Source organism: Mesoplodon densirostris, chromosome 2 (assembly GCF_025265405.1).
Source record: "Mesoplodon densirostris isolate mMesDen1 chromosome 2, mMesDen1 primary haplotype, whole genome shotgun sequence".
Lineage (NCBI taxonomy): Eukaryota > Metazoa > Chordata > Mammalia > Artiodactyla > Ziphiidae > Mesoplodon > Mesoplodon densirostris.
Window position 1 is genome coordinate 143,342,328 of NC_082662.1, and position 129,847 is coordinate 143,472,174.

At 45.1% G+C, this 129,847-nt stretch overlaps 2 protein-coding genes and 1 long non-coding RNA gene across 5 annotated transcripts; 1 reads left to right on the forward strand and 2 right to left on the reverse strand.

Annotated features, from left to right (window-relative positions):
- Positions 1-3,527: 3,527 nt before the first annotated feature.
- Positions 3,528-38,293, reverse strand: TMCC2 (transmembrane and coiled-coil domain family 2). Its single transcript, XM_060088441.1, has 5 exons — positions 37,623-38,293; positions 26,491-27,021; positions 5,534-6,474; positions 4,199-4,334; positions 3,528-3,936 (listed from the first exon to the last, which is right to left on the reverse strand). The coding sequence occupies exons 1-5, from the start codon at positions 37,827-37,829 to the stop codon at positions 3,625-3,627; spliced, it is 2,127 nt and encodes a 708-aa protein (XP_059944424.1). The 5' UTR covers positions 37,830-38,293; the 3' UTR covers positions 3,528-3,624.
- Positions 38,294-54,460: 16,167 nt separating this feature from the next.
- Positions 54,461-111,197, forward strand: DSTYK (dual serine/threonine and tyrosine protein kinase). Of its 3 annotated transcripts, none has more exons than XM_060091053.1 (13): positions 54,461-54,858; positions 78,485-78,873; positions 92,789-93,458; positions 98,012-98,244; positions 98,641-98,724; positions 99,388-99,564; positions 100,185-100,314; positions 100,690-100,846; positions 101,292-101,424; positions 103,331-103,444; positions 105,696-105,810; positions 107,922-108,056; positions 108,495-111,197. In XM_060091053.1, exons 1-13 carry the CDS (start codon positions 54,594-54,596, stop codon positions 108,680-108,682), a joined length of 2,790 nt encoding a protein of 929 aa, XP_059947036.1. In that variant the 5' UTR covers positions 54,461-54,593; the 3' UTR covers positions 108,683-111,197. The 3 variants fall into 3 exon arrangements, with proteins under 3 accessions (XP_059947036.1, XP_059947037.1, XP_059947038.1); XM_060091054.1 differs by having other exon boundaries at positions 107,985-108,056; XM_060091055.1 differs by lacking the exons at positions 107,922-108,056; positions 108,495-111,197 and adding an exon at positions 106,987-107,366.
- LOC132483193 (uncharacterized) lies at positions 72,116-74,896 on the reverse strand. The gene is made up of 3 exons (XR_009531055.1): positions 74,678-74,896; positions 74,261-74,359; positions 72,116-72,385 (listed from the first exon to the last, which is right to left on the reverse strand). It is a non-coding gene; the product is annotated as an uncharacterized LOC132483193 (long non-coding RNA).
- Positions 111,198-129,847: the final 18,650 nt, after the last annotated feature.

Consider the following 129,847-nt stretch of genomic DNA (forward strand, 5'->3'; position numbering starts at 1 on the left):
CTACTGAGCCTTCAGGAGTTGGAGGTCAAGACCTCCTCAGTCGCCCTCAGCCTTGCTCGTTTCTGTAGGGTCTGCCTTAGACGTCTCTGAGCAGTTCTGCACTTGAACATCCCCTTGGCTTCAGGAAGGGGGAGGAGTCATAACTTGCCTTGGTTAGTCCCTTATTAGGTTCTAGGCACCAGGCTAAGGTGTGACATGCAGAATGTCCTCTCTCCTGCACCCCAAACCTGTGAGCCAGATGCCATTTGCTTTCCTGTGGGCAGCGGAGGAGGCTAATCTGAGACTGGAACCTTGTCTGAGGTGGGCGGCAGCACTGGGACTGGAGCCCAGGGCTGCAGGCTCCAAAGCCCAGGCTCTTACATTGGAAACTTGACCTCACTTAAGGGCCCCGTCACTGACGGGGGCCTGCCACGTGGATCCATCCAGGCGTCCCGGCTAAAGTTCCCCTCCTTTTCCACCCTGTGGCCCCAGGTCTTTCCTCCTTTCCCTCCCCTTCCCCCCAGAATCACCCTTGAGTCACCTGGAGTGGCCGGGGTCAGGTCACTGCCCTCTGCCCCGTGCCGTCTGAAGGCTTTGGTGTGGGCCCAGGCTGCACCTGCTGCAGCACCACCGTTTCCACGAGGCTGGCAGGGAGCACCAGCTCTGCACGGGCACAGCCAACATGGCACAGCAAATATGTCGGCTCCAGGCCAGCCAGCTGCCCACCAAGTGCTGCTGGAGCACTACCGCACCAAGTCCAAGCAGAGATGAGTTCTCAGCTGCCCCCAGCCTGGGCCACTGAGGCTGTGGGAGTGTGCTGGCCTGGCTGGGCCCTCTGAACCCCAGGTGTGGGGCTGGGACCTGCAGGACGGACCCCCGGGGAGAAAGCCTGCCTGTTGGTCCTGCAGTCCAAAGGAGGGTGGTCCCCTGCAGAGGCCACCCTGACTCAGTGTCTCACCCTGTGACCCCTGGCGGGAGAGGCAGGCAGGTCCAGATTGGAGCAATTTGTCCCCTTTTTACGGAGTGGAGAGAGGCTCAGACATGAACAAGGAAGGGCAGTGACTGTCAGAGGAATGAAACCCAACTCCTAGTCGGGGCCTGGACTTAGCGAGAAGCACCTTGTCACAAAGAGGCAAATATAGGGTCTGCCTGTTCCGTCCTTTTTTGCAGAAGATGGCTCTGTAGCCGGTGGGGAGTGGGGCTGATGTTCCCCTCTCCTAGGGCTGTTTACTTTGGAGCCTCAGGATCAGCTGAGAATGTCACGCCCCAGCCTCCCTCTTCCCTCCTCCCTTTCAGTGTGGACTGTGGCTGGCAGTGACATTTAAGAACCAACGCAGGGAAAGCACCTGACCTTGGGGAGGAATGTGGGAAATGTCTGCAGCCTGGAGCAGCCACCCCCCACCTGGGGCCCAGGAATGTGGGCTCCTGGCCTAGAGCCCGTGGCCCCCAAGGGAGGTGTGCGTGTGGTTGGAAGAAATGGGGGGGGTGCAGGGCCCAGGAGTGACATTGTTGGAAGGCCCTGTAAGGTCATCTGGTGAAACTCCTACCCAGTTATAGAGGATGAAGATGAACCATCAATGCTGCCCTCCTGCCAGCACCAGCACAGCACCCTCTCTGATCCAGTTAAGGGCACAGTCCCTGACTCCTAAAGTCCCCTGAAGCCCAAGGTCATGGATACATCTGTAACTTGACTTCTCAGATCTACAGAAACACAGAATGTCAGAGCCCTTTGAAATTAGCAGCTACTGCATCCATCCATATTACAGTTGTAGAAACTGAGGCTCAGAGATGGGAATTGGCCACAGGTGCACTAATTATGGGCCAGGGCTCTGGGGTAGGTGCTTTCCCTACAGCCCTCCTGCTTTCACGAACTGGGGGCATCGCCTTCTAGCAGTAGGGAGACTCAGGTGGGCCCACTGAGCTCCCACAGGGTTCCTGCTGGGAATCCAGTGCCTTCTGTGGGTGCCCTTAACTGTCAGGGGTGGGAAATACAGTCACAGAGCAGACACTGAGGGCCTGGCTTCTATGCTCAAGGCAGGTGATCTCTGCTCTGGCTGGACAGAATTGAAAGGCCAAGCTAACGCCAACAGATGCTAGTCTTTGGAGCATCTGAGAAAGTGCTTAGTAAGGACTCTGCTGCCCTCCTGTGGCCATACCTGGGCATGACTGCTGTCATCGAGGCCTCCAGCTGCTTATGTTCTCCAAACTAAGGAAATCTCTCCCAATTTCCCTCCTCCTAGAAAGCACTCCAGGGGGGCTGGACGGGGTGGACATCATCTCACCTCCCTATCACCCAGGCCAGAGCTTTGGCTGTGGAAAGCAGATGGGAAGGGTGGATGACGCTTTGTTCAAATGTCAGATCCTGGAGGATGAAGGCCACAGGCCAATAGGTGAGGCCCAGTCTGTGTTACCCAGAATGCTTGAGTGTTGGGAGAGACTCGGTGGTTTCCATGGAAACAGCCTAATCAACCAACGCTAGACGGGATGGTTTGAAAATTTAGAGGATATTTATTTCTCAGGAAGGTCCACAACAGCTGGCAGGCACTGCCCTCCCCTGTTCCAGGGGATTTCTCTCTCCTTTTCCGAGAAATCCCCTCTCTTCTTGGAAGTGCCCTTGGGGAGGCTGGGATGTGAAGAGAAACCATACACAACACTCCAGAGCCTTAAAAAAAGGAAAGCAACAGACAACCTCCCCCACACAAATACACACATACAGAATAAACAGACATATAAAAGAGGCTGAGGCGCTGCTTGGGAGAGTGGGGCTGGGTGGCTCTGCCCCGCTGCCCCCAGCCAGGAGTCTCCGGATCTAAATGGCACGGAAGTGCCTGACAGCCAAGCAGCAGCCCTGGCTTCAGAGAGAGGACCGGGGAGGGGGGGTGGGGGGGACCTCTCCCTGGAGCTCAGGGGAATAAGGGACAAAGGAACAAATAAATAAATAAATAACCAGAACCCTAAGAGCTTGGGCTGAGGCTTGGGGCCCATGGGGCCTCTTTCCCTGAAAAGAGCAGATCCAGGGACAGGCAGAAAGAATAACAGGGAACACACAAATCCAAAGCCACACCCAAATGGCCTCCAGAGCCTGCATCCTTCAGATCCCAGAAGGACCCAACCCAGAACCCAGCCTCAACCCAGCTCTGGAGGAGGGAGGGGTAAGCTGGGGAGCTTCCCCGGGGCCAGTGAAAACTGTTGCCTTCATCCTGACCATCTCCACAAAGAGGGAGCCGGAGCTGCCTGAAGCGTGGGCTCTTCCCTAGGAAAGCCGAGGCATGGCCCTCTCCTGCCCCTCTTCTCATTGGCCTTCCTGACCCATGGCATCTGCGTCAGCTGGGAGGAGCCCTTGTGTGACTGTAAATCATCAAAACAGTCCATCCGGGTGTCCTCTGCTCCATTTGGCCACCGACGCCCCCACCGCCTCCAGCCAGGGCTACACTTAACGGCTCCCTTCAGGCCAACAGGGAGGAGGCACTGGACAGAAGAAGCAAGGACAGAGAAGGGGGCAGAAGTTGCTGGAATGGACAGTTTGGGCAGGAGGCCAAACTGGACACATGAAGAAGTCCAAGGACTCGGGAGTCCCAGGGTCCCTCGGAGAAGCATGGCCAGCTGGGGGCTGGGGAGAGCACGGGGTCGGGACAGGCCGGCCGCTCAGCTGGGCAGTAGCACGTGCTGCAGGAGGTAGGTGAGGGAGTCCCAGTGCTTCCAGAGGAGGAAGAGGACGAGGACCAGGAGGGCAGTGCTGGTGATGCGCAGGCGGGTCTTCACGAGGGGTGTGATGAAGTTGGCGAGAGTGGACACGAACACCAGCAGCACGGCCATGAGTGCCAGGATCACGTTGATGAACTTGCCCAGCAGCGCCCGTGCGTTGGCGTTCTCCACGCCCTCCAGCTGCACCACCTGCTGCTGTTGCTGCTGCAGCTCCAGCTTGGTGACCCGGGTCAGGCAAGACTCCACGGCCTCCTGCAGGGACACAGGGGTTGGGTGCATTGGAGCTCAGGGCGGGCAGACCCCCAGCCTAAACCCTACCTGCCCCTCAGAGGAGGTGACAATGCACAGGGTGCCCCCTCCGAAGGCCAGGCAGGGTAGAGGGTGACCAGCTGCAGCTAGAGGCCTGAGTCCTTTAATGATGACTATTTGGGGAGGATGGTGGGAAGTGGAAGTCTTGATTAAGGGGAAGCGGTGGAACCAGCCCACTCCCAGATTCCTCTTGAGGCTGCTGTACCTGGATGTCCCGGGCCCTTTCATAGGACTGGTAGGCCACCTTCTCCTCCATGCTGGCCAGCTCCTGCTTCAGGTTGGTCATCTCATTCTGGTGAAGCTCAGTCAGGTCGTTGAGCTGCTCCTCCAGCCGCTCATACCTGGCGGAGGGAGAAGGTATGACACCAGTCCCAGCTCCCCAAGCCTCTTGTCTCCCCCCAGGATCAATTTCACTCATTCTCAACAATGACTCAACCCACCCCGGGTGTCCAGCCCTGTCCAATTTTAACAGCAACAACAATGAAAGCTACTACGTACACAGCACTTCTTATATGCAGGCCCTGGGCTAGGCACTTTAGCCACATTATCTCATAGGATCCTCCCCACAAACCTTCAAGATAAGTACTAGTGTCATCCCCATTTTACAGATGAGAAGACTGAGGCATAGAGAGGTTGAGGAAATTGCCTGAGATCACAGAGCTCATGAATGGAGGAGTCAGGGATTGACTGACTTCAACAACCTCGGCCCTTAAGCCCTGGGCTAATAGGCTCTGCTGGGTACCAGGGACACAGGGATATAGAGACACAGTTCCTGCTCTGAAGGCACAAAATATCAGAAGATGACTACTATGCGGGGTGACGGGTAGTAGTTAGCTTTCAGGCAGGTTTCCCTCTCAATTTCCCAAAACTTCTTCACATATATAAAGAAGAAAAAGTGCTAACTAAAGAAAAGATCCCTAAGAATCCCAAGGAGCAAGTGCCAAATGCCACACGAGAGGCGCAGAGCAGACAGAAGGAAAGGAGGGGACAGGCTGACTCAGGAGCCTCGGCTGGATGTTCATGTGGACCATGCCAGACACCTACATACGGTGACTTTACAGGTTTGGACTCAGTCCTCACAAACCCTACGAACAGGGATTCACGTTATTCCCGCTTCACAGATGAGGACACCGGGTATGAAGAGTATGAAGAACTTTGTTCAAGGTAAAGAGTAAATAGTAGAGTTGGGATCTGAACCCAGGTAACCTGGCTCCAGAGTCAGTGCTCTTAGCCAGAGTCTCTCCAGATAAAAGGCCATGTATCTGGCTCCTGCCTTGGTTTCCCCTTTTGTACAACCACCATGTAATCATCAAGTAGGGATGCTCAGAGCTACTGAGACAGGCAGAGCCTTCCTTCCACAGGCCCCATAATCCTAACTTCCAGCTGCCCTGAAAGCTGGTGGAAGGGTCCTCAGAGCCTCTTCCTGGCCCCTTGCAGCAGCCCAGGACCCTTCTAGATGCTCCCCCCGTCTGCTGCTACCACCAAGTGTGAAAGCCGGTGCTCGGCCCCTCTCCCCAGGGCTGGGCCGGGCGGCACACACCTGTAGCGCTCCTCCTGCAGGCACTGGGTCATGTAGGTATAGTCCCTCTGCAGCTGAGCCTTCAGGTCCTCCATCGAGTCCTCCAGGTGGGACTGGCCCTCCTTGATCTCCCGCAGCTCTTCCAGCACAGCATCCAGGTTTCCGGGGGCGCCGTACAACGTGTTAGACTTGGGGCTCCCCAGCGCCGCAGCTGGCCCGGCCCCCGAGTTGCTGCCCGCCCCGGCCGAGCTGGCGCTGGCGCTGGAGCACTCATCATCGCTGCCGTACTTGGGGCTGGACACGAGTGTGGCACTGCCGCTCAGCGCCCGGGCCCCCTCCTCGGGGGGCCCGTCGTCCAGAGGGTCCTTCAGGTGGGCGATGTTGTCAGCGCTGCCAAACTTGTTCCGGATGAGGCTGGCGAACTCCCGGGGCTTGGACACCACGGCGGTGTGGGTGGCCTGTGAGAGGCCAGAGAGGCTGCCCTTCACGCCCTCCACCACGCCCCCGCCAAAGCCGCTGATGCCGGCGCGCATGTTGGCGCCCACGTCCTTCAGGCCCTGCTGCATGTCCCGCAGCACATCCTTGGGCTGCCGCGACGGCCCGTTCTGCTCGATCTCCTTCAGGCGCCGGCGGTAGTGCTCCAGCTTCTTGTGCAGCTGGGCGATGGTCTGGGCCGACTTCTGGTTCTTCTTCTCGAACACCTGCTTGATGCGGGATACCTGCTGCTTGTCGGCGTTGTTGGCCAGCTTCAGGTACTCGGCCACGTTGTCGTCCCGCGCCTCCTGCTCGATCTTGATCTGCTCTGTGATCTTCAGGATCTTCTGGTGCAGGTGGTCGATGGCGGCCTTGGTCCGCTGGGGGTCCGGGGCCCCGTCTGGCACATCCAGGCTGATGGGGCCATCGGTATCACCATGGCCAGGGCCGCCAGGGAGGCTCAGGGCCGCGAGGTCCCCCTTGTCGACCTGGGGAAGAAGGCAAGCAGAAGAAGCGTTAAGTCCATCAGGAAACCAAGGGAGGGGGCCCACAGGAGTCTCTCGTGTGCCCCTGGACAACTCTGGACTTGGTTTCACTGCCTGGAAAACGGATGCAGGATGAACAGGAAACTTGAAGAGTCCAAAAGAATAAGGGCCGTGACAACAGTATTCCCTCACAGCTGCCATTTAGGAAGGGTTTGCACATCTGCTATTTACCCAATCCCCACAACAACCCTAAAATGCAGTCTAGGCAGACCTGCTCCTCCTTTGGCCCAGAGAGTTCAAGCAAGTTGCTCAGGGACAAACAGCTTCAGGAAGACAGAACTGGCAGCCCAGAACTCTTTTTGCCCCATCACATGGACCAAGCAGGTCTGAGGCTTCACTGCAGTCACGGGGTTATTTCTCAGGGATGAGACACACTGTCCCTCTGGACTCAGCCCTCCATAAGGCTCCTGCCTGGAGCAGGCCTCTCCCTCAGAGCTGACCAGAGCCTACACTTGGGCCCCACGCAGGCACAGGAAGCACTCCCCTGCACCCTCCCCACCTGGGCTTCCCCGGTGCAGCTCAGCGGGCCACCTGCCTCAGTGCACACCTCTCCCAGCCCTGCCCTTACCTTCCAGCTCCCTGGGGTCGTCGGCAACCTCTTCCGCTTCATGATGGCTGGAGCGCCCGGCCCTGCCCGGTCTCCCAGGACAGGGAGAGGAGCACACCCCCACCTGCCTGCTGGTTGGGTCCCCAAGGGCTCGAGTCCCAGAAGTAACCCACAGGCCGAGGGAAGCAGGGCCCAGGCTGGGGGCCTGGGGGTACCAGCCATCCAGCGTGGAAGGAGGTGAATGTGCAGGAGGGAGAGGAGAGCGCCTTTTCCTCGCAGGCAGGCAGGCTTCCTGAGTGCATCAGGGTGGCACAAAGAATGGAGCAGAGAGACTGAGAAAGGATAGGGGGCAGGGAGAGAGGGGAAGGAAAGGTCACAGAAGATAGGAAAGATGGGAAGCCAGGTCGGATGAAAGCAGGCGGGCCTGGAGCCCCACTCTCCCAGAGCCGGACCCGCCTCAGCCTGTTGGAGGACCACTGTCCACAGCTGAGCCCCAGTGTCTTATCTCCATGCAACAACGGAAGCAGCAGGAAATGGCTCAACCCCATGTATTTTTACACCCAGCGCACCCCGGGCCGGGTCAGATATTTGCTCTTTTTGTGTATGTGGGGGTGGGGGCAGGGTGAGGTACACATGGGGGAAGGGGTTAAACACAAAGAAAGTGGCCCCAGCTCACAGCTCACGCACCGGAAGCAGCCCGTGCCAATTACAGGCAGAAGTCACTGGGCTCCATTTCTGCTGAGGTGCAAAATTATTGGCAAACACTGTTAAAAACAATAGCCCTGCCAAACTCAGGAGCCAGGGGAGGGTGTCTCCTCTGTGGGCTTCCTCTTCGGCCTTTTCAGGTCCCAGTTCCACTGGGGATGCTGGGTACAAAACCCATCCCTTCCCATACCTCCTGAAGTCAGGACTTTCCTCTGACATGTGTTTTGGGTCTCCCCGCATGTCCCTTTGCCCTTTGCCAGGTGCTGACACCTTCAGGACCTTGTATATCAGAGGAGCCAATTCCACAGTCTCCCTTAATGACCCGCCCCAAGGTCTACTCGTTGCAGCAATCTGATTTCAAACTGCCTCGTGCAGTGAAACCCCTTCTTCCTGTGCTGTTCCCTGCAGTGACGGCAAACACCACATCTGTCGATTTTCCTGACCCTCAGTATTCCCCCCTGTAAAATGGGGATAATCATATCTACTCTCAGGCCTTTGGTAAGGGTTACACAAGATGATGTCCAGCGAGCACTCGGCATGGCACAGACAGAGGCACCCATCGGTGCTGTCTGGACCTGGCAGCACAACATTTTTTGTGTGTGGCAGAGGAAATGAAGTTTATTTAAAAGATTATACCAAAAAATTTGCTCAACATTGATACCATGAGACAAAATTTCATTCTATATGCAACACACAGTTTTTAATATTAAAGAACTTGACCCCTTTATAAGGCCGCTGTGCTTTCCAAAGAGAGTCAACACTTTCCCTCTCTTCCACTCTCTTTGTGGGAGAAAGAATATTCAGAAAATGAGTTGGGATCTGGCTGCCTCACTGCCTGATGCTCAGCTAGGTCGTGGCCTCATCTTTATAAAGAGGAGGGCGTCGGTCCCACCTACTTGGAGAAGTGTGGGAGGACCTAATGAGACACGGGCTCGCTGTGAAAAGCAAAAGTGCTTTGGCCTACAAGGGAGTGTAAAGGAGCAAATTCCCTGCCTGTCCTGGCTCCAGTCTGGCAGCTTAGAGCCTTTTACCCCTCAATTTGGTGGCTGTCTGGCTTACAAATGGAAAAGCAGAGTTGAAGCTGGCTGTGAAATCCCCATGAATGAGAGAACAGACACTCCGGGAAAATCAGCAGGGCCTGGTGGTGAGCTGAAGTGGGGGAAAATCAGCAGGGCCTGGTGGTGAGCTGAAGTGGGCTGGGGTCCCACCCGTTTCCCCGCCACCCGCCCCTCTTCTCTGCCCTGGGGCCCAGACTCAAGCCTGGGGTTCCTGCCCCTCCACTGGGTCTACAGTGCCTGGAGCCTCTGGCTGGCTCCAGTCACAGAACATGCCGCTTTGTCCCTGCCCCCAGGGAGTTCTCCACTCCCTCCTCTCCCCAAGCTCCCCCCACCCCAAGGCTGCAGCGCCCTTTCAGGACGAAAGGGAGACAGGGTGACCAGGGAAAAAGAGCCAAGGAGGCTGCAGACAGACAGGCAGAGGTACAAAGAGGGATTATGCTTTAACAAAGGAAGGAAAATTAGAGCATTAGAAGAAAAAAAAGATGAGAAAGCTGTTAAGAGGGATGAACCAAGCAGAGCATGAGGAGAATGAGATTTGCTCACAAAAAATAAAGGAAGAAGAAGAATCGCAATGAGACAGGATACAAGGCCCATGCAGGGCAATGGAAAGGGCACTAGGTGTGGAAGCAAACACCGGTTTAGAAGCCTGGCTCTGTCACTTACCAGCTGTGTGCCCTTAGATATGTCATTAACTTTTCTGGGACTCAGCTTTCTCATCTAGAAAAAGGGGGTATTTCTACCCACCTCAACAGATTGTCAGGAGGATACAATGAGACCATGAAGGCAACGATCACAGTACAATCTCAGGGCACACAGCAGGTGCTCAAAAACAAATCACAGTCAACTGACACTTCACATCCACTAGGATGGCTATAATTTAAAAAGGAAAATAACAAGTGCTGGCGAGGATGTGGGGAAATCAGAAGCTTCACACCTTGGCTGGCGGGAATGCAAGATGGCGCAGCTGCTGTGGAAAACAGTTTGGAGGTTCCTTAAAACATTAAACATGGATTTACTTTATGACCCAGCAATTTCACTCCTAGGTGCAGCCCCAAGGAATGGAAAGCGGGTATTAAACAAGTACTTGTACACATATGTTCACAGCAACACTATTTACAATAGCCAAAGGGTGGACACAACTCAAATGTCCACTGATCGTTGGATAATGGGTAAGCAAAATTGGTAGAGTCACACAATGGAATCTTATTTGATTATAAAATGAATGAAGTACTGATAGAGGCTACAACGTGGATGAATCTCAAGAGCACTACACTAAGTAAAAGAAAACAGATACTAAAGACCACATATTGTACAATTCCATTTATATGAAATGTCCAGAATAGTTAAATTCATAGAGACAGAAGGCAGACTAGTGGTTGCCAGGGGCTGGGGAAGGGAGAAATGGGGAGTGACTGCTTAATGGGTACAGGTTTCCTTTAGGGATAATGAACATGTTCTGGAACTAGAAAGAGGTGGTGGTTGCACAACCTGGGTGTGGAAGGCCAGGGCCCTCAATCTGCTGGCCTAGGTTGCAGGGCCAGCCCAGAGTGGGTCTGCGGGAGGGTATCTGAGTCCTTCATCTTATGGGCTCATTTTTAACACAGCAGAAGCTCTAGCTGGGACTTCCCTGGCGGTCCAGCGGTTAAGACTCTGTGCTTCCACTGCGGGCATGGGGCACAGGTTCGATCCCTGATCAGGGAACTAAGATCCCACATGCTGCTCAGCACAGCCAAAAAAAAAAAAAAAAAAAAGGAAGAAGCAGCTCTAACTCACTCACTAAAAAGAGCAGCAATACAGATCACTGAACTCCCGGTCACTAGCAGGTGAAAACTCCCAGGGTCCCCCAGCCTGGAGCACGGCCGTGGGTGGGCCACCCAGGCACTGCTGTTCCTCTCTCGAAACTGTCACAGAGCCTCACACGGCCCAGGCCACCCAGTCCTCTGTCCACGCCTAGCCACCAGCACCATGGCCTCCTCACCCCACTCTCCTGCCTGAGAGGGGCCAGACACTCTGCAGGTACCCGACCCCAGGATGAATCCCTGTGCACAAGGGGGCAAGTTCTAAGAAGAGAACCGTGGAGAGTGGCCCATGCTTCTTCCATGACCCCTATACACACAAGGCCACCCGGAGGCCAGGTCATGCTCCCTGCTCAGGGTGCCCACCAGCCAGGGCTGAGGTCACTGACCCTGTTCTACACAGACACTGATGTCCGAGAAGTGCTGGTGAATGTTCTGGAAGAGCCAGAGCTGGGACGTTGTCAGAAGTGTCCGGGGCACAACTTTCCCTATTCCTCTCCCTACTCTGGCGAGACACACCCCTGGGAGCACCCCCTCCACGAGGCTTCACAGCCCCTCAGACTCTTCTCCCTGCCCGCTTCCAGCAGAGCTGAGCGAAGCCGGATTAGGCGCTCTGCCAGATTACAGGGCTCCCACCTCCTCCGGGGCCTGAGCTCACATCTCCAGGTTAACCCGGCCAGACACGGGACATGGGTCTTCCTCTCACACACTAGCCCGGCAGCCTGGTCCCTGAGGCAGACACTTGGGAAAGAAGCATCCAGGCTTACATGAAGCTCCTCAGTGCAAAGGGGAAGGACGCTAGCCGTGTAAACTGTGAGATGTGAATCATGGGTCTATTTCTCCAGCAACAGTACAAACACATTATAAACATGCTTCAAGATGGACCATATCAACAATCACACTTGCAAGGAATGCGTGCTCCACACATGCGCTCCCAGGTTCCCAGGAGACCGCAGATGGCCCCCAGCCTGTGACTCCCCTCCCCCAGGGACAGGCAGCCCGTTCCTACATTTACAAAGTGCTCCTGTCAGGGTCCCCAGAGCAAGCTGACACAGAAGATGATCCCTGTCCTAGCTACCTGCTCAGGGGTTGGAAAGCCAACACTAAGGTCACTCTTGGAAAAAAAAAAAAAAAGGAAAGAAAAGAGCTTTGGGGCTCCTATGCTTCCCTTTAGGACAGCAGGGTGGCCCTGTCATCCCGGGACAGGTGGCCTGTGTCCCCTCCCAGGGGGGAGAGCAATGGAGTCAGGTGTCAACCCTGCTTTGTCTGTGGGTCTGACCAGATGGGCTGAGGTCCATGCAGGGTGCTGCTCCTGGGCTGCAGTGACTAAGAGCCCCGCAGGTGAGTGTGACAGGCCTGTCAGGCCCGGGTGACTCAGCAGAGATGCTTCCATCTGCTGACTTCTGGCCCTGTGACTCTGATTTGAGCACCCTTCTCAGGATGGAGAACACACAGATTCCCCTCTTCTACTAGTTCCCCGAGGGAAAGGGAGGTAAGCCAGGCCAGGATGGAGAAGAACAGCCACGGCCAGCTAACACCCCGTCCCCTGCCCAAAGAGGCAGTGTGACCCTACAGTGAAGCTGGGAGGGAGGCAACCTGACATCTTCCACACCAACCTGATGTTCCAGCCAGAGCAGACTGGGAAGATTACGCCAACCCTTGGTCCTTAGCCAGGGGCTGCTCCCATTCTTCCAGATAATGCAGGCGCTATGAAGCCACTCAACCCCGGCTCTGGAGGCATCATCACAGCTAACCCAAGCCAGGTGGGGGAGGGGCGGGGAGGGGCAGGAACGGGCAGGGGCGGTGGGGAGGGGAAGGCACCAGCCCATCCAGTGGTTCCATTGGTGCCTGGGAGCCCAAGTGGCTTTTCTCCAGAGGGCAGGGAGGCAAATGCTTAGATAAAGGGGTACACGTGGAGGAGGATATATTATATATATACACCTGGGGCTGTTCACTGGGGAAGAGTAAGATGAAAAACTCCTGCAGTGAGACCCCAGCTGCCACACAAGGGATTCAAGGGCAGGTGCGTGAGGGACCTGGCTCTTCCTGCAGTGCCCCTTCCTTGTTGCATGAGTGCCCTCAGCAGCTTTACAAGGAATTTTACGCTGCTACAAGGGATTGCAGGGTGCAGAGTCCATACAGATGAGGAAACTCACTCTCGCATCCTTTCATGCAGCACCTACGATCTCCAGGCAGCTGGGCACTGGGTGGAGGCTTCAATCAGCTTCCTCCTGCAGCCAGCAAGTGCTTCCTCCCGCCCTGATCCTAAGCGTGACTCTTCCTGGCAGAGCGACACTCCTCTCATCTAGCCCTCGGATTCCAGTCCTTTCTGATAGGTCCACCCCTTGGTTCTGGTCAAAACTACATCCTCGGCTCAGCCGCCTCATTCCCTGCCCTGCTGAGAACAATGCCCTTTTGTCCACACAAATGCCCTGCTGTGCTGTTCCCTCTGCCTCTCATACCCACACCCTGGCTGGAACCCCGGAGCTGCCCTCCCACCTTGGCGCCTCCTTTATTCTCAATCCTCCAAATTCTCCCAAAGCTCCAAGCACCCAGCACTTTGCTCCTTCTGGACCCTCCTACTGGGATCGTGCTCACTGGCCCTTCACATTCCTCCCTCCCGGTCACTGTTTCTCCGTAGACAGAGGCAACCACAACCAGGAACACCCCTTCCGCTTAATTTCATGTCAGCTCCTCTGGCCCCACGCGGAGTGACGTCTGGCCACTGGTTTCTGTAGGTTTCTGTGCCAGGGCTCCCTCACCCAACCCCAACGGCCCTGCCAGCACCCATCAGCCTAAAGCCTGGAGGCCTGGTGTTCACCCCTCCTCCCTTCTCCCATCTCTATAATGGAGAGAGGAGAGGGGGCCACAACCCAAGAGACTGGAGGGGAGCACAGCCCGCCTGACGAACTCCAGAAATGTCTTTCTTCCATCCCCCAACCCCACCCCCATCCCTACCAGGGCCTCACCTGTGTAGGTACCGTTTCCCAAAGCCGTGCTGGTGATGGGGTACCAGGGGCCCTGAGGCCCCAGCTTTCTGCAGGCTGTGCCAGGCCCCCGGGATCATAGTCCCTGGGCAGCACTGGGCTTGCCAAGGGAAGCCGGGGTCTGCGAGCAGGTGTGCCGGAGCTCCCAGGCTCTGCAGCCGCCATCTCCAGTCTGAGGCCCAGCCTGGGGATTAGGGACGGATTGCGCTGGGAGATTTCCCCCTCCCTGGGGCTCATGGCTGCTCCTTCCCATCTGGGAGAAGAAAGGGAGGATCACCAAGCGGGTGCCCTCCTCCACCCTGCCCATCCCCAAGTCCAGCTGTTGCCACTATGAATCCAGTGTTCATGAGGACATCCAGGTGTGACAGACAGCAACTCCTGCCTGGGAGGCAGGTCGGGGAAGCACGTGGCAACACATGCACCTGCATCTTTCACCCAACCAGATGGATGCTCCGCCCCTCCCCTCCCTTCCCCTCCCCTCCCGTCATGCATGCACACAAATGCCTCGCACACAAATGCCTCTCACCGTCAGAAGCCCCTCTCACAAACAGGCACAGTCCCATCAACTCCCTTCTTCAGCCTCAGAACAGAAGTGGACCTCCTAGCCAGGCTTCCAGGATGGAGGCGAGCTCTTCAAAGCCAAAAAGGCTGGAGCCTGGAGGGGACTCCTTGGCAGATGCTAACACAGCCAGCTCAGCCTGCAGTCTTCTGCCTCTTTCCCTGCTGCCCTGCCCACAGGCTGAAGGCACCATCACTCCCAAGGCTTCCTCCCTACTCTAACAACTGCCTGGAGGAAGCAGACAGCAGCCAGCCTCACCAGGGTATTTCCTCTTCTCTGAGATCCTAGAAATCGACTTTCTGCTCTGGACACCGCTGCCAGCTACCTCCCCGCTAGCTTCTGCTTCCCATTCGTCACACACCCCCTCCAGCCCGCCCCCGCCACCCCCCCAGCAAAAACACCCAAGATAAAACATGGATGGCAAACTCACAGCCGTCTCTTCCTCCTTGGATTTCATCTTGACAGTCCCAGCAAGAAATCCCGTGAGCGGCCAGCAGAGGGGGCCAGAGACCCACAGTTGCGGAGAGCAAGCTGTGAGGAGGGTGCTAGGGTGGCCAGCAGAGTTCAGGGGTCTGCTGGGTCTCTCTAAGGGCAGCTTCCCACAGCAGAATCACCAAAGACGACGCAGATTCTGCACCCACTTGAGCCTGGTGAGAGACTCAGGGCTTAAATATTAAGGATCGGCATGGATCACGCTGACGGGGCAGCCCAAATTCAAGAAGGTGCACGGAGATAAGGGCCCAGTGCTATCTCTAGGGCCCAATGCCAGGGCCCTCAGCCAGAACACCAAGAGCAGAAGTCCCCACACCCTAGGCTTGTGGAAACCTTACAAACATTTGTGGTGGCAATGACTTGGGGTTTGTGAGGACAGGGGCCTAGCAAGGGCACAACACTGAGGTCCCAAGTTCCGGGGCCGGCTCAAGCATAAGCAGTCAGGGACATGTGGGGTCAGGGACTCTTGTGGCAGCTTCCCACGTCTGTAAACGACCTCCCGCCTATGGTACTTGATTTTTTCTTTATGCTTTGGGCATGTGCACTGTTCCTCTTGCATAAACAAGTCTTAAGTCTTAATGATCCCAGGAAGGCAGGGATCAGATCTTAACTATATCCGAGCCCTTCACTGTGTCTAGCATAAGACTGACCCTCCCTAGTACTGACGTCTGTAGATGACTGCCTGATCTATCCCACTGAGCTGAGATGGAAGGCAGTCCATCTACTGCAGTCTGTCCTAGGTAGCCACGGAGGCAGCCTGGTCTTCTCACACTCAAGACATCCCTCCTCTGCCCCCCACCCCCTTCTAGGCTCCGCCAAGCTAACATTTGTAACCTTTTCTTACAAGCAAAACGGGGCGGGGGGGGGGAGAAAAAGGAGAAGGCAGTAGCAGCAGGAGCCCAGAGGCAAGGAGGGGGCTGAGTAAGCCGAGCCCTGGGGCTCTCGTGACACCTCACAAGGTCTCACTCCCCAGCTGCCCAGGATCATGAAGGCTCAGAAGCACCATAAAGAGGTTCCTTCGAGGCCTCACTGCACCACCAAGATGACCATGAGGTGGTATCTGGCATCTCCCTAATGGGAGGGTTCAGCTCCCCTCCAGGGACAACTCAGCCATCAGCACAATAACTGAAGAGCAGGAAAAAGCGGGGTGGAGCTCAGGGTGAACCATTAGTCTGCTAAGAGAAAAGGGACAAACAGGAACCAGGAGGATGTCTGCCAGGCAAACCAGCAGGAAGAGAGATCCCTTTTCCTCTAGAGTATGTTCTTGTCTTAACATGTCTGAAACGTTCCCAAATCTGCCAAGGATGCAGAGCTTCCTGCTCTGGGGGTGGGAAGCAGGAGCCCAAGGCGCCATGACGCGGTGGAAAAGGTGATGAAAAGGGTCTGCATCACAGCTCCATACCTGCTATGGGAGCTTGGTCGAGTGAGCACAGGCTCTGAGACTCAGTGTCTACCACTGCACTGGGAGGAGTGCATGAAGGGGGGGGGGTGCTTGGAAAGCCCTGGCAGGAGAGGAATGTGTTGCAGGAAGACACCTCGCTCCCTGGGGGCAGGTTACACCTTTCGGCCCACGGCAGAGGGCTCGGGTCAGAAGGCCTGCTGTGACTCCTCACCCCGCTAGCAATGCGGCCTCCACAGGCCCTGTACACGCCTCTTCACAGCTGCAAGAGGAGGCGGCGGCACCCACAAAGCAGCAGTCTGGAGAGAAAGGCCTCAGGGGTGAGACCGGTGGCATCTGGAGCTGGAGGAAAGGGTGGGTGAGCTGAGCCCTGGAGATTCTCTGCAGCTCAGCTGCAAAATCGTACATATGATCCTTATCTCCCAGGGCTGTAGGGAAGGGAGGATCAAATGGGAAGATGAGTAAAAATGCCTGACACATCATAGGTTTTATTGAAATAAATGACTAAAGAGCCAGCAATCCCACTACTGGGCATATACCCTGGGAAAACCATAATTCAAAAATGCATCCCAATGTTCATTGCAGCTCTATTTACAATAGCCAGGACACGGAAGCAACCTAAGTGTCCATCGACAGATGAATGGATAAAGAAGATGTGATACATATATACAATGGAATATTACTCAGCCATAAAAAGAAACAAAATTGAGTTATTTGTAGTGAGGTGGATGGACCTAGAGTCTGTCATACAGAGTGAAGTAAGTCAGAAAGAGAAAGACAAATACCGTATGCTAACACATATATATGGAATCTAAAAAAAAAAAAAAAAAAAGGTTCTGAAGAACCTAGGGGCAGGACAGGAATAAAGACGCAGACGTAGAGAATGGACTTGAGGACAGGGGGAGGGGGAAGGGTAAGCTGGGACGAGGTGAGAGAGTGGCATGTATACATATACACTACCAAATGTAAAGTAGATAGCTAGTGGGAAGCAGCCACATAGCACAGGGAGATCAGCTTGGTGCTTTGTGACCACCTAGAGGGGTGGGATAGGGAGGGTGGGAGGGAGATGCAAGAGGGAGGCGATATGGGGACATACGTATATGTATGGCTGATTCACTTTGTTATAAAGCAGAAACTAACACACCATTGTAAAGCAATTATACTCCAATAAAGATGTTTTAAAAAAGAGAGAGAAAGAAATGACTAGTCCTAAGGCTCCTTCACATGCGTATGTACACACACACACACACACACACGCACACACACACACACACGCACACCACAGTTATTCTAGGAGGTGCCTGGAAGACTCCGCCTGGGACAGAAAAACCCAAAAAGTAGCTACATACGGAGCAAAGTTGAGAGTGGCAGGCGGACACAGGAGGAGCTGCAGCTGCACTGAAGCGACAGGCTGTGGAAAGACATTAGCCACCAAGCACCTGTCCTTGTGCAGAGAGAAGTGCTGCTGGGTAACTGCCACCACGTGTGCTTCCTGGCAAGTCCTGGCTGCCCTGCCACCTCCTCTTTGGCCTGGCAGAGACAGGCTCCATCTGAGCAGGGGACAGGGCAGTCGCTGGCCCTTCGCAGGCTCAGGCAGCTGAGCCAAGGCAGGCGTCTCCGGCCACACTCTTTCCGTTCTCACAAGTTAGCCTGCGTCCAGGGCGACAGACGGGCTCCCGTCATCCTGGGAGGGGACCCCGGAAGGAAGCCTGGACCCTGAAGGAAGCCCAGGTCCTGTACGCCAGGCTCTCCTCTGCATGCCCAGCAGGTTTCAGCCCTCTCTTGCCCTGGGTTCCCCTTAATTTAGTCTTTTCTTCCTCTTCCCCTCGTTTTCATGCAGTGCCCCTTCTTTCTTTAATACTCTTAAATATTAAGTTTTTTCTTGTCTCTTCCTTTGCCATTGTTATTACTCTTCAGGTGCCCACACCCGCCCCCCCAACACACATTCTTTAAAAAAATCTTCCTTCTCAGTTTTCTTTCTCCTGGGGGGGGGGGGAAGCACACACCACATTCTGAAGGGTGGGAAACCTGAGAAGTCATAGGCTTCAGGAGCAAAGACTAATGCTGAAGAGCAGCTAAATTTAGTAGCTTCAAATACAAGGTGATGTCTTCAAAAAATTTCAGGCTCCAAATGTGCTGTGAAAATCTCCCCGTTAGGATTCCTCCATGAAAGGCTGGCAGCTGCCCCAGTGCTCACCTCTTGGAAATGGGGGTTTGGGAACTGGTCAGTACTCAGAGGTCCCTCCCCTAACACTCACTCTTAGAGCCAGCCAGTTGGTGCATTTTCTTAGAAACTCATGTCACCAAGGAGCCCTGCTTCCCTCTGGGGACACACAGGAGGAAGGGCTATCTTCTTCAGGGTGAACTAGAGCAACTAAGGTGGGCGCATTTTCTTAGGAGCATGTGGAGAGGCTCGGCCACATGAGCTGGAAAAACAGACAGGGAAGGCCAGAGTAGAGAGCGATGCGGGGCGTGCACACACCACACCACCTTGCAGCTGCTTCCACGGAGGGAGGAGGCCATCTCTTTCGTCCATGGGTCCTCGGCCTGTCTAATGCCATGGACACTCCTGTTACAGAGTTCAGGGTCATGAGCCAGATGCCGGGCAGTGGAGAGGATCACACACCTAGGTCCCTTTTAGGAAAATCAAATCTGGTGCCAGCTGGGTAGGAAAGAGGGATGATTTCCATGCCTTCTATAGCCACTCTATTTCCCTGGGGGAGGCGACACTGGGAACAGGCCTGGGAGAAAGTGACCCAGAGAGGAAGCAGTGTCTCCTTTTTGGGCAGTTTTTAGGAAGCAAAGCGCCCTCCACCCCACCCTATTTGCAAAGAATAATTTAGAACGACTCCCTTCTAAAAGCAGAGGACTGAAACATAGAACTCTTGGGGCGTCCTGCTGACTCAAGGGCTCAGAGCTTACCATGAGCTGACGTGATTCAACGAGAAATGTATGTGAAAGCAAAGCAGTCTGCAAACTGCAGCATGCTGCCCAATATTGGGCTCAAAGGGACATGTCAAAGGCCATGGTTGGCATGGCCTGGGGGTGCCCACAATGCCCTGAACCCTTGAGGAGCCAGCAGACAGGCATGGCACCCAGATAATATTTGGGTCTGAAGCTGCCTTCTCAGGCAGCAAGGAAACCTTATATAATGAAGTTAATATTACAGAGCGCTTTTCTTTCCAGGGCAGGGTTCGCCTTTCCGGCCACCCAAAGGAGGCCTCCTGGTCACAGTATCACTTAGAATCTGATTTAGCTTCTGCGGATCATGCTGAATTATTCACTAGCTATGGATACTGGCCCAGCTCTGGGGTCCCAGTGGTGGGGTACCTGAAGTGAGCACACTCCCCAAATCCAGACTTGGAGGAAGGTCAAAGGGGCAAAAGAATCAGGGGCATCAGACTCAAGATGCGGAGGATGTGGGTGCAGGAGCTGGGGCGGCGGGAGGGCTGGAGGCAAAGAATAGTCAGACAAGCTGCCTGCAACACCCCAGCGTCTGCCACTGGAGAGAGAAGGGAGGTCAGAGAAGGCTTCTGTTCCCAGGAACTTTGCTCACTGCCTCCAGCCCTCACTGCAGTTCAGGGGAGCCCTCGGTTCCCTAGGAGCCTAGAAGGGATGCAGTGGGGTGTGTGCGCTCGTCACTGCTCCTGTTTCAGAGTCCTCTGCCCTGTGGCGCATAGAGAAAGCCCAAACTGTGCCTGTGAAAAGAAAGCAGCAGCAGAGCAGGGATCAGGTAAGCGATACTGTGTTTCCATTGCCTCATCTGGCACCAGAAGAGACCAGGGTCATGTTTCGCATCTCAGGGATGTGGTGAATCCAGAGAGGAATGTGCCCGGTGGCTGGGGAGCCCTGTGCTAGCTGCCAGGACCCATGCCCACATCGCCAGCGCTGGCTCCTTGTCATCTGGAACCGATGACAGAGAGCTCCTCTTGCCGCTTTTATCAGCTCTGTTATCACCCAAACCTTGAGCACACCTTCCACTGGGGTGTGTCTGAGGGGGCTGAGGCTCCTGGGGGGGAAGGCTGGGGGCCTGACTGGTGTCTCCCACCCTTGTCTGGGTTGGCAGCGTCTCACCCCCCCACCCCCGGGGTTGTGCTTAGAGTCAGGTGGGTAGAGAAGGCATGACATCAGGTCTTGGTAGGTACCTTGGACGTTATCTAACTTCACCCCCTGTACCTAGGGGAATTTTGTACTCCCAGAAGCCAGAGCTAATCTGGAGAGCACTGGGTACTTTCTATCTAGAAAGAAAGTCATGGATGTCAGTAGGGAAAAGACGAATAAAGGCTAGTTCCAGAGGCCAGCTGCCTGCTGGGGCAACTGCGTCCAAAACCCTGCTCTAAAGTCAAGAGGCTGCTGCTGTTTATGATCTCTGGTGTCAGAGTTTTAGGTAAGGGGCAGAGTCATTTCTTCGGCCCCTCTCCTGATTGGACAGGACCCCTAAAAAGCAAGGGGGCTTCACCTGAACATGAGGAACTCAAATCGGACTAAAGGAAGAACTTAACTCACCAGGTACCTCAGATATACTGGGCAACAGGGGCCTTTAATCACTGAGACAGGGAGCGGCAGTCCATGGTGAAGCACAGAGCTGCCCTGCGTTGGACTGGCGGGCGGCTGGCAGCGTGGGCACTGCGTTGGGAGGCCCTCCTGAGGCCGCTGGGCTGGCTGCTCCTCTGCCTAAGGAGCCTTTCCACACAGAGGAAGAGAGAAGGGAAGAGGGGATGAGAGAGGGTGGAAGAGGGGAACGGAGAAGGCAGCTGTCCTCCCCAGCCACTGGGTGTGAGTCCAGGCTGGCACAGACCGGCGCATGTACACGAGCGACTGAACGTAAAGAGTGTAACACAGCTCTAAAGGTGGATGCGTTTGTGTGGACAGGCCAATGGGCCAGCCGGACAGGGCCCTGTCGGCCTCCCACGGAACCTGGGCGACAAGCTCAGACACATCAGGAGGCCTCACAGACGGACGGTCCAGCTTCCCCCAGCTGCCGAGGGAACCTGTTTGGAAACCTCTCTCAGCAGAGCGGGCCCCACCCACCTCTGAACCGGTAGGCTTCCAGACATAAAAAAACCGGGTTCCTCGACACCTGCCAAGATCTGTCTTCTTGGCAAGAGCCTAGGGCTAAGGGCAGCCCCTCACCTGCCATTCCTCAGAGTAAACAGGGGTGCTTATTTATGCCCCTTATTTATTAGGGCAGAGGAGAAATCTTGTTGTTGGAGAAAATCTTGTTGTTGGAGAAATCCGTCAGGGGAGTGTACAGGACAGGCTGCCCAGAGTCTGCTCTGGTTTACGTGATGAGCGGAACGTCCCTGGTCTCCCCGTCTGGGGCCTGGAGATAACACCTCCATGAGGCCACGGGGAAGCAACCATCGTGGCATCATCTCCACGCTCTCCCCCTCACCCCTCAGCACCTGGTCCTCTCTCCCGCCCTGCCTGCCCTCGAAGCCAGGGGGCAGCAGGCTGGCCTGTCGGTAAAGTCCTCCTGCCACGGAGCACTCCGTGCCGGTCTCCTAAGGCTCTGGACATCCTCTGTGAGCTTCAGGCTCCCACCACCCCAACCCATGCTGCTCCTCATCCTCTTGGGACCAGCCACACTGCACAGATGGGGAAGGATGACCAGGGCAAGGTCAGGGGCCAGGCTGGTAGAGCTGGCTGTGAACTCGGCACTCCTGCTTCTTCCTCTCCCAAGACCCTCCAGCTGGAGCACCTCGCGCAAGCCTTCTGAATGCGGAGACAGCTGGAGAGAGCTTTTGAACAAGGCCGAGAGCGAATCAATGGCCAAGCCAAACGTGGGAGAAAGGGAAAACAAGCCTCTGACCCCTGCAGGGGCTAATCCACTCTCTGGAAGTCTGGGAGCAGGTTATCAAGGCAGGACAGAAGAGTTGCTAGATTTTCCTGAGCGTACACTACGTCTTCTAGGAACTGCTGCTCAGTAAAAGAGAGACCGGGAAGTGGGGTGAGACTTATCTGCTGAGGACCCAGGACGTCCAATGCCACTGCCACTGCACATATAACCAGTGGTTCCTGCTGAGGACTCCAGGGCCCAGATTTCCAGAGGTTAAGGCCACACACAGATGGGGAACCCAGATGTCACCTGCATTCTCTATTTACCTGCCAATGCCCCAGTGCACCAATAATGATGACTTAATTTTTCCACTTTAGAGACATAAGACAGAGAGTGGTTATCTTGCTCAGTGTCACACAAATAGAAGAAAGCAGAATGGCGAGGTTGAGATAACAATCAGTTTTTGTTTTGAAAGGGGAATCATTTAAGACACAACCTTGAAGACAACCAAGTAGACCTGGAGGGAACAAATGACAGGCGAACAACGTCACTAAGACTGAGCTGCTTCCTGGGACTGTGAACCCTTCTCTGTGCCTCTGCTGCACCCCTGCTCTCCGTGGGGCTCCAGGTCCCCTACTTTCTTAGGGAGGGGCCAGAGTGAGCCTCATAGGACAGCTAAGGAACTTTAGCTGCCTCCAGGGTGTTTCAGTAATTCAACCCCTGAGAGGGCCAGCTCTGGTCTGAAAGTCAGCTGCTAAGTTCTAAACAATGGCAAGGGGTGTGGGTAGTGGGGGGAGGCTTATGAATTAAAAATAGATGTTAGTAATCACCAGGGAGCTTGCAGAGAGCATGTGGGGCTATGTTTACTAGAGAGAGAAGAATCCCTTCTATTCATGCCCAGAGACCAGGGTGGAACCACCACCAGCTTATCACACCAGCCAACGGCCTCTGGGTTTGGGGGAGTCAGCTGACCATGCAGGGTTTACTGATGGCTGGAAGACCCCCTTCCTCAGGACATGGAGGCACCCCCTCTTCTCAGCATCCCCCAGGGCCACGCCCATCCCTGGGGGGACAGCGCCAGATCAGAAAGGATGTATAACTGAAGGGGAAATTGCAACCAAGAGATAAAGCCACCGTCCTTGGGCTGAGGCAACCCGCTCATGGTGGAAATTGCATAAAATGGTCCCTGGTGGTTTTAGTGACTTCAGATCTCAGTCTGGTCTTGTGGACATGCTAGAAACAAGGGGGTCTAGTCTCCTCTCTGCCATGAACTGGCTGGGTGCCCTTAGGCAAGCAGCTTCCTGATTCCTGTAGGCCTCAGTCTGCTCATGTGTAAAATGGAGATAACAGTACCTGCTCTGACAACTTCACAGGGATGTTACTAGGAGTAACCGGGGAGTATATGTATGACAAAGCTTTGGAAAGATGAAATTTCCAAATAAGGATATAAAACAGTCATAGGAATAACCATTTTCCCCATTCCCACCCTGAACCCAGGGACCCTTCCCCCAGTGAGCTCACCCAAGAGTCTCCTGGCCTGTCTTCCACTAGCAACAAGAACAGAACCCTGTCACTGTCACCTCCTGGATACCGTGGGGGCAGTGTAAAGACCAAAAAGGAGCCTGCGGAGAAGCTCCCCAGCTGATGGGCTCCCCACCCCCTCCCCCCTGCATTCCCATTCAGCAAACATCAACAACCCCTCACCAGCCTCCGAAAGTGCCCACCGCGCACCCGCTCACACAGCCTCAGGACTACAAGGTTCCCATTCTCCCTCCTCGCCAAACAGCTCTAGGACCAGAGACCCTGGCTTGACAGGACTGTACTAATTGGACTTTAAAAATGTATCCGCTGACTCAGCAGTGAGAGGCGGGCTTGGCAGCTGCTGCAAACAAAATACTTGCTCACTGAGAATTCCCTGCAGTCCAGTGGTTAGGGCTCGGCACCTTTCACTGCCGTGGCCCCGATTCAATCCCTGGTCGGGGAACTAAGACCCCACAAGCCAGGCTATGCGGCCAAAAAAAAAAAAACACTTGCTCATTAAGGGCTGAACAACTGGTTCACCCTGTGGGTCCCTCTGGGTCTCCCTTCCCTCCACAAGGCCACGTTTCCCTTTTAGCCGACACATCCAGATCTCACTCTTGGCACAGACTTCCCTGTAGTTAAAACTAAGCTTGCAGATGGTCCAGTGCCATCGTTTTAAATACTCTCTATATGCTGACAACCCCCAAGTGTCTGCCTCCAGCCTGGGTTTCTTCCCAAGACTCCAGACTCCAACATCTGACTGCTTATTTGGCCTCTCCATGTGGATGTTTAACAACCATCTCAAACGCAACGTGTCCAAAGGCTAGCTCTTACTGCTGCCCCACGGCCCCTCCAGATATCTGGTCCATGTGCTGTCTTCCCCAACTCAGTTAATGGCAATTTCTTCTTTCCAGCCGCCAGGCCAAAAACCTGTTAGCTATCGCTGCCTGCTCCCCTTCTGCTGTGCCCCACATTCATCAGGAGCCTTTGCAGCTTGATCTCTGAAGCAAATCCAGAATCCAGCCACTTCCCCCACTCTCACTCTGCAGCAAGCCACCGCCACCTCACCCCTGGAGGCTTCCGACAGCTTCCTAGCCAGACTCCCTGCTCACGCTGTGGCTCATAGCCTAGTCTCCACAGAGCAGCCCGAGCGGGCTTCTTCAAGGGTGTCACTCACCTGTACAAAACCTAATGACTTCTCATCTCACTAGAGAAAAAAGTCAAAAGCCCTTTTCCTGGGCTACTAGTGATCTGTAGCCCTCCCTGCATCTTCTAACAAAAACCAGACTGCCTCAACCAATATTGGCCTCCTTTCTCCTCCCCGGAAGAGCTGACCCTCCACTTCCACCATCTCCTCAATCTACTAAAACTGGTTACTTGCCACGGTTATCTATGACCCCCACTGCTTGATACTATCTATGTACATTTCCAAATCCAGATCTGACTTGTCACTCCTGCTGCATTTCACTCTGTTGAATACTTACTTCCTCCCTCTTTAAACTCCTTTCTCCTTATACTTCGGCATCATTTCTCTCCAGGTTCACTCCTGCAGACCTGGCTGCTCTGCCCCTTATACGTCGTCTCTGTCCTTGGTCTCAGCCCCCCTCGACACATGCCCTTCGACCGTCTCATCCGCACCCAGGATTTCGAGCTCAGTACCGGCTCCCAGAGTGCTCGCCCCAGCCCAGACCTCTCCCCCAAGAACCCAACTGCCAGTTGGTGCTCTTTAGATGGACAGCTCCCAAAGGCACCTGCAACTCAACATGTCCAAAAGTGAATGCATCACTTGGCTGCCAAAACATGCTCCTTCTGTGTTTCCTCAACTAAAGAATGCCCCATTCCTAAAGTTGCTAAGCCAGAAAACTAAAGTCCTTCTCTACTCCTCTTCCTTCATCTTCCATGTCCACCTTCTCGCCTATACTATTGAGGAGAACTGCCAAAGGTCTTCTGAATTTATATCTCTGCCTTTCCATCCTCACTGCTGAAGCCTAGACTCCGGCAATAGCTCCAATGACGGTTTCTTTGACTCCACTCCTGTCCCGCTTCTTAATCTATACTGTCCACACTAAGACCCAAAGGGACCTCCTCCTGCCATTTTCCTGCCTAACACCCTTTGATAACTTCACACTACCCCAGACTCAACATGGCAAGGCTTTTTGTGATCTAACCTCTACCTACCTGTCAGCCCCCAAAAGTGCTGGACGCTCCAACGCCAAGGAACCCCGGGTAGTCCCTGGCATCAGCTCGCTTGCCTTTGTACACACTATACCGTTCCTCCCCCCACCCTTCCTCCCAATTCACTGGCTAAATTATACTCCTTCTTCAAGAGTCAGCTCAATGGCTTCCTCTAGAAGGTCTTTTCCAACAAGCTCCCATATCCTCAACACAGCCTCATCACCCTATCTTGTCCATTCACCAGTCTGTCTCCCCTCTATTCAGGGAGGACTGTACCTCCGGCTTATTCATTCTTATAGCACATAACAAGTATGCAAGAAATATCAATACTTACTATATGAATAAAAGAATGAATACAGAGATTCAGAAAGTACCAAACTAGATTTTCTCCTTACCAAACGGCCCTTCATGGATTCCTCCTCTATCTTCTTTGGTTGGTAACAATATTAAAAACCATACTGTGCCAGGCTCCATTCCAAGTATTTGACATATATGAACCCATTTAATCCTAGAGCAATTCTACTATTATTATCCCCATCTTCAACTGGGAAAACTGAAGTACAAACAAATTAAGTGACTCAGGCTGTAAGTGACAGAACCAGGGTTGGTGCTAGTCTGTGCTCTCAACCACTGCACGTATTGCCTCTTGAGAGCATGTTTAAGGAAAACAAACCAAAATTACTATCAGCCTGAGCAAAAGATAATTTTCAAAAACAAATCCCCAAACAAACAAAAATCAGCCTTTTGGGGATCATCTCTTGCTTTTGGCTTGTCCTATCTCTGGCTCCTTCAATCAGACACACAGCTCTGCAGGCGGCAGCGTGTCCACACCCACCAGGCCAGGCCCCAGCTCAGGTCCTCAAGGCCAGAGGCCCCTGCGCAGGTGGCTCCTGCCTCTGAGTAGCCCCGACCCGGAAGGCCCTCCTCTTGCCCCGCCTCACCTTGTCGCTGAGACCCTCGGCCTCCTCGGCCAAGAGGTTGCCACCATCAGCCAGCAGCAGGGACGTGTCAGTGGTGGAAGAAGACCGGGGGCGGCACTGGTGCTGGTGCAGGATGGCGGCCAGGCTGCTGTCCTGGGGGGCCTTGCGCAGCAGGTGGGGGCTGCCACGCTGAGGCTCCAGGGAGCTGCTCTTGGTGCGCCGGCTACTGCCCCCGCTGCCGCCACTCCCACTGCTGCTGTGCAGGCTAGCACCCCGCTTGATGGAGGGCCGGGAGCGGATCTGCTGCAGCACGCGGTTGAAGGCAGTGGGTCTGGCGGGCAGGTCGTGCAGGGACATGGCGTAGGAGACGCGGTGCATCTCCGGGGAGCGCTCCTTCTCGTCCGGGGAGTCATGGTCGGACATGCCCTGCTGATGTTGCTGCTGGGAATCCTGAGACGTCTGGTGCTCCCTCTCCCGTGACCGGCGGCGGCCGTGGAACAGGTGCTTGAAGCCGTGGCCAAACATGGAGCCCTCTGAGAGCTGCTGGATTTTCTTAAGGAGGAAAGATGAAGAATCTGGTGAGTGGAAAGCTCTCGAATGCCTAGTCGGTTGCGGGCAGAGGTGAGGGGTCCATTCCTGGGATATGAGTGTAGCTCCTACAGCCATCTGAATCTGGAAGATCCCCCATGAATGTCCTGTCATGCCTTAAAGGTCACCTTGCAGAAAGGTGGCAACCCAGACCAATTCCTCTCATTCACAAAGAAATGTACCTGTATGGCTTCCCACAGGACATTCCAAATCCACACATGGTTCAGGATTACTGGTCATAATATCCTTGTGGCTATAGTCTGGGGCTCAGCGGCACATGCGGGCAGCACTTGGCTCATGAGGTTTATCCCTCTGGACTGATCCTCCCTCCATCCCCTAGTCCCTTTCTCCTTCCAATTAGGTCCTTCCTCCAGATGCTCTTTTGGCCCACCAAGCATCCATTTCCAAAGACACCTCATCACAACACTTCCTGGGAAAATCAGGGTCATACAATCAGGTTATACAATTGTAGCAGATATTGCTAATGACCTACCAATAACTATTCTCCTTTCTTTCTTACCAAATTGCATGGCCTTATTGTGCCATGCTAAAAATTCTTGCTTCATCAGACCCCCTTGCAGCTAGGAGTAGACACGTGACATAGTTTGGGCCAATGAAAAGCAAGGTGAGCGTTTCTGGGGAAACTTTTGCTTACCTAATAAAGGTACTAGCCCTTTTTACTTCTTCCCATCTGGAATGTGGAGGTAATGCCTGGAGATGCAGCAGCCGTCCTGCAACTGCCAGTAACTGGCACGATGATGAAGACCTACACACAGATGGTAAAGCCCCCAACAACAGGCCTGGGAACTTGAAGGCCCTATGGAATCACCAACCCAGCTGTGAATGTCTACCCTGGGATTCTTGGTTCATGAAATAAACAAGTCTATCTTTATCTATACAATTCTAGAATAATTTCCTCTTATTTATAGCCAATTCATTCCTGACATAGCAATAAAATAAATTTTCTGAAGCTTCCGAGTTGGTGAATACTTCCATGCCAGGAGGGTGACACATCCCAGTCCCAGGGCCGCAGAAACTCCTGTACTCAAGACCTTCCAAACCTCACCGTATGTGCCTCTTCATCTGGCTGTTCATCTGTATCCTGTATAATAAACTGGTAAATGTCAGAAAAGTAAATAAACTACCTCAATGGGCATACCTTGTAGTGCGGTCAGTAACGTGACCACTTCTTTAGAATACAATCAGAATACAGTCTTAGTGTCTTTCCACTCAGACTGGAACAAACCAAAGGGGCTCTGGAGCCCAGTGCTGCACTGGCTCCAGCCTTCCCTCTTAGCTCTGCCGCTGAGGAGTTCCACCTGCTCCCCAGGCAGCACTGCTCAGCGAGAGGCAGCCCAACCACCCGGCCAGGGCGAGGCAACCTGTGGGATAACTCCAGACAGCTGCTTCTGTCAGGGGGTCGGCTCATGTGGTGGAGCCGAACCCTCGGCAGAAAGCCTCAGAGCCAACAGGAGGAGGGGTGGGACTTTGAGGACCAGGTGAGAACGCCCACTCTGTAACTCCTGAGAGGGAAACTCAGAACCCAGCCACATGGGGTTCAATGTCTTCATCTGTAAGGAACAACTCATCACCTCAGGAGGCAGCCTCGGTCAGCTATGAAACCTTGCAAAGAATTACAAGTACTGGCTTTCCTTTTTTTTCTAGAAACAAACCTACAGAGCAGAAAACTTGAACCATGCAGACACCAAGGAGAAAACCAACTTCAGATCTTCTGAATTAGCTGACCCCACTCTCACTGTTAACTTTACACCTCAGCGTGCTTTGTGCAGACACTACTGTTAAGATGTAAGCTGCACTTACATCTGATGTCAATAACAATGCACACTACTGTGGATTACGTCAAAGTGCAGGATTGTCATTTTTCACCTCGTTTGAGTAGCCCCACAATCCTCAAAGTAGGTGGGGGCCTTCTACAACCCATTTTACAGGCCAGATAAGTTATATCATCACAGCTCACCGTGAACTAACGGTTTACAGTTTTCAATATGCTCTTTCTCCTGCATTCTCTCACTTGCTTTTCCCAGAAACTAATAAAGGCAACAGCAGCAACATTTCCATTTTTAGGTGAGGAAATTAAGGTGACCATTACTCCTTCTCAAGAGTTTAATCCTGGGGCAGCCCCGCAGATGCTAGGTTTCACAGTGCCAGGTCTCCCGATGGGAGCTACCATCTCCTCAGGGCCAGCCTGAGGCAGAGTCTGCTCAGGGTAAAGCCACCACGTCCAAGGTAGGCCGGACTGAGGAGTGCACTCCGCCAGACTTGGAAATGGCCAGATCCTGCAGCCTCTGGACCAGGGACAGGCCAGGACACCCTCCTCCTCGTCGGGCCCAAGCTGATAGCAGACCATCCTCCAGGCATCGTAGATGGGACCAGCTGGCTCTGGCATTTGCCCAGCAACTTCTGCCAAATGGTCACATTACATATTACAAATTGTCTTTCTAGCATTCTATTCCAAGCCTCTTTCTCCTCTCCCCACCATTCCTAGCCTAGTTTCTCCAACACTGAGGCCCCTCTTCCACATCCACTCAGATACAGGGTTCCCTTCAAAAGACGGCACCAGAGTCCCAAGGCATTTCCTCTCCCTGAGTCCCAGGAGAAGGGGGCAGGCGCTGGGGACAGCAGCCACCACTGTCTGCTATACTGCACTGAATCCTAAAGTCCTTGGTCAAATTACTTTTAATACCATACAACAGCATTTTTCAAAGTGCTTTCCAATGTATGTTGTCACTCTAACCTGACGCTAGCCTAACCCCAGGAGGCAGGATGTCACAGAGCATCAGTGTCTCCATTTTGCAGATGAAGAAACTGAAGCACAGCACAGTTAAGGGGCTCATCCCAGTCACACAGAAGAACCTCCAACTTCTAGTCTAAGTTACCTTCACTGGCTCACACACTGATTCCGAGACTAAAGCAGATACAGTATTTACATGTGTCCCAGAACAGTATCAGAAGCAGGATCAAAACAAAACAAAAATGCCTGGGCCAAGGGGGGGGGGTTCCGCCCCCTGAACTGCAGCGGTGAATCTTCCCGTGCCACATTGTAGGACTGGGGCAAGACCTGTAACCAGTGTGGGTCTTCCTTTCCCACCTTCCCATCTGTTCTGCAGGTAAAGGAAAGCCAGGGTGACCCCAGGACCTTTGCCCCAGCAGCGCTGAGGAGTCTGCCAAAGTCTATGGTAGAGATGAGGGAAAAGAACAAAAAAGAAGACAAAGAATAATGGGGGGAGAGAGATGGCTCCAAATGCAGGGGTTTTTCCTCACTTAGAAGGTGCAAGGCAAGAAAGCAGGGTAACACATGGGCTGGGCTGTTTCTGCGTGTGGGTGTCAGGGAGGAGAGAGTTAAGGAGTTTTTGACATAACACGGTAAGTAAGTGTTCAAAAAAAAAAAAAAGAAAGAAAGAAACCAGCACATACACATAACCAGCCACAAGTTTTGGAAATGAGGAAAACCATGGTGACTAGCTTGAGGGAACTCAGCCACCAACGCGGCAGAAAGCACCACCTGCTCTGACTAACAGGTTCCAGCTACTAAATGTCACTTGCTTCTCCACACTGACTATTGCTTTTCCCCAGCTGCCAGAAACCATTTTGGTGGCCAAACGAAGCCATGTATTTATTAGGAAAAGGGAGCTGAGATGTTTCAGAGCTAGAGATGCGACACAAACAGCTCTCCTGATCCATGAGAACAAGCAAGGTCTGTCCCAGAACTGCCCAGAGGCCAGAAGCAAGGCAGAATGGAGAGCATCCTGGGGCCAGGTGCCTGTACCTGGGGAGGTAAAGGAGAGAAGTTTGCTGTCTTTCCCTGAACTATCCTTAAGGGCAGAAAGGGTGCCGTCTCCTTGGAGTGCCATCATCGTCTCAGGAAGAAAGCGTAGACTAGATGGTTTCCGAAAGCTCCTTCCTGAGAAGGCTGTGGTCTCTGAACGGTTAGGCTTCATCCCCTTTCCTCCCTGGGTGTGGGTCCCCCCAAAGGGGAAGTCTGCTCCAAAAGCTGCAAACACAGCTGCATGAGGTCAAAAGTAAAATGCTTCGGGGTGCAATGACTTGGGCACCATCTGGTTAAAAATAGCCAAAAGCAGCTTCTAATTCCTCCAAGTCCCTGTGTTCTTAACAACTCCCATTAGAGCTGAAAGGACCTTTAAAAGTGACACTAACCTAGAGTTAATTATCCCACCTGGCAGCTGACTGCATAGCTGACTGCACATCCCCTCCGCCTGCCTGGGTTTGAAACTCCCTCTGCCCCACCACAGGTCCGGCTGGGAGGGTTAGGGGGGGATTGGGTTACCGTGAGCCTTAGCAAGCCTAGGTCGCCAACGTTCCTCTATTTATAGGGTCTCTATGGAAACAGGGCCAGCATTAGAGAGCTAATCGCTGTAAAAAACCCCACAGAGTCCTACTCTCGAGATACAAAGTGGATTGCAGAAGTCTTCAACTGCCCTTAAGAGGCCTTGGGTGGGGAGCCTCGGGTTGGAGCGGGAGAGGAACTGCCACCCCAGGTTTGGCACTGACAGCCACAATGATGAACAGTGAGCGGATGCAACTGTTTCTCTTAGAAACACAGTGATGAAAGATTTTTGGAAGCATTTGTTTTCTTCCCCAGCATCCCAGCTGACATTAAACAAACAGATCTCCACTCAGGGGCAAGTGATTTCCCCATTCTCAATTTTATTTTAATTCCTCGTTCCTTTATTGCTCAGAGAATTCTGCCTGAGCCAATACAAGTCAGGCAAGGTGACCTCATGCAGCGGATCTTAAGGCAGAATCGGCTCAACATTTATCAGCATAAAAGATTCTTTTTTCTTTTTAATGATTTTTTTTTGATGTGGACCATTTTTTTTTTTTTTTTTTTTTTTTTTTTTTTTTTTGATAGTTCATGATTTATTTGCTGTCATCATTTTCCTTCATTCAATTATTATTTTTTTTTATATATATATATTTTTTTATTTTACAAATTTAATCAGTTATACATATACATATGTTCCCATATCCCCTCCCTTTTGCGTCTCCCTCCCACCCTCCCTATCCCACCCCTCCAGGCGGTCACAAAGAACCGAGCTGATCTCCCTGTGCTATGCGGCTGCTTCCCACTAGCTATCTACCTTACGTTTGGTAGTGTATATATGTCCATGCCGCTCTTTCACTTTGTCACAGCTTACCCTTCCCCCTCCCCATATCCTCAAGTCCATGCTCTAGTAGGTCTGTGTCTTTATTCCTGTCTTACCCCTATGTTCTTGATGACATTTTTTTCTTAAATTCCATATATATGTGTCAGCATACAGTATTTGTCTTTCTCTTTCTGACTTACTTCACTCTGTATGACAGACTCTAGGTCCATCCACCTCATTACAAATAGCTCAATTTCATTTCTTTTTATGGCTGAGTAATATTCCATTGTATATATGTGCCACATCTTCTTTATCCATTCATCCGATGATGGACACTTAGGTTGTTTCCATCTCCGGGCTATTGTAAATAGGGCTGCTATGAACATTTTGGTACATGTCTCTTTTTGAATTATGGTTTTCTCAGGGTATATGCCCAGGAGTGGGATTGCTGGGTCATATGGTAGTTCTATTTGTAGTTTTTTAAGGAACCTCCATACCGTTCTCCATAGTGGCTGTACCAATTCACATTCCCACCAGCAGTGCAAGAGTGTTCCCTTTTTTCCACACCCTCTCCAGCATTTATTGTTTCTAGATTTTTTGATGATGGCCATGATGTGGACCATTTTTAAAGTCTTTATTGAATTTGTTACAGTGTTGCTTCCGTTTTATGTTTTGGTTTTTTTGGCCACGAGGCATGTGGGATCTTAGCTCCCCGACCAGGGATTGAACCCACACCCCCCTCACTGGAAGGTGAAGTCATAACCACTGGACCGCCAGGGAAGTCCCAAAAGATTCTGATTAAAGTTATCTTCACGGTGTGCCTTTTCTCTGCCTCTTATCCTACACCCCGTTCACTGCCTCCTGCCCCATACAGTCCTGTCTGACCATGCCAGTCTAAAGTGACCTTACCACCCTGCTCTGAACTCCAGAAAGCTCGTCATCCGCACCACTCATCTCGCAATTAATCATGTTCTCCCAGGTGACACGGCTCTGTCAAACTGTTATCCAACTTTTCACCTGCTTCTGGATGGAATCCTCCATGAGCAAATGGAGGGCAGGAGCTATAACATCTATTATCTTTGTGCCCCCAATAGTAGGGGGAGGGCTTCCCTGGTGGCGCAGTGGTTGAGAGTCCGCCTGCCGATGCAGGGGACACGGGTTCGTGCCCTGGTCCGGGAAGATCCCACATGCCACGGAGGCTGGGCCCGTGAGCCATGGCCGCTAAGCCTGCGCGTCCAGAGCCTGTGCTCCACAACGGGAGAGGCCACAGCGGTGAGAGGCCCGCGTACCGCAAAAAAAAAAAAAAAAAAAAAAAAAAAATGCCTTCCCCGCTGAAGGCATCAGTATCTGTTAACCCATGAACGCTTTGCCGGCAGGCTCTCTACTGGACCGCTGAACGAACAAGGGGCATCGGGTGCAGGTGACGCACCTGTGATCAGCACAGGCTGCGAGCCAGCAAGGAGAATCATATAGGATTCAGCTGCAACTTTCCCTCAGCTCTTTGGTTTCTAATCGCTCTTCACTCTGAGCACACAGAAAGACCACTGAATGGTGTGGATGAAAGAACCCAAATGAGTCCTGAGTCAAAAGCACTTCGAGGGGCTTCCCTGGTGGCGCAGTGGTTAAGAATCCGCCTGCCAGTGCAGGTAACACAGGTTCAAGCCCTGGTCCAGGAAGATCCCACATGCCGCGGAGCAACTAAGCCCGTGCGCCACAACTACTGAGCCTGCATTCTAGAGCCCCAGAGCCACAACTACTGAGCCTGTGTGCCACAACTACTGAGCCTGTGTGCCACAACTACTGAAGCCCGCGTGACTAGAGCCCGTGCTCCGCAACAAGAGGAGCCACCGCAATGAGAAGCCCGCGCACCGCAACGAAGAGTAGCCCCTGCTCACCGCAACTAGAGAAAGCCCGCGCGCAGCAACGAAGACCCAGTGCAGCCAAAAATAAATAAATAAATACATAAAATTTAAAAAAAAAAAAAAAAAAGCACTTCGAACCAGGACTGGAATGGTGCAATTCAGAGCACCCCCTTCTTCTTCCAGGAAAAAATATTAGTATGGTTCAGAAATCTCTGGAGAAATTGTTTGCAGGGGCTTTTGTGAGGGGAAAGAGAACCTCAGGGGAAGTCTAGGGGAAGGCCTCCAGCCAGCAAACCCATAGCCTTCCTTTCAGGAAAGACTGGGGAGAGGCGGAGAGGTCTGCAATTTCCTCCCCTGCCCTCGGGCTTCTAAGAGGCATCAGGACAGAGCCAGCTGACTCTCGTGCTTAGCCACTCATCCCAGGCCTCAGCAACATCTACCACATGCTGTATTTTTAACAGGAACGTGTGCTCCGTGTCCCTTTCTGCAGTTTTCCCCTGAGCCCCTCCCACTCCCACTCTCGCAGGCACTGCATTTACTTGCCGGAAAATCTTGGTGTACTTTTGGTCAGCCGACACTGTCTGTGACCAGCAATCTAGCATCTCCTCGCAACTAGCAAGGAACCTGGCAGCAGCAAAGGACTGGATAATGATCACAAATGAATCAAGACATGAACTCAAGTGGTTCACAGGAATCCAAGCCACAGGGGGCAGGGGATGTGACTCTGAATTGTTGGGCTCCTGTTGCAGGAGCGTCTGCTGAGATAGCCCCTGAAGGTCACATCAAATGTGTGGAGTTGCTGAGAAGGCCCCCAAAGTACCTGCATAAGCTGCCTGTGGGGCAAGGTCCATTTTCAGGCTATTTTTCAGTTACAGTTTTATGAGTGCTCCTTTAAGACTGCTGCTTAATTATTTTTCCTTCTTTTCACTGATCCTCCCCACCCCATAATCACGGATCCCGGGCCACCATAGGAGAAATTTACAGTGCAGTTCTCTACTACACTGAAGGACCATGGAGGGAGACCACGGGAGTCTCTGAAAGCTCTGGCTGCCACTAGCTAGGGCACATTCAGACCAAAATTCTCTCCTCTCCCTCTGCACAACTTCCACGAAGGTGCTTCACACAAAGCCTTTTTTTTTTTCCCCCTTTCTCAAGATGATTTCCTCCATTGCACGTAATCCATCACAATGCCTGGAGCTGTCACAAGAAAGCAGAAGTGGGACTTAAGGGACCAAAAGTTCCTATCTCCAAAGTTTAAAATGAAAACAAAAGCAAGTCAGAACTGGTGGTTGCTCCAGGGCAAACACAGGTATGAGACAGGGGGGTGTTAAAAATCAAACTTACCCCGTTCTGGTACCACCATCAAATCTAAAACAAGTTAGCTTCAACCCAGTGCTAGAGCCAAAGATGGAATTTTTCCATCATTGGAAAACTGTGCCAGCGCTGGTAAACCAGTTTGAACACACTTCACTATTCCTGGTCCCTTTCCCCCAGAAAAAGGCTCACAAAAGTTGAGTGATGTGCCTGAGATCACAGAGCAAATCAAATTGCGATAGCCCCCAAGTTCATGCCTGGTTCTGAAGTCCCTACACTGTAAACATGTGATAAAGCAGACAGAGATAAACAGGAAAAGGCCCTGATTGTCTCCCTGTGCTCCCACTGAGCAGGCAGCAGCTAGGTTTTCTCTGGGCTGCCAGCCTGGGTCCACATGGCGGTGGTCACCTCGGTGACACACTTTCTGGTGGGGGTGGAGGATAACTTGGAAGGACAACATCTTTTCTCACACCTGATCTCAATTTTGGTTCAGGGAAAGTCAGCATTTAATATCGAATGTAGAGTTGTTGCTTTGTCTGCCCCAACCAGAATGAGAGTGTCACAAAAAAATAAAAATAAAAAGAGAGAGAAAGAGAGGGAGTATAAGAGGGTGGAGATGAACGAGCTTCTTTAAGCAGCTTTATCTACAAAGACACTGCAGCCCCACGCCACAACCAGTCCACCTTCCCTCACGAAGGCAGCTGGGGGAATGAAGGGAGCTGGCCGTTTCCACTGCTGCCTGAGCCGAAGAGTCGGGGAGTTTCCAAGGCTGCTGCTCATGGACTCAGCGTGAGAATCCCACCTGGTCAAGGAATCAGGGTTTGCTAGCCAAACCCATCTGGATCGGCCCAGAATGAAGGTGAAGTCTGCAGCAGAAAGCTGGCCCCCTCCCCACATCAGCATAAGAGCAGCTCTTTTCCTTCACCATCTCAGTTAAAATAGGAACCACACCTCCTGACCACACAGGGTGGGCTCAGAAGTAGCAGGTGTGCCAGGTACCAAGGACTTCCTGTGCACAGCCTACCCAGTGGAGCTCATCTTAGACATAAGGCTAGTCCCAAAACTCTGAAAAGGACAGCAGCGAAACCAGAGGTCACATTTGAATAACTACCACAAATTTTTAAAGTACACACATGGAGGTAGCAGTCACCTTCTCACCCCTCCCCAAGAAACACAGACAGGTAACACACAGGTAAGAGCACACTCACCTGCGCTCTAACTTCCTGACTGTGCCGTTCAGGCCAAACGAGGAATGTCATTGGTTTATTCTGGTGAGCTCCTTAGTGGCTGCTGCCATAGGATCCAGGCTTTATTTAACATAACAGAGTCCTTTTGCTCCCCTAGCTAAGACCTTGCACCCCCTCTGGAGAAAATGTCCCCCGGGCATCAATCTCCGATGCATCTAAGTTCCTTCCTTGGGCTGACATCTCTCTCAGCCCTGTGGTGAGCTGGCTTGAGAAGCCTGAGCCTGCAGTCCCTGTGGCAGCTCCAGCAAAGGTGCATTATTTATCACAGCTGCTGTTTTAATTAATATAGAGACGTCCAGTACAGCTCAATAATTGTCTCGGCAGCCTCAGGCTGGAAAATAAAGGACTCCCAGCTGCATGCAATCGCCTCTTTCGGATCCTGGTTCTAAATGCCGGCTCTGCGTGTGTGCAGCTTGAACCGAGGCCCCAAACCAGCCTAAGCACTAAGCAGCCACCTGTCAGTTCTCCACCCTGGGGTTGGTTTAGCAAGCGGGCAGGGATCTCCAAGCACTAGCTTAACCTCTGGCTCCACCTAACGGCAAGAAACCCACACTCCCCTTTCACAGACGGACAAACTGAGCTTCACTCCAGGAAGGTCCCAAAAGGAGGAAACTAATTCAGCAAAGGAAACTAACGGTCTTCTGCTTGGGCTCCCACGCTGTAATTTTCTTCCCCTGCCCGTTTACAGGAGGGAAAGTGATGTCAACTTTTTAGTTAGCATCCTGGATTTCTCCAGCCCTTTGTCTGCGAATAGCACTTCACACACCATCTCGGATGCGTAAGTCACTAGAACGTCTGCTGAATAATGAGGAACAGACACAGAGGCCCGAAATAAGCTGAAAGACAGAGACACAAATGGTACCTGACGTCCAGCACAGGGTCTGGCCCAACACCTGCTCATTCTCTCTGACCTTTGTCTGGCTTCCCCATCACTTTTATCCTGTTAAAGCACTTCTGAGTGGGGCGGGGAAAGCTAAGTCGCCGGCTGGACTCGTAAGGGGAGGGTCTGCGCTCACCTTTAAATCGGGAGGCTTGCTTCGGGGACCCGGGTTGGGCGCCGCGGCAGCGCCCGCATCCGAAGTTGGCCCGCCAGCAGAGTTAGCACCCGTGGCCTCCCCAGGCCGGAGGTCCGCGCCCGGCAGGTGGCAAGCTGCATCTTCCAGCCCAGCTCCATCCTCCTCACCCTGTTGTTGCTGCAGCTCGTCCGATTTGCACCTCTTCATGGTGTATGTGGGTCGGCAAGGGGAATCTGTCCTTCCAGCGCGCCTTCTTGGGGGAGACCGCACCCCCTCTTACACTCAGAAACGAGGCTCGGGGTCTAAATTATTAACGAGGAGGGGAGTCGGCGGATCACAATTTCTTGAATTAAAAAAATAAACCTTTTTAAAGGAGGGTGAGAGAGGGGAGAGGAGGGGGAGCCTTGGTTACAGCTTGGAATAGTTCATTACGACCTGGGGAGCGGAGACAGGTCACAATCGAGGCTGGGCAGCAGGAGTCCTTGGGCAGTCATTGGAGCGGGAGGAGATAGCCCCCAGCCCCCAAACTTTCTGCTTCAGGGCAAGGGCCGGGCGGAGGGGAGCTGGACGGCACAGCGCATCCCTCCCGGCGGGCCGGGCTGCTGGGCGCGGCAGGCATGGCGCGGCCGGCCGGGCAGGTCCTCGTCGGCAGCCCTTGGCGCCTACTGCAGCCCCCAGCCCTGCCGCGGGCCCCCGCCCCACACTGGCCGGCAGCGCAGCCCGCAGCTCGCCGCGCCCCGCCCCTCCCCCCCCCGCGCGCGCTAGACCCACTCCCCGCCCTCCGCGCCGCCTGCTGCAAAGCCTCAACCGCCGCCAGAGCCAACGGCGAGCGCGCAACCTACCCCGCCCAGTGCCTCGGCCCGGGAGGGGGAAGGCGAGGCAAGGAGGGAGTGACAACGGCAACGGGCCAATGGGAAGCCCGGAGGGCTGAGGGGGTGTCGCGCGGCCACGTTTTTAGGGTTGGTTGCATCGTGCGATCCCCCAGGAGAGGTCTGGAGGGCAAGGCTGCTGTGTTTTAGCATTGCGGAGAGCGGGCTGCGAAGTAGATACTAGGGGCGGCTGGCCAATGGAACGCGGTTTTAGCAGATGCGTGAGGATCTGCTAAAACTCACTCAGATGCGTGAGTCTTCCAGGAAAGACGCTGTCGGGGCTCCCCCCACCCACTCATTTTATTTGGCGGGGAGGAGACGAATAGGGATGCTTATCATCGTTGCTTTTTTGCTCTAACTTTGCACATTATAACATCTCTTCAATGAGGAAGACGCGGATCCCCTCTGACACTTGACCTGAAACACCTACCAATGCCTACATTCAGAGCTGCGAATGCAAGAAGAAAGCGGGTGTTCTGCCCGATCGCCCCTTCCCTTCCCCCCACTTTAAGTAAACTATCTCATGAGTCTCAGCTTTATGCTCAGAAATGAGAAAGTATTTCATTTTTGAACACAATAATGTATGTGAGAGTTTTTTGCAAACTGTGAAGCAGCTTTTAAATAAGAAGGGGTATTTATGGCAGGAGGTTGAGACATGGAAGAGAGGAAAGGAATGCAATCTCTTTTTCCCATAAATCTCAGCCAAACTGCACTGACTAATCTGGAGGCACAAGAGAGCAAATACTGGGGTTACCAAGATATTCAGCCTAGTAATAATAACAACCCCATATGAGTGCCTACCCTGTGCTTACTGTGGATACCATGGTTTTTGTCCACCCAGCAGCCTAGACGAACAGTTCTAAAAGTAGGGTCCTGGGACCAGCAGCATCAGCATCACCTGGAAACTTGATGGAAATGCAAATTATTGGACACCATCCAGACCTACTGAATCAAAAATAGTGGGCCCCAAAATCTGTTTTAACAAGTCCTCCAGGTAATTCTGATGCAGGCTAACATTTGAAAAGCACTGGCCTAGACTGTAGTGAAGGGGCCACTCAGTCAGTGAGTCACAGTGATCTCTAAAGTGTTTCACAGTTTCCCAGTCTCTTTCACACCCATCATACCATTCTGGCCTCACTTCAGTCCTACTAGTCTGCAAGTCTCCTGACTCTGTTCTGTCTTTTTCCCACTCATTTTAATGTGTGTCCTAGAAGAGCCTAAGTTGTTAAGAATTTACTTCAGTCTAGCAGCTACTTTCTAAACAAGGCAGCTCCATTTCTAGAAAACAGGAATTTAGGATGGGCTGGAAATGTAGAACCACCCCCACCTCCGCTACACAGTATCAGGCACAATGTGGAAACACAAGGCCACAAGCCTTGAGCATTTTCAATGGTGAGGGAAAGGCAGAATGTGCCTTTGAAGTCGGTGGCAGGAGTAGACAGAACCAGTGGGGGCAGATGACCTCAGTGCAAGATGTCAGAGTCTACTGTCCCCTGCCTGACTCGCCCCAGTGAAGTGCAGGGTTCCTACAGACCCTGGGTGGCAAATGGTGAGCACATGTGGACACATGTTCATGACCTGACTCTAGGCTGAAGAAAAGTGGAGGCAGTCGGTGTGAAGCTTTAAGGGAGCAGAGGCCATAATCATTTTGAATTATGTCTCATTTCCATACTAGGTTGAAGTTGACCTTGAGTTTGATGTTTATAGTATTTTCATGTACCCATAGCATGATGGACAGATTTCCTGTTTGTGGCCATAGTTAGCAGGTCAACAAAAAAGTGGTGGGTTTCATGAATCAGCCAATACTTTACATTCCATTTTGGAGAGGCAGCGTTGTGCAGAGATTAAGAGCTCAGACTCTGTGGCCAGACTGCTTGGGGACAAATCCTGGCTCTGCTCTCCACTGACCATGTGATTGGAGGCAAGTTGTCTAACCTCTTTAAGCCCCAGTTTCTTCTTTCAGAAGTGGGGATACCAACCTTATAGGGTGTTGGGTAATGTATGTAAAGCACTTAGACATTGCCTGGCACAGAGTGAGGGCCATGGCTTTAAACAGAGATGTCATCCAGCTTCAAAAAGTTGAACATTCCACTCCAGTGGTTCTATCCTTGGGAGTTCAAATGTGTCTCACCCATTTCTGACTTTCACTGAGTGTCATATTATAGAACAAATATGCTACTGCCAAAGAAGTTTGGGTGAGAAGTTGTGTAGAGAGCTGTGTGACCTGCCATCACCAGTTTGAAGCTGATGACAAATTTTCATCAGTCGTAGTTGATTCTTGAGTACCTAAAACAAAGAGAACTTGAAAATACTTTGACTGAAATTTTGTTTAAAGGATTAAATCATTCTATCATTCTAGGTTTCTTGGGAAAATATAGGCACATACTATATTTTTGTTGTTGTTGTTTTAGGAACATACTATATTTTGACGTTCAAGATAAAACAAAAATTTACAGGTTTACAATACAAGAGATTATATTCAGTATGTAGGAGTAGCATTTTCCATTTTGCTTTGGCACCACTGGTTAATTATAAATAAATAACATGGTGTAGTGGGAAGGACACTGGTCTTGGTGTTAGAAAATACATGTAAGAATTCTGGTTCTGTTACTCCCTGTGTGTTCTTGGGCAACCAAATCACTTAACCTCTCTCATCCTTGGGTTTCTCATCTGTAAACAGGGGCTAATAATATCTATCCTCATATGGTTATTTTAAGGATTAAATTAGACAATGCATGTGAAAACACTTGACACATGGTATGTGCTCAGTAAACCTGAATGAAACAAAAATAATTAACAAACTTGTCCAAGCCCACTGCCTGCCAAATGAGAAAGGCGGGATTATCCCACTAAATTTAGTGCTTTTTGTGAAAGGAAATCCCAGTTAGGCTAATGGAAGGGGGCAATCTTGCTAATATCAAATTTGCTAAACCAGTAAGTGTATAAACAAGGAGGATAAAGATTAGGGTTATGGAATCCTGTTATCCTTGTTGACAGCCACTTCATTTACCTTGAAAAACTGATGCAGCTTTAATTGTAGAGGATAAGGTGCCAAGATCAACAGGTAAGCATAAAGTAGATTTTTTTTTCTTTTTGTAAGAGCAATTAACTCTAAGAAATAAAAGTCTTCTCTTTTTCCAATAGCAAGAGTCTTGTAGATTATCCAAGGATAATTAATTATCCTATTCTGCAAAAATTCTTTAAAAAAATTTAAACATCAAATGGGTTGTCAGGGAGCTATTTTAAGATTTAACATACTAACTAGAGTGCTTTGCTTAGAAGGTAAAAGTACTCTCTTGAGAAACCAGATATCATAATTTTGATCACTGTATTTTGATACCAACATCATTACAAGTATTCCTTTGTTAATGTAATTTTCTTCCCTTTCTTTTAGAGATTTCCACTTCCACTCAATGCTCTCCCTAAAAGAAACTGGGTTCCGTTGGATTAGGAGGTGTAAACTACGCAAATAATCGTCAGGGAGATTGGCTGGATTGTTGCTGATGTCACAGTCCCACCACCTAAGTACAGGCTTTTTATTGGCTATTGTAAGAGGCAGGCAGGACTGGGAAGGCTGTGCATCACTCGTGAGTTGGAGAAATCTCTTGAGTCTAAACTAAATTTTACCCTGTTTTTTACTAAAAATGTATTCAGAAGCATTTTCCAATATGTTATTATATTTTTCCATGTTATTCCATATGCTGTTACTTAGACATATTTCCATGTCTTGGTAAACATTGTAAATGATTGTTTACCATCCTGTCAAGTGAGTGCATCATGGTTTATTTAACCACTATCCACTTTATTCTTAGCTATTTGTTTCAATTTTTTGCCTTCAGGTATAAAACTGTAATTACTATTTTTATTGAGAAATAATATATATTATTTCCTCCATAGCGTAGACTCTCTGATACCTAACTAGCAATGCTACAAAGGAGTAAACAAACCCAGATTGCCACTTTTGTAAACATTTTTCTAGCAGCTTTCCTAAGACTTGGCATGGGAGATCCAAAGTTTGACTCTTTCCTTGGAGCGGTGAATCTCCTATCTGTAATACAAAAAAAGGGGAAGTTCCTGCTTCTCATTTCAGGTAGGATGCATATTCTTCATTCTGGGTGCTTGTTGCTTCTTAGTAACGGGAGAAAAGTCACAAGCATCATGGCCATGAACAGAGGAGGTTTGTGAAGCGTAAACTTAAACCCTGATTGTACTGCTCTCTGTGAGAGCCTGGGACTGGTAAAATGGCTGCTTTGTGTCCTTTCCCATCTCCATAGGGAATCCATACAAACCTCTGGACAGTCTGTTACTTAAAGCTGAAAATGCTAGACCTTAAAAAATCAGAAAAAAGAAGAGAAAATATCAGCTTTGCTCAGAGAGAATCAGTTGTTTATTATTTTACATCTGAAGATAAATATCTATGGCAGTTCCATCTATTATTCTATGTGGTACTTTTAAATATAATAATAAGAGCAAGCACAGAGCACTATAGGTGTTTAAAGAGAACCATAGGTGTTAGCCATTTTGCTAGGAACCTTGTGAACTCTCTCTTAATCCCCATGTCAAATCTGCAAGGTAAGGGTTATTCACTCTACAAATGAGAAAACAGGCTCAGAGAGATTATAGCACTTTCATAGGCCTGAGAGCTACACACTGCTCTGTCTGACTCTAAAGCTAAAAGCCTAATAGCCTAATAGTCCTTTCACAACTGTAATTTTGAGCCACTCTTGTGGTAAAGAATTTATCAATGAGTATTAGACTACAATTAAATGCATCTCCATTCATTCAAATATATTTAGGAAATAAATATCATTTACAAAGGCTTTACAAGATGCTTGTGGAAGATAGAGAACAAAAAAAGACATTGGTCCCTGCCTTTGGACTCAAAGTCCAGTTGGGGAAATGAGACACAAATGAAATGTAAAACAGCAACATAAGATTGAAGTGGTAATGTCTGTCAGTACTCCAAGGGGGAGATAAGTACCACAGTCCAGGGTGAGAGAGATCTCTGTGAGGGATTAAGATGACTCCAAGGAAGAGTTTTATGCACATGCATCCATATCACAAGCATTAAAAGGATAAAGTGTCACTTTAGAATGATTCTGAAGCCTTTAAGTAGGTAAGAACTATATAAATCATCTTGAATATAGAATCACTCAATATTTGAATCTTTTTAATTTGACATCTGCATGTTATAGAATTTTTGTGGCACATTAGTGATGGGAAAAACTTCTTTTTTCTTTTTATTCCCTGAGACCATAGAGCAGTGTTTCTCAAAGTATGGTTCATGGACTATCAGCAACATAAATCACCTTGGAATTTAGTTACACATGCCGATTCCTGGGCCCCACCCCAAACTAATGGAAACAGAATTTCCAGGGGTGGAGCTTGAAAATCTGCACTTGAAACAAGTATCCTAGGTGGTCCTTTTTTTTTTGCGGCACGCGGGCCTCTCACTGTTGTGGCCTCTCCCGTTGCGGAGCACAGGCTCCGAACGCGCAGGCTCAGCGGCCATGGCTCACGGGCCTAGCCGCTCCGTGGCATGTGGGATCTTCCCGGACCTGGGCACGAACCCGTGTCCCCTGCATCTGCAGGCGGACTCTCAACCACTGCGCCACCAGGGAAGCCCACCTAGGTGGTTATTATGCTCACTAAGCTTGAGAACCACAGATGTAGGTGAAGACTTGGTTGATCCCATTTATTGATAGATTTGTGAACTAGTAATAGCTCCTTTTTTATCAAGCACTTACTATATGTTTGGAACACACTCCTTCTTAGACTGTAAAACAAACTTTGTAGATAAGTATCATAATCTCCATTTTACAGTAAAGGAAACTGAGGCTCCAAGAGGATTAAAAAATTTGCCCCATGTCACCTGGCTAGAAAGAGCTAGCCAAACCAGTTTTGTTTGACTTCAATGTCTATACTTTTCCCACAGTGCCTACTGCACTGTTACTTCGGGATTGAGTGCCTATTATATGTCATATAATTTCAGTCTAAACCTTTCAATACCCTCCAATGATACTCTTGCCATGTAAGATAACTAAGATTCAGAGATATTAATATATATCTCAAAATTACATTCCACCAGTTGGAACAGAGCTTCTTATTCTAGTATGACTTTTCCTCAATTTTACTTCCTCCTGACAGTTCCTAAAACCTTTTTCAGCTCTGACTATTGGGGCTTCCTTTCCTTGTTGTTATTTATCCTGACCCTTTGCACCTAGTTCGGAATAGCAAACCATAAATTGAAGTCTATGCTTCGTTTTTAATAGCTACCACACCTCTTCCCGACACAGGAATGGAGAGCTCCAGTCTGTCTGAATCAAGAGGGAAATGTCAGTTGCCTGAAAAACCTTCTGCTGATCTTGTGACTGCAAAGAGAAAAAGACAACTTAATCAAGGAAACCTTTCCTGGGAAGGGGGAATCACACTATCCCATGTGAGATCTTATTCTGGAGCATGCATGCTTGTGTTATAAATCATTTTCAGGGAGTCTCATATGGCCTTGGGGCATATCCAAGCAGATAGAGGGACAAAGGGCTGTTTTCATTGGTGAATCTTCCAGGCATGCCTTAAACCTCTCACAGGGTGCTGGTGAAAGAAGACAGTATTCTCTTTCAAGATACAATGACATAGCACAATTCAGTAATATATAGCTAGAGCCATATAAATGTCTGTACCCTTTCACCCAGTAAAACCCTCCTGGGAATTATCCTGGGAAATAATTCAAAAGAAGAAAACAGGCAACAACACACCAAAAAATGTTTATAACAGTGAAAAACCTGAAGCAAACTAAATGCCCAAAAATAGGGAGTGAATGACTAATAGTGGCATAGCAGTGTAATGGAATATCAAGCTGCTGTTAAAAGAGAGAAATATGGAGAGTATTTAGAGACACGAAAAGCCTTCTTTAAATAATATAAAAGGAAAACATTAGAAGGCAAAATTGTGTTGAGCTAGAATAAGGGCTTTGTGGTTGGATGAACCTGTGTTACTAGCTGGATAAACTTAGACAAGTCACTTAACCTGAGTCTCAATTTCCTCATCTATAAAATAGGGATAGAAATATATATCTTTCCAGTGTTGTTGTAGAAATTAAAGATGATATAAACGAAATGATAAAATTTTGGATAAAGCCTGGATAAAGATGGGAGAGGAGTGGTAAGAAATAATCATAAATTTTAAGCCAAGGTATGGGACTATTGAAAATTCTATTTGAAATGAATTATTTTTTATGATATTTTAAATTTAATACTATTTTTTTCCCTTTATTCCTCCTCACCCTTAAAAAAAAGTCATACTCCCTAGACAGGATATGTGTGTCCATGTCATCTGGGAACCTGCTAATGGATCACTAAGCCCTATTTTGAGAAAGTTCTAGATCAGTGTTTCTGAAATCAGCTCCAGGAAGATGACAGGAACCCTAAACACTGACACACAGGAAGTCACTCAGCTAGGTTCAAGGCCTGCTTTCCAGGCACTTAGAGTTTTGTTTTTTTTTTAACATCTTTCTTGGAGTATAATTGCTTTACAATGGTGTGTTAGTTTCTGCTATATAACAAAGTGAATCAGTTATACATATACATATATCCTCATATCTCTTCCCTCTTGCATCTCCCTCCCTCCCACCCTCACTATCCCACCCCTCTAGGTGGTCACAAAGCACTGAGCTGATCTCCCTGTGCTATGTGGCTGCTTCCCACTAGCTATCTATTTTACGTTTGGTAGTATATATATGTCCATGCCACTTTGTCCCAGCTTACCCTTCCCCCTCCCCGTACCCTGAAGTGTCCATTCTCTAGTAGGTCTGCATCTTTATTCCCGTCTTGCCCCTAGGTTCTTCAGAACCTTTTTTTTTTTTTAGATTCCATATATATGTTTTAGCATACGGTATTTGTTTTTCTTTTTCTGACTTACTTCACTCTGAATGACAGTCTCTAGGTCCATCCACCTCACTACAAATAACTCAGTTTCGTTCCTTTTTATGGCTGAGTAATATTTCATTGTATATATGTGCCACATCTTCTTTATCCATTCATCTGTTGATGGACACTTAGGTTGCTTCCATGTCCTGGCTACTGTAAATAGAGCTGTGATGAACATTGTGGTACATGACTCTTTTTGAATTATGGTTTTCTCAGGGTATATGCCCAGTAGTGGGATCGCTGGCTCGTATGGTAGTTCTATTTTTTTTTTTTTTTTTTTTTTTTTTTTGCGGTACTCGGGCCTCTCACTGTTGTGGCCCCCCTCATTGCGAACCACAGGCTCCGGATGCGCAGGCTCAGCGGCCATGGCTCACGGGCCCAGCCACTCCGTGGCATGTGGGATCCTCCCAGACCGGGGCACGAACCCGTGTCCCCTGCATCTGCAGGCGGACTCTCAACCACTGCGCCACCAGGGAAGCCCGGTAGTTCTATTTTTAGTTGTTTTTGTGTGTGTGTGTGTGTGTGTGTGTGTGGTACGCGGGCCTCTCACTGCCGTGGCCTCTCCCGTTGCAGAGAACAGGCTCCGGACGCTCAGCGGCCATGGCTCATGGGCCCAGCCGCTCCGCGGCATGTGGGATCTTCCCGGACCGGGGCATGAACTCGTGTCCCCTGCATCGGCAGGCAGACTCAACCACTGCGCCACCAGGGAAGCCCTATTTTTAGTTTTTTAAGGAACCTCCATACTGTTCTCCATAGTGGCTGTATCAATTTACATTCCCACCAACAGTGCAAGAGGGTTCCCTTTTCACATGTAGAGATATATGTGAAGCTTGTTGGGTAGTGTTCCCTCTCTCCTCTACAGTTTGGGGATGAGGAATGTTCTCATGACCAGAATGCCTTCCATCCACCTTTGCTTCAGAATCCTAACCCTCACCTGCATTAAACCTCCACCTTGCAGAGCTTGATTCCTGAGAAAGGGGATAGGCTGGAGGATGATATGAAATATTTTCTTTTGGCTAAAATATATTGAGCATACTCTTTGTGTCAGGCATTGTGTTTTGCACATGTGGATAGATACATACTAAGCCAGTTGGAAAAATGTTTTGGAACTCAGGTTTCAGAATTTTCCACAAAATGTCTACCAAAATAATACAGACAGGGACTTTCTTGGTGGCACAGTGGTTTAAGAATCGGCCTGCCAATTCAGGGGCCATGGGTTCCATCCCTGGTCCGGGAAGATCCCACATGCAGCGGAGCAACTAAGCCTGTGCGCCACCACTGAGCCTGCACTCTAGAGCCTGCAAGCCACAACTACTGAGCCCGTGTGCCACAACTACTGAAGGTCACGCACTTAGAGCCTGTGCTCTGCAACAAGAGAAGCCACTGCATTGAGAAGTCCGTGCACCACAGCGAAGAGTAGCCCCGCTCGCTGCAACTAGAGAAAGCCCGCGTGCAGCAACAAAGACCCAATGCAGCCAAGAATAAATAAATAATTTTTTAAATGCTTTAAAAAATAAATTTAAAAAATAAAAATAAAAAGATAATATAGACAAAGAAAAGGGTGTTGATAGGTTTTCAGCTATCCATCTTTCTCCTTCCAGGATCAGCCCAGAAGGATAAAAACATGTGTTACAAGGTCTTATTCTGGGCAGGTAAAGAAATTAACCAAAAACGAGTTCCACCAAAATGCCAGGCAACATAGTGGAAAAAGGATCAAAAACATTTAGACTTGGAAAAGCATTACCAGTCTTCCAATCTTACTGATGAGAAATGAATTGTGGCAAAGCAATGTTCAGCGCTTCTTCTGGAAAGCTTTGGGTCAGTTACTCTAAAAAATTTCTGGAAACTTTGTTCTACTTTGTTCTTCTACTTGTTCTTTTTCTTGGCAGTAAAACAAAGATTACCTCTGTTTGGGGTTATACTAAATTTCTTTTGATTGTTTTTCCTTCCCATACTCTTCATCCTAACAGCCAGGGATGCCACTGATGAAATATTCAACATTGGAATGATACTTGATGTATAATTAAATAGAATACATTTAGCAATTCTGTTTTATAGACCTTTAATCTTCAAGTTAATGAACCTGCATGTAGAGAATCTCATAAACAAAACCAAAACATTCTTGGAAATACATAATTTCCTTGGAAAAATACATAATCCTGAATGTATTTACTACAGGGAGGAAAGAAAACATTTATTAAGCACTCTTATGTGCCAGAAAAGTTACTAACTGCTTTACACATTATGTCATTTAGTCTTCCCAACCCTGTGAGGTAGGCATTAGCTTCACTATACAGATGAAGTAACTGAGGCTCCAAAAAGTTAAGTGATTTGCCCAGGATCACAAAGTAAGTAGCATGACAGCTCAGACCAGAACTCAGGTCAGATTCTGACTCCCGTGCTTTTTCCTATATTTTTACAGGATTTCATTTCCAAAGCACTTTCTCTTCCTATGGCTCATTCCATCCTCCCCAAAACACAGTGAGCTTAAACACAATCATAGAATTCTCCCTTGTAGCAAGTCACAGAGCCAGGATAAGAACCTAAGCTTGTAGCAATCATCAGCATCTCAGTTATCTTTTATTGAATGCTTTCTATGTGCAAGCCTCTGTACTAAGCATTTTTAATACTTTTTCCCCCGTTTCAATTCTCATAATAACCTTATGAGGTGGTCATAATTATTATCGCATTTGATGGATGAGAAGACCAAGACTCCGAGGGGCCAATGACTTGCCCAAGATTATACAGTAGCAAGTCAGGACTAGAAATCGGGTTTGTAAAAATGATACCACAATTGATAAAAGCAGTTGTCATCTATTAAACACATCATGTGTCAGATACTGTTTCTTAAAAAGACTTTTTATTTCTAAGTACTTTGAGATTTATAATTGGCATTGATTTATTAAAATATTTATTTATTTATTTATTTAGGCTGCGCCAGGTCTGGATTCTTAGTTGCGGCATGCATGCAGGATCTAGTTCCCTGACCAGGGGTCGAACCCAGGCCCCCTGCATTGGGAGCGTGGAGTCTTACCCACTGGCCCACCAGGGAAGTCCCGGCATTGTTGTTTTAAATGCTCACAATAACCCTATGAAGAAGGTACTATTATTCCCATCTTACAGATGAGGAACTAAGACTTATAGATAATAAGTAATGTCTCCAAGGGCATACAAAAGGGAAGGGGTAGAACTAGGATTTGAACACAGGTCTCTTTGACTCCAATTCTGTTTCCTTAATCCTCAGGCTTTGCTGATTCCTGTTCTGTCTCTGTACACTTTTTCTACCCAAAGTGTGGTCCACAGACCAGCAGCATTGGCATCACATGAGAGCTTGTCATAAATGTGGAATCCCAAGCCCTACCCCAGACCTACTGAATCAGATGTGTATTTTAACAAGATGCCCACATGAGTTTTGTGCACATTAAAGTTTGAGAGGCACTGCCCTGCAACACACCAGCAACATACAGAATAAGCAGAGAAGGGAGGAAGATTGTCTAGAATAGGGCTTCTCAAACAAGTTCCCTTGGAAATCAGTTTTGAGCTGGAAAGAGGTATGTTCTGCTGCTCAACTCGATAATGGTGATCTTTTCCAATTCACAAATAAAATTAAGTTAATGAATTATGTTTTCTCATCTTCCATAATTTTTCCTCTCTTCTTTGTAGTTGAATATCACTTGCCTGTTAGTAAGTTTAGATGATGACAATTGAACAGTAGTAAAGAAATACCTATGGAAAGCTCAGAAATGTTGTTTAATTGTTTGTTGTATTTTTTTCTTTAATTTGTGGGTTTTTTAATTCTTGGACTTGTGATTGTGATTTTATGGTGCATAACAGAGAATAGTCATATTTTCTCATAATAAACTTGTTCCTAACTCACATTACAGAATTCAATGTTAATGTCTTTTGGTGTTCCACAAAAAGCACCTGATTCCCACCTATATGAACATGAGGATCAAGTCTTCAGAATCTCTCTAGAAATCATCTAACCTAGAGGGACTTGCCATAGGAAAGTAAAGTTAGAAAGAGTAACGTATGTCTCACCTAGTCCTCTTCCTTCAAAGAGGATCAACATTAATAGATACAAATATAACCTACTGGTTCTTTCCGAATAGAAATATGAGTGGTTTTTAAGCCATGTTCTCCTTTGTGTTTTTTTAAATATTCAAAAATATCTAGAGTGAACATCCAACAAATACCTGATGAACACTTACTAAATGACAGGCACTCTTTTAGGTGCTGGAGACACAGCGATGAACAAGCCAGACAAAAATTTCTCTTCTGGATTGGTGGTTGCCAGAGGCTGGGGTGAGGGTGAGGATGAGGGTCGGGGGCAAAACGGATGAAGGGAGTCAAAATGTACCAACTTCCAGTTATAAAATAAATAAGTCCTGGGATGTAACGTACAGCATGGCTACTAGAGTTAATAATACTGTACTGCACATTTGAAAGTTTCCAAGAGAGTAAATCTTAAAAGTTCTCATCACAAGAAAAAAAAATTTTTAACTATGGATGGTGACATATGTTAACTAGGCTCACTGTCATGATCATTTTGCAATATGTACAAATATCAAATCATTATGCTATATACCTGAAACTAATGTAATGTATGTTAATTATACCTTAATAAAACCCAAAATCTTGGTTCTGATGTCAGTATCTTTGGGCCTTTCCTCTTGGGCTGGTCAGATTCCTTAAAGAAGACACTGCAAGTTTCCTCTCTGGAGAGTAAACATCTTATAGCTAGAGATCTAGGAATTGAATGGAGGAGGAGGGTTGGGAATCTTCACATCCAGTATCCATTAGTTCATTCAATCTCCCATTTTATACAGAGCCCTCTGATTCAGCCCTCTCTGGAGAATAAATACTTCAGTCTTCTTTTGGAGGAGTGGGGTCAGGGGGACAGTTGAAGAAGGGGAAGGTGACTTGGAGATCTAACTGCTCTTAAACAGCTTTCAAAATCCTTGTTTTAATCCCTGCCCATGGTACAAGATGTACATGGCAGCCCTGTTGTCCTATACACAGTAGCTAGGAGGGGAACTACTGTTACCAATTCCTGAGACTTGAGGGATTCTGCAGTTTACATCAGGTTGGGTCTCAGCTTTTCCCACTTTGGGTTTCGGATTCAGGTTTTTCCAGGGTAGTAACTTAGTTAACACTTGTCCATTTGCTTTCCAGCTTCTTTGTTCTTTGTTTTTGCTACTGGCTCCTCTCATTATTGGGTGCTTATGCTTTTAAAAATATTCCATTATTGTCATTTTAGTGGTGTCCTAGGAGGGAACAAAAGTAGTTCTGTGTGTTTAAGTGTTTAACACTCATCACTTGCAGGAAACACTTTCCTATACTAACTTAAATCCTCTCTCATTATCATTCAAACCCTTATTCTCCCACATTTGTCCTTAGAATTAGATATTGGAATAAAATATGTATTTTTACTTGTAGGTGATTGTAATTTAGGAAGAGTTCACTGTCATTCACACCCTTTAAAGTTTTAAATAGCAGGAAAAAATGGATCACTTTCCCCAGCAGATCAAAAATGGAGATGAGACATACACATATTAAAAATTATGTATGTAAAAGGTTAGTTACTGCAGCATTGTTCATAATACCAGAAGACTGCACAAAACCTAACGGTCCATCAACAGAGGACCTGTTAATTAAAACATCCCAATCCATATGGTAGTATAATATACAGTCAAAAAGGATGAGGCAGATCTTTATGTTCTGCTGTGGAAGAGTCTGTAAGGGCAGAATAGAGTAAGTATAGTATGCTGTATTTGTGTTTTAAAAAATATATTTATATAGTATCTACATCTGCAACAGTAGTTACCTCCTGGGAGGGGAACTAAGTGACTGGGAGACAGGGAGTAATAGGACGACTTAGTTTTCCCCTGCATACCTTTCCCATCATTTGAATTTTATACCATAGTCCTATATTACAGTAAGTTCCCTACATACGAACCTTCAAGTTGCGAACTTTCAAAGATGCGAATGTGACATTCCATCAATGTCAGGCGTGAGTGAAATTGCAGCTTGCCCTCCGTCTCCTATTGCTGATGATCTTTCAGCTCTACCATCTCCCATCTCCCACCTCCTCTCCCTCCTCCAGTCAGTAATTCTTATTGTCTGTTCACTCAATGCCAGCCCCTGTATGCCAGCTGTTGAACTATACTAGTGTACTTTTCAAGGTACTGTACTGTAAGATTAAAAATGTTTTATTTTTTGTTTGTTTGTTTTTTATATATTATTTGTGTGAAAAGTACTATAAACCTATTACAGTACAGTACTATATAGCTGATTGTGTTAGTTGGGTACCTAGGCTAACTTTGTTGGACTTGCAAACAAATTGGACTTACGAACGTGCTCTCAGAACAGAACTCATTGGTATGTAGGGGACTTACTGTACTTACTTTAGAAATAAAGAACTAATGAATAGTTTTTAAAAGGATGAGCTCCATGAACTTTACCTTACAGAATGCTCTCCCTGATTACTTCCACCTAGCCATGTTTCACCCCTTCTTCAAGATGTTAATTCCCAATTCCTTTTTTGGACAACTCCAGCTCAACTACTCTCTCATCTGATCTCCTTTGCTAAAAATTACTGTGTGTGGCAAATCATCACACATTGCTTTGTGACACCACTTCTTCTAAAAAGTAGTATAAACCATCTTGCATTAAACTTTTCATTTTGTATTTTCATTTGTTTCACTGAGCCTTTTAGGGGTTGCAATGGTCTTTGAAGGGGTCTTCAAAGATAAAGAATGACAAATGGAGAATACGTGAGCAAGTAAAAGGGAAGGAGAACATGAGAAGGAATTTGAAGTTCCTCCTTAGGGGCAGACTTCACACGCATTTACCAAGTAGATATTCATGTGAGCCAGTGACCCCTTTTTATACAATACTAAAAGCCCCTGGATAGGTAAAACCTTCCCATTTTACATGGAATTAACCCAATTATTAGAACATCAATTAGCTAAGAGCACTTGCACTCAAGGAATGAGAGGTTGGAAGACTAAAGCAAACATTTTGAAGCAAAACTCACAAAATTTTAGAGGGCATAAAGATCAACTAGCCCAAACCCTTACTTCACAGGTCTCAACGCAAGGCATTGGGGAAGTTCAGACTCAAACTCAAGTTTCCTCTTAAATTCTGTTGGGGAACTACACTATCCAGCCTGTGGGAAAAGACATCTGGCCTGGGTAGAAGATGGGGTCTTTCCACAGCAAGAAAGACAGGAGGGCTCTGTGCCTGGAGAAGAGGAGAAAGAAAGCAGGAAGTTAAAAAGAAGTGGTTGTCAAGTTTTGTTTTCTTCCTAATTGTGTCCCAGGCTCCGTCACAGTACATGTCACTAGGAGTCTTCCATATTAGCAGAAGCCAAATTAAGATCATCAGAACTGGTTTGGAAGGCTACTAACCTCAACTTCCCCTTACCCAGCTCGGTCTCTCTACTTCAAGAAACCAACTAAACTTCAGCTTACAGCTCTTTAATGACCCTTCTACAACCCCCCTTCCACACCTGGAGAAGGAAAGTCTGAAAAGGAGAATGCAATGCAAACATGAGGGGTTTCCCTATTTCCGTGGTATTTTCAACCGCTTCCCCATTATCTACTGTATTGGAAAGTGAGAGCCATTTAGGGTAGCCATGGAGACAGTACTAGCCTCAGTCTTGTTTCCTTACTTTTCTTTGCTATTAAAATCTTTCGCTCTGATTTCAGTAAGGCACCCCTACTTCTGCAGGAGTCCGGGCTCTGCAGGTGCTCTCTCTCCTCAGGGACACTTCTGTAGGGAGTAGGAACATGTTTTTAAATCGGGAAGAGCGTGTGAGCTCTGTATGAGAACGGGGGAGATGTATACCAAAGGGCGGTCGGTCGCATCCACAGTCTCCAGGTTTTGGAGCTCGGCCCCGGCTCAGACTACAAGTCCCAGGAGACCCCGCAGTGACGGGGTGCTCCGGTGATCGTTCCCTCACTCCTCTGGATAGTGGAGATAAAGGTTCCGTTCGCGGCGCACTGCGGTTTGGTTTGTTTTCAACGGCGGTGACGGAGCTTGGGAACACGGCCGACTGCAGGCGGGGGCGTCAGGAGGCGGATTCCTCCTGCCCTAAGCACTGGGGGGCGGGAGGAGGGGAGCCGGACCAGAGGGCCGGGCACCAAGCCGCGAAGGCAGAGCAGGCTGAGGCGATGGAGGGCGACGGGGTGCCGTGGGGGAGCGAGCCAGTCTCGGGTCCTGGCCCGGGAGGCGGCGGAATGATCCGCGAGCTGTGCCGGGGCTTTGGCCGCTACCGCCGCTACCTGGGACGGCTGAGGCAGAACCTGCGCGAAACGCAGAAGTTCTTCCGCGACATCAAGGGCTCCCACAACCACAGCTGTCCCTCCTCCCCCACGGAAGGCGGCGGGGCTGAGCGCGGCCCTGCCGGCGATGTCGCCGAGATCGGGCTGCAGGCGGGTAAGGAGGGTAGCCGTGAGGAAGACAGGGCTGGAGAGGCAAACTGAGGGTGGGCCGCACCCCTGCCCCTGCAAAACAACCCCGGGAAGAGGCGGAAAGTGGAAGAAGGGACGCGTGGCGGGGCCCCCGGGCCTGAGCGGGCCGGATCCGAGATGCCGTGGGAGGGCATCTCTCGGGGTGGGGGAGGGGAGGGGCTCCAGGGACTCGGCCGCGGGGACCAGGGGGCAAGGGGCGCCCGAAGGCAGGAGTGCCAGGAGCAGGATCCAGGGGACCGGGCTGTGCACGGGCGGGAGCGCGGAGGGCCCCAGTTTGAGAGGGCGGAGGTTAAGCCTCGGAGTGAGGAAAGTTGCTCTGAGTTCGGGGATGAGCAGTTGTGGTCAGAGTCCCAGTTAGGGATGGTGGAATGGAAGGAGGGAGGACGGGCGGTAGGCAGGGAGCCCTAGGAGGCCAGGGAACTGTAGTGGATTTTGTGTGTCCGGTGTGTGTGTGTGCCCGCGCGTCTGTGTGTTTGATTATGTATGTGAAATACGCTTACATAGATCCTGTGGCAACTCTGTGAAACGAATGTACTGGGGAATGGGGCTGGGGTCGCTAAAGGAAAGGATGTCTGATGGGTGCCAGGGAATTGCCAGAGATGCGGATTGTGTTTAGAGTGAAGAAGTTAGATAGGGAAAGGATCGTTTTTTGGTCCTGAAACTTGACTTGATTCTCTCTGGGAAGTGTTAGAGGCCCTAAAGCATTTAAAATCGTGCGTCTTTGATCTTTCCTAATTTCTTGCTTCCTCTTAAACTGCTGTTGGTGGGGAACTGGAGGGTTTGATAACTACTTGGTCTAATTAGGAAATAACAGGTTGGTTGGAAGAAGGGACTGGCATCCCATGCAGACAGACACCTTGGGACAGTATAGCAGTCAGTGGGTTTCACTGAGTGATTCTCTAACTAAAGTGTGTATTAAGATTAATGTTGAAAATATCTCAGGCTCTATCCCACAGATTGATTATGTCTAGTGGGTGGGTCCTAAGAATCTAAACGCAAGCCATGGGTAGGGATTCTGACGCAAGTGGGCCAGCAAGCACATGTTCAGAAACACTAATTTAGATGCTGACAGCAAATTTGAACATGAGGCGTAGAATGCAGTGAATTCTTAAACTCTTCAGAGTTTGTGTGTTGGGCCCTATATTTCCAAAGTTGCATGTTTAATATCCTAAATTTGTCTGAGACTCCAGAAATGGTGATAAAAATAAGATTCTGATTGATGATATTCCACTTATTTGGCCTGGATGTAAATAAAAAAGCTTTTATTTTACCTCATGGGATAAGTGGGACGAGGGGGGATGACTAGCTTTTCTGAAGTTGTGGTTTTGCCATCGTCTGCCCAGAGATTTGTTATTCTTAAAATGGACCCATAGAGGGGACTAATTTCTGTGAGGCTATCAAAAACAATTGGTGAGAAGGGCAGATGTTTTCAGGGATGAGCCCCAGAACGTGTACTTTCACCCTCTCCCTCAGCAATGCTTTCCAGCGGCTTTCCCTGCTCACAAGTTTTTCTTACAGCTTATCTTAAAAAGCCCTCTGTTGCTGTAATTTTATAACAACTATTTTAGAATTACTACTGATAAAAAATCAGAGAGTAGATTCACCTCAGAGAGATGGAGGTTTTCAAGGCACCTTGGCTGGCTCTTGTTTTTATTCTTTAAAAGCCAACTTAAGAAATACAAATGCACCTTTGTATTTTGCCTCATTGGCTTTTCTAGTTGACTGCATCATGAACTAATCTTTTCGTATTTAACTCTCTTCTCCCTCTGGAGTCTGTCCATCTGAAATAAAAACCAGGGGAGGGTACAGATGACAGGACTGGGAGCCATTTGATTTTGTTCCATGAAATGCTTCCATTCCTTTAGTGTGGGGAGTTTTATTTTTGGAGGTGAAAAGGAACATCAGGAGAAATTAGTGAAGTGGCACTTACTATGTATATTTTGGGGATGCCATTTTCCCAGCTGTTTAGGTGATTGTGTTAGAAAGTAGAAACCATTCCTTAAAAGACAACCAGCTCTTGTTCTCTCCCTTTACAGACTATCTTTACAAGGTCAAGTTCATTCAGAGACTGTCTCAACTTTCTTCTGTGAATGTTGGTTTCTGATTAATAGGAACTTGAAATGTTAAGCGAAGGAACACTCAATTCTTAACCTCAATTCTTAAAACCTCTTTTGAAGGTTTTTATCATCGTTTCAGAAAGGAAGTGTCTTCTAGGTTGGATGTAGTATGGTATTTGAGCAATTGAAGATCATGGATTAACTGTAAATTTTTATTATTTCACTTTTAACCACAAAAGAGATGGGAAGGACCCCCAAATAATGCTTCCTTCTTTTTTTTTTTTTATTTTTTTTTATTTTTATTTATTTATTTATTTATTTATGGCTGTGTTGGGTCTTCGTTTCTGTGCGAGGGCTTTCTCTAGTTGTGGCAAGCGGGGGCCACTCTTCATCGCTGTGCGCGGGCCTCTCACCATCGCGGCCCCTCTTGTTGCGGAGCACAGGCTCCAGACGCGCAGGCTCAGCAATTGTGGCTCATGGGCCTAGTTGCTCCGCGGCATGTGGGATCTTCCCAGACCAGGGCTTGAACCCGTGTCCCCTGCATTGGCAGGCAGATTCTCAACCCCTGCGCCACCAGGGAAGCCCTAATGCTTCCTTCTTAATTTTCACAGTTTTGAATCCACTGAGGGCAGTGTAGTGAGTATATAATGTACATGATGTTTTAGAAGTTAAAAAGTAGGTGGGGGCCTCCCTGGTGGCGCAGTGGTTGAGAGTCCGCCTGCCGATGCAGGGGATACGGGTTCGTGCCCCGGTCTGGGAGGATCCCATATGCCGCGGAGCGGCTGGGCCCGTGAGCCATGGCCGCTGGGCCTGCGCATCCGGAGCCTGTGCTCCGCAACGGGAGAGGCCACAACAGTGAGAGGCCCGCATACCGCAAAAAGAAAAAAAAAAAAAAAAAGTAGGTGGAATCTAAAATGAGAGTAGCTCGGCCTGTACAGGGAAAACTGAATTATAAGTGAAACTGCCTTGATTCAGTTCCTCCTTTTCTTCCCAAAGCATTGGCCTTCTTTTCACTTAACCATAGGGAATGAGAGCCCCTCTATCTGTTGATTTTCCTCTGTCAGAGGGTTCAGAAGTCATGAGATAAAGGCTTTGAGCACTTCTGAAGACAGGCAGAGTGGAGTACTACAAAGTAGCAGAGGGAGAAGTCTTTTTCTTGTTTTATGATCTAGTAGAGTTCCAAGCTGTTGCAGTGTATCATAAACCACTCAATTTTAAGAAATTGGAATGACTCAAATGTACTTAGTTGGAATGCTTTACTCTGTGCTACATTCCTTTCTTCCTGGTTCCGCTCCTTCCTAACGGAGTGACCTTGGGCAGATCACAACGGCTCTGTGCCACAGTTTCCTCATCTGGAAATGAGGATTATAATAATAGTAGTTGCCTCTAGGGTTGTTGGGAGTTAATATATGTGTTTAGAACAGTGCCTGGTAAGGTGCTGTGCAAGTATTAGCTATTACTAGTCAATAAACATTTGAGCACCTGGTAATGGGGTTAAAGAGTAAATACAAACATTGGTCTTGGCCTTGGGTTAGTGGAGATCAGTCTTCCCCTTCTACAGTTTTCTGCTAAGAAAGAAAAAAAATTATAATTATCATTACAGTGCACCTGTTTGTTTACGTTGGATGAGGGAGGAAAAGGACTAGGAAGACCTGAACCTGGCCCTCTAGAAAGGGATAATCTAATCTCAGCCATATGCATATGCAACATATAAAGTAGAAAAACTGGAAAAAGCTAAAGGTAGATTATAGGCATTTTATGTGAGTTACAGTTCTTAGGTTTTTTTGGCTCTTTGCCGTTGGTTTGCTAACAACTTTGTTTCTCCAACATCCTTCACCCTCTTTTGGTTGCCAGAATTAAAAGGGAGAAGAAAAGCACTAGTGTACTTATTTATTTAAGAAAAGCCCTAGTGCACATTTTTCTTGGACTTGTTAGACAGAAATTTGTATGGATAATACAGTTTAAGTGGCAGAGTGACATCTGGGCAAGGGATGGAAAGTTGGGAAAGAGGACATTCTTTACAGCCTGGTTTCTTATAGTTGCCATCTTCATGGGGCTGAGGGGGTGGAGGGAAGTTGGTTCTGGGGTAAAACAGCCAGAGACTGGGATGGGTGTGCTTTCTAGTAACTTGCCATGATCTGTTTAGAAGAGCTGCCTCAGCATTTCAACAGAAGCTTAGCCGAGATGGTGCTGTAACTGTGATTCTTATTTGTTACTTTTATTACCTTAGATGAACAAAACCCCATTTCCCCAATTATATCTAAAACTTTCACTTTCTCTCAATTTTCTTCCTGTATGAAAGAAGCATATAGTAGTCAAAAGGTTTAACCACCATTGTTTTCTGGTGTAACAAGTGGAAAAAAAAAAGTAGTCAAAAGCAAGCACAAGCACTTGAATCAGACCTGAGTTCCTCTTCTAGTTCAGCCTTTTATTAACCGTGGGACTTGGGGCAAGTTACTTAACCTATTGGAGTCTTGGTTTCTTCATATGTAAAATGGGAGTGATACAGAATGCCACATATTGTATGAGTCCATCTATTTGAAATGTCCAGAACAGGCAAATTCATAAAGACAGAAAGTAGATTAGTGATTGCCAGGGGATGGGAGGAGAGGAGAATGAGGAATAACTGCTAATGGGTATGGGATTTCTTCCTGGGGAATAAAAATGTTCTAGAATTAGGTAGTGGTCATGGTTGTACAACTTTGTGAATATGCTAGCAACCACTACATTGTGTGGTTTAAAAGTGTGAGTTTTATGATATGTGAATTATATCTAAATAAATAAATAGAGTGGGAGTGATAATGTCTACCTCACAAAGTTGTTGTGATATTTAGAGATAATATACATTAAAGCACTTAGCACAGGCATATAGTACTAAACATATGTGACATTTGAGTGTGTGTGTGTATGTGTGTATGTACTTGGTGAACATTAGATTAGGAGGCTGGAACAGGGGGGTCGGGGGAAGAATAAGAGGAGTGACGAATGGAATGAGGGACAGAACAGTTTTGAGCTGAAGCCAGATTTAGGCCCAGGTCTCTAAGCTCCCAATTCCCGTTCTGCTTCTGTGACTCCTCCCTTGTTCTTTCCTGATCTGGCCATGGAGTAGAAAATGCACCCTGGCAATGGAGAGATTACGTTACAAGTGAGTCATAACCCAGGCTCCATAGCTTGACATGGAACCATAATCTACTTCAGTGGGAGATTTTATCTGATTGAGTGAGTATAATGTGACACTACCTACTCGAGCCTTTTATTCCAATTTCCAGTCCCTTTCCTTTCCCCTTCTTAATCTTCCTTGGCTAGGATAATCTGTTTCCCATGGTATGGGGCAGCGCACTACTAAAAAGGCTTGGATAATTCTGCCTGCTCTTGAAAGAAAAGACATTATTACCTTTAAGATTATTATCATTTGCAATATGTTTAGTTTAGTCCTAAAAGGCATTACTGATTTCAATATGGTTAGTTCTTCAGCCTTGCAAGTAGCATTTAAAGAAAGCAAGTATTTAAATAAAAATCCACCTGGTCTTTAGATTTTGTTATGCTCTGCCCGCTTTCCAAGCATCAGCATTTATTTCTCCATGCTTCTCCGTCTCACTATGTTGTCAACAAAGAATCTTCCTGCAATAAATGCACTTCTCAAAAGCAATCTTTTGAAAATATGTTACTAAAGTAAAGGGAAATATGAATTTCACCTTAAACCTATTGCTCAATTCCTATAGGCTCAGGACATACAGATCATGTTTTTATTTACTTATTCATCTGATAGCTATGGATAGATTTGTCTTATCTTGCTTACTAGATCATGAACTCCTAAGGGTAAAGACTGTTGTAGTCATCTTTGTATCCCCTGCAATGCCTACCATAGTGCTTTGTACATAACAGGCAAGTATCTGTTAGATCGTTTACATATCTGGTAGATATTGGAATGATGTTTTTTTGCACTCCAGAAGGGCAATTTTTCCCCCATGAAAGATATGGGATTTTGTATCTTTGCCCACATTTTCCTGTCTGGGCCCCTAAAACAGAACAATGATAAGCATTTGATAGATGACTAATTAGGCTGGAGCTGCCAGTATCCCAAAGAATGATTTTCATGTCCCAAAGAATGTGTGCATGCAATACCGGAGCTTCACCATGATATGGGAAGTAAATATTCATTCACTCAACAAATCTTTATTAATGCCTAACTTTGTACGGGGTACAGGACACACAATGGTGAAACATTGTCCAACTAATTGATATTTTTAATTCTAAGCTGATGTTATGAAAGAAAGAGGATTTGTGTTTCATCATGTTCCCTCTAGAGGATTTCCTACACATTGGTTTCCTGCTTAACCACTGGTCTTTGAGGACAGGAGGATAAGGCATATGAGAAATTCTAAGATTAAATGGCATTGATAAAAACAGGTGTTGAGATGCTTTACTAACTTTCTGACAGTACAGGAAAACTAGCCCCAGTCCGTCTCTGGGATGGAATAACTATAATTGTCTTGTTTGCATGGTTCAAAATCATAATGCATTCATGAAGATTGTTGTTAGAGTATCTTTTATCTTCATCAGAGGTTACTCACAGGGATGCCAATATGAAGCGTGTGAGGAATGTGGGTAGATGCGGTTTTTTCCCTAACAGTTTTAAGACCTAAGGTAAGGGCTTCCCTGGTGGCGCAGTGGTTGAGAGTTCGCCTGCCGATGCAGGGGACACGGTTCGTGCCCCGGTCCGGGAAGATCCCACATGCCGCGGAGCGGCTGGGCCCGTGAGCCGTGGCCACTGAGCCTGCGCGTCCGGAGCCTGTGCTCCGCAACGGGAGAGGCCACAGCAGTGAGAGGCCTGCGTACCGCAAAAAAAAAGAAAAAAAAAAAAGGACCTAAGGTGAATTTGCTCTTTCCTTTTTGTAGGAAAATAATTCACCTCTAGGGATAGTGGGTTTTGCTTCCTACGTGGTCCAGGGAATCTGAATGGTGTCATTCATAACAAGAGTGTAGAGTCCCTGTGAAAGATGTAGCTTTTCTTTCATGACTCTCAGAGGTCTGACTGGAGTCCCCTGTAGGATTTTCAGTCTAAATATAGGCCACCCCATGCTTGAAAATTGATTCCATTCTTTGCCAAATGGGGAGTCTGGTAATCTTGGGGATCCTGGAACTTGACACTTTAACAGAGGGGAACAGATGTAGCAGTAGTTATGTGCCCCCTTGCTTAAAGCTATAAATCAGCCTCTCTGAGAAAGTCTCCTTATAGATAGTATTCCTCCAAAGTCCAAACCAAAACTCTCTGAAGGAAAGTTGGTCAGAGCATGGGGACTCATCAGAATCCCCTGTGGGACCCTGGTTGAATTGCCCATCACATGCGGTGCCTTCTTCTGTCGCATTTAGTAGGCAGTGTGCAGTGTGAGTGGTTTGGACATGTCCCCAGCCTGTGGGGTGCCATGTGGCTGCGGGAACCTTTTGACCGCAAGTCTTTGGAGTTGGGCTTTATAATGTGCTTCCGTTCCCTGGGGTGGTGTTCTCTGGGCAGGAAGACGGGAAGTAGAACTTGAGGATTTTTTTGCTTTTCACTTGTTTAATAAGACATCAAAACTATCCCAAAGAATAGTAATAGCTTATGTATTCATAAAAGTCCTTGACTATTAAAAAAAAAACCCTCATACTTCTTTTAAAAAAATGCTTTTATCACTTTTATTTTACTCAGATATTAAAAAAGGTCTAATTTTAGCTTCATCAGATTAAGACTTCAGTGTGTTATTTATGCCAGACAGATTTTACCCTTTCTAGTTTATATAATGGGAGAGAATTACATTTCCCAGGATTTTCTTGGTTAAGCCAAACTTTCCAGACTAAAGACTAAGTAAGGCCGTATCATAAAAGCAACTGGATAACAAGACTAATTTGAATAAAAGCTCTGTTTTTATTCAAATTAGAGGGACAGTGACTGAACCAATATGGAGCTTACTTTTTAGGAATATTCTGTGCAATATACTGTAGCCTTAACTTTTAATATTATGGAGATATGTAGGGGCAAGAAGGAATGAAGAACTTGGGGGAAAACAGCTAGTAGGAGAAAAGTCATTCTTATTCTTTTGGCATATAAGAAGCCCCCTGGGGAAACCTATCTCAGTTTCTCCTGATTGAACAATTGGCCTGCTCTGCAGGCTCATATTCCATGGAGAGAAGTGGAGAAGTTCTGCTTTTGCAACTTGGAAACGTGGTTGCTTAGTCGAGGATAAAAGTAGTTAGTTGGCATGTGATAAAGAGGCCTGAGCTGCAGAAGAGGTGGAGGTGTGTTCCCTATTGCTGAGTCATCAGGAGGCCGTTGCAGGCAGTGCAAGGTCAAGCTTCTTCTGGTGGCTTCTTGTTCAATGAACTGGATGGTTATAGGTAACTTTCATCAAAGTGTCCTGTCCTGGAGTGGGTGTTTGTCTATACTGCTTAGCCTTGAGGACTTGGGTTCTAAATCTGATCCTGAACTACTTGTTTAGATGAGTGCCTTGGACTCCCCAGACTCAGAACTGGCATCAGAAAATGATCACAGGAAGATTGAGGAGAAAGAAGGTAATGTGCAGGGCAGAAGTGGGGACAGTGAAGAAACTTATTGTTTAAATTGTATTATTACTGTATATGATGTATTTTTTACCTGCTGGGTTTTTTTGATGAATAAAATTCTATCTCTTAATCTCTTTTCTCTGAGATCCAGACCTGGATACATTTTGCTGGTTATCTTTTTGGCCAATATTTTAAAAATTATTTTGAAATAATTTCAAATTTATGTAAATGTCACCAGAACAGTACAAAGAGTTCTCATACCCACTCCACGCAGGTTCTCCAGTTGTTAAGATTTTATTGCATTTGCCCCATCACCTAATCTCTCTCTTTCTATTATAATATATGTATATATTTTTCTGAACCTTGTGAAAGTGAGCTCTAGATAGGTTGTCTTATCTCTTCTAAACACTTCCAGTGTGCATTTCTCCCAAACAAGGACATGCTATCAGCATGCAACTTCCCAAATCAGGAAATCAACATTGAGTCAGTATTACCATCCAGTCTACGGACCCCATTTAAGTTTTGCCAACTGTCCCAGTAGTGTCATTTTCTTTTGATCCAGGATCCTGTCCAGGAGCACATGTTGCATTTAGTTATGTGTCTTCAGACTCCCTGAATGTGGACAGTCTCTCGGCCTTTCCCTGGCATTTACATCTTTGGCAGGTTTAAAGAGCAGGCTTTACATTCTATGGGATGACCCTCAGCCTGGATCTAGCTGCTTCCTCATGACTAGACTCAGGTCATGAGCTCTCAGCAGGACTAGGCACAGAAATGACGTGATATGCAGTCACATCAGGGGTACATGTTGTCGGCCCACCCACCCTTGGAGATGTTAAGCTTGATCTCTGGTCATGTTGGTGTCCTTTAGATTTCTCCACCTTAAAGTCACAGCTTTTCCTTTTGCAATTGATTTGTCTTTTGTGGGAAGGAGTTCTAAGATTTCACTGATGACCTTGTTCCTGAAAATGCCTCCCTCCACTAGACCTAGCGTCCATTGACAACGCCCACCTGCCTCAGGTAGTGGTTTTTCTATCCATTATTTCTTCTATATTTCTTAGTTGGTATTTGCAGAGTTAGAGCATTCCTTTTCCATTGTTTGTTTATTATTTATTTATATCAGTGTGGGACTTCTGAATTTTTCAATGGATTATAATTTCTTATTATCATTTAAAAAAAATTTTATGCTTAAATTGTCCCCAGTCCGGTGAGTAAGACCCCTTTGAGGTGGTTCCTGTGTCTTTTTAACACATTCCCACCATTGGATCATTCTTTTTTTTTTTTTTTTGCGGTACGCGGGCCTCTCACTGTTGTGGCCTCTCCCGTTGCGGAGTACAGGCTCTGGACGCACAGGCTCAGCAGCCATGGCTCACGGGCCCAGCCGCTCCGCGGCATGTGGGATCTTCCCGGACCGGGGCATGAACCCGTGTCCCCTGCATCGGCAGGCGGACTCTCAACCACTGCGCCACCAGGGAAGCCCCTCGATCATTCTTAATGGTAACTAGCTGAAAGAAGCTGCCTTCCAAATGACAGAAACTAAGCCCTGAGTGAAGCATGGGGTCGGCTTCCTCGAAGAACCGCTTCCATCTCTGCATCACATAAATTACAACTTCAGCTGCCAGCTGCCTTTCTATTCCCTCTGCAGCTCGACCAGCCTCAGGAGCAGTTTCTCCCAGAAGGGAACTTGTCAGCAGGCTGCTGAGTATGGTCTCTTCATGTCACATGGCTCCCAGGAGATATAAGCCCTGAGGAGGGGATGGGCAGGGAAAAGGGTTGGGGGGAGGTTATGCCCCTCTTCCCAGGTACCAGTACAGTCTGCTTTTCAAAAGCTGTTCAAGATCTTAACATGACCACCAGGTAGGATAACTTCAGTGACATTTCTGCCAACTTGACTTTCAGCTTCCAACAAGAGCTTTAGCTGCTTGAGTACATTTCCATCTCTAATCTCCAAAAACGATCCCCTTCAACCAAAATACCTTGTATTATTTGGTCCTGAAGATTCTGAAACCCAGACTCCCTAAGCATATGTTTTCCTTAAATGGGGATGCCCCCTCTAAAATTCAGAATCCTTTAAATTTATCTGAAGGTCAGAGAGCTTGTTTGGGAATGATAAATAAATGTTTCTTGGCAGCATTATTTCTCTCTCAGCTCCTGGGGTTTTTGTAGCTCAATACTTTGAAGCTTGTAGTAGAATTGATTGTAGTAGAAAGACTACTAACATTCATTTCTCAATTTAGGATTTGTTCTGTACTCTTGGCAAATGTAGTTAAATAAGAAATAAAACATCACTACTTATTTGTGGAAATGCATATTTGTGTCACTGATTACTTCAGTGACTTGTAAAATCCTTTGTATTTAACTCACTTTCAGAGAGGACTTCAAGTTCAGTGTTAAAGGTGAGGTAAAAAATTTTACCAAAGGAGGGAAATCCTTGGGTATCAGGAACAAGTATTGCACTAGTAACTCTGTTGAGACTTGAATTGACTCTGAAGCCCTATCAACATTATGAGTTTCAAGAATAGGATAAGGCAAAGATAGAGTTCCACTTCACTTATTCCATAGTGCCTTCACTTATTCCATAGTGCCTTCCCTCCTTGGCCATGGACTATACCTTACCCTGGCCTTCACTCATATTACTGACAGGGATGGAAAACAGGCAAGAAGAAGAGTGTGATGATATAAATCCATTACTCCAAAAACAATTTAAACAACGTATCTAACCTAATGGGTCACTAGAGCCATCAAAAGTTCATTAATGAGAGATTGGTTCAAGATGGCGGAGTAGAGGGATGTGCTCTCACTCCCTCTTGCGAGAACACCAAAATCACAACTAATTGCTGAACGATCATTGACAGGAAGACATGGGAACTCACCAAAAAAGATACCCCGTATCCAAAGACAAAGGAGAAGCCACAATGAGATGGTAGGAGGGGCGCAATCACAATAAAATCAAATCCCATAATTGCTGGGTGGGTGACTCACAACCTGGAGAACACTCATACCACAGAGTCCACCCACTGGAGTGAAGGTTCTGAGCCCCACGTCAGGCTTCCAAACCTGGGGGTCTGGCAATGGGAGGAGGAATTCCTAGAGAACCAGACTTTGAAGGCTAGTGGGATTTGACTGCAGGACTTCGACGGGACTGGGGGAAACAGAGACTCCACTGTTGGAGGGCACACACAAAGTAGTGTGCGCATCGGGACCCAGGGTAAGGAGCAGTGACCCCAGGGGAGACTGAACCAGACCTGCCTGCTAGTGTTGAAGGGTCTCCTGCAGAGGCAGGGGGTGGCTCTGTCTCACCGTGAGGACAAGGACAGCAGAAGTTCTGGGAAGTACTCCTTGGCGTGAGCCCTCCAAGAGTCTGCCATTAGCCCCACCAAAGAGCCCAGTTAGGCTCCAGTGTTGGGTCGTCTCAGGCCAAACAACCAACAGGGAGGGAACCCAGCCCCACCCATCAGCAGTCAAGCGGATTAAAGTTTTACTGAGCTCTGCCCACCAGAGCAACAGCCAGCTCTACCCACCACCAGTCCCTCCCATCATGAAACTTGCACAAGCCTCTTAGATAGCCTCATCCACCAGAGGGCAGACAGCAGAAGCAAGAAGAACTACAATCCTGCAGCCTGTGGAACAAAAACCACATTCACAGAAAGACAAGATGAAAAGGCAGAGGGCTATGTACCAGATGAAGGAACATGATAAAACCCCAGAAAAACAACTAAAGTGGAGGTAGGCAGCCTTTCAAAAAAAGAATTCAGAATAATGATAGTGAAGATGATTCAGGACCTCGGAAAAAGAATGGAGGCAAAGATCGAGAAGATGCAAGAAATGTTTAACAAAGACCGAGAAGAATTAAAGAACAAGCAAACAGAGATGAACAATACAATAACTGAAATAAAAACTACACTAGAAGGAATCAATAGCAGAATAACTGAGGCAGAAGAACGGATAAGTGACCTGGAAGACAGAATGGTGGAATTCACTGCTGCGGAACAGAATAAAGAAAAAAGAATGAAAAGAAATGAAGACAGCCTAAGAAACCTCTGGGACAACATTAAACGCAACAACATTCGCATTATAGGGGTCCCAGAAGGAGAAGAGAGAGCGAAAGGACCCGAGAAATATTTGAAGAGATTATAGTCAAAAACTTCCCTAACGTGGGGAAGGAAATAGCCACCCAAGTGCAGGAAGCACAGAGAGTGCCATACAGGATAAACCCAAGGAGAAACACGTGGAGACACATAGTAATCAAACTGGCAAAAATTAAAGACAAAGAAAAATTACTGAAAGCAGCAAGGAAAAAATGACAAATAACATACAAGGGCACTCCCATAAGATTAACAGCTGATTTCTCAGCAGAAATTCTACAAGCCAGGAGGGAGTGGTATGATTTACTTAAAGTGATGAAAGGGAAGAACTTACAACCAAGATTACTCTACCCAGCAAGGATCTCATTCAGATTCGATGGAGAAATCAAAAGCTTTACAGACAAGCAAAAGCTAAGAGAATTCAGCACCACCAAACCAGCTCTACAACAAATGCTAAGGGAATTTCTCTAAGTGGGAAACACAAGAGAAGAAAAGGGCCTACAAAAACAAACCCAAAATAATTCAGAAAATGGTAATAGGAACATACATATCGATAATTACCTTAAACGTGAATGGATTAAATGCTCCAACCAAAAGACACAGGCTTGCTGAATGGATACAAAAACAAGACCCATATATATGCTGTCTACAAGAGACCCACTTCAGACCTAGGGACACATACAGACTGACAGGGGATGGAAAAAGATATTCCATGCAAATGGAAATCAAAAGAAAGCTGGGGTAGCAATACTCATATCAGATAAAATAGACTTTAAAATTAAGAATGTTACAAGAGACAAGGAAGGACACTACATAATGATCAAAGGATCAATCCAAGAAGAAGATATAACAATTATATATGCACCCAACATAGGAGCACCTCAGTACATAAGGCAACTGCTAACAGCTATAAAAGAGGAAATCGACAGTAACACAATAATAGTGGGGGACTTTAACACCTCACACCAATGGACAGATCATCCAAACATAAAATTAATAAGGAAACACAAGCTTTAAATGACACAATAGTCCAGATAGATTTAATTGGTATTTATAGGACATTCCATCCAAAAACAACAGAATATACTTTCTTCTCAAGTGCGCATGGAACATTCTCCAGGATAGATCACATCTTGGGTCACAAATCAAGCCTCAGAATTTAAGAAAATTGAAATCATATCAAGCATGTTTTCTGACCATAACGTTATGAGATTAGAAATGAATTACTGGGAAAAAACCATAAAAACACAAACACATGGAGGCTAAACAATACGTTACTAAATAACCAAGAGATCACTGAAGAAATCAAAGAGGAAATCAAAAAATACCTAGAGACATATGACAATGAAAACACGACGATCCAAAACCTATGGGATGCAGCAAAAGCAGTTCTAAGAGGGAAGTTTATAGCTATACAAGCCTACCTCAAGAAACAAGAAAAGTCTCAAATAAACAATCTAACCTTACACCTAAAGGAACTAGAGAAAGAAGAACAAACAAAACCCAAAGTTAGCAGAAGGAAAGAAATCATAAAGATCAGAGCAGAAATAAATGAAATAGAAACAAAACAATAGCAAAGATCAATAAAACTAAAAGCTGGTTCTTTGAGAAGATAAACAAAATTGATAAACCATTAGCCAGACTCATCAAGAAAAAGAGGGAGAGGACTCAAATCAATAAAATTAGAAATGAAAAAGGAGAAGTTACAACAGACACTGCAGAAATACAAAGCATCCTAAGAGACTACTACAGGCAACTCTATGCCAGTAAAATGGACAACCTGGAAGAAATGGACAAATTCTTAGAAAGGTATAACCTTCCAAGGCTGAACCAGGAGAAATAGAAAATATGAACAGACCAGTCACAAGTAATGAAATTGAAACTGTGATTAAGAATCTCCCAACAAACAAAAGTCCAGGACCAGACGGCTTCACAGGTGAATTCTATCAAACATTTAGAGAATAGCTAACACCCATCTTTCTCAAACTCTTCCAAAAAACTGCAGAGGAAGGAACCCTCCCAAACTCGTACTATGAGGCCACCATCAACCTAATACCAAAACAAGACAAAGATACTACAAAAAAATTACGGACCAATATCACTGATGAATATAGATGTAAAAATCCTCAACTAAATACTAGCAAACAGAATCCAACAACACATTGAAAGGATCATATACCATGATCAAGTGGGATTTATCCCAGGGATGCAAGCATTCTTCAGTATATGCAAATCAATCAGTGTGATACAGCATATTAACAAATTGAAGAATAAAAACCATATGATCATCTCAATAGATGCAGAAGAAGCTTTTTACAAAATTCAACACCCACTTATGATAAAAACTCTCCAGAAAGTGGGCATAGAGGGAACCTACCTCAACATAATAAAGGCCATATACGACAAACCCACAGGAAACATCAGTCTCAATGGTGAAAAACTGAAAGCATTTCCTCTAAGATCAGGAACAAGACAAGAATGTCCACTCTCACCGCTATTATTCAACATAGTTTTGGAAGTCCTAGCCACGGCAATCAGAGAAGAAAAAGAAAAGGAATACAAATTGGAAAAGAAGAAGTAAAACTGTCACTATTTGCAGATGACATGATAATATACATAGAGAATCCTAAAGATGCCACCAGAAAACTACTAGAGCTAATCAATGAATTTGGTAAAGTTGCAGTATCAAAATTAATGCATTCCTATACACTAATGATGAAAAATCTGAAAGAGAAATAAAGGAAACACTCCCATTTACCATTGCAACAAAAAGAATAAAATACCTAGGAATAAACCTACCTAGGGAGACAAAAGACCTGTATGCAGAAAACTATAAGACACTGATGAAAGAAATTAAAGATGATACCAACAGATGGAGAGATATACCATGTTCTTGGATTGGAAGAATCAACATTGTGAAAATGACTATACTATCCAAAGCAATCTACAGATTGAATGCAATCCCTATCAAATTACCAATGGCATTTTTTACAGAACTAGAACAAAAAAATCTTAAAATTTGTATGGTGACACAAAAGACCCCAAATAGCCAAAGCAGTCTTGAGGGAAAAAAACAGAGCTGGAGGAATCAGACTCCCTGACTTCAGACTATACTACAAAGCTACAGTAATCAAGACAATATGGTACTGGCACAAAAACAGAAACATAGATCAATGGAACAAGATAGAAAGCCCCGAGATAAACCCATGCACCTATGGTCAACTAATCTATGACAAAGAAGGCAAGGATATACAATGGAGAAAAGACAGTCTCTTCAATAAGTGGTGCTGTGAAAACTGGACAGCTACATGTAAAAGAATGAAATTAGAACGCTGCCTAACACCATACACAAAAATAAACTCAAAATGGATTAGAGACCTAAATGTAAGACCAGACACTATAAAACTCTTAGAGGAAAACATAGGAAGAACACTCTTTGACATAAATCATGCAAGATCTTTTTTGATCCACCTCCTAGAGTAATGGAAATAAAAACAAAAATGAGCAAATGGGACCTAATGAAACTTAAAAGCTTTTGCACAGCAAAGGAAACCATAAACAAGATGAAAAGACAGCCTTCAGAATGGGAGAAAATATTTGCAAACGAATCAATGGACAAAGGATTAATCCCTAAGGTATATAAACAGCTCTTGCAGCTCAATATTAAAAAAAAAAACAACCCAATCCAAAAATGGGCAGAAGACCTTAATAGACATTTCTCCAAAGAAGACATACATATGGCCAAGAAGCAAATGAAAAGCTGCTCAACATCACTAATTATTAGAGAAATGCAAATCAAAACTACAATGAGGTATCACCTCACACCAGTTAGAATGGGCATCATCAGAAAGTCTACAAACAACAAATGCAAAGGGAACCCTCCTGCACTGTTGATGGGAATGTAAATTGATACAGCCACTATGGAGAACAGTATGGAGGTTCCTTAAAAAACTAAAAACAGAATTACCATATGATCCAGCAATCCCGCTACTGGGTATATACCCAGAGAAAACCATAATTCAAAAAGACACATGCACCCCAATGTTCATTGCAGCACTATTTACAATAGCCAGGTCATGGAAGCAACCTAAATGCCCATCGACAGACGAATGGATAAAGAAGAAGTGGTAGGGCCTCCGTGGTGGCGCAAGTGGTTGAGAGTCCGCCTGCCGATGCAGGGGATACGGGTTCGTGCCCCAGTCTGGGGGGATCCCATATGCCGCGGAGCGGCTGGGCCCGTGAGCCATGGCCGCTGAGCCTGCGCGTCCGGAGCCTGCGCGTCCGGAGCCTGTGCTCCGCAGCGGGGGAGGCCACAACAGTGGGAGGCCCGCATACCGCAAAAAAAAAAAAAAAAAAAAAAAAGAAGAAGTGGTACATATATACAATGGAATATTACTCAGCCATAAAAAGGAACGAAATTGGGTCATTTGTTGAGACATGGATGGATCTAGAGACTGTCATACAGAATGAAGTAAGTCAGAAAGAGAAAAACAAATATCGTATATTAACCCATATATGTGGAACCTAGGAAAGTGGTACAGATGAATCGGTTTGCAGGGCAGAAATTGAGAGACAGATGTAGAGAACAAAAGTATGGGCACCAAGGGGGGAAAGCGGTGGGGGTGGGATGAATTGGGTGATTGGGATTGACATGTATACACTGATGTGTATAAAATTGATGACTAATAAGAACCTGCTGGGCTTCCCTGGTGGCGCAGTGGTTGAGAGTCCGCCTGCCGATTCAGGGGACACGGGTTCGTGCCCCAGTCTGGGAAAATCCGGTGGCTGGGCCCGTGAGCCATGGCCGTTGAGCCTGCGCGTCCGGAAAAAAAAAAAAAAGAAAAAACAGAACCTGCTGTGTAAAAAAATATAATTCAAGCATTCGATAAATAAATAAATAAATGAAACATCATTAACATTACTTCCCGCCAATTCTCCCTTTTTAGAATAATCTTAACCTCAACCCAAAGGGTAATACAGACTAACTGATGAGAGGAACATTAAAAGTTTCTCTGAAAATTACCGACTGTTTCTTTTAGAAAAGGGACTCTAGAGCTCTTAGGTAGAATAACAATAACATTTTTAAAAAGTGTTCACCAGCTAGTGGTAATGCTGTTTTTTTCTCCCAGGCCTCATCATCTTGGGCAGTTTTTGTAAGGACTCTGTCAGTCTGCTTTAAATTGGGGTCCTACAACTACTGAGTTGTGTTTGTCCCCACATTGGGAGAAAGTGTGGTAGGGCAGGTAGAGGAGGAAGAATTTCTCCTCTATCTTATTATCTGCAGCTGGGCCTAAGAATTAAACTGACATAAGACAGATAAACAGGAGAAAAGCATAAGCACTTTGTTAAATTTTACATATACATGGGAGTCCTCACAAAAGAATGAAGACCCAAAGAAACAGAGTTGAACTGGACAAAGAAGTAAATTATGAAAGCGTAACAAGACAAAGGGGCTCGGGCTAGGGCAGTTAACGGTGGGAAAGTAGCTAGGAAGGTACTGGCTACTTTAACAAGGCTTATTTGGACAGATTTTTCTTGATCTCGACTCCCCGTCTCTGGTGATAAGAATGTTGCTTTCCTTCTGTTGTAGGGAGGACATCTTCCCAATGGGGGTTTTATCTCTTGCTTTCAGGAAGATAAAGGGAGGTCAGAGTGCCCTTCTTATACCTGCTGTTTGTCGAGTGCCTTTAGCTCAAAATAATCCTTATGCCAAAGTGGCATTTTGGGGGATGGCATATTCTGCCACCCTTCAGGGACATTGTTTATCATTAAGTATTCACCTGGCCCCCTGAGACTTAAGAACAGTTCCTGCTCTGCCCTGTGTTCCGCTTTTTATCTGCTTAGAGAAGTGGAGAAACATGGCTTCTTTTTTGTTCTGTCTTGCCTTTTAAGCTACTGCTTCCTCATCTACAAATGGGGATAATAATAGTTTATGTCTGGTAGAATTGTGAACATTAAATGAAATGGGGCAAATAAAGTGATGTACTTAGAAAGGGCTCAGTAAATATTATTGTGGGGGAGGAAAAATAATTTTCCCTCTACCCTTCTAGGTTCTTGGCTGAGACACCCCTGTTATAAAAAGATTAATGGGAGAGAAACAACCAGAAATTTTATACCATGTGTACCTCCTGTACACATGGGAGATACCCTGGAAAAACTGCGTGACTCCAAAATGGCCCAAGCCACTACCTTAAATACGATTTCCAGCTAAAGATAAAACACTACTGGGGTGGAGTGAGGTGGGGGGAGTCATTTATGGGCGGTTATCAGGAAAAGCACAGTAAAGAAGGGTAAGGTTGTTATGCAGTTTTAAGTGGTTGCTTTCTGCATTGATAAGAGTTTCTAGAGATTTTGAGCCCTCCTCTTCCTGGTACTGGAGGAAGACACCCTTACAAATGGAGATTTCTCTTTTAAATATGTCTCTTATGAAAGAGTAACTTCTCAGTTTCCAGAGCTTCACCTGTGTCTGCTGTTTCTTAAAAATAACCTGTTCAAAATAATATGTCAAAGAGGCATATTTTGGGATGATATATTTCGTTCCCCTTCATTATCTAAAACAGATAAACAAAATGCGTTGCTGCTTTAGCTGCTCTCCTCCTTGTAGTTTGAAACGTTTGTTTAGAAGTAACCCAAATCAAGATAATCTGTTTTTACGAATCATCAAGAAAAAAAAAAAGTCTTGGCTTACATTTAAGACAATTTGAATTTTCCTGCAGCCAGAATTGGCAGGGTTGTGCTCCAGCTGAGAGGCCATGCTGTTACCTTCCGGCGGCCCCATATGCAGATGCTGTTATATTAATTACAAAAGAAAATCTGATTAACTCGAAAGTCCTTTAACTGTCAGTGAGGCAGCTGCTCTAACTCTGAAACAGATTTTCTTCCTCCCTCCTACCGTCAGTCTACAGTTTTTAATCTCTTCTTAAGAAAACTGCTAAAACTGCCTGGTAGGTCCTCAGAGCCCCTGGCTAGTTCAGTCAGCTTTTGAACTGCCTTTATAGTAGTCCAGGGAGAGCTCGAGTAATTAAATTCACGTACAGTTTAAAATAAAAACAATCAGACCAACTGCCCATCCCCCTCAGTTATTTTTTCTTTCAACAGTTAAAACCTGATGGAATCCTGGAATTTCAGAACTGGAAGGGGTGTTAAAGATGATCTAATCCAAGTCCCTTAGTTCACAGATGAGAAATCCAAGGCTGAGAGAAACAAGTAGATTGCCAGTCGGTGGTGAAGCCCGGGATCAGAGCGTCTGCCCTCGGCTGGTGCTCTGACCACTCCCTCGCTGCGCTCCTCCCTCACCAACGCATTTGCCGAGAGTAGCAAGGAGTGAAACGATCTCGTTTCAGCTTCATTTCTCTCCGTGCTCTTGTTCAAATCTTGTAGACACGTTGAAGAGCAAGGAAAAAGCTAAAGATTAGTGGGAGAAGCAAAGGCCTTGGATAATGACGTTTTGAAAAACAGATGGCGATATCCATTTTGAAGACCTTTTCTCAGTCCAGTGGGTTGCACGCAGAACCCTAGCAGAATGCGTGGAAACGAAAATTAGAACTGGTTTCGCTGTCAGCCCCCTCTCCCATTGCACTGGCCTATGGTTGTTTGACTCTAGCGGGTTTATTTATAGTGACTGTTTTTGTCACTACAGAGATGGGGGTGTGATAATTTGGACCAGATGAGTAATGGGGTATGTCTGCTGTGGTTTTGGCCAATGCAGCATGGTTTACTGGCTTTCGTATAGTTGACCCTGACGTCTCAGAGGTGTTGAGATCTCTCCCTCTGGTCCTGAAAAATGGTTAGTTGGTTTTTGTTCTCTGTTACCTGCTCTCCCAGCAGCAGCAGTCACAAAACTCACTTAAGCTTATTTTTATTATGGCTTTTATTTAGGCTTATTTTTATAACTTTTGTTAATGGGAGTTTGGACACCCGTCTGAGATCTGAGGAAGACTGGGAAAAGAGAAAGAACAGGAAGGGTAGATAAGAGTGAATCTAACTGGACTTCTCACTGCTCAGGCTGAGACTGGTCTGCAGGTGAATGGGGAGGTACTATTCTGTTGTCCATTTCTACTCTCCATGTTGAGATGAAGGAGGTTTTTAGGAATGACAGTTGCTCCTATGCTATTCATGGTACCGGACTGTTCATCATGCTACTGGACTTTTCTTAGTACTTAGTAGAACCACTTATGGCTTTCTGTAGACAATTCTCCATGGTAAATGGATTCTTACACAGAGCAAGCAAGCGTGTAACAAAGCACTAACTATTTTTTAGTCATTGTGTTGGGTGTTGAGGATACAGAGGGAAATATGATGGTTCTTCCTGCTTTTGGTAATTATAAACATACAACTAGAATAGTCTGTGTAGGGGAGCAAAATTTGCCATCTTAAAATGTGTCTCTGTGGTATGAAGATTACTTTAGGCTTGGTTGTTTTAAAGAAACAAAAGGCTCAGGGAGAGCTTTTATCTCCTCTGCCTTAACTGCCCAAAAGAATTTAGATAGAGGGCCTATCCCAGAAAGAGAACTATCACCAGGGCTAGCTACAGTATAATATGAACCAGGTGTAGTAGTCAGGGGAGGAACCTAGCAAGGCCTGTTTGGTCAAAGTCCTCTCTATGTCCCATTGTTTCTGGATGGCCCAGCAAACATTTGTTTACCAAACATTTACTCTTCATTCTTACTGTGAATTGCCTTGTTTCCCTTTGAAAACCCAGCCACCTACCCCCTCTCCTTAGTCCAGGATGACATATGTATCTCATTTAACCCGTCTTTGGAATCTCATGTTCGGATTCCCCGTGTGTACCTAATTAAATTTCATTTTCTCCTGGTAATCTGTCTCATGTCAATTTAATTCTTAGACCCAGCCAGAGGAAACTAAAAGGGTAGAGGAAAATTGTTTTTCCTCCCTGACAACTGTGGTAAGTGTTGTTTAGTTGTCAATAAGATATGAAGGGACTCAGGACTCACTACTTGTTAAGTGGTCGCATAGCAATTGGCTGTGTCCCCTTGCTTTTAGATTGTATCAGTGGGTCAAATATTAGACCATTTGTCTGGTGTTTTACTCTCGAGCTTAGTAAATACCTTGCACAGAATTGGGCACTCAGTTAACACTTTGCTTTCTCATCTGTCCCAGGAGGAGAGATTTCCTCTTTCAGTGTCTCGTATTACTGGTTTACATGTGCTGGCCAGGTGATGTACCTATAGGCCGACATGAAAGGAAGGGCTTAATGAAATTCATAAAGGGGGCTTGGTGAAAGCCAACTTCCTTAAATCTTTTGGTGGTACCATTTGTGGGAGAGAAAAATATTTGAGGATTTGAAATACTGAGTTTGAAGCAGGATAGGTAGAGTCTGAAGTAGGACAACCTCTTAAATGAATCAGGCCTCTCTTCAATTACATAAACAAAATGAATAGCTCATGGTTAAGTGACTAAAGCAAATACTGTTTCACTTGGCGCCACCCTAAATTTCAATTAAGATATATGTATTTGGCTCCGAGATTGGACTTCTAACAGCCTAAGAACCGTGTGTCTGTGCCTTTCTGGACAAACACAAAGTTGCCTGAATCTTAGACTTGGACAGGCACTGGCACTGAACAAGCTGGGGAGTGATTGAGTTCAGAATATGAGAGTTCTAGTCAACTAATTTCTGGTTCTTTTTGCCAAATAGATGTTCTCATACTTTAGGAAGACTTTTGTTTTCTCTCTTTAAAAAACTTATTTTTATTTTTATTTTTTATTTTCATTTATTTATTTCTGGCTGCATTGGGTCTTCGTTGCTGCACGCGGGCTTTCTCTAGCTGCAGTTAGCGTGGGCTACTCTTCATTGCGGTGCACGGGCTTCTCATTGTGGTGGCTTCTCTTGTTGCGGAGCGTGGGCTTCAGTTGTGGCACGCAGGCTCACTAGTTGTGACTCACGGGCTCTAGAGCACAGGCTCAGTAGTTGTGGCGCACGGGGTTAGTTGCTCCGAGGCATGTGGGATCTTCCCGGACCAGGGCTCAAACCGTGTCACCTGCATTGGCAGGCAGATTCTTAATCACTGTGCCACCAGGGAAGTCCCTTGTTTTCTCTTGAGTATTATTTGATCTGTTTAGATGAGTGTGGTGTCCTGAAAGGATATTTCTGAGATGGATCACATCTCTTCCTAGATTTGCCTGGATTTTATCCTAACAGGTAGTTCTTTCCCTTTGTCTTATTCAGGGTCTCGTCCTCCATAAACTGAAAGAATGTGATTTGATTAGGGGATATTGATCTTGAGCGCCCAGTGTTTTAAGGAAACAGATGACTTGGCAGCTGGGATGCTGTCACCAGCCATCAGTGAAATGAACCAGAAGAGGTTCTAGAGCTCGTGCACACTTGAATAACATTTTATTTCAATACATGCGTATTTAAAGACTGGCTGATACGTTTAGTTATAAAATATGTTATAAATGAGGAAAATAAGCTAAAACTGCATGTGGTAGAGTCATTTTAAAGGGCCTTTATATGTTCAAGTATTAGGTCTTATGTCACAAGGAAGGTTTTCATTTTGATATATTCGGTTCTTGGATTCATATCCCAGTTAGTGTAGTCTTTTCTGGCTTTGTCAATTTAATCATCTTGTACTTGAGTCCCTGTAAACTCCTTAGGCTGTCCCTCCACTGGTTGAAAAACAAGAGGGGAGGGTAGCTCAGGTCACTGCCACCTTTCTGGATAGAAACAACTGTTCTGGGAATGAGCCAGAGAGGGGAATCCTGTTTGATATTTGAGGAACCTTTTCTGACTGGGATGTTTTCCTGGTATCTCCTTCAGCCAACAGCTTCCTAGAAATTTCTTTTCTAGGAGCCTGACATCCTAATGGGATCTCCCTGGAAGTCTCTCCCTACCCCTCCTCACTCTTCTCTCTGTACTCCTTTCTCCTTCTCCACCCTCCCCTTCCCCAACCAGGCCAGCTGAGCTGCATTTCCTTCCCACCTAAGGAAGAGAAGTACCTCCAGCAGATTGTGGACTGCCTCCCCTGCATCTTGATCCTCGGCCAGGACTGTAATGTCAAGTGCCAGCTGTTGAACCTGCTCTTGGGGGTGCAGGTGCTTCCCACCACCAAGCTGGGCAGTGAGGAGAACTGTAAGCTTCGGCGCCTCCGCTTCACCTATGGGACTCAGACTCGGGTCAGCCTGGCACTCCCTGGCCAGTATGAACTAGTGCACACGCTGGTTGCTCACCAGGGCAACTGGGACACCATCCCTGAGGAGGACCTGGAGGTCCAAGAGGACAGTGAGGATGCTGCCCATGTTTTAGCCGAACTGGAGGTGACGATGCACCATGCTCTCTTACAGGTACCAAACTCATACTTATATAGTTGCACAGATACATACCAGCTTTCCTTGTATTTGAGCTTTCTCAGAAAGTAATTTGGCAATATGTACTCTGGGCTCTGAGCATCAGCTGATAGAATCAAAGGAACATGATCTAGGAAGTTGAAAACCAGACAAGGCTATAGCAGTGCCCATCGCTGCCTCTACTACCATGCTGCAAGGCCCTGGGCAATTTGCTTAATCCCTGTCTAAAATTGAAGGAATGTGTTACTTGCATCTCAACTGTGCTTTGACAGAATTAGGATCAGGATTAGAAATCCTTTTTTCATTTCTTATCAGGAAGGTGTTGCTAGAATTGTCTCTAGCCATCCCTTTCTGAAAGGTGCAAATAAGATGATTAATGTTCTTATTTGAGTTGAGAACAAGTGAAGAACTTTTGAAGTTTTCCTTAGACCTGCCATTATTTACTAAGTGAGGCAGATCATGTCTCCTGCTTTCTAAGGGACTTCAGAACTTGAGGACAGGTCTGGCTCAATGTAAGGAGATATGGAGATCCCGTCATCTGAAGAATATCTTTGCTTTTCTCAAAGATATTCTTCCAACTCCCAAACAGAACACAGGTCTTGCGGCATCTCCTAAAAGATCATATTGTCTATCTGGTATTCAGATCTCCATTTAGGAAGGACTCGTCTCTTGTGCAGGGCTTCCCTTGCTACTGTATAGCTAGGACTGGGCTATTTGATTAGGCCAAATGGGGATGAGCAGAGGATGTGACTATGTTGGGGGTCAAGAGAATAGGGGGGAGATGGGCAGGGAAGGTGACTATGTCAGGGATCAGGAGCTGGTAGGAATAAAAGAATGCAGACGTGCTCAAAACAGAGCGTTCATCACCTTGGTTAGCTGTGCCAGGAAGGGCGGGCTGGTTTGGCAGGACTAGGAGAACGGTTTCTTCTTCTCTTCACCTACCCCTGTTCTAGAAGGCTTGATCTCTCAGCCAGTGAGTGAGTCCTTTGGTTGTGCCCTCGGCCTATGATCCTCTAGAAGTAGAAACTGTCATCTCATTTCCTTCCAGAGTCCAGATTTCTTTTATCTTGACAAATGCTGGAGGGGGCTACGTATACCAGCCAGCATTTCCTCTCAGCTCAGTTTCAGTGATGGCTTTCCTCTGTGTTCAGACTGGGAGCGTGTACTGCTTAGCTCCAGGACGATGTTAGAGTTCTTGGATAACTCTGACAGTAGCTCTGACAGTGATCTTTGTTTATTGACTGAGCCTGCTCAGTTGACCCACAAACGTCTTCACAATTCATAAGTATTTGATCCATACACAATCTCTATAGTATTCTGCTCTGGTCTAGTTCCTTCAGTTTCCAATAGCTTGGTGGTTTTCAAACTTTTTTAGATTTTAATTCACTCTAAGAAATAACATTTTATTATCAGGACCCAGTACATATATACACGCATACATTTGAAATAAAGTTTCATGAGACAATTCTTTTACTTCTTGCAAAACACACTGATATTTTCTTCTCTATTCTATTTGACTTCCTTTTTAAAAAAAATGATGGTAGCAGCCCACTGAATTGATCATCTGACTTAATGTATTGTGACCTGCAACTTAAAAAACACTGTTAAATAGCTGAAATGACTGCTGTTGGTTGGGTGGTGATTTTTCCTGTTCTTGCCTTTTGTAAAGAGTCTTGGAATGTGAACAAAGCCATCTGCAGGACAGGCACATTATCTGATTGATTTTTCTGTGTCCCTTCATTTTATTGGTTTTAATTTTTAATGCTCATTTACTTTTGTCCCATGAATTGAGGCGATAAAATAAAGTCACAGAAAAGAAAGTGAGAGCCATTTCCCAAGTGCATACCTGAGCACGTATCTTACTGGTGAGAGTTCCCATCGCTGCTCCAGGTATATGTAGTAAGCACTCAAACTGAGTTAACAGTTAAGGAGGCTACTTGGCTGGGAGGGAAGTTGAGATACCTAATTAACTTTCTCTCTGCACAGTTGAAATATATATTCTCTTTCTTGAGAAATATTCTTCTCTTTTCTTGTGGAATTCTCCAGCCTCTCATTGTTCTGTTTCATGTGGTTTGTGAGGCTTCCTTAGCCAGTGTTTCTCCGGATCTGCTTTATACTCCAGTGGTTTTGATGTGGAAACAGCATTTCTAACTTTAGAATCCCTTGATGCTGAGCCTCAGAGGGGCCTTAGCAGCCTTTGGGGTCCTCAGGCCGTGCTCAGTCACTATAGTCAGACTCCTGTCTCCATTTAGTGTATCAGGGATGCTCAGCTTACTGCTGGGAGCATTTCCTAACTACCTTGAAGATTCTTTGTGCCAGTGAGAAAGATCTTTTTTTTTTTAGCCCCAGTTATATTAGCTCTAAACAGCCAGGGTTGTGGCCAGGGAGTTAGCTCTAAACAGCCCTTCCATTTGGTTTGTAAAGGGAGTGGTAAAGAAAGGAAACATTTAGCTAAAGGAAACCAAGATTGAAATAGGGGAAGTGAGATGTTCATTTTTAACTGTCAAATTATTAAAACAGAATTTCCCCTTACGCTCTTATACAATGGTCATTCTTCTAATACTTATACAATGGTCATTCTTCTAATACGTTACTTTAAAGACCTCATAAATTAGCCATTTTCAGTTTGTTCTGGAATAGGCCAACTCACGTGGTACCCACATGGAATACCACAGTATTCCCAGCTTTTTAGCTCTGGGTCCCCTGAGATTCTCAGTTCATAATTCAATAATAGAGGAATACTATCAAGCTGTTAGTTTCTGAAACCTCATTTAGTGTTAAAACATAGTCATCTTCCAGCTGGCAACACATTTTACCATTCACCATATTTGCTAGTTCTGTCTTCATTTACATACTTCCCCTTCCTAACCTTCACCCCCTTTCTGGTACATACATCACCTCCTTTTCTTTTTTGTTCCTTTTACAAGTCCAGTGGAACACAGCTGTCTGCCTTAGAGTTGCCTCAATCTGATGTGTGAGTGTGTATATGTTTTTCCCTATGAACACCTATAAGAAAAGGAATAAAAAGAAGCAGAGATGATTAAACTTCCTCAGCCTAAGATGGGATTCCTGCAGCCTAGCAGTGGCATTTCATTTTCTGTGGCAGTTTCATAGCTCTCAGTTTTCTGCTCTAATCAATAGCCTGTTTATCCCTACCAGGTGTTTTCTGGCCCTTTGGACAAATGTACATGTCACCTGGCAGCCAGGCTGCCACACACTGTCATGGTTACTGGCTCATGGTGATGTCTGGTAGGGTGTATTTCAGGGAACTAAAGTAGACTAATGTTTCCAGGAAAGGTCTAATGACTTGCAAATAAACTTTTTTTTTTTTTACTACTTTGAACTCTTAACCATTTGGAGTAGTAAAATTTTCTCTTTATAACCCTCAGTCAGTAGCCATCAATGGAAATAATCTGTTTGTAATTTCATACAGACATTGATATTTTTATTTTTTAATTTTTAAAAATTAAAAGTTTTTAATTTGATTTATAATTTTTTAGTTATTTACAGTGTTGTACAGCAAAGTGATTCAGTCATATATGTATATTTTTTCAAATTCTTTTCCATTATGGTTTACTACAGGATATTGAATATAGTTCTCTGTGCTATACAGTAGGAGCTTGTTATTTATCTGTGTTATATATAGTTGTTTGTATCTGCTAATCCCAAACTCCTAATCCCTCCCCCACCCTCTTTCCCCCTTGGTGACCAGAAGTTTGTTTTCTTTGTCTGTGAGTCTGTTTATGTTTCATAAATAAGTTCATCTGTGTCATATTTTAGATTCCACATGTAAGTGATATCATATGGTATTTATCTTTCTAACTTACTTCACTTAGTATGATATTCTCTAGGTCCATCTATGTTGCTGCAAATGGCATTATTTAGTTCTTTTTTTATGGCTGAGTAGTAGTCCATTGTGTATATATACCACATCTTCTTTATCTATTCATCTGTCGATGGACACTTAGGTTGCTTCCATGTCTTAGCTATTGTAAATAGTGCTGCTATGAACATTAGGGTGCATGTATCTTTTCAAATTATAGTTTTCTTTGGATATATGCCCAGGAGTGGGATTGCTGGATCATATGGCAACTCTCTTTTTAGTTTTTTAAGGAACTTCCATACTGTTCTCCATAGTGGCTGTACTAATTTACATTCCCACCAACAGTGTAGGAGGGTTCTCTTTTTTCCACACTCTCTCCAGCATTTGTTATTTGTAGACTTTTTAATGATGGCCATTCTGACTGGTATGAGGTGGTACCTCATTACAGTTTTGTTTTGCTGTTGTTATCTATTTTATTCATTTATTTTAAAAAATTTTTATTGGAGTATAGTTGATTTACAATGTTGTATTACTTTCAGGTGTACAGCAAAGTGAATCAGTTATACATATATATCTCCACTCTTTTTTAGATTCTTTTCCCATATAGGTCATTACAGAGTAATGAGTAGAGTTCCCTGTGCTATACAGTAGGTCCTTATTAGTTATCTATTTTATATATAATAGCATATATATGTCAATCCCAGTCTCCCAATTTATCTCTCCCCCCCTTTTCCCCTCGCTGGTAACTATAAGTTTGTTTTCTATATCTGTGACTCTATTTCTGTTTTGTAAATAAGTTTAATTGTACCATTTTTTTAGATTCCACATATAAGTGATATCATATGATATTTGTCTTTCTCTGTCTGACTTACTTCACTCAGTATGACAATCTCTAGGACCATCCATGTTGCTGCAAATGGCATTATTTTGTTCTCTTTTATGGCCGAGTAATATTCCATTATGTATATGTACCATATCTTCTTTATCCATTCCTCTGTCGCCTCCTTATAGTTTTGATTTGCATTTCTCTAATAATTAGTGATGTTGAGCATCTTTTCATGTGCCTATTGGCCATCTGTATGTCTTCTTTGGAAAAATATCTATTTAGATTTTCTGCCCATTTTTTGATTGGGTTGTTTGTTTTTTTGTTATTGAGTTATACAAGCTGTATATTTTGGAAATTAAGCCCTTGTCAGTCACATCATTTGCAAATATTTTCTCTCAGTCTGTAGGTTGTCTTTTCGTTTTCTTTATCCTTTCCTTTGCTGTGCAAAATCTTGTAAGTTTGATTAGGTCCCATTTGTTTATTTTTGCTTTTATTTCTATTGCCTTGGGCGACTGACCTACCAGCTTTCCCAACACTACTTGCTGAAGAGACTGTCTTTTCTCCACTGTATACTCTTGCCTCCTTTGTCGGAAATTAATTGCCCATACGTGTGTGGGTTTATTTCTGGGCTTTCTATTCTGTTCTGTTGATCCATACAGACACTGTTAGTTTTAATTTATCAGCAGTTAATACTTTCATAACCCCAAATCAAAGTATCTTACTAAAAATCACAAATTTATGCAAAATTTTAACCCCCAAATTTACTAAACATTGTTTGTTGCTAAAAAACTAGCTTCTCTCAATTTTTGTCTAGTTTTTCGTATTTGTTTTGGTGCCTTATGAAACTAAATTTATGTGTTGCTTACTTTTAGTTAGATACCATGTCTTCTCTTGAGTGTATCTAGATTGAAAGATAACAGTTGACTGGTAAAAAGTTGGAAAGAAGCTTGGGTGACTATCTTCAAGGTAAGCAGATACTTTTGGGAGGAGAGAGTATATGGAATTAGGTTAAAGATGGCCATTTCTAAGGGAAAAGAAACAAAGTTGGGGTAATATGTATAAGAGAAATAATGCTATTCTAGAAACATAATTAAAGAAACCCTGATTTTATGGGGCAAAAAGAAAGGGGAACTAAAGTGATGTGTTAAAAAAGGATATGGGAAGTTCAGGCAAATGCTAAATTATAAGTTCCTTCTAGGCAGTAATTCTATGTTCTTTGAATTCAACATCGCTCTTGCCTTTCCCCTAACACACACTAACATACATAGTGAAATATAACCAATACATTGCTCTTTGCCAAGAAACCTGGTAATACTTTTAATAGGTTAATTTTACCTATTAAGGATATATGTGGTTTAGAGGCAAGATTCTTTTTAAAATCCCTATGCTCACTATAGTAGCCTTGATCCCTCTTAAAAAGAACAGCTTAAAGCTGAGGCTATATTTTCTCAATTCACCACCACTGATTCATTTTTGGCCTTCTAAGATTAGCTCTTTGGGGGAAAATCTGGCAAGGGATTATGGTCTTAATCTTCCTCTTTTGTTTTCTCCCTTTTTAAAGGATCCTATCTACCTCTTTCCTGCACCAAATGGCATCTCTTTCTATTTTCACTGTCTCAAAGATCTGTTTGTGTTTCCCTTTCGGTAATGGATGGTGGCGGTAGGGAATCCTCCCTGATTCAGAGATGCAGAGGTTGAAAGTACTGTCAGCAGGCAGAAGTTCTGTTATTCGGGCAATTAAAAATATTCTCTTTTCGACTTCTTTTGCAGCATTGTTTCATAGCAGAGCAAGGCTTTTACCTATAGCCAGCGTATACTTTTTAACATAGACAGTAGGACGGTTAGGGTCCCTGAAATCATCTTGTCCATCCTTTATTCTTCTTTCAGAACTTTCCTAACACCAGCCCAGACAGTTCCTGACACAGTGGGCCTTCAGTTACTGTTTAAACACGGTCTTTTTTTTTTTGCGGTGCGCGGGCCTCTCACTGTTGTGGCCTCTCCCGTTGCAGAGCACAGGCTCCGGATGCGCAGGCTCAGTGGCCATGGCTCACGGGCCCAGCTGCTCCACGGCATGTGGGATCTTCCCGGACCGGGGCACAAACCCATGTCCCCTGCATCGGCAGGCGGACTCTCATCCACTGCGCCACCAGGGAAGCCCTAAACACCGTCTTTGTAGTTAGGTAGGCCTGGACTTACATCCTGGCTTGGTTACTTAACTAACTGTGTGACTGTGGTGCTGGGGTGTCCCCCATTTGTAAAATAGAAGTAGTAATCTGTATCTTTTAGGACTGGTGTGAGGCTTAAATAAGAGACTAAGTGTAAAGCATCTAGAACAGTGTCAGGCACTTAGCAAGTCTCCCTTTGAATGAATTAATTAGTGTCCTTGAGAAGAGGATTTCCTATTCTCTCAGTCACCTGTCCCTTCCCTGACAGCCATCCACGGTGGAACTCCTTTCTTTTGTCAAACTTAAGTCCTTCTGGTTCCAGCTTAGAGTTATTCTGCTCTAGTTAGAAGCAAAGTTCTTCATAATTATTATGAAGTACTTTTGTAATAAAACGAGAGATGTTATAAAAAGGTAAAAAATACAAAAGTTAAAGTTATAAAGTTAAAAGGTAAAGTTTCCCCTTCTTCCTTCTTCTCCATTCTACTGTGGTCTCTTGATGGGTCTAGTAAGTGATAAGAGAATAAAGCTTCACTTTCCTACTTTTATCTGTATATGTGGGTACCTGGATGTTTGAATATCCACAAGGTATTGAGTTGTCCAAACAGTTCATTTGGTTTTAAGTAAAAATAAAAGACACGTTTTTCATTTTCACCAAGAATTTTATTAAACAATGTATTCCGTCACCGAACGAACTTTTTGGCCAACCCAATAGACCACACAGAGGCTATTCAGTATATTGTTGTCAATTTGTCTGTTATCTCATTCATCACAGTATGAAATCAGATAGTTCTGATCCTTAAGGGCTTCATGCTTATGAGTTGAGACACAGACCTAAAGCCTTTACTTTGGGGTGTTTGGGATTGTAAACATATTTCCACTTTTAGCATGATGGTCTCATGCTTTCTGTGGCTAGTTCAGGGCTTTGGTTGGGATTATGGTTTTTCCCAAGTCTTGTTATGGCCTCTGAGTTACCACTCCCTACTTTTTACTAGGTAGGGAGATAAGCTTGTATCTGTTCTATGCTGACTGCTGGGGTGAAGCTCTGGGTTGACACAGCTGCTTGTGGCCTGTTATATTCTAGAAAGCAGCTCAGTCAGTCACAGCTCCCCAGTGGAGAGTGTTTGTACCAAGAGTAAAGGGATTTTCTACAATGTAACAAGAAGAGGGAGGTATTTGCCTTAATATGTAATTGACATTTAAGAGTGATAATTCAGGGAACTGTATAAAAATGAGGAAAAATCAATCCTGTGTAAAAACAGATGGGAAAAACCTCCCATTGCCCTGTGAGAGTGGGCATGGGAGGAGAATTGATAGTGACGATAGGTAGAATACAGAGACAGGGATTGGAGTCGAGGCTGTGGCAGTTGCTGGGCAAGGGCAGGACTCTTATATAGTTATGTACTTCTCTTCTGTGTGATGTAATGAGGCTTCAGAACTATAGGGAAAATAAAGATATTTATGACCTACCTGAGTACGTGATCATCTTCTGTTTGAACCATCAGTTAAGATAATCATCCTTAGCTATCACTGAGTTTCAGTAATATGCCATGAGCCATAGAGTAAGGAGTCCTCACCAGTAAGAGCCAATATTCTTAGGAAGTGGTCGGGCTTCAGTGATTGAGCCATTTCTTCTTGGCACTTAAGGTAGTGTCATTTTACATAAAAAGCTTTTACATAAAAAACAAAACCAGAGGGCTTCCCTGGTGGCGCAGTGGTTGAGAGTCCGCTTGCCGATGCAGGGGACACGGGTTCGTGCCCCGGTCTGGGAAGATCCCACATGCCGTGGAGCGGCTGGGCCCGTGAGCCATGGCCGCTGAGCCTGCGCGTCCAGAGCCTGTGCTTCGCAATGGGAGAGGCCACAACAGTGGGAGGCCCGCGTACTGCAGAAACAGAGTAGCAATCTCCTTTCTATTACATTCTCTTAATCTTGCCAAGAAAATTGATGGTAATGTATCAACTTATGTAGATTCGACAGATTTGTGCAGATGTATTCTAAAAGAGAAATCTCTTTAGGAATTTGCTGTGACTCAAAATGGGAATTATGGTGTACTCTCATGATTCCCTGGAATTCTTCTTCCTTGATTGAGTTAGGAGCCAAATGTTTACTCACTGCTTCATTCTTGGAGTAGATGCAAATAGCAGTTCCAGATAAATGTGTGGATATGGGTTAAAAATAGAAAATTTTATATAGGATGATTGAAAGTGGTTTTGAGCAAGTAGTAAAGGCATCATTTATTCATCCAGTAATTGCACATTTATTTATTTATTTACTGTTACTATTTTTTTGGTCACACCAAGCAGCAGGTGGGATCTTAGTTCCCCGACCAGGGATCGAACCCACACGCCCTGCAGTGGAAGCACAGAGTCTTAACCACTGGACCACCAGGGAAGTCCAACTGCACATTTATTTATTGGATGCTCATTAAGTGCCAGACACTGTTCTAAGGGCCAGGAAGGAATACAGCCTTCCATGAAACAGTCTTAGGTCAGTCTTCCCTCTCAGGTGGCCATAATAGGACCCAGAACAGGGCTCATCCTCTCTGTGAATTGTTTTCACTCCCGGTCTCCAGGAGACAGTGATGGCTTCCCTTTTTGTTTATAACCGTCAGGCATGAGTCATCCCTTTGCTGTGAGTCTTGCAGAATCACATATCACATTCCAGTCTAACTTGTGCTGCTGCCAGGGTCTCAGCCAGTAGCTCTTTTTGCCTGTCTTCCAACAGTCTTGATAGTCAGAACAGTGAGACCGACTGCACAAGTTAATTAACTGGGGAACGGAGAAGAGAGAGCATGGTACTTGTTTTCTATCCATTTTTGTTTAGTACAAGATGTATTTAGGAGTAGTCAACTTCTTTCAAGGTGCCAATGTACCAGGTAGTACCTACCATCAGAATTCATTTTGGGGGAATTTTTAAAAATTGAAGTATAGTTGATATATAATATTATATGTTACAGGTGTAAAACATAGTAATTCATAATTTTTAAAGGTTATATTCCTTTATAGTTATAAAATATGGGCTATATTCCCTGTATTGTACAATATATCCATGTAGCTTATTTATTTTATACATAGTAGTTTGTACCTCATAACCCCTATCTTGCCCCTCGCTCCTTCCCTTTCCCCACTGGTAACCACTAGTTTGTTCTCTGTATCTGTGAGTCTGTTTCTTTTTTGTTATAGTCACTAGTTTGTTTTATTTTTTAGATAGCACATGTAAGTGATATCATACAGTATTTGTCTTTCTCTGACTAATTTCACTTAGCATAATGCTCTCCAAGTCCATCCATGTTACTGCAAACAGCCAAATTTTATTCTTTTTATGGCTGAGTAGTATTCCACTGTGTGTTTGTGTGTGTGTGTATATATATATATATATATATATATATATATATATATATATATATGCCATATCTTCTTTATCCACTGAATCTATTTTTTTTTAAATGAATTTGCAACTATGAGCAAATAAAGTCAACTGTCCCTTACAAAGGATATTGGTTCTACAAATGGACTTGGCAGCTTTGGCTGATGGTTGTGTTACACACACAAAATGGTCCTTTGAGGAAAACCTGGAAGTTTATTTTAGAATTTTTAAAAAATCCATCAAATAAACAAGCCAACAAAATTCTTCCTGAAAACTTTCTAAGCAACACTTAACTTTGGTTTTGAATATTTAGGTTTTCTTCCCTTAATATTTCTACAATAAGTCTGATTGATTTATACCTTTAAAAAGATATATACTTAAGACAAGCAATTTAAAAAATATTTTTAAAAAACCACTGTCATCTATAATTATCTTGTTATAAATTTTCAGTTCTTGGGATTCTCTTCTAGCCTATCTAATTATTATATGTAATTAAAGTTTTGGCATTTAGGCAATTGCATGTGGTACTCTAAACCCTAAAAGTTCTTACCCACTTTTTGAATGTGCCTCATGAAGTGACTGATACTCCAGCAGTGTGACTCAGTGTAGTGAAGGGGCTTGTTTTGAATAGCAGGGTGAGTGTCACACTAGTCTTCCAATCAGAAAACATTCCATGCAATTCGAGGCACACATGAAACAGCAGATTTCTTCTTGGCCTAGGCTTGGGTAGAAAGCACGTGGATTTATACAGTGTTTGCTCAAATTACAAATGCTGAGATGGTAAAAGCACTTTTAGCTTTAGGGAGTTCAAAGTGGCCAGCCAAATGAAAGTTCTGTGACCTACCTGAGAATAAAATTTATGAGTTCTTTGTTGAGGAAGGAGGTGAGACCTTTGTGCTTTGCTGGAAATAGGAGAGCGCTCTCTCTCTCTGTCTCTCTGTCCTTCAACACACACACACACACACACACACACACACACACACACACACTACAAGAAACAACACACACACACACACACACACACACACACACTATAAGAAACAATAGGCTGGCATTTCCCAGCCCTTTCTTCCTTATCTGGAGGAGATCAGAAAGGAAAAGATCCCAGGTTTTGATTTTTAAAAATCTTTCATCAATAATACCTATTGCTCAAAAAAGGAATAAAAACAGAGTATTAGTCTGAAAGAAAATAAACAAATTGCATATCTTAGATTTCAAATAAAGTAAATTTGCAACATCTGATAACTGTTAAGGACACAGACTTGAGCAGATTTGTGTTGAGTTCTTTCATAACTCTTTAAAATGTACTAGAATTCTGCAAAGGATTGATTTTGAGTCTGCAGACTTTGGAGTTGGTGTGCCTGCAATGGTGATATAGGCACAAGTCTCCAGGTCAAAACTTATGTCTGGAGTGCCAGGCAAAGTAGGCAATTTCAGAGATTTGGAGGAACATATGCATGGATGGAAATACGTGCTCTTAAGTGCTTCAAGATCCTTAGGAAAGAAGTAGAATAAAAAGAAACTACTAGCTAGGGAAAGGACCTGTGGAAAGTTGTTTCTAAACCAAAGATCATTCTTGACACCCACTTTAGGCGTTGGGTTTATCAGTTATGATTGGATTCATCGTATGTACCAATCAGAAAAGTAGGGGCTTGATTAAGCAAGACAGAGGTTACTTTTTTTCCCTCACATAAAAGAAGTCTAAAGCTAGGCAGTTGAGGGCTGGTGTGGCAGCTCTGTAGTCATCAGAGATCCAAGCTCCCTATTTCTTTCTTTTTAAAACATTATTTATTTATTTATTTATTTATTTATTTATGGCCGCATTGGGTCCTCGTTGCTGCACGCAGGCTTTCCCCAGTTGCGGCTAGCGGGGACCACTCCTCGTTGTGGTGCATGGGCCTCTCATTGCAGTGGCCTTTCTTGTTGCAGAACACAGACTCTAGGCGCGCAGACCTCAGTAGCTGTGGCACGCGGGCTCAGTATTTGTGGCTCGTGGGCTCTAGAGCGCAGGCTCAGTAGTTGTGGTGCATGGGCTTAGTTGCTCTGCGGCATGTGGGATCTTCCTGGACCAGGGCTTGAACCCATGTACCCTGCATTGGCAGGCAGATTCCCAACCACTGCGCCACAGATAAGTCCCCCTATTTCTTTTTGTGTGTGTGTGTGGTTTTTGTTTGTTTGTTTGTTTTTTGCAGTATGTGGGCCTCTCACTGTTGTGGCCTCTCCCGTTGCGGAGCACAGGCTCCGGACACGCAGGCTCAGCGGCCATGGCTCACAGGCCTAGCCACTCCGCGGCATGTGGGATCTTCCTGGACCGGGGCACGAACCCGTGTCCCCTGCATCGGCAGGCGGACTCCCAACCACTGCGCCACCAGGGAAGCCCCCTCCCCTATTTCTTTTTGCTTCATCATCCTCAGGGCTGGCTTCTACTCTCACTTTTGCCCAAGGACTGCAGGATGATCACTGCTGCTCTGTCTGTCACATCTGTGCTCCAAGCAAGAAGGGCAAGTCCAAAGGGTGTACTTACTAGTAGAATCAACCCTTTAAAGAGCTTTCCTGTTGCCCCACCTATTATTGGCCACCCCGTCTATAAAAGACATTGCCTTCCCAATAATGCAGAGGTTAAATATTGGATAGGCAAATCTTAATCTCTGCCAGACCAAGTGAACATGAGCATAAAGGTATTACTTAGGTGGTAAAGACTTAGGTGGCTAAGACTTTGGGATGCCTGCCAACTCCTAGGATAGGACGGTAATGTTTGGCAGATCTAGCCTTTAGTTTGCTGCTTGATTGATTGATTCAACAGAGTTAAGGACTTACTCTGTACTAGGCACTGGAGTTATGGAAGTGAACAAGATAGACATGGTCCCTGTCCTCAAAGAGTTTATAGGCTAATGGGAAAAAATTAGGTTTTAAATAAATAAATTATAAATGTGTTGAACATTAAGAAAAGGAGAAGTAGAGAGTGCTTGGGATTGTGTAATAGGAAAGACTCCCGAGGAGTATGACATGATGTATACATTGAAATTTAAAGGACCTTAGGAATTAGCCCTGTTAGAAAGATAGGGATGAGTTAGGTTAGAAAGAGGGGGAGGAATGTTCTAGGCAGATTCACTCCCAATCTGTTAAGAGTTCTTTCTTCATCTACTATTTGTCTTATTTCTTCATCAGAGGGAATTAATGGGAATTTCCAAAGCAACAAAAGGGACTAAATATTCTTTTTTTTTTTTTTTTTTTTTTTTGCGGTACGCGGGCCTTTCCCGGTTGTGGCCTCTCCCGTTGCGGAGCACAGGCTCTGGACGCGCAGGCTCAGCAGCCACGGCTCACGGGCCCAGCTGCTCCGCGGCATGTGGGATCTTCCCAGACCAGGGCACGAACCGATGTCCCCTGCATTGGCAGGCGGACTCTCAACCACTGCACCACCAGGGAAGCCCTAAATATTCTTTTTTATCTCAAATGGCTAAAAGAAAATAAATAAATAAATAAAATAAAATGGCTAAAAGGACTGCCATCCTTTCTACTTATTTGTTTTTTCACTCTCTCTAGACGAGTGCCTGCCTGCATAGGCTGCACCAGGGAGTGTTGGTAACCAAGGAAGGAGGTGGACAAATGATTGGGGCATACCAAAGTTCAGTTGCCCCATCATAGATCTGGATTTTGGTCTCAGTGTGGGACTTTGGGGAGGCAAGGAGTGGTTCTGACCCTGAAGTGCTGATATGACCCCCTTCCCCTTCTAGGAAGTGGACATTGTGGTAGCACCGTGCCAAGGCCTCCGGCCCACAGTGGATGTTCTGGGTGACTTGGTGAATGATTTCTTGCCTGTGATAACCTATGCAGTCCACAAAGATGAACTCTCTGAAAGGGATGAGCAAGAGCTTCAGGAAATCCGAAAGTATTTCTCCTTTCCCGTATTCTTTTTCAAAGTTCCAAAGCTGGGCTCGGAGATAATCAGCTCCTCCACCAGAAGAATGGAGAATGAAAGATCACCACTCCATCGCCAGCTAACTGACCTGGGCTATCTGAGCAGCAGTCACTGTAACTGTGGGACCCCCAGCCAGGACACCAAAGCTCAGAGCATGTTGGTGGAGCAAAGTGAGAAGCTGAGACACTTGAACACATTTTCTCACCAGGTGCTACAGACTCACCTGGTGGACGCAGCCAAGGCCCTGAACCTGGTGCACTGCCGCTGCCTTGACATCTTTATTAACCAGGCCTTTGACATGCAGCGGGACCTGCAGATTACTCCCAAACGTCTAGAATATACACGAAAAAAGGAGAATGAGTTGTACGAATCACTGATGAATATTGCCAACCGAAAGCAGGAGGAAATGAAGGACATGATCGTTGAGACGCTTAACACCATGAAGGAGGAACTTCTGGATGATGCTGCCAACATGGAGTTTAAAGGTAGGTCCTAGAGAACTAGGTAGGGTGCGGGGACTACAGCATCCTCTAACTCTTTTCCAGCTGGAAGTTGAGTACATTAATGCTGAAGCCCAAAGGAACCTCAGGATCATCTCACCTACCCCCACTGTCATTAGCAGGAGCCCACCTTAAATCATTTAGCCAAGGTGGCCTCTCTTGTTCTGAGAGACCTTCCTGGAAGATGCCACCATCATTCCTTCCTAGGACTGTTAGTCCAGCTTTTGGTAAATTCATCCCAATAGTGCTCTTTAGTCTCCAGTTTATATCTGTATCCCCTTGGCCTTGATAAAACTGGAGAAGAGCTGCTTGAAGAATGTCACTAAGTCATGCTTTAACCCTGGCTCCTTTGGCATGGCCCATGCTTCTTTGTTGGTTCTTTTTTGTGTGTCATGCTCTCATTTTCTTTTCAGGCTGCTCCTGAGACCTAACTCAGAAGGATTTCCCAAAGTAGCGGTTTTAGCTTTTCTGGCATTCCCATTCTTCATGAATGACCGTTAACAAAACTGGGCCAAGTGCTTAGTCTGGTCTTTTGGTGTCTGAGGTTTAGATGCTACTGACTTTGTATACTGATTTCTGCATGAACATTAGCTCTACTACCTATTAATTAAAGTACGTGGTTTGCAAGTTACCCTTTAGGTTCTCAGTCATGGCTATGCATCCAAATAACCTGGGAGGCTTTTTGAAAATGTAGATGCTTGAGACCATTAAAGACCACTCCAGACCTCCAACCTAGCATTTCTGACATGGGACCTGATGACCATCAGTTTTTTGTTTTTGTTTTTTTCTAAAACAACCTCCCTAGGTGGATTCTGCTTATTGCCATTTTCTAGATGAGGAAACTCAGGCTCAGACAGGTTAAGTAGTTTGCTCAAGGTCACACAGCTACTAAATAGTAGAGGCAGAATTTGAATCTAGACGGTCTGATTCCTGAGCCCATACTCTTAATTTCCATGCTTTACTGCTTCTTAATCTGTTCCCAGTTACCGATGCTACCATCTTCCTGGGAACCAGCTTCAAAACCTCAGCATGGAGACTTCCCTGGTGGTCCAGTGGTTAAGACTCTGCGCTTCCAATGCAGGGGGCACGGGTTTGATCCCTGGTCGGGGAGCTAAGATCCCACGTGCTGCGTGGCTCGGCCAAATAAAAAAAATAAAAAAAATAAATTTTTTAAAAAGTCTTAAACAAAAACCTCAGCATGGTCTTTAACTGTTTTCTTTCTCTTGTCCCCGTATCCAGTCAGTCGCCAAGTCCTGCTGAGTCTTCTTCCCTATTTCATACATACATTTGCTTCTCTATTCCTTCCTCTTTAGTCTAACTGAACTATTGTTACCTGACTGATCTCACTGACATCTTTCTCTCCTTTCTCCAGTTCATCTTTATTGGCTCTCTTTCTACAGACTGAGTTAAGACTCCTTAGCCTAGTATTCAAGATCTTCCAAAGCCTAACCCTTTCCAACTTTCTCAGTCTTATTTCCCACTATGCACCTTCCTGTAATTTCTTTTTTGGTTGGTCTCAACTGCTTCCTGTCCTCTGTATGCTTCCTTTACTTTTTTTTTTTTTTTTTTTTGCTTATGCCCTGCCCTAAACCTGAATGTCTTTTATTTGTGAATTTGCAAATCCTACCTACCCTTCAAGGCGTCTTCCAAATAACATTTTTCATGAAGTTGTCTTTAATTTTCTTAGCTAATAATGACTGCAGTTCATCTGAACTCCCATAGTATTTCATCTGGAACTGAAATTTCTGGTGTATTTCACTTTTTATCTTATTATTATAGTTATTTATGTTCCTCTATTTTCTAAAATCCTAGAAATGAAGAACAGGATCTGGGTCCTTATTCATCACTATATCCCTTGCAGCAAATAACAGTCTGTGTATAGTATATCTTTGGAGAATGAATGAGTGTGTGAGTGATGGTATATGTTCGTCACACTTATAGATACAAAGGAAATATACTTTAGCAAGCATAGCATGCTTGATTTCTTATAGGTCTTTCTAAAGATGAACAAAGATACCTCTTTGGTGAATTCCCATTGTAGGGAGGAGTTGCTGAGAAGTGCTCACTTGCAGTGGAAATCCTAGGAAATCTTCTGAATGTTTAATTTAATTCAGTGCCTGAATAAAAGACACTGGAGCATCAATGCCAGCATCAGAGTAGCCATGATAAAGGGTTGTCAGGGCAGGTAGGCTGAGCAGTCAATGAAACATTTAATTGTCTCTCATGTACCAGGTATACCATGTTTGGTACCTGGGGCACAGTGGTTAGCTCAGATGTGGAGTAACTGGGAACAAGTACATCAAATGTCTGGCTCTGTTAACTACATCGTGGACTTGTGGTTCTACTTACCTAGTTGGCTACATCTTAGACAGGACTTACGTGCTGCTTCTTACCTTGTTCTAATACATTCTGGGTATCCTTGAGGCAATGATAAGTAGATTTAGAAGAGAGCTGCCACATATCCTATGGAGCCAGATTTTTATTACTGATTTTTGTTTGTTTTAAAATAAAGGTAATGCATGCACCCTAGGTATCATGACATACATACTTTATAAATTATTTATTTTTTGAAAAGATAGTATCTATAACCATGGTACTTTACTCAAAGATAAAAAGATACTGTCTCCTAGTCATCTAGTTTTCCTCTATATGTTCTTCTGCCCTTGCTTTTTCACTTACCCCATATCTTAGAGATCTTTCCATAAATGTGCAGAGAAGTTTGTCTTCTTCTAATGGATATACCTTAATTTATTTAACTGTTCCCCTACTGCTGGATATGTAGGCTGTTTCTTGCTTTCTTTTTTTCAAAAATAAATTTATTTATTTTATATATTTATTTTTGGCTGCATTGAGTCTTTGTTGCTGCACGCAGGCTCTCTCTAGTTGTGGCAAGCGGGGGCCACTCTTCGTTGTGGTGCACGGGCCTCTCATTGCGGTGGCCTCTCCTATTGGCGGAGCATGGGCTCCAGGTGCACAGACCTCAGCAGTTGTAGCACACGGGCTCAGTAGTTGTGGCTCCTGGGCTCCAGAGTGCAGGCTCAGTAGTTGTGGCTCACGGGCCCAGCTGCTCCACAGCCATGTGGGATCGTCCCGGGCCAGGGCTCGAACCTGGGTCCCCTGCATTGGCAGGTGGATTCTTATCCACTGTGCCACCAGGGAAGCCCCTTTCTTCCTTCCTTTCTTTCTTTCCTTCCTCCCTTCCTTTCTTTCCTCCTTTCCTTTCCTCCCTCCCTCCCTCCTTTCCTTCCTTCCTTCCTTCTCTTCCTTCCTCCCTTTCTTTCTCTTTCTTTCTCTCTTTCTTTCTCAGAGTATACTGCATTGATCATCATTGTGTATGCATGTATTTGAGACTTGTAAGGGTATATTTCTAGAAAAATAGTTCCTAGAAGCAGAAACAGTAGTTGGGTCAAAGGGTGTATAGATTTCTTTTGTTTATTGGTTGGTTAGCTTAATTTTTTTTAATTAATTAATTAATTTTGGGGGGGGCTGTGTTGGGTCTTCGTTTCTGTGCGAGGGCTTTTTCTCGTTGCGGCGACTGGGGGCCACTCTTCATCGCGGTGTGCAGGCCTCTCACTGTTGCGGCCTCTCTTGTTGTGGAGCACAGGCTCCAGACGCGCAGGCTCAGTAGTTGTGGCTCACGGGCCCAGTTGCTCCGCAGCATGTGGGATCCTCCCAGACCAGGGCTCGAACCCGTGTCCCCTGCATTGGCAGGCAGATTCTCAACCACTGCGCCACCAGGGAAGCCCTAGCTTAAATTTTTGATAGATATTGCCAGATTTCTTCCAAAGAGGTGGCACCAATATAAGTTTCTAACATTAGAGAGGGCCTTTTTAGGAGTGGAATTTTTATAGGTGATTTGTCTTCTCTTAAGTTCTTCTGTCCTCTGGTTTGCACAACAGACTTTTCTAATCCTGAGAGCTAGTAGCGTAGTGGGGACAGCGTTCCAGTTTTACTTTTTATTTCTCTAGTAGTTGATTAAAATTGAATTCTTGACTCTTGGATTTTTCTCATTAATATGCTAGGAAGTGTGAATTATTACAAAGATAAGAGGCTTTGGAATCCATGCGCTTTGGGTTCAAATGCTAGCTATATTCCTTCCTAACTGTACCATCCCTTCCCAGTGCCTGCTTTATTCTCTCTTTGAGGCTTTTTCCTGACATATAAAATATAACCAGTAATATACCCCTGACAGTGTTGTTGGGATTAAATTAGATTACATATGAAAAATACCTACTGTGCATTTCAAATAGTCTGCAGTCAATACATGTTGTTTCTCCTCTTCTATAAATGTGACATAAGAGCTGACAAAATCAATAGGTTCATTCTGTACACAGTTGCTCCTTCTCACGATTCTTAGATGCCTTAAGTAGTTGAGGGTTGCGTGGCCCATGGTCATACTGAGAGTCAGTTTGTCAGCCATATGCGTTTAGTAGCTGTTGTTCCTGGTAGCTCCTTGGGTCTGACTTGGGAGCTGCCTTTATTCAGTGTGCCTGCCCCTTCCCCTCACAGCCAACTAGCTTTTTGCTCTGCCTCCATAGATGTCATTGTCCCTGAGAATGGAGAACCAGTGGGCACCAGAGAGATCAAATGCTGCATCCGACAGATCCAGGAACTCATCATCTCCCGGCTTAATCAAGCAGTGGCTAACAAGCTGATCAGCTCTGTGGATTACCTACGTGAGAGCTTCGTCGGAACCCTGGAACGGTGTCTGCAGAGCCTAGAGAAGTCTCAGGATGTCTCGGTTCACATCACCAGTAATTATCTCAAACAGGTACTCAAAGGGTAGTTAAGAGCGTGTCACAGATAACACATGAAACAGAATCCACCCACGAACCCAGCTTCAAGTTAGTCAAGAATTTCCCTTTCAACTTTCTGCCAGTCCAGTTTGAATTTTATTTTGTTTTCCTATCTCATGACCACTGTCTGTGGGAGGTGCTTGTGAACTGTCAAATTGCAGTTAAGTCAATGAGCAAGAAGATGAAGATGAAGTAAAGGAGCCCAAATAGTCACCAAATAGATGATCAGCCTGCGTTGACTCTGCACATATACTGAGGGATAGATTTGGGAACCTTGAAACTGGACCATGTTCTTGAAATAAATATCAATTATTGCATTTTTAATTAGCCACTCAGGAAATATTGACTTTCGTTTGTGTACTCTCTTTCAGATCTTAAATGCTGCCTATCATGTTGAAGTCACATTTCACTCAGGGTCCTCAGTTACAAGGATGCTGTGGGAGCAAATCAAACAGGTAGAGGTTGTTTAGGGAAGTGTTTTTCAGCCCCTAGTTGGCTTAGGTGAATCTTGGTCGCTCCAACAGAAACTGATGTCTAGGATGTCTGTCCTAAACAAACTGATGTCTGTCAGGGCAGGTGGCCATTTGTCGTGGTTTGCCTGCCTGGGAGAATCCTGGTTTATGCCTGTTCTGAAATAATTATTAACAGTGCCCCCTTTAACTCTTAAAAGTGATGTGTCTAAATGATATTTTATGGAGCCATAAAAACCTGCTTCACTAGCTTCTTCATATTTCTTTTTCCCAACCTAAGTGTTTTCTCAGAACCAGGCTTTGTTGCCAAAGGCCATGAGTGTGGTTTCCTTTCTGATGTTCCATCTGACTCTTACGTAGAGTTATTTGCTGTATCTAGAAAGGGATTTATCAGGCACCCCCAGTACTGAATGTAATGTGTTGATTTGTGAGCATGCAGACTAGGCCTAGTGTTCTTTGATGCTTTCCATTGGGCTGAGCCCCGATTTTGAGGTAGATGGAATTGGAGAGGAGTGCTGGACTTCATACAGCTCTTATCTTAAGATCCTGGCCTAATGAGTGGGCAACACAGCGAGGGAGGGGTGTTGGTTCTTCCTAGTGGTTCCTGTCTCCCATCCCTCACTGTTCTCACTGTCCTCATCCTGACAGATCATCCAGCGCATCACATGGGTGAGCCCACCTGCCATCACACTAGAGTGGAAGAGAAAGGTGGCCCAGGAAGCCATCGAGAGCCTCAGTGCCTCCAAGTTGGCCAAGAGCATTTGCAGCCAATTCCGGACTCGGCTCAACAGTTCTCATGAGGCCTTTGCAGCCTCCTTGCGGCAGGTGGGTATATAGGAAAGGACGTATAGCTGGATCAGTCGGAGAGGAACCTCATCCACTGTGGAATGTTTTGTCTACTGCTGTCTACATAATTTTAAAAAAATCATCAGTATGTTTCCTTTCTATTCTGTTAAAGGATAATACTAAGTTACAGGTTGTTTCATCAGTAAATTTTTCATGTGGATATTTTTCTAACTCTAGAGAGAATGGAAGGAACTCAATTAATTTCTCCCCACTTCACTGAGTGAGGAATGAAAATCGAGGGGTAGGAATTTTATATGAGTTTATATAGTATTTCAGGAATGAGTGACAGGGATGACATTCCAACTTCCATAGTAGTTTGCAGTTATGTGACATCTGCTTATCCCTTTGGGGTGTGCGCGTGTGCATGTGTACATGTGTGTGGAGGGGAGGGTGGGTAGATGTGATTATGCATCCAGGAAGAAAAAGTATTACTTAATGAATGCTCACTATCTGCCAATCTCTGAGCTATGTTACATATATCTTATTTAATTCTCACAGGTATCCTCATGAGGTAGATATTATTATCCCTGTATAATAGGTGAGGAAGCCAAAGCTGGGGACCTGATAAGTCATATTTCCTTCTTCTTTTTCCTTCCCAGCTGGAAGCTGGCCACTCAGGCCGGTTGGAGAAAACTGAAGATCTATGGCTGAAGGTTCGGAAAGATCATGCTCCCCGCCTGGCCCGCCTTTCGCTGGAAAGCCGTTCTTTACAGGATGTCTTGCTGCATCGTGAGTCCTTATTTTTTTTCCCTAGTAAATTGGAGGAGGAAGGTTCTGGATACCTGACATCCTCATGTCCAACCCTGGAGAACCCCAGTGTCTAAAGCTGCTTCCTTGCAAAGCTGCCTAAACACCCATTGATGTATTTTTGAATTTCTGATGAAGTCTGTTTGGTCCTGCTATTTGTATAGTTCAAATAACACAACCAAAGTTTATTTAAATTAAACCAGTTAGGTTACTACTGGTTTAGAAAACATCCAGATTTCTTCCCCTGGCATAATTATGACTTCCTGCTTCTAGGCAGGTCCACGTCTAAGAATCTTAGAGAGGTTGCCCAGCAAGTTCCCATCCTTCCTGCCTTATCTCTGTCTCTGTACCTTATAGGTAAACCTAAACTGGGACAGGAACTGGGCCGGGGCCAGTATGGTGTGGTGTACCTGTGTGACAACTGGGGGGGACACTTCCCTTGTGCCCTCAAGTCGGTTGTCCCTCCAGATGAGAAGCACTGGAACGACCTAGCTTTGGAGTTCCACTACATGAGGTAGGTTCTGGTCTCATTCTTCTTTGTGGGGAACAATCCAGAGAAGAAGCTAGAAGCCTGGTATAAATTTTGTACCAAGAGCTATAGTATACCTTGTCTCTCCATTCCTATGTCACAAAATGTTGTAGACCAGTATTCCAGTGTCTGGCCCAGAAATGTGCTCTCTTCAAGGCCTTTCCTGCCTTTACCTGCCCTTTCCCCACCATCCTAATTTCTCAGACCCATCCTTCCATTTGACTTTCTTCCTTAGTCCTTAAGGCCTGTCAGTTTTTGGATTCCATAATTCTCTGTCCTCGTTAGAGAGGCCATTCTCTTTGCCCTCTCTCTGTACTAAGGGCTCTTACCTCTGGGCCTGGACTCTGCACGGTCTCAGGGTTATTTCTTCCACTGTAGTGACATGCTATGCAAGGTTACCTCTAGCCCAGACCTTTCCGCTTCTCACCAGGTCTCTGCCGAAGCATGAGCGATTGGTGGATCTGCACGGTTCCGTCATCGACTACAACTATGGTGGTGGCTCCAGCATCGCTGTGCTGCTCATTATGGAGCGGCTGCACCGGGACCTCTACAGTGGGCTGAAGGTGAGGCAGGGCAAGGAGGGAGTGAGGTCCAGCTGGCAGCCAGATCCACAGGTTCCTTTCTGGCCTTTCCTCCTTTCTTCTTTATTCAGAGCCTCTAGCTCTCATAAGACAATGTTGGAGTAATCAAGCTTTATTACCTTCATTTCCAAAAAACCTTAAAAATGTCTCAGAACATGTTTTTTTGCCCAGCTTATATCCAGAATACTGCAGTTCACCACTTTTACCCCTCGTGGTACTGTAAAAATCTAGACTACACAGAAGAGCAGAAAAGCTTCCTATAACTCTGCTATTCTTTCTCTTTTTTTGTTCTCAGTGAATTAAGCTAGTTTTTATTGTCAACAAATATTTATTAGTGACTACTTTGTACAAGGCCCTGTATTAAGAAACGTAAGGGGATATCAAAAAGTATAATTGGCCAGGGGCTTTTAAAAGACTTGTAAGGACTTCCCTGGTGGCGCAATGGTTAAGAATCAGCCTGCCAGTGCAGGGGACACGGATTCGATCCCTGGTCTGGGAAGATCCCACATGCCGCGGAGCAACTAAGCCCCCATGCCACAACTACTGAGCCCGTGTGCTGCAACTACTGAAGCCCGTGCGCCTAGAGCCCGTGCTCTGCAACAAGAGAAGCCACCGCAGTGAGAAGCCCGCGCACCACAATGAAGAGTAGCTCCTGCTCACCACAACTAGAGAAAGCCCGCACGTAGCAATGAAGACCCAACACAGCCAAAAATAAATTTTAAAAAAAATTTAAAAAATAAAATAAAATAATTGTAGTCAGAGAATATTTCATGAACAGGTGGCATTTGGGTTGGATAAGTGAACGCTGATGGGTAAAATTTGGGCAGATGGAAAGAAGAGGTCATACTAGGGGAAGGAATAGCTTAGTGCCCAGAACATTTGAAGGACACTGACTGTGTTGGAGCAGCTGGTTCATTTGGGGAATAGAGGGGAGATAATATGCAAAGACATGTTGGGAACAAATTATAGAAGACCAAAAATGTTAAAAGTTCCATAGCATTCAAATTCTGCCGTAGACTGTGAGAAGCGAAAGATTTTGAATGAAGGTGAAATACCCTCAGGTGGATGTTGAGTTCCCCTCATCTAAAACAGCCACCCGCAGGGAAATAGAGAGGTTTCTTTTGTTTGTCCTCTACATTGGAGCTGGAAAAGCTAACCTCAGAGTATCTGGTGGGTCCCTTCTCACAGGTGCCTCTTGTACCAGTTTATATGGAATAAAACAGAAGAATCCTTAGAAATGCTTGCAGGAGCCATGAGAAATCAATACGGTGAATAAAATGACTCTGCAAGTGGCTTTCCTTCTTCATTTCAGGGGAGTTAAGCTAAGCACCATGTGATGCTTTTCCGTAAGTGGGTTAGAACCATATATGGGCTTTTGGATGTGTGATATAACATTCTCCAGAATTCAAGAGACCCTAAATTGGAGGCTTGGTAGAAGTAAGATGAATGACTGTGGTATTTGAATCCATAAAACCAAAGGCTAACCAGTCCTACAAAGCAATGGAAGTAAATCTGCCTGAGAGTCCTAGAAACATTCACTTTGAGCCTCTAAGGCAGTTCTAGAGTTTGTTCAGGGTTAGAGATGCACTCATGCCTTCAGGCGTTTGGTTGTGGCTCTCCTAGTCACATTTGGGGATCATCCAGCTGGCCTAAGTGCTCCCTCCAAGGGATTTGATCTGGCCTTTATGGCTTGCCCTTCCTTGCTTTTCCTTATTTCCCTCTCCTGACTGCTTTCTTCTTCCCTTATTCTCATCCACTTTTCTGTCCTTGTGTACCCTAGTGTGGTCAGTCTTTCAGTATCTCACAGAAGGAACTCTTAGTTGGTATAAGCAAGTTGGATTGAGGAGTTGTCTTCTTAGTGACAAGTAAACCCTTTTGTCTCCCCAAGGCTGGGCTGACCCTGGAGACCCGTTTGCAGATAGCACTAGATGTGGTGGAAGGAATCCGCTTCCTGCACAGCCAGGGACTTGTCCACCGTGATATCAAACTGAAAAATGTGCTGGTAAGTAAGAGATGTTTCCCCAAGATAACTCCCTGTCTCTATGTGTAAGTGACCTTTGGAGGGAGGTACACATAGATGTAAATTCGGTCACAGGAAAAGACTGTGACCAGTTAACAGCAGAGTGGATGGATGGTATCTTGGACTTGAAGCTTAGGGAGGAGTTGCATCATAGGCCTAGCTTATATTGCTTAAGATTTTTTCTCCCAACACTGTTGAGAAAATTTAAACTTACAGAAAAGCTAAAAGAGTGGTACAATGAAGACCCACATACTGTTCACCCAGATTCGTATTCTCTTTCCTAGTGTATTCTCTCTTTGTTTCTGTCTCTCTCTTTCTTCACACACACACATTTTTTACTGAACTATATACGAGAGTAACTTGCAGATAAAACTTTACTCCTATATACTTCAGCTTGTATCTTCTAAGGAAAAGAACATTCTTCCACTTAATTAAAATGCCATTATTCACACCCAAGAAGTTTAAATTGATACAATATTATTAGTTAATACACAGTCTATATTAACATTTTCCAGTTGTCCCAAATATGTTCAACTATCCTTTGTTTGTTTGGCCCAGGATCCAATCCAAGGATCATACAGTGCATTTTGTCATGTTTCTTTAGCCTCTTAATCTAGAATAGTCCTGCCTTTTTTTGCTTTTGTGACATTGATATTTTTGAGGATTCCAGGTCTTGTTATTGCTTAGGGTTTGAGATGCTGGATGAGGACTGAGATGGGTAAACACACCTTAAAAGGTAAGATAGTCATGAACCTACCAGTCCTGTTATCTAAATTATAAAGAATCTTTTGACATACTCCTTTTGAAAATATATTGGATTATCACTGAAGTGTCTCTGGCAGCACTTTAATGATATATAAAGAGGGCTTCCCTGGTGGCGCAGTGGTTGAGAATCCGCCTGCCAATGCAGGGGACACAGGTTCGAGCCCTGGTCTGGGAAGACCCCACATGCCGTGGAGCAACTAAGCCTGCGAGCCACAACTACTGAGCCCACGTGCCACAACTACTGAAGTCCACGTGCCTAGAGCCCGTACTCCGAAACAAGAGAAGCCACCACAATGAGAAGCCCACGCACCACAACGAAGAGTAGCCCCCGCTCGCCGCAACTAGAGAAAGCCTGCGTGCAGCAATAAAGACCCAACACAGCAAAAAAATAAAAATAAATAAATAAATTTACTTAAAAAAAAGATATATAAAGATGATAGCAGTTTGGGGGGAGGGAAATATCCTCCTAAAATTCTAGGCTGAAACCTAAGCGGCTTGTCAATAGCCAAATGACACAGATTTTTTTTTAAATTTTAATTTTTATTGAAGTATAGTTGATGTACAATGTGTTAGTTTCTGGTGTACAGCAAAATGATTCAGTTCTACATATATATTCCTTTTCGTATTCTTTTCCATTTTATGTTATTACAAGATATTGAATGTAGTTCCCTGTGCTATTCAATAGGATCTTGTTTATCTGTTTTATATATAGAAGTTGGTATATGCTAATCCCAAACTCCTAATTTATCCCTCCCCTACCCCCTTTCCCCTTTGGTAACCATAAGTTTGTTTTCTATATCTGTGAGTCTGCTTCTGTTTTGTAAATAAGTTCATTTGTGTCATATTTTAGATTCCACATAGAAGTGATACCACATGATATTTGTCTTTTTCTGTCTGACTCACTTCACTTCTTTTGATAATCTCTAGTTCCATCCATGTTACTGTACTATTTTGTTCTTTTTTTATGGCTGAGTAGTATTCCATTGTATATAATATACATCTTCTTTATCCATTCACCTGGGACAGATTTATTGTCTTGGACCTCAGGAAAGGAAACTAGAGGGAATTTAAAAACCCTCCTCAGCTGACCAGAGGACCTCAACCTTCTTATTTAGCAACTTTCTGCCCTGGGTTCTGGAGGTCAGAGGAGAATAATCAGGAACTAATAATACTTTCCTCAGTGTCCTTCACTTATTCATTCTTCCAAGATTTGCTAAGCTCCTGATATGTGCTAGGCACTCTGCTAAGTGCTGGGGATACAAAGATGAAAAAGACAGTCCTTGCCATCAGGTTGTTTACAGTATGGGGAGAAGACAGTAATGGGAGTGAATCTAGAGACAGGGAGAATAGAGGCAGAGTTGATTAAGTACTGCTGTGACGTAGATGCCTGCTTTTGAGCTTGGGTATGCAGCTGAGCACTATGTGCAGGACCAGGCATAGGATGACTCTCACCCTGCTTTGTTGGCAGTTGGACAAGCAGAACCGTGCCAAGATCACTGACTTAGGATTCTGCAAGCCAGAGGCCATGATGTCAGGCAGCATTGTGGGGACACCAATTCATATGGCCCCTGAACTTTTCACAGGTAAGCTGGAGGGCAGGGAGTGGGTTTGGGCAGGGCTCCGTGTTTTAACCAAGTGCTACCCTTTGGGCTAAGTAGTATCCACAAGTACTACTGGCAGTTCTGGCACAGGCAGGGGAGAAACCAGAACAGGGGAAACCTAAGACAAGTAGGGGGACAAGTGAAGAGGTAAAGGGGCAAGAAAGAAAAGTGTAGATGGGAGTCACCAGCTGTTCTTTTGGATGTCTCTCTGGGCTATTAGTGCCTTCATTGCCATAGTCAACCAACTATTTAATCCTAAAGTATTGATTGAATAACTCCTGTATAATAAGAGTTGTCCTCTGTCATTAAAGAACTTACAGTTGACAGAGATATATTGAGAGGCAAAATAATTCAGAAGCAGTATAAGACAACATGTGATTAAGTGCTACATAATGTAATGTCGGTGTTCAGAGAAGAAATGTTAGGTGGTTTTGTGGTAGAGGTGAAATTCTGGATAGAAACTGAATGAGATCTGGAAAACTTGGTAGGTGGGAAGGGAACTCAATATATTTATTAATATATTCTCTGAGTTAGGCACTGTAGGTATGTTATGTCATATATTTTGTTCCATTTAATCCTCATGACAATTCTGTGGTGATATTGATACATTTTTATGTCCATGTCATGGATAAAATTGAGGCCAGATTGATGAAGAAACCCACCCCAAAACACTGAGCTAGAAGTAATGAGGCTGGGATTGGAATTTAGGTCTTTCTGTCTCTAGAGTCCGACCATGTTAGGTAGGAGAGAAAATTCTGGAGGCTGGGGGAGAGGATTAGGAGTTAGTTGGATAGCTGTAGTCCTACACACAATGAAAAGAAATAGACAGTCATCATTTTTCTTTCCCTTTTAAAAAAATTTCTATTCCCACTTTTATTATTTTATCTTGGCTACTTCATATTTAAATTCATTTGATTATTTCTACTGCAGTTCATCCTACTGCTGTAAAAATAATCTTTCTGAAATATTTTCTTCATGTCACCTCCTGCTCTAAAGGATAAATGACTCTTGCTGCCCATCAAATCCAGACTCTTCTGTCTGACTTTAAAAATCTTTATGTTATGGTTCCAACCTATCTACCCACGTGTACTTCCCAACTTTATTTCCCTAACATGACCTTACAGGATTAATCTTTTTGATTGTCCCGTTAAAATAAAGGCCCGGACTTCCCTGGTGGCACAGTGGTTAAGAATCTGCCTGCCAATGCAGGGGACATGGGTTCAATCCCTGGTCCGGGAAGATCCCACATGCCGCAGAGCAACTAAGCCCGTGAGCCACAACTACTGAGCCTGTGCTCTAGAGCCCGTGAGCCCCAACAACTGAGCCCAGGTGCTGCAACTACTGAAGCCCGCATGCCTGGAGCCGGTGCTCCGTGACAGGAGGAACCACCGCAATGAGAAGCCCGTGCACCGCAGCGAAGAGTGGCCCCTACTTGCTGCAACTGGAGAGGGCCCGTGCGCAGCAACCAAGACCCAACACAGCCAAAAATGAATGAATGAAAGAATAAATGAATAAATTTATTTATTTTAAAAATAAAAAAGTACTTCACACAAATAATCAAATACAAAATATAATGAATATCAGTGAAATATAAAATAAATAAATTAAAATAAAATAAAAGGCCTGTTTTCCTTCCCCTTTGTCAAGTTCTAGTTTTGGCTCTTTTTTTTTTTTTCTTTTTGCGGTATGTGGGCCTCTCACTGTTGTGGCCTCTCCCGTTGCGGAGCACAGGCTCCGGATGCGCAGGCCCAGCGGTCATGGCTCACGGGCCCAGCCGCTCCGCGGCATATGGGATCCTCCCAGACCGGGGCACGAACCCGTATCCCCTGCATCGGCAGGCGGACTCTTAACCACTGCGCCACCAGGGAGGCCCTAGTTTTGGCTCTTTTAATCTTTAGTCCTCCCAGTGCCATAGTTTGTCGTATTATAAAATGGGCATTATAAATGTGTCCTGCCTAACAGGGTTGTTATAAGAGATAATGGATATTAAAGGCTTTAGGAAACAATGTGTAAAGACCTCTGCAGATGCAAGTTAGTGGTGATGCTGTTGATTCCCTCCCTGGCTCACTACTTGTCACCCTTTCTTGCTGTAGGGAAGTATGATAATTCTGTGGATGTCTACGCTTTTGGCATTCTTTTCTGGTATATCTGCTCAGGCTCTGTCAAGCTCCCTGAGGCATTTGAGAGGTGTGCCAGCAAAGACCATCTCTGGAACAATGTGCGGAGAGGTAAGAACCACGAGCCTTGCTTTGCCCTGACTCCCCAGGAGGGAGCAGACTGAGACCAGGCACTGCCGCAGTGGCCTCCTGTCCTCCTCTCTGGCCACTCCACAGCAGGACCTCACACACATTTAAACCATCATGGAATCCAGAAAAGACATTTAAATCAAACCTGTGCTTCCAGGCAGCGTGGTTCTGAACTCTCAGACAGGTTTTTATCTTTAAAATTTCTAATTTTTCAACATCCTATGTCAGTGTATTCCAGTTTTTCATCACAGTTACTATTAGGTTCTAACCTAGATATCTGCAGTTGAAGCCAAAGCTCACTGCATTGTTTAGCATCCTGAGCCCCAACTGGGTAATCAGCCTGTGAGCTGATCATGCCTCTTCATTGTGTTGGTTCCCTTCTCGCTGCCTCTGGTCTTATTCCCATGCTCCTTTCTCTAGGGGCCCGTCCAGAACGCCTTCCTGTGTTTGATGAGGAGTGCTGGCAGTTGATGGAAGCCTGCTGGGATGGCGACCCCTCTCAGAGACCTCTCTTGGGCATTGTCCAGCCCATGCTCCAGGGCATCATGGACCGGCTATGCAAGTCACATTGTGAGAGGCCAAACAGAGGACTCGATGATTCTACTTGAAAGCGGAGACCTTTCTCTTTCACTCTTTATTTCTTTCCTTCCCCTCACCTTTTGACTATGGGAAGAATTTGACATTCATTACAGAGAGCTCCCAAGGGGACTGATGCTTGCTGGGCAACTTGAGACCTTCCCAGGCAGAGATGACTCCTGGATAGGGAAGAGTTGGATGGCTGTGAGCATATCCAACAGTTCACTGATGCCCCAGCTGTTTCTTTAGCCAAAAAGTCAGTATAAATCTCTTCTGTATGAAATTTCAAGAAAAGTCTTACCTGGTTCCCTTTTCCAGACTGTCTTTTAACTCCAGCCGTAATCAGGACTCTGTGCTCCCATTGTGGAGCCCACATTCCTAACATTCTTTGGAAGTCTTAGTTCATAGCTCCATTTACACATGGGAGGTTAGGTTTTCTCCACCCAGAGTCCCTTTTCAGTTTATCCCCCGAGGCTTAGTCTGCTCTCAGACACCAGTTTTCTAGCAGATTGCCCACATATTTTGCCTGAGTAGGGGGAAGCAAGGGAGGGGCTAATGCTTAGTAAGGAGATGAGTGGTTGCAGTTCATTTTAAAAAAAGTATTCTGAGAAAAGGTGCAGGCCAGCCAGAGTCCACATGTAGATATTTGGAAGTGTTATTTAAACACTCAGCAGGCTGAGTACAGGAATACATATGTATAACACGTGTGTATACTTTGCTTTTGTTGAATAACAGTGTCTGCTAATTTGGGTTTTTTTGTTGCTTGGCATCCATTATTTAAGTGATGCAATGCCATGAAATGTACTGTATTGTATATTACTTGGGAAGACACTAGATATTCAAAGAGGCCTGGCAGCACTTGGGCTGTAGAGGGCTCAACAAGGCCAAAGTCCTGAAGATTTTACCTCCTAGCTCTGGTTGTCTGTGCTCCCACGTGGTAAGGTGAGATTGTGGCAGGGGGAGGAAGAAGGATGGGATGAAAGAGTTACCCCTACTGTGTTCCATCCTTCTTACCAACTTAATTAGGGCCATTTACCCCAGCCTGAAAATGATTACCTGGCCATTTTTAATGTGCTTGAGGTCTGGTCGCTTCTGTTGCTTCAGAATTGAGTGACGGACCTTCCTGCAGAGCAATCAGAAGACGCGGTGGAGCCTGGGGCTCCAGAGTAGCTGCCTTAGTGCCTAGGGAGCCAGCGGCAAGGTCAGTCTGGGGGCATTGAGGAATGCACGTCGGGGTGAGGTTTCCACAGGCATGCCCTAGTTCCCTGGATCCTCTGCAGAGAGTGGCTCATTGATTGAGCAAAAGCCTTTCACTTCTCTGGGGAGGACTGTGCTGGTTCTTCTCAGACCAAAGAAGTCATTTGTGACTCCGTCAGTTTCAAGGGGACAGAGCCTAGGCAGCAGCTTCTCCTAATTCTTAACACTAAAATTCAAGGAAAGAGTGAAGGGGGGGATATATTACTACCACGGATAGAAACAGGGGACTGGTCGAACTCTCAAGTAGTATCTGTCAGCTCTCCAATGCATTTTTTTGCATTTTCACTTGAGCTGCCAAAGAGGGGTTGACAAAGTATTTTCCTGATCAGCAAAGTGGTTTGGGGTAGCAGGGCTGCAAAGTGATAACTGCACTGAATGACACTTTATTTTTTGGCTTATTATTTAGCACTGAGAAGCCAAAAGGGATTGGTGATTATAACAGCACTTTGGGGAATAGACTCCCTCTGGCCTTGCTTTGGAGAGAAGGCGTGCGTGGTATTCCATCTGACTAATCAGGGAACCTCCTAAGTTCATACTGCATCAGAGTGGAATAAATGGCCCTCCAAGAGTCCATTGCCGAAAGGGTAGTTGCTTTCTTTGAGTTTTCAAAGCTTGATTTTTGGATTTGCTGGTTCAAATAACCCACTTTTTCTTTAAAAGAAAAAAAAAAAGAAGGTTTATCCTTCTAAATATGGGGGTGGGGTGGGTTAGGGCTAGTGTGATGTTTAAGTGGGTTAGGAGGGGGTCACCTTGAGAAACCTGTATGGCAAACTCCCTTGGGGGTTTTAAGTACACTACTGTTCTGAAAAGGGTTTTTTTTAAAACTTTATCTGCTTTGTTAACATCCAGTCCACAGAGCTGACTGAAGAGACTGTGTGTGAACACCTGACACTGGGGAGACACCTTACTCAGAGGGTTGGAAAGGAAATTGGTCTGGACAGCTTGTTGTCTTTTGTCTTTATGTAACGTTTTTGTTTGTTTCAAAGGACTAATGTTTATTATTACAGTGTTAAATAAAAGTGTAATATACTAAGTGTGTAGAATAAAAGTGCAATAACAAGAGAAAATTACTTTGGCACAAACTTCAGTTCTTACACTCTCTCCCTCCCTGTGCTACCTGTCTCTTTCCATGATATTGTTACAGCAGGACAGTGTTAATTGTGTATATTTTTAAGAGATGCAACTATGGGTTAAGTCTTCATTTAGTGTAATTTTGAATGGCTGGGTTTGGTTTTATAGAGTACTGTGTATACTTCTGGGGTGAACAGACACCAGATGTGCTGTATAATAAAGATCACATTAACGTTTTAGGTTTATATCTGTTTGGCTTTTGTTTTCCCTTAACCTCACTGTGTCTACAGAATGCTCTCTATTCCATTCCATTTCCACTGGGACCCTAGAGGTCTTTCAGTTTGCCTTGGAGACTGATGGAACATGTTACTCTCCCCCATGGATTGCTCTCAGTCTCTGGGCACTTGATCACTACCAGAGGGTAGGGCCCGGGAATGGGAGGTAGGAGAGCGAAGAAGAAGGGGGCAAAGTGGAGTGATAGCAATATATTTTTCAGAGCCTCTCCTGGGTTCACACCCTTCCGCCAGCCTCTTTTCAGCACGAACTTGCAACATTCTGAACTTGTGCACAAGCCTATCTACTCTTCATTACACTGTGAGAGAATTGGGGCATGGAATCCATATATGGGCCTATCTGCATTTGGAATATTTGAATTTTCTTTTTAGGCTCAGCCTGTTCTTCAGATGTGCTTGCTCGGCAGTGCCTGATGAACCCCATCATAGGCCTCTACCAGCAGAGCAGCACTATCTGTAGCCACCAGGGACTGTCAGTCAGCACGAAGCATGCCTTCTCCCAGAGGGTGTGCGCCTTTGTTTTGTTTTGGATTACTACGTCATACTCATAGCTGCTTCGCTTTTTGCTGTAACTGCTTGTGATCTGACTGCAACACAAGTTTGGCCAGGAGATGGCAGCACACCTTAAACAGTTGATGTGTCTGTGATTAAGCCCTAAAGAAAAAGCTAAAGTTGAATCTGGTTCTCAGCCTGCCCTACACAATAGTCATCTAATGTAGATAAGCCTGTTACACTTGTGAAACTCTCCACTAACTCCAGCCATCCTTCACAGCTAAATATATGCCATCTTTATGCATATACCATATATTCTCGTATTTCCCGTATATTCTCGTATATCCCGTATATTTCCCGTATATTCTCCTACTACAAAGTTCAGAATGACTGAGTTCTCTTCCTCATCATTATTATTTTGGAGAAAATAGTTTGTGGTATACACATTTTTAGATTGGGTATGCTTTTTCAAGAACACAGTCCTCAGCAGCCTTGTTCTTTAAGCAGAGCAACTGGGGTGGCCTTCCTGGCCTTCCAAACCCGTTTGGGTGGGGCTCAGAGGGGAGAGGCCTAGTTGCTGAACATTATTAAATTCAACTTCAGAATTTCTGTCTTTAATAGGTCCCCAAGGAGCCCACAAAGTGCTAATTGAATAGCCTGCTTTCAAGTGTAGTTATCACAGGTGGCTATGTACTGGTTGAGACCTCTTAGGGCACTTCTAGGGATGGGCTGTTCCTTAGCATGTTCTAAAGGTAGCATTTCAAATCAGTGGGAAAATAGACTATTTAACAAAACTGGCTATCCATCTGAGAAAAAAATAGACTCAAATCATCATGCAAAAAAATGTATACCAAAGATCTAAATGTGAAAAAAAGGCTGTAAAGGAACTAGATAATAGCACACACATTATTTACCATATGCTCGGCACTATTCTAAATGCGTTACCTGTGCTCACTGACTTAATCCTCACCACAACCCCATATTACCGATGAGAAAACTAAGGCACAGAGAGATTAAGGGTCATGCAGCTGATATGTGCCAGAACTGGGATGTGAAACTAAGGAGTCTGGCACCAGAACCTCTGCTTCTACAGAGGACCACTGTACTGTGCTGCCTCTAGGAGAAAATGCATGTAACTATGTTCACTTATAGCTGGGGGGGGGGGGGGCAGGAAGAACTTTCTTGAATATGATCAGGAACCCAGAAGCCATAAGGAAAAAAATGATAGAAATTACATAAAGAACATATATAAGAGCCAAAGACACCAAAACCAAAATTAAGACTACTCACTAGTTTAGAGAGAATAATTGCAATATATAACTGATAAAAAGTTCATATTCCGGGCTTCCCTGGTGACGCAGTGGTTGAGAGTCCGCCTGCCGATGCAGGGGACACGGGTTTGTGCCCGGTCCGGGAAGATCCCACATGCCGTGGAGCGGCTGGGCCCGTGAGCCATGGCCGTTGAGCCTGCGCGTCCGGAGCCTGTGCTCCGCAACGGGAGAGGCCACAGCAGTGAGAGGCCCGCGAGCCGCAAAAAAAAAAAAAAAAAAAAAAAAAAAAGTGATAAGCTTGTAGCTAGGCTAACTAAGAAAAGAAGAGAGAAGACACAAATTACTAATATCAGAAATGAAAGAGGGGACATGACTACTGATCACATAGACATTAAAAGGATAATAAAGGAATATTATGAACACCTCTATGCCCACAAATCTGATAACCTTGATGAAATGGACCAATTCCTTGAAATACACACTTTGCCAAAACTCACACAAGAAGAAACAGATAATCTGAATAGGTCTATTAAAGAAATTGAATCAATAATTAATAACCTTTCAAAACAGCAAGCACCATGCTCATACTGGTTCACTGGTGAATTCTGCTAAACATTTAAGGAAGAAATTATATCATTTTTCTACAATCTTTTCCAGGAGACAGAAGCAGAGGGACTGCTTCCCAACTTATACTACCAGGGCATTTCCCTAATACCAAAACCAGACAAAGACATTACAAGAAAAGAAGACAGCGGATCAATATTTCTCATGAACATAGATGCAAAAATTGTCAACAAAATATTAGCACCAACAATGTCTATAAAGAATTAATTAATTAATTATAGAATTATACCATGATTTAGTGGGATTTATCCCACATATTCAAGGCTGGCTCAACATTTGAAAATCAATTAATGTACAGTCATCCCCCAGTATCCATGGGGTATTGGTCCTAGGACTTGCCACGGGCACAAAAACCCTCGGTTGCACAAGTCCCATAATCGATCCTCTGTATCCACGGGTTCTGTATCTGTGGATTCAATCAACTGCAAGTTATTTTGTGGATATGGACAAATTGATTCTAAAGTTTATATGGAGAGGCAAAAGACCCAGAACAACCAACACAACACTGAAGGAAAAGAACCAAGTCAGAGGATTGACACTACCTGACTTCAAGACTTACTATAAATGTACACTAATCAGGACAGTGCGATACTAGTGAAAGAATAGATAAATAGACCCACATGAATATTGTCAACTGATCTCCGAAAAGGAGCAAAGGCAATACAATGGAGAAAAGATAGTCTTTTCAACAAATGGTACTGGAACAGCTGGACATCCACATGCAAAAAAATGAATTTAAACTCAGACCTTATACCCTCACAAAAGTTAACTCAAACTGGATCACAGAACTAAATGTAAAATGCAAAAATTATAAGATTCCTGGAATATAACATTTTCCTAGGAGAAAATTTACATGACCTTGGATATGGTGATGACTTTTAGATACAACACCAAAGCCATGATCCATGAAAAAAAAGAAAAGAACTCTTAAAACTCAACCTGAGTAAAAAATGGGCAAGGGATTTCCCTGGTGGACCAGTGGGTAAGACTCTGTGCTCCCAATGCAGGGGCCCACGTTCGATCCCTCCTCAGGGAACTAGATTCCACACTCATGCCGCTACTGGGAAGCCCGCATGCCGCCACTAGAAAAAGATCCCGCATGCCACAACTAAGAAGTCTGCGTGCCGCAACTAAAAGAAGATCCCGTGTGCCACGACTAAGACACGGTGCAGCCAAAATAAATAATAAAACAAAATAATAAATTTAAAAAATATTTTTAAAAATGGGCAAAAGATCTGAACAGACACCTCACCAAAGATATACAGATGGCAGATAAGCATATGAAAAGATGCACCACATCATATGTCATCAGGGAAATGCAAATTAAAACAATAAGAGATACCACTACACACCAGAAAATTGACACCACCAAATGCTGATGAGGATATGAAGCAACAGGAACTCTCATCCATTGCTGGTGGGAATGCAAAATGGTACAGTCATTTGTTTTTTGGGTTTTTAAAAATATTTATTATTTATTTATTTAGGCTGTGCCAGATCTTCGTTGTGGCATGTAGGGTCTTTAGTTGTGGCATGTGGACTTCTTAGTTGCAGCATGCATGTGGAATCTAGTTCCCCGACCAGGGATTGAACCCAGGCCCCCTACATTGGGAGCGTGAAGTCTTACCCACTGGACAACCAGGGAAGTCCCAGTGCAGTCCCAGTCACTTTGGAAGACAGTTTGGTGGTTTCTTACAAAACTAAACATATTCTTAGGGTACAGACCAGTAATCATGCTCCTTGGTATTTATCCAAAGGAACTGAGAACTTATGTTCACACAAAAACCTCCACACAGATGTTTATAGAAGATTCATTGACAATTGCCAAAACTTGGAAGCAACCAAGACGTCCTTTAGTAGGTGAGTGGATAAATAAACATTGTCTGGTACATCCAAACAATGGAATACTATTTAGCGCTAAAATGAAATGAGCTATCAAGCCATGAAAAGACATGGAGGGAACCTAAACACATATTACTAGGTAAAAGAAGCCAACATGAAGATACTACTCACTGTATGATTCCAACTTTATGACATTCTGGAAAAGGCAAAACAGTGGAGACAGTGCAAAGATCAGTGTTTGCCAGGGGTTGGGGGAAGGGCAGGATGAATGGAGCACAGAGGATTTTTAAAGCAATGAAGCTATTCTGATACTATAATGATGGATACATGACATTATATATTTGTCAAAATCCATAGAATATACAACACAGGAGTGAACCCTAAGGTAAACTATGGACTTTGAGTGATAATGATGTGTCACTGTATGTTTACCAATTGTAACAAAAGTACCACTCTGGTGGGGATGTTGATAATGGAGGAGGCTATGCCTGTGTGGGGGCAGGGGGGTATGTGGGAAATTCCTGTACCTTTTGTTCAATATTGCTGTGAACCTAAAAAAACCTAAAAAATTTTTAATACACTTTTTAAAAAGTGTATTTAAAATTAATAAAGATGTTCACTTATGACTTAAAAAGAAACTGGGTTCTGGCCTGGCATGAGGTGGACTTCAGATTCCATTTACAGAACACTGAGGGTGGAGATATTGGGGAATAAACTTTTCTTCTTCCTCCTATAAAGATTTATTGCCAAACAGAACAGTTGTTCTCTTTTTGGAAGCACCCATAGCTTGAACTCTGACTTCTATAACAAGTTATCTAACTTCCCTTAAAAAAAAAAAAAGGCTCTGCTGGACTAGTGGGTAGAGAGGGTAAACGGGGGAAAAAACTGCATTGAAAATCCCATCAGGTTTTTGTCTAATGTTCTTAAAGGGCTTTAATTTGAACTTCATCAAGAATATTAGCATCCAGTCCACAAAAGATGATCAAAATAATTAGAATTGGAAAAGTCAGAGAATTGAGAAGAAACCAACCTGTTATTTTCATATGGTTTTTCTTTGTTGCTTTTTCCTTTATGCAATGTTTTCCTGTTTTTGAAGAGGAGCAACTGTGGATTTTCTTTATCAAAGTGATTTTGAATGGCTGGGTTTGGTTTTAGAAATAGTTTTGTAAGTCTTTGCAGTTTAAAATGATACTTCCTTCCCTAACCCCTTCCAACACAAATGGGGTTTGAACATTCTCTGTTGTTAAGGAGTGGAATTAGTTAGGACCCTTGTAATCAACAAAAATGTTTTGGGATAGCACAAGCAAAAGGGTTGTCTTTGGGACTTTCCTGGTGGCCCAGTGGTTAAGACTCCGTGCTTCCAATGCAGGGTACGCGGGTTTAATCCCTGGTCGGGGAACTAAGATCCCACATGCCACGTGGCCAAAAAAAAAGGTTGTCTTTTATAAAGGTCCAAGGCTATTTAACAGAATGAGAGGAATTTAATGCAACATGTTCTGGAAACAAGTTGGATGCAGAGAGCATTATCTTTGACTTGTTTCTGAACCTCTCCTTTATTATTCAATCTGCAGCCAACTACCATGGTTTAGGAGCCAATAGCCCTGTAATACACATCTATTCTCGTCAATAGATGTACTATGGAGGCCAATTAGTTCCTACTTCAAATTCTTACGAAAGGAGTCTAATTGGGTTCAGTGTGGATCAGGATCTTACCCATAGAGGAATCAACTGTGGCGGGGGACAGGGTGCACCACGTGCATGGGGTTCTCTTTCTGCAAACTTGTGGTTGACGAGTAAAGGCAAACTGGACTAGCTGTGTAATTTGTGGGGCCCTGTGCAAAATGAAAATGCAGGGCTCCCTTGTTCAAAAATTAAGACTTTCAAGATGGCAACAGCAGGACATTAAACCAAGTGTGGGGCCCTTCTAAGTGTGGGGTCCTATGTGACTGCACAAGTCTCATGCCCTGAAGCTGCTCCACGCTCTGGTCCTGGAGGAAGAGCCTCCAAGAGGAGTTTCTAGACTCCATATGTTGGAACTAGAACCAGTGTTTCCTGTTTTTTGGAGATCGTAACTTTAGATTGACTTATGTTTTCCACCATTTTTCTAGTTCCTTATCGCCTCTTCAGATCCAGTAACTTTATGTGGAATTGCTTGAATGTAAGTTAGTTGTATTTTTAAAAGTCTTTCGCCCTTTCCTTTTATTGTTAGGCAATGATCTTCTGGAAGGTTGTGCACAATTTGATTTGGCTTAACCACCTTCATGAGAAGAGTTGAAGGAGAAGATAATGTCCTTTTTCTTTCTTTTTTTTTCTTTTTTTGGCCGTGCTGCCTAGCATGCGGGATCTTAGTTCCCCGACCAGGGGTCAAACCCATGCCCCCTGCAGTGGAAGCGTGAGTCTTAACCACTGGACGGCCAGGGTAGTCCCTGTCCTTTTTCTTTTTAACTTTTTATCTTGAATTAATTTTAGACTTACAGAAAAGTTGCAAAGATAGGCTTAAGAGTTTCCATATATCTCTCCTCCATCTTCCCCTAATGTTACCATCTTACATAACTACAGTACAGTTACCAGAACCCAAAAAATTAACATTGGTGCAATACTACTAACTAAAGGCCTTTTGTTTGTTTGTTTGTTTGTTTTGCGGTACGCGGGCCTCTCACTGTTGTGGCCTCTCCCGTTGCAGAGCACAGGCTCCGGACGCACAGGCTCAGCGGCCATGGCTCACGGGCCCAGCCGCTCCACGGCATGTGGGATCTTCCCAGACCGGGGCACGAACCCGTGTCCCCCACATTGGTAGGCGGACTCTCAACCACTGCGCCACCAGGGAAGCCCAACTAAAGGCCTTTTTTGAATTTTACCAGTTTTTCTACTAATGGCTTTTTCTTTTTCTAGGATCCTGTCCAGGATCCCACATTGCATTTAGTTATTTCTCCTTAGTCTTGTTGCAGTCTGTAAAAGCTCCTTAGTCTTTCCTTGTCTTTCATGACTGACTTTTTTGAAGAATACTAGTGAGTTATTTTGTCAAATGTCCCTCAATTTGAGTGTCTGATGTTTTAGAACAGCTAGACTGAATACTACAGGTATGATGTGTGTCCTCAGTGAATTATATCACAGGTTCATGATGTTATGTATCTTATTACTGGTGATATTGACATTTATCACTTAAGGTGGTTTACACTGGGTTTCTCACTGTAAAATTACTATCTTTTCCTTTATAGCTAATAAATATCTTGTGGGAGGTATTTTGAGACTATGCAAACTGTTTCTTCTCAAACTTCTGCCCACTAATTTTAGCACTCATTAAAGGAACTTGTCTGCAACAATTACTAGTGTTTACCTAATGGTGATATTTTCTATAGTTCATTTTGTCTTTAGGCTTATAGTATCCCATCAAGATGCTGTTTCCCAGAATTCATCTTAGTTCTTTTCCTCCCATCCTTTTTAGTGTAGTTATGTTATTGCTTTACAATAGATTGATTTGTTAGTATTTTTATTCCATTTGGGTTCTCTCCACATCCTAGCTGGTTTTAGTTGTTTGTTTATTTTTGGGGTATATGATACACCACTATGGTTCTAAGGGTCAAAGCAACAAAAATTACACTATCCAAGATGGCGTACTAGGAGGACACAGAATTTGTGTCTCTTCACAACTAGGGTATCTACCAGGCACCGGTGGGGGACCACAGACACCTAAGGGGACAGGAGGAACCCCCAGTCACCAGGTAGGATGTGGGGCGTGGGGGGAGTGAAGGGGGAGGAGAAGTGGAGGCAGGACGGGACTGGCGCCCCTGAGGGGCAGCTGGAGGAGGGCAAGGGATCCCACGCCCTAAGGGGAAAATTGGGGAACAACTGGGAGGGCAGAGAATCAACAGGGAGCATAGCCAGGTTTCCCCTGCCCATTTGGGCCCCCAGCAACCTCTGCTGAGATCACAGACCTGATCCTCTGCCCACCAAGGCCCCCTCCAGATGCACATGGGAGGGGGGGAAGGGGGAGCAAAAGTAAAGGCCGGACGTCCAGGACCAGCACCCCTGAGGGGTGGTTGAGGATGGGGAGGTGTTCTGACACCAAGTGGGACCCCCCCCACGGTTAGGGGTCCAGTGGCAACAGGGGAGACCCTGGGGGAGATGGTGGGGGAGAGGCACGAAGGAATGGAAGGGAATGCGGCCAGCGCTTTCCCTGTCCACTTAGGCACTGGGGAGCCTGTTGGGCTCCCAGGCCTATTCCCCTGCCCTCAGAGCCTCCCTCTTGCCGCTCAGAACCTAAGCCCTGCCCCTACACCCGCACCCAGGGCCCTACCTCTACACTTGGAGACCCCCAACGCACTGGACCTCAACCCCACTGACACACCCTCACTCAAGGTCCTACCTCCAAACTCCAGAACTCCTCACTCCAGACGCCCTCCTTTTGTCGTGCTGCCTCTCCCCTTCTGCCACAGGTACTAAGCAGAAGCAGCGCCCCACGCTTGAACGTCGCCCAGCCTAGGCCCCACCCCATGATCAAACGTCACCCCCCACATGCCTAGGTCCTGCCCCACCAAACCCCACCCCTGCCTAAATTCCACCCCCGCCTAGACTCCACCACCATAGCCAAGGCTGTTTTTTTTTTCCTTTTAGATTGGGGTTCTGTTTTACCTTGTTGATTCATTGTTGTTGATTCTTTTATATTTTTATTTTTCCTAATAAATGTTTATTTTTCTAATTTTATTTTATTCTTTATACTTTGTTATTCTTCTCTCCTTTTGGCTTGTTCCACCACCCCCCTTTTTTTCTTTTTCTTTTTTTTTTTCTGTTGTGGTTTTATTTTACCTTGTTGCAGTTGTTTCAATTATAGTTTTATTTTTCCTAATATATACTTTATCTTTCTAATTTAATTTTGTTTTTTATTCTTTGATATTGTACCACTCCTTTTTTTCTTTCTTTCTTTCTTTCTTTTTCTTTTTTTTCTTTTTTTTTTACTGTGCTACAAGGCTTGCAGGATCTTGGTTCCCAGGCCGGAAGGTCAGCCCCGAGCTCCTGTGGTGGGAGCTCCGATTCCTCCCAGAGGTCTTCATCTCAGCACCAAGATGTAGCTCTATCCAGTTGCCTGCAAACTCCAGTGCTGGACGCCTCAGGCCAAACAACCAGTAAGATAGGAATACAGCACCACCCATCAAAAAAAAAAAAAAAAAAAAGAAACGACAAAAAAATATGTTACAGATGAAGGAGCAAGGTAAAAACCTACAAGACTAAATAAATGAAGAGGAAATAGGCAACCTTCCTGAAAAAGAATTCAGAGTAATCATAGTAAAGATGATCAAAGATCTAGGAAAAAGAATGGAGAAAATACAAGAAACATTTAACCAGGATCTAGAAGAACTAAAGAGGAAACAAACAGTGATGAACAACACAATTACTGAAATTAAAGATACTCTAGAAAGAATCAATAGCAGAATAACTGAGGCAGAAGAATGGATAAGTGACCTGGAAGATAAAATGGTGGAAATAACTGCCAGGGAGCAGAATAAAGAAAAAGGAATGAAAAGAATTGAGGACAGTCTCAGAGATCTCTGGGACAACATTAAACACTCCAACATTCGAAATATAGTGGTCCAGAAGAAGAAGAGAAAAAGAAAGGGTCTGAGAAAATATTTGAAGACACTATAGTCAAAAACTTCCCTAACATAGGGAAGGAAATAGTCAATCAAGTTGAGGAAGCACAGAGAGTACCATACAGGATAAACCCAAAGAGAAACATGCCGAGACACATATTAATCAAACTATCAAAAATTAAATACAAAAAAAAATATTAAAGGCAGCAAGCGAAAAGCAACAAATAACATACAAGGGAATCCCCATAAGGTTAACAGCTGATTTTTCAGCAGAAACTCTGCAAGCCAGAAGGGAGTGGCAGGACATATTTAAAGTGATGAAAGGGAAAAACCTACAACCAAGATTACTCTACCCAGCAAGGATCTCATTCAGATTCGATGGAGAAATTAAAACCTTTACAGATAAGCAAAAGTTAAGAGAATTCAGCACCACCAAACCACCTTTACAACAAATGCTAAAGGAACTTCTCTGGGCAGGAAACACGAGAGAAGGAGAAGACCTACAAAAACAAACCGAAAACAATTAAGAAAATGGTTATAGGAACATATATATCGATAATTACCTTAAATGTAAATGGATTAAATGCTCCAACCAAAAGACATAGACAGGTTGAATGGATACAAAAACAAGGCCCGTACATATGTTGTCTACAAGAGACGGACTTCAGACCTAGGGACACATACAGACTGACAGTGAGGGGATGGAAAAAGATATTCCATGCAAATGGAAATCAAAAGAAAGCTGGAGTAGCAATTCTCATAACAGACAAAATAGACTTGAAAATAAAGACTATTACAAGAGACAAAGAAGGACACTACATAATGATCAAGGGATCAATCCAAGAAGAAGATATAACAATTGTAAATCTTTATGCAGCCAACATAGGAGCACCTCAATACATAAGGCAAATGCTAACAGCCATAAAAGGGGAAATTGACAGTAACACAATAATAGTAGGGGACTTTAACACTCCACTTTCACCAATGGACAGATCATCCAAAATGAAAATAAATAAAACACAAGCTTTAAATGACACATTAAACAAGATGGAATTAATTGATAGTTATAGGACATTCCATCCAAAAACAACAGAATACACTTTCTTCTCAAGTGCTCATGGAACATTCTCCAGGATAGACCATATCTTGGGTCACAAATCAAGCCTTGGTAAATTTAAGAAAATTTAAATCATATCAATTATCTTTTCCGACCATAACACTATGAGACTAGATATCAATTACAGTAAAAAAAAATGTAAAAAATACAAACACATGGAGGCTAAACAATACGCTACTAAATAACCAATAGATCACTGAAGAAATCAAAGAGGAAATGAAAAAATACCTAGAAACAAATGACAATGAAAACACGACGACCCAAAACCTATGGGATACAGCAAAAGCAGGTCTAAGAGGGATGTTTATAGCAATACAATCCTACTTCAAGAAACAAGAAAAATCTCAAATAAACAACCTAAACTTACACCTAAAGCAATTAGAGAAAGAAGAACAAAAAAACCCCAAAGTTAGCAGAAAGAAAGAAATCATAAAGATTAGATCAGAAATAAATGAAAAAGAAATGAAGGAAACAATAGCAAAAATCAATAAAACTAAAAGCTGGTTCTTTGAGAAGATAAACAAAATAAACCATTAGCCAGACGCATCAAGAAAAAAAGGAAGAAGACTCAAATGAACAGAATTAGAAATGAAAAGGAGAAGTAACAACTGACACTGCAGAAATACAAAGGATCATGAGAGATTACTACAAGCAACTATATGCCAATAAAATGGACAACCTGGAAGAAATGGACAAAATCTTAGAAAAGCACAACCTTCTGAGAGTGAACCAGGAAGAAACAGAAAATATAAACAGACCAATCACAAGCACTGAAATTGAGACTGTGATTAAAAATCTTCCAGCAAGCAAAAGTCCAGGACCAGATGTCTTCACAGGCAAATTCTATCAAACATTTAGAGAAGAGCTAACACCTATCCTTCTCAAACTCTTCCAAAATATAGCAGAGGGAGGAACACTCCCAAACTCATTCTACTAGGCCACCATCACCCTGATACCAAAACAAGACAAAGATGGCACCGAAAAAGAAAACTAGAGGCCAATAGCTCTGATGAACATAGATGCAAAAATCCTCAACAAAATACGAGTAAACAGACACCAACAGCACATTAAAAGGATCATACACCATGATCAAGTGGGGTTTATCCCAGGGATGCAAGGATTTTTCAATCTATGCAAATCAATTAATGTGATACACCATATTAACAAATTGAAGGACAAAAACCATGTGATGATCTCAGTAGATGCAGAAAAAGCTTTTGACAAAATTCAACACCCATTTATGAAAAAACCTCTCCAGAAAGCAGGCACAGAGGGAACCCACCTTAACATAGTAAAGGCCATACATGACAAACCCACAGCCAACATCATTCTCAATGGTGAAAAACTGAAAGCATTTCCTGTAAGATCAGGAACAAGACAAGGTTGTCCACTCTCACCACTATTATTCAACATAGTTTGGAAGTTTTAGCCACAGCAATCAGAGAAGAAAAAGAAATAAAAGGAATCCAAATCAGAAAAGAAGAAGTAAAACTGTCACGGTTTGCAGATAACATGATACTATACATAGAGAATCCTAAAGATGCTACCAGAAAACTACAAGAGCTAATCAATGAATTTCATAGAGCAGCAGGATACAAAATTAATGCACAGAAATCTCTTACATTCCTATACACTAATGATGAAAAATCTGAAAGAGAAATTAAGGAAACACTCCCATTTACCACTGCAGCAAAAAGAATAAAATACCTAGGAATAAACCTACCTAAGGAGACAAAAGACCTATATGCAGAAAACTATAAGACACTGATGAAAGAAATTAAAGATGATACAAATAGATGGAGAGATACATCATATTCTTGGATTGGAAGAATCAACATTGTGAAAATGACTATACTACCCAAAGCAATCTACAGATTCAATGCAAACCCTATCAAACTACCAGTGGCATTTTTCACAGAACTAGAACAAAAAATTTCACAATTAGTATGGAAACACAAAGAAACCTGAATAGCCAAAGCAATATTGAGAAAGAAAAATGGAGCTGGAGGAATCAGGCTCCCTGGCTTCAGACTATACTACAAAGCTACAGTAATCAAGACAGTATGGTACTGGCACAAAAACAGAAAGATAGATCAATGGAACAGGATAGAAAGCCCAGAGATAAATCCACGCACATATGGTCACCTTATCTTTGATAAAGGAGGCAAGAATACACAGTGGAGAAAAGACAGCCTCTTCAATAAGTGGTGCTGGGAAAACTGAACAGCTACATGTAAAACAATGAAATTAGAACACTTCCTACCACCATACACAAAAATAAACTCAACATGGATTAAAGACCTAAATGTAAGGCCAGACACTATAAAACTCTTAGAGGAAAACGTAGGCAGAACACTCTATGACATAAATCACAGCAAGATCCTTTTTTGACCCGCCTCCTAGAGAAATGGAAAGAAAAACAAAAATGAACAAATGGGACCTAATGAAACTTAAAAGCTTTTGCACAGCAAAGGAAACCATAAAAAAGACAAAAAGAGAACCCTCAGAATGGCAGAAAATATTTGCAAACGAAGCAACTGACACAGGATTAATCTCCAAAATATACAAGCAGCTCATGCAGCTCAATATCAAAAAAGCAAAAAACCCAATCCCAAAATGGGCAGAAGACCTAAATAGACATTTCTCCAAAGAAGATATAAAGATTACCAACAAACACATGACAAGATGCTCAACATCACTAATCATTAGAGAAATGCAAATCAAAATTACAATGAGGTATCACCTCACACCAGTCAGAATGGCCATCATCAAAAAATCTACAAGCAATAAATGCTGGAGAGGGTGTGGAGAGAAGGGAACCCTCTTGCACTGTTGGTGGGAATGTAAATTGATACAGCCACTATGGAGAACAGTATGGAGGTTCCTTAAAAAACTAAAAATAGAACTACCATATGACCCAGCAATTCCTCTACTGGGCATATACCCTGAGAAGACCATAATTCAAAAAGAGTCATGTACCACAATGTTCAACGCAGCACTATTTACAGTAGCCAGGACATGGAAGCAACCTAAGTGTCCATCGACAGATGAATGAATAAAGAACATGTGGCACATTTATACAATGGAATATTATTCAGCCATAAAAAGAAAGGAAACTGAGTTATTTGTAGTGAGGTGGACGGACCTAGAGCCTGTCATACAGAGTGAAGTAAGTCAGACAGAGAAAAACAAATACCATATGCTAAACATATTTATGCAATCTAAGAAAAAAAAAGGTTCTGATGAACCTAGGGGCAGGACAGGAATAAAGACACAGACGTATAGAATGGACTTGTCGACACGTGGTGGGGGAAGGGTAAACTGGGACGAAGTGAGAGAGTGGCATGGACATATATACACTACCAAATGTAAAATAGATAGCTAGTGGGAAGCAGCTGTATAGCATAGGGGAATCAGCTTGGTGCTTTGCGAGCACCTAGAGGGGTGGGATAAGGAGGGTGGGAGGGGGATGCAAGAGGAAGGGGATATGGGGATATACGTATGCATATAGCTGATTCACTTTGTTATACAGCTGAAACTAATACAACATTGTAAGGCAATTATACTCCAATAAAGATGTTAAAAATATATATACAGTATCACTACCTCCTCATCCCTGTTACCCGATTCTCGTTTACCCCCCCTTTTTTCCATTCTTTTCACACCTGTTCCCTATAGGTAACCTGTCTCCTTAGTTTCTGATTTATCTTTTCTGTATTTCTTTTGCACATATGGGCAAATGCAGTATGTTTTCTTATATTCCTTTCTTTCTTAGGCCAGCATTGTATAGATAAATCTTTTGTGGTTTGCATTTTTCTTTTAGCAGTATGTCTTGGCAACCACTTTATATCAATTCACAGAGTTCTTCCTCATTTTTAAAAATAGCTGCTGAGTATGCCATTGTATTATATACCATAAATGTATGAACACTTAGGTTGTTTCCAATATTTTGCAATTACAAACAGTACTGCAATGAATAACCTGTGTATGTGTATTTTTCCATTGTTGGAGGTGTATATTCAAGTGAATGGCACAGATCTTTCTTCCCCTCCAATCCTTCTTTCCTCCAGGGAACCAAGAGCTGTGCTGATGTTACTGCCCATATAATGTTTTCTTTCTTAGCTCTACCTTTGAAGTCTGTAATCTCTTACAATAAGCACAGATTGTGGTCAAGTGTACACTTTCTGAGAAAGCCTTCACTCCCTGTCTCAGCCAATAATTTGGGTGGCACTCCCAGCTTTGTACTACAGTAGTGGTTTTCAACCTTGTCTGAACATTAGAATCACCTAGGAGCTTTCAAAATACCATGCCTAGGAATGCTCTAGGTAGATTCTGCAATTAATGGAGGATCTCTGGGTGTGGGACCCAGGCACCTATATTATTTTGAAGCGCCCCAGAAAGTCCAACGTGTGGCTAAAGTTGAGAACCACTGGTTATATCCTTGAAATGTTACAATAATCTCCTGGTCCTCACCATACTGCCTGTGATTTGAGCCAGCTGCAGGAGTGTATCCTAGCTGATTGGGAGGTGCTCCACTCAGAGAATTCCTGATTTTTACCTGGAGAAGAGGTAAATACCTGCTGGCCTAATTTCAGGAGGATCTGTAAAAGTCTTTAATGAAACAGAAGTTCAGCCTAGCTAAAAAAAGTTCTTTCTCACATAGAATCTGAATGACAGGTACAAATTGCTTCAGGGCGAGAAGGAAGAATATTAAATTTCCCTTTCCTCCTGTCAACACACAAGTATGGGTACCTTCCTTTGTAGTTGGTAGTATTAATAAGACTTTGTAGGGAATTCCCTGGTGGTCCAGTGGTTGGGACTTCGCACTTCCACTGCAGGGTGCATGGGTTTGATCCCTGGATGGGGAACTAGGATCCCGCATGTCGCATGGCGCAGCCAAAAAAAAAAAGACTTTGTAAAGCAAAAGTCGACCAATAACACTGTTTATCATCAAATCAAAGATGCCACAAGTTATAAGACACATGATTATCTTACCTTAGTGATTCTTAGCACTAACAAACCCACTGCTAAATATGAGATATAATCAAATGTAAGATATATCCCTATTTCAGAGATTTTTAAATGTGGGAAAGTGTACATATTAGAATTGATGAAATACAGTAGATCTTTAGCCTAGACTTCTTCTTTGAACTCCATGCTTGTAGGATCACTTGAGTTTCTCACAGGCTCCTTAAACCCAACCTGTCCCAGTGGGGTACTCTTCATCTACATTGCCAAAGCTATTCCTTTTCCTGCATTCTCTACTTTGGCAAATGGAACCACCAAACTAGAAACATGGGAGTCACACCAGCCTCCTGACCTTCTAATACTTTCCACATGCAAAAGGTCTTTCCCATTCAGTCAGTTCTGTCTGGTACCTCTCTCTTGAATGCATTGCCTAGGTCTTCCTCATCTCTACAAGATTACTAGAGTAATCTCCTAACTGCTTTCCACCCCTCTAATCAAGCCCTGCTCCACACTGTCCTTGTTTTCTTTCTTTAAGCATCAATCTGATCATATTATTCCTTGCTTAAAAATCAAACAAGATGAATACTCCATCCAAAAAATAGAGGATATGAACCGGTCACCTCACAGAAGAGAAAAATATACACTTATACATGTGAAAAGCTGATTATCCTTATTAGGAAATAAATGTAACAATGACTTTTTTTTCACCCACCCAGTTGGCAGCGTTTGAGAGAACTGATAATAACGAATGATTACAAAGGTGTGCAGAAATACTCCTACATACCATTGTTGGTAGTACAATATTTGAGATGCATTTTGGCCATGTTTTGGATATGTGAAGGAACGCAAACTGCCTGTTAAAAAACAAAATTCAACCAAGTAAGTTTGAAGATGTAATTGGCATTATTAAACTAGATGGGCAGCATCCCATCTAGTAAACAGAAGGGCACTCTGAGAGATGTACAAAATGGAAGCCTTTTATAGGAAGAAGGGTAGGGTAAGGGAGTTATTAGCAAAAGAAAAGAAAGGATTATTTTTAGGTCAAGAGACTTTCTTTCTGGGAGGAAGGGAATGGCAAGGGTTTTATCATGCAGATTACCCCTTCTGGGGGGTGTTGGGTGGTAAGCAGAGGTGGAGAGGGCCCAGGAGACATATTACCTCGTTGGTGCTGAAAATTTCAGACTAGCCAATAAAGATTACATTTCTGGTGAAGGTTTGAAACTGCATTTAGATCAGGTATTAGATCTAGATCTGGTATCACGGGCTTCAGCACAAGTGACGCCATTTTGGGCCTGTGGTTTTCTCTTTAACATGTCTAATTTCTCTGAGCCTCAATTACTGCACTTGGTCAAATGGGGCCAGTAGCTACCCTAATGTTCTCAAGGAAGTGAGATAATTTTTTCTTTTTTTAAATAAATTTATTTATTTGGGCTTCCCTGGTGGCGCAGTGGTTGAGAGTCCGCCTGCCGATGCAGGGGACACGGGTTCGTGCCCCGGTCCGGGAGGATCCCACATGCCGCAGAGCGGCTGGGCCCGTGAGCCATGGCCGCTGAGCCTGCGTGTCCGGAGCCTGTGCTCCGCAACGGGAGAGGCCGCAACAGTGAGAGGCCCGCGTGCTGCAAAAAAAAAAAAAAAAAAAAAATTTATTTATCTTTGGCTGCATTGGGTTTTTGTTGCTGCGTGTGGGCTTTCTCTAGCTGCAGCGAGCGGGGGCTACTCTTCCTTGCGGTGCGCGGGCTTCTCATTGCGGTGGCTTATCTTGTTGTGGAGCATGGGCTCTAGGTGCGTGGGCTTCAGTAGTTGTGGCATGCAGGCTCAGTAGTTGTGGCATGCAGGCTCAGTAGTTGTGGCACACGGGCTTAGTTGCTCTGCGGCACGTGGGATCTTCCCGGACCAGGGCTTGAACCCATGTCCCCTGCATTGGCAGGCTGACTGTTAACCACTGTACCACCAGGGAAGTCTGGAAGTGAGAAAACTTAGGGGAAAGTAGTAATAGCTAACATTTACTGGGCACTTGCTGTTTTAAGTATTTCATATGTGTTCACTCATTTAACCTTCACAATAACCCTGTAAGCACTACCCCCATTTTACATATAAGAAAACTGAGACACAGAGGATAAAATACTGCCCAAGGGGTGAAGTTAGTACTAAGAGAGGAGCTGGGATTACTGGCTACATAAGAGGCCCCATAATCTACATAAGAGGATCTAGCTCCAGTCCTATTTTTTTTGCAGCCAACCTACGCCCATCTTTCCTTTTTGTCATAGCCCACAGCATCCATAGTCAAAACCTGTTTATACAGAATTTGCCCATTCGCTAGTTAGATCAACTGGCCTCTAGTTGCTTTGGGTATCTCATCACAGTTCTGTCTGATTGAGTTCCAGGGAACTCAGTCACCTCCCATTCCAATTCACTTCCAGGGTCCTGGTCAACGCTGGGTACACGGTAAATCCTTAGATAAATTCTATCGGACGTTTCTGTGGGATCGATGGCATACCTTTACAAAAGTGAAATAATTCTCACGAGACTGAGACAGATAACACGATAACTAGGCTACATACAGGGCGAGTACCGCCTTGTCGCGTACAGCCGCGCTCCACACTCGAGCTCTGGGACCGACCTTTCCTGTTGTGCTACTTCAGACACTCGGCCGGAACCCTTCCGGCGGCATCTG

Excerpts from the sequence above, each read along its gene's own strand:
- DSTYK (XM_060091053.1), top strand. The coding sequence starts at position 54,594 with ATGGAGGGCGACGGGGTGCCGTGGGGGAGCGAGCCAGTCTCGGGTCCT. Across the intron at positions 78,874-92,788 it reads TGCACCATGCTCTCTTACAG|GAAGTGGACATTGTGGTAGC; the intron begins GTACCAAACTCA and ends TTCCCCTTCTAG. Across the intron at positions 98,245-98,640 it reads CCAGTAATTATCTCAAACAG|ATCTTAAATGCTGCCTATCA; the intron begins GTACTCAAAGGG and ends ACTCTCTTTCAG.
- TMCC2 (XM_060088441.1), bottom strand. The coding sequence starts at position 37,829 with ATGAAGAGGTGCAAATCGGACGAGCTGCAGCAACAACAGGGTGAGGAG. Across the intron at positions 4,335-5,533 it reads CTGCAGGAGGAGCGCTACAG|GTATGAGCGGCTGGAGGAGC; the intron begins GTGTGTGCCGCC and ends TCCCTCCGCCAG. Across the intron at positions 3,937-4,198 it reads AAAGGGCCCGGGACATCCAG|GAGGCCGTGGAGTCTTGCCT; the intron begins GTACAGCAGCCT and ends GTGTCCCTGCAG.